This window comes from Thermobia domestica, chromosome 12 (genome assembly GCF_964235325.1).
Source record: "Thermobia domestica chromosome 12, izTheDome1.hap1.1, whole genome shotgun sequence".
Classification (NCBI taxonomy): domain Eukaryota; kingdom Metazoa; phylum Arthropoda; class Insecta; order Zygentoma; family Lepismatidae; genus Thermobia; species Thermobia domestica.
Window position 1 is genome coordinate 183,321,698 of NC_137465.1, and position 144,179 is coordinate 183,465,876.

The 144,179-nt window shown below is 35.3% G+C and overlaps 3 protein-coding genes across 3 annotated transcripts; all 3 read left to right on the plus strand.

The window, feature by feature from the left end:
• The first annotated feature begins 12,006 nt into the window (after nucleotides 1-12,006).
• LOC145665825 (uncharacterized) lies at nucleotides 12,007-30,245 on the plus strand. The gene is made up of 3 exons (XM_081732942.1): nucleotides 12,007-13,978; nucleotides 23,490-23,961; nucleotides 29,751-30,245. Exons 1-3 carry the CDS (start codon nucleotides 12,979-12,981, stop codon nucleotides 29,821-29,823), a joined length of 1,545 nt encoding a protein of 514 aa, XP_081589068.1. The 5' UTR covers nucleotides 12,007-12,978; the 3' UTR covers nucleotides 29,824-30,245.
• A 160-nt stretch (nucleotides 30,246-30,405) lies between these two features.
• Nucleotides 30,406-46,910, plus strand: LOC145666206 (uncharacterized). Its single transcript, XM_081733273.1, has 3 exons — nucleotides 30,406-31,372; nucleotides 34,725-35,100; nucleotides 44,528-46,910. Exons 1-2 carry the CDS (start codon nucleotides 30,406-30,408, stop codon nucleotides 35,087-35,089), a joined length of 1,332 nt encoding a protein of 443 aa, XP_081589399.1. The 3' UTR covers nucleotides 35,090-35,100; nucleotides 44,528-46,910.
• A 10,122-nt stretch (nucleotides 46,911-57,032) lies between these two features.
• LOC145665826 (uncharacterized) lies at nucleotides 57,033-107,715 on the plus strand. Its single transcript, XM_081732943.1, has 3 exons — nucleotides 57,033-57,737; nucleotides 90,046-90,464; nucleotides 103,047-107,715. Exons 1-2 carry the CDS (start codon nucleotides 57,140-57,142, stop codon nucleotides 90,420-90,422), a joined length of 975 nt encoding a protein of 324 aa, XP_081589069.1. The 5' UTR covers nucleotides 57,033-57,139; the 3' UTR covers nucleotides 90,423-90,464; nucleotides 103,047-107,715.
• Nucleotides 107,716-144,179: the final 36,464 nt, after the last annotated feature.

Here is a 144,179-nt window from a genome sequence, read left to right on the forward strand (position 1 = left end):
GGCTCCGCTACATTCCTCTGTTTCTCGGACTTCGACAATTTTCTCTTGACCCTTCGCAATGGACGAGCTCTCTGTGTGCAGGTGATCATTCAGAACAGAATCTCTCGTCTTCAATTTGTTCACGACTGGACCAAAAGTGAGATTAAATTTTCCTTAAAACTCATGACACTCATTCTGGACTTTCGGTTTACCAAATGCACTCTTCGATTATGAATATTCACTGCTGAGAAGTGGAGGTTGCTGTTTTCAATCCTGCAACCTGAAAACAAAAATACGGTTAACAAAATGACTTAATATCATGAACATAACACACACACATTTTATGCCATTACATTACACTTGGTATTAGCAATGACTTTGATATTTAATCTTGGGAGGTAAATTACTCCATTAAAGGTTATGTGCTCAGTCACTCTGTATTACTGAAATGAATATCCAATATCTCGTTCTCTCTAACCTGAGCACATAATCTTAAAAAGGAATTCCAAATTAAGAAAAGCAAAAGAATTCGGGTATTATTTAGTTTCTCCCCCAAATCACTTGATAGTGGCTTTGGCAGTGATTACGGTTCGTTATTTGTAATTGTGGTGTAGTCATGAGTATATAGTGTGGATGTATGCCATAAAAATTACAGTGCATGAAACACAAACCAACTTGTGCTAGGTGGCCACTAAAATGTACGAATGCTTTCTAACCGAATCAGAAGGAGTGCAGCAGGGAGGAGAGTCAATGACGGTGTGTATACACATACGAGACATACGTAAACGATGTAGTTTACAAAGGCTTACTATAAGGCACAATACCAGCTCCGGAGCCGTCGATGGATTTAGGGAAGATACTAAATGCCATCCCAGAATTCACCCACATTGATCAACCTTGTAAATGTAAATTAAAGTAAAGGTTTTCCTTAGAAAGAATTTTCACTTGGCCACTTTATGAAAAATTGAATTACACAATACGTATTGCAGCTCAACTGAATTACAAATTGAATTACAGCTCAACTGCATCCGGCAGCTGAAAAAGGAGACAACAGACCATTCAGAAAAAATAACAGATGACGAAAAAAGTAAATGCTGCTTATTTAAAATCATTGTAAGAAATGGTTCATACTAGATGTCAGGTCTATCTAAGGCCGGGTAAATGAGATCTGACTCGACTCGAACGTGCAGTAAACACCTAATAGTTAGGAAAGAATGTTTTATGGTAGAATTTGCCAAGCAATAACGAGTACATATACTACATTTTATTTCGACTTTGTTCAGCAGAGGCCTACATATTTAAACATTCAAGATATAGAAAACATTATCATTTTATAAAATTAGACTCTTCCTGAATGTAAACAATTTACAGTATATTACATTCTCAGCCTACTGACCCTACGTTAGCACCATATGGCATCCGACATAACATAGAAATAAGTCTCTTGGTTATCCATGGGCGTCGGTCCTGTAATAACGTTATGTCTGCTTATGTACCGGAAATGGGACTCTCTAGGTACATTTCTAGGTTCTTTGCAAAGTAAATCAACATGTCTAGTTCTGGGCATCCAAATATTGCCCTGTAACAGGCACATCCTATTGAAATCTAAGGAAAAATCTCTCACTATCCTTAAATGGACAAGCCAAGGTGAATCGAACTCATAAGCTCCCGGCGTACAAAGCTGTGGAACACACTCTCTGTTGCCGAAGCAAGGCTGTCCCTGGACGAGATTGGCCACCTAATATAACGATCTTTATTTCTTAGGTAATGGTCTACTTGTTCACCAAATTTCATTCAGATCCAGCATGTAGTTACCAAGAAACAAAGTATATGTATGCCACACACAAGCCAAGCCGGGCCGAAAACATATTTGAAGGGCTCAAAAGTAAAAGGTGCTAAGTCACAAAACTAACTTTTTGGGAAATCAGGTTTGAAATGGAACACATATGGACAACAAACTCTGTGAAACCAAAGTGTGTTACTTTTTAAAGATATTATTAAGTAATACTTTTAATAACAAAAACAATTAAATTCGTATGTAATGTAGGCTTTTATTAAAATATTATCTTTGGACGTAGCACCTTGTACCTCTGAGAAGTATAAGGAGCTAAGTCCAAACACTATGTAAGCTTTGTTGTTTTTTTATCTTGTTTGTTTTTTGTTAATGTTTTCGCTTTGTTTTGTTTCTTGTTTTTGTTCATTTTTTACCCTTATTGAACAATAATCATCTTATACTAAAACCACAAAAATGTATACCATATTATGAATCTTTTCTAAACAATGACATTACAGTGTACGAATGATTCATGATCATTTTGCTCTTGTACAATAAACAGTATGTTATAAATACAGTTACTGTTCCCTTAACAGTACTAGTAATAGCAGGAATTCCCTTCTTTACTGTGATCACGGATTCTCTTCTTTATCCGAGTCCCCCGCACCTTGCTCTACAGCTGTTAGGTTTTCGTACAAACTCTTGTCTGTAATAGGGATGTAGGCCAAGAAAGCCATAACGTCATCCAGCTTCTTCTTGGAGATGGGAATGGGGCCCGGGTACTTGTAAGGAGACCGTGCTGTTCTTCTTGATCAGGTTCAGTTTCATGTTCAGAGGTCCTGTCATAGTGGCTCTCGTTGCAACGCTCCTGTTCGAGGACTTTAACTCAAGGGTTCGAACTTCTTCAACTTGAATGGCGCTTTACTGTCTACTCTCTGCAGCGAGCCAAGCAGCCACGGTGACAGGCCGCCTGGAAATCCTGCACTCGTACCACAGGAATGGGTTCCTCGGTGTCTGCAACCGCAATCTCTCGCTGAACGGGAACAATGTTGAACTTCTTGTTGTCATGCTTCGAGGATATAATGATCTTGAGCCAGTCACCAGCGAGGTAAACACTCTCAGTCTTCTTGCGAATCTTCTCCAGGTTTGCGAAGTCTGTATCGCAAGGTAGGCGAAAGTGCCCAGGGATGGGGAACTACCACGTGATACTGGCGAATCTTGCGTTTTCTCCATGACAAAGCCAGTACAGCATTCCAACTACCACACGGTTTTTATTTTGTCCGGCGCAGTTGTCGCTGAGGAGATGAAGGTGGCGTACCGATGCTGGCAGTTTCTCTGTTAGGTAATGGTACAGGAGCGAGCACACCTCATCACTCCCTTTCTTCGCACAGTCCTTCGTGTACATGTACAGGGTTGCTTCCCCTGTAATGCAGTCGTGAATGTTAAACACGTGAAGCCACAACTGACGACTGTAGTACACCTTGTTGACAGTGAGATGCGGTAATGGCATATATTTTTTTTTTCAAAATCAAATGCCAAAACAGCAGAAGTCGGATCATTCTTCAACGTTTTCTGCAGATCTCTCCTCTATTGGTAAAAAACGTCTGCTTTCCGGATGTCGAGGTCATGCTGCGTTTCAAGACTACATGTGTTGCTACCTTCTGCAGTGGCTAGTTTGATTTTGGCATGAAACGCATCGCAGGTATGGTATGTGTCCATTCTGGGGAATCCAAAGGAAATGTTGAAGGACCTGACGAAGATGCTTCGATAAAACTCTTACTTTACCGCACTATCTGGATGCTCCTGATTGTACAGAGTGTGCATTTTGGCTATAGTTAGACTCGGTGCCATATACTTCCTGTGTTTGTTGTCTTTTCTTGAATAATGGGATTCCTTGGCTGGGAATGAGGCGAAGTGACGTTTGACAAGCTGTCGTTCCTAGTCCTTCGTGGGGTGGTGGTCATGGTGGCCTCTCTTGTCGGCTTGTCCCTGAGTCTGCAGCACGTGCTGAATCCGCTTTCTTCCGATCGCGTAGAATGCCATGAAGTACTCCTTGCAAACGTCAATCCTACGCTTGTTGGTGATTTGGTGAGTGCAATGGCGTATTGGTAATTGCAGGTGCGCTCTCCGGATTCGCCTCCTTTTCTTGGGCGACGTCGTTATACTGGCTATGGACGGATCAATCCGAACAGGAAGGCATTCTGGGAACTGTGATCCTTGAATTTGTAGAACTTCTTAAATACTTCTCCCTTCTGGGCGATGTTCAGTTTGGCGGAACATGTACAGCGACACTCAATGTTTTTGCTTTTTCGAGCTTCCACGACGACTCCACTTTTTGAGACGTACTCCTTTCCGGCAGCCTTGGCTTGCTTTCTTTTCTCCGATTTCCAGTTCTGCGGGTTCAATTTTCTCTTCTTACTCTTGTTTTCGCTCTCTGCTGCTTGCGGGATATTAGCAGGGTTTATTTTTATTTTAGAAAACGATAAACTTCTTTTAATCACCTGCCTGCCAAAGTGGATGATTCAACATTAAGCACATGCAAGCAACCACAACGTTAATACATAACAGTTAGTAGCAGCACTTTAAAAAAAACGATCACTTGGTAGCGTTGCTGCAACGGACTTAATGCGTAGCTACCGGACTTATCACCTTAATGTACTGTATATGGACTAAGCACCTTAGTGCGTGGACTTGTCACCTTGTTAGACTGACCCAATACTTTCCTCTCCAATAACACAGACACGAAGCGTGTTTTAACTCTGTTGTTTTGCGCATAATATAGAGGACCTCGAGAAGTTGACATATATGTATATAACTCAAAACCTCAAAAATTGGACTTAGCGCCTTTTACTTCTGAGCCCTTCATTTAATGATTTGTTCTGTGCAAATGATGCTACTTTCATGAAAAACTGCTGAGTCAGTTGAGGAGCGCTCACCTTTGGTGCATAGTGTCTCTGATTTGATTTTAATTCCCGTCAAGTGAGGTTTGTGGCGGACAAACAGCACATGCGTGGGTTTTCTTTGAATTTTCCCGTTTTCTAGCACTTTCGTCATTTCATCATTACAATTCACTTTGTCACCTCCCTTATTCTCGGTGCATAAACGTGAGACGTTATACTCTTTAAAAAATGGCGAATCCTTTCTTTGAGGTTCCTTAGTGAGATATTTTTCCTGGAATTGAACTGGAGGGTAAGGAGTAAATACATCATCTACTTACTCAAGAAAATATTTAATTCTAACTTTTTTTATTTAATTTATCAATTTTATTGGAATATTATGTGAATTGTCATTGAAACCTATAATCATAACTCCTTCTATTCATTGGAGTTGAAATTAGTGAAATATAATTTAGTAAATTTCTCGAACGTTCGTTCTCTCACTTCTATGGTGTTTAAGGCACTACTTTTATTCTTTAAAACTCTCAGAATTGACGAGTAGAATTACAAAGAGAGAGTATTCAATTGCAGTGGCAGCCAGGTGAGTAAGCAACACTTATGAATTTCGACCCAACTTTTTCTGCTCTTTCATATATACATACATACACATATACACTTCACCTTACCAGAAAGATAAACAGCACTTCTCCAAGGGGTGGCTAAAATCCACAATTTCAGTACGTACGAGTACGTACTTTGGTGCATACATGCACATAATACTTTATTGAAAGACAGTTATTTATAATTTGCACAATTTTATTAACAATAGTAAATATATTATAGTAGGCTACAACAGTTTTAATATATTAAATACTCCATTGTTTGACTAAGCAAGTCTGTTTTGATATATATTTCGAAGACTGAACTCTCCTCGAAAATCCAGGAGTTAGTGATTCCGTACCCTGCGGACGGCCATCCTCTGACTATTTGGATTTACAAAAATCCAAAAGAGTTCGGTGGTTCTGTTGGACATATCGGAACACGGAGTTCCATTTTCTAACGGTTTACGTAAATACAACACAAACTCTGCGTTTCAGTTTGTTAATCGGCATATCAGTTAAAATTAATTTTTTACGTGTTTTGCATTGCTTGACGCTTAACAATTTGATTCGAAATGAGACCCACCATCATCATTTAAAATGTTTCCGTATAAACCATTGATTAATTTATTTCAAGATTTTAACTCATCATCCCCACAGAGTATGTAAAAAATCGTTGAAACCAGTCTTTTTTACACGCGTAGCGACTGTTCAGTTTATCAGCCACAGATCTGATTTCAAGTATCTCAAAGAAGAGTATTTTTCTTATCTTTCTTTTGTTTTATTGGTTTCCTTTTTATATTTGTTATCCTTACAGTAAGATATATACATCCATATCTACATAATCCACCGAAATAGAAAGCAAGATTCTTTTAATCCTTTCGTTACGGGTGGCCAATTTATTGAATGCTTACAGCACAATTTTGCTATTGTCCAATTAAAAAAAAAAAAATCTTGCAGCTCTAGAACTGCAGTCACGAAGATGTAGATCTCATGAAGAAATAGAGGTAATGTTAATTTTGAACGCTGTATCCTTTCAAGACTATGCTATGCAGAAATAATATGCTGTAGATGTCTTATAGAACTACTACGTTCATCTGTTCATCTGTCGGTCAGTAGGTATCGAAGTGAACATAAGAGACCAGTGGTAAAGCGCTCACCTCTAGTGCTAGGAGTCCCTGGTTCGATCCAGCTGAAGTGAGTTTATGGTTAATAACATTGTGTCCATGGGTTTTCTCGGGGTTCTGCCATATCCTCCCATCTTGTCATTCCACCAACTATTTCATCATATCATTCACACTCCTCAGTTATCATCTCCTTTAGCCTAAGTTTTACAAATAGAAAGTTCAGAGTAAACGAGTCAAGATTTAGAGACAAACATTGTCCAGATATGGATGCACTATTCTGAGGACAGGTTACATTCTATTCCGATTTCATCTCTTTATTCTTCTAACCGGAAGTGGTACAAACCTGTCATTTTCAGTTTCAATGTTACTTGTAATAACGCAGAGACAGCATAATATATGTGACAAAGGATTTATTTTATATGGATTTTGCATATAATGGGATATGCGTCTTATCTGCCCTTATGATACTTATAAAACCGTGCCTTGTTTAAATCCACTATAACTTCCGTTGGCAATATTTATCATCATACAGCGAAAAACAAATAACAAGAACTGAATTCTTTATATAATTTTAGTGTGGTAAAATATTCTCATTCTAGACAGTAATTCGTCTATTGCAATCGGAAGTGGTAAAAACCTTTCCATTTCCGGTTTCAGTATTGATCGCTATAGAGGAAGTAAGATGAAAAATAGCACAAAACGTTTTTTTTTCTCCATATGACCGTGGTGGCTCAGTGGTAGAGCTTTCACCTCTGGTGCTTGGAGTCCTTGGTTCAATCCGAGCTCACACCAAGTGAGTCAAGTTAGTTTTTTGTGGACGAACACCGTGTGCATGGGTTTTCTCGGGGTTCTTCCATCTCCTCTCACTTTCTTCATTCCACCATTTCATTCATTTCTCATCATCACCGCCTCCTTTAGCCTAGCTGGCATAATCGTGGGACGTAAAACTTAAAGATGTCATGTCATGATTTTTCCATATTGGTTCAGCACTTCAAGAACAGATGTCGGCTCTGCCCATAACCCTTTATAGATTTTTTTTTTTTTTACAAATTCCGTTTTCTCTACATTGAACTTCATTGTGCAATAACAGTAATAGATAGCGGAAAACTGGTTTTAAAGAGTTTGGTTTAACAAACCTTCTTTATGTATTTTCCCTATCTGAATGTATGAGAGACCAAAAATATATATCTGTCGTGTATCAGACAAAAAATATATTAAGAATATATCAAAAATATATAACATCAACTGTAGTTAAGAAGCAGAAGATCTAAGATCAGGAATCCAGTTTGTTGATAAAGATGATGTTCAAACCGAAAGTAATAATAATAAAAAAAAAAAAAACAACTAGACCTTTTTCCGGTTTTAACATTGATAACTATAAAACAAAATCAGTAATAGATAGCCACAAATTGTTTTCTGCAACCAATTAAGTGTCTTAAGAATACGTTTCCTCTCCTAGTCTACAAAAACCGGAAGTAGGAGAAATGTACTACCACTTTCTGATTCAATATCAATTGAGAAAGTATCAAGACATAAAAACCAAACTCTTTCACGTGGTGAACACTACTACTTATTTGTATGAATCATGTGACACCAGAATAAGTCCAACCTCTCTATAGAAGTCGAAAATCGAAGAAACCTGTTAAGTTTCGGTTTAATATTATATTGTACTTTCATATATCAAAAATAGTAATAGATACGGAGAAAATGTTTTCTGGTATAGATTCAATATAACAAGATTAAATCGCATCTCCTTTCTTATTCTCCTGTTGAAAACAAAACTGATGAATCTATCACTTCTGATTGAAATATTGAACCTCTATGCTTTGAAAGTCTAACATAAAACGGAACTAATAAATCTATCACTTCTAGTTAGAATATTGAACCCCTATAGGTTGAAAGTCTAACATAAAACGAAACCGATAAAGCTATCTCTTCTAGTTAGAATAATGGATACCTATAATTTGAGAGGTTATCATAAAAAGGGGCCAATAAATCTATCACTTCTGGTTGGAATAATAGGCTCTTATAATATGGAAGTCTATCTTAAAACGGATCTCTTACTTTTGGTTAAAATATTGAACTCATATTGGTTGAAAGTCTTAACGCAAGACAGAACTGATAAATCTATCACTTCTGGTTAAAGTAACAGATACCTATAAAATGAGAGGTTATCATAAAAAGTATCTAATAACTCTATCACTTCTGGTTAGAATATTGGAATCATATAATTTTAAAGTCTACCGTAAAATTTAACTTATCTCTTAACGTTCTATTTAAACTGGAAGGAATAGAAATAAACTACTTCCAGTTTTAACGTTGATCGTTATTGAGTGAAAACGGTAAACGGATGTCATCTTACCATCGTGTTATTGAAGAGCTTGATTATAGTATCAGTTCAGTGTCATTTTCATCCTAGTAAATAGCGAAGTTATCGTACAACATCAATTTTTAGAATTAAGAAAAAAATATTTCTTCGAAAACTATGCCTGATATTTTAACATTTATTCAAATCATTTTGTTGTAAATTAAAAACAAAATATATGTTTGGAAGTTCAGAATTTCGTTTTCCAATTTTAGGGTCGTGACACATTTATATTTTATCATTTGATGGAGAATGGTGCATGAACCGTAAACCTAATGTACTAGGTTACTGTCTTTAAAGTTACTATTATTTAAAATGTCAAGATAATTTGCTACCTTTATACCTATCAACTACATCTAATGAGACTTGGAAAAAATATAACCTCGGACAATTGACAATAATTCTTAAGATATAAAGATAACCAAGAAAGTTCTGTCGCTCTTTCACCCACCACCTTCAAACATCGATAAGTCACCAAGACGTACCTGGAAAATCAAAAATAGTCCCCATCAGCAATGACGATCTTCTGCCAACGTTCTGGAAGGCCATGGATTCCATCGCGGTAGAACTTGGTGGGCAGTGAAGCGAAGAATGTATCAAGTGCATTTTACACCTCTACTACACTGAGAAAAAAAATTGTAGGTGGCGTAGTTAAAAAGATAGGTTACATGCGTAATTCCTGTAGTTTTTGGACTTAACGTACAACAGACTTATAACTGAAAACGCATGTTTTATATTTTCTGTATAAGTGTTAAATATATACGTACTTTCCGTATGAAACAATGTAGGCGGTTAGGATCTCACACACAAATGGACGTATATAACATATAGCTGACGAAGGTAACAAAAGTATCTGCATGTGATATATGGAAGACTGTTAGATGTCAGACATCCTGCAACGGCATGATGTAACATCTAAGGTCAGTGTCTATGTAGCGTAAGGATAACGTATGCTCCGTACAGATTTCTATAGTAAGCAAGAGGATTCCGTATATTTGTATAATATACCGCTGTCCGAAGAACGGATTTTTCTCTGTGTAGGGATTTCAACTGACGTCCTCTTAGGTGATTGTCCAAGGAATGGGACAGGTGATAATCGGACGGTGCAATGTCCTGGGAGTATGGAGGATGCAATAATGTTTCCCATCCAAGATACAGAATGGTATAATGGAGCATCCCTGCCATGTGGGGCTTAGTATTGCCCTGTAACAGGAAGACTCCTTTGCCATTTACAAGTGACTGTCATTAAACTTGTTAAGCCAATGCTGCACTGTCCGCGTAGTCACCACACCTTCACTAAAGGCCTAGCATATCTTCTGCCCCGTTGCAGCGGCGTTTGACCCCAATTTGAACTCGTACAGCATATACGCACTTAGGACGTTCTGTAGATGTCCCATGTTCACTCTGTCCTTACGCAAGTTCACGGTGTAACTGAACTGCCACAACCAGGCACTATGTTGGATATACGCACACCAACAACTGACCTTCGCCTTATCTCCATTTGCATTCAACTCACGGGGTGAGGGCCAATTGAACACAGACCTCCACAAAAAGCGACAGAACTTTCTTGGGTACCTTTATATCTATTGTGAAAGTACAAGAACCTAAGTTCCCGTGGTGGAACTCAAGACGGAATAACAACACCGTTTTCAACAATTTTCCCAGATATTCTCCAAATTTCTTTGTATACCCCGAATTTTGCACTGGTAAGGTATATGCAGTATGTTGTATCTTTCGAAAGACTGACTCATTTTGAAGACAACGAGCTATGAACCAGAGATCTAAAATATTTAGACTATGAGGGGAAGTTCTCTAAAGTTTTTTTAAATTTTACTATTTGTTTATCTATTTACTTTTTACCAATTTCACGTTATTATATGGCTCGAATATCGAATATCAGTAATTTGAAAAGAAAAAAGTCAAGTGAATATGATATTTTACGGTACCTTTCGTGGAGAAAATAGCACTAAGATTCCCACTAGAGGCATTCAAACAAATTAACAAATGTTCTTTTTCCTGAAAATTCAGGGGAAATGCCCAAAGAACTGTGAACTTAAAGGAAATTATATTAGAGGGAGCAGCTCCGTAAGAGAAAATCTAAACTTCCGATAAGAAGAACATGCTTAAGAGACATGGATGCTATAAGCTCTTCCTCATCCCTTTAAAAGTTATAACGAAATCTGGGCCAATATCAAGGGATCTATTGATGAATATCTTTAGTAATAAAGAGAATACTTATTATATGTGAGACTCGCCAAGTATATATATGGATAGATATATAGATATAGATATGGATATAGATATAGATATACTGTAGATATAGATATAATGATGTATATACAATTATATATTTAATAATTTTCATTTTAAGATTAGGAATAACTTTCAGATATCGAATACCAAACACTATTTTTAACAGTAAAACGTTTCTTCGAAGCTGACCACCCACATTTCTTTTAAAACACATATTGCTGCAACCACACATACATTATCTTCAAATTTTCGCTTGAACTAAAATTCTGAACTTGAGTAAAGAACATTTAAATTTCACTCAATCTTATTTCTAGGAAACCATATAGTTTTTTTCTCTCTTTCTTTTTCTTTTAACGAAAAGCAGGTGAGGAACCAACTTATATTTTTGAGAATGACTATACATATTTCTAGATTAGTATGTTTGAACATTGTTGAGATCAGTAGAATATTTATCATAAATGTTTAACCAAAGCTTAAATCTTTATATTAGAACTTAATATTGTAATTTAACAATATCATTAAATTCTATTATGTCAGTATGTCTTGTTAATTGTACAACACATTGTAGTATATGAGTTCCAGACGGTCAAAGAACTTAAATGTTTCGAGGTAACCATGTAACATATGACAAGACACGCATTTGTATAACATACGCAGAATGTAGATTAATTACATAGAGAGTGCGTGGGAGTAAGCGTAATAATAAATAGTATATATGGAGACAATTTTTAAGAAAATTTTTATAGAAGATAAGAAGAAAGATGTTTCTTTAACTGGAATATAACAGTCATTTCTTTCCAGTGGCAGCTCAAGGTGACGCTTATGGGTGCAACAGAGTGTGTCCCATCCAAGCGACATTTAAAGCGAAGAAAGTTGAAGGCGAGACACGAACTATAAGCCTGAAAGAAAATGGTTAAGTGTCAAGGTTCATAATACGGGTTCTTTTTTCTATGAAGTACGTCACCATCTTCCGCGTTATATATATAAAAATCTTCCCCCTACGTGAAATTCCCAACAGTATTGTTCTCAACGTTGTGAATATCATTTGTTTGTGTTTTAGTGCTGATGAGTGTTTCTTGTGTTCGTTTTCAGTGTCTATAGAGGATTTAGACAATCTTCAACCTCCATACAATCATATCTCTAAAATACTAAGTGCAAAAATTAGCAAGAACAATTAACAGAAGGACCTTAAGTATTATATTAGGGAAATCTAAACACAACTAATGCAGAACATATTTTAAAGATTTTCTAAATCACTGAGAATAGACAGACACTCTCGAAAGCCAGAACCTTATATAGGATTAACAGAAAGAAGCAATCATTATTTTTACCTTTATTTCCTACTTGCCATCTTTATCGATTCACTATTCATTCACATATAACTGGATACTAGTGGGTTACACTTAACCCCACAGATGGTAGTAAGCACTGATAATCAATAAATTATTAATACTCAAATGGTTTTCAAGTTGTTTCTTGAAAGAATGCTACCAAAAGTATTAAAAATTCTACCCATTTACTGGACTTTTAATTTAAATTCTTAAAATTTCAGAATGGTTATCAACATTCGTCAAAGAGTACCAATTTCTCACTAAATACTCTGAACATAGTGCAGTATTTTAACCAGAAAAGAATGGTAATTACGAATTCTTGAGGACTGAATCGAATATAATTTCCACGTGTACTGGGTGAAAATGTAATTCTTAAAGACTTCAAAGTGTTTCTAGTGATGAGATATTTTCGGGGTTCTTGTAGTGAATTTATATTGAACACATGAATTTTGCTGCATTACACTGATTGTAAGTAAGTTACTTGGACAACTCAGAAACATTAACGTTCGTTTTTTTTAAATTTCATTGCGCAAGTGATTCTTGAATTCGATTTTTTTTTCTTGAGAAACTAATTTGGTGTGGTCAGTGATCTTAATAGTCTGCGATGAGTTAATAATATATCCCCAAGACTTTTGTGTAACACACGACACAATGAACTGGAACTTTTAATTAATATGCTTCCAGAAATATCATCAAATGTTATTTATAATTATTTCATGTGTGTATCTCTAACTGTAATTATTCTTACAAATGTTGTGCCCTTTGTGCTCTCCAAGTCGTACTTGTATGGCGTACAGAACCAAATGCTGGTGTCCGGAGAGGATGATTTTAGTAGCGATAACGAAACAATGGCTAGTGAGAAGAAGAGGATTATGGGAAATCCTGATAATTCCTTATCTTTTGGTTTTCTTCAAGGCCAAAAGGATATCGAAAAAGAAGCTCAACACGAACTATCTCAACAAGACATGACATTCAATAACAGGACAATTACAGTGAATATTAATAATGATAATTTTGTAAATAGCTTTGAAAACAAAAATCGTAGTAATTGGTCACATAAAAACCGCAAAATACAAAAACATAAAAATGACCTTAAAGGGCTTAAAGGTATCGATATATCGAAAGAAGACCTACAGGCTTTAGAAGAAGTACAAGAAGTATCTCGAAGTTTACATGTTCAGGAAATTAAATCTTTTAGAAAATTATACAAGAAATTATACGCTGACTGTATGTTAAAGAATACTTTCAGTTGTTTTAAATTAACATTACTAAGTTCTCTGAAGGAATTGATTGATCCTGATGCTCATATAACAGTGCACGAAAATCAAGAGAGTATTGAGGCAGAACTTCGGGAGGATTTAGAGAGTGATGAACTAGAGAACAGAAACAAACTAAAGCAAAAAATAGACGACGATTATGATGATGACGAGGATGATGATGATGACTTTATTGATCCTTTGGCTTGGGGAATGACAACTATCAAAGATATCGTAGTGAGGTTCGTCTTAAATATTTTCCTGAATTATCTGCAGGTGAAGGAAAAGACAGAAGTCGAACCAAGGTACTACAGTGGTGTTAATTACGATTCTTATGAAGATTATAGCGAATATGACGATGAATACATTGATGAAGGTCCTAATACAAGGAGGACCAGCAGAAGAACTATAATGAGTGGTGAGTATCTTTAATATTTTAATCAATCTATTGGAAGTTAATTTTGTCTGATTATTTATTGAAGTTAAGCGTTTCTTTTCAGTTATTGAAGTTAAGCGTTTCTTTTCAGCACCAAGCCTATATGAGATGTGGACATACAATTTAAGGTGGAATCTGAACCACCGCAAAGAATTCAAATTTCAAGTTTCTCCCATCGGGAATCGAACCTGGTATCGCGGAACCTCGTGCATGCTAACGATTAGACCAAGATGCACAAACCATTCTGCAAGATCAACTTTCACAGTCTAGGCCGTTCTTCCCCCAACCTCCTCGACTCCAGAAAATGTATATGTAATATAGCAAACCAAGTGTATTAAATACCAGACGTAATATAGCTATAGTGCTGTCAAAATGTCTTGATCCGTGGCAAAAATGTGAACTAAAGCTCATACCCACGTGTTGAGCCAATAAAGGTTCAGCTGTTGCTAAGAGAGAGAAAGGGATTGGAATTTCTTCACCCGATAGCAGCGCTTGGAACGGAAGACTAGGTGTCAAGTCAATGTAGTATATCTATACCATGGAGATGCCTCCCTCTATAAAATTTTCTTCGGACGCCCATGTTTTCCACCACACAATTTCGCCCCCAAAAGAGCTCAATTTCAGGACTACACCACTGGTTTTCGGCTTCGAAGTGGTGCCAATAACTTCGTTTTATATGTGATTTAACAAATGCTCCATGGAGGAGTTTCGAAGCTCCATGAAAAAAATCTGTACATACATTCGAAAATAATTATATTGTAGAAACTGTAATTATGTCACTGTGACATCGCATTAATGGTTATAGATTGGATACTAGTATACCCTCCAGCAGTCGGTCAAACACATATATTTTAACTGAAAATGTAGGATGAGACAGTAAATCGGGTGATTTTAAAAACGTTATTAAAAGAAACTGATGGCATTTATTTGGGTGTAACAAGTTGAAATACAAACTAAACGTGAAAGCATTTAGTTATTTGTGAGTTTAAATCACCAAACAGGAAACAGTGCAGCACAAAATAATAATAATAATAATAATAATAATAATGATAATAATAATAATAATAATAATAATAATAATAATAATAATAATAATAATAATAATAATAATAATAATAATAATAATAATAATAAAGTTCCATCTAAAACTTAACTGCACAAAAATGATATTTTTACAGATGACCGCCATTACGCTGTACATCCAGTAACCTTCTTGCTAAGGTCACTCATTATTGTTTGAAGCATATTATTTAAAGGAATTCTCAGAACTTCTTCGTGAATGTGACGTTTCAGTTCTGAAATTGATATACAGATACAAGAAAACCCTATCTAAAAAAAAAAAAAAAAAAAAAACGATAATTTTCTTGTGGTGCAATACTGTTATTATTTTCTTTTCATTTTGTGCAATATGCTTTCTGTTCGGTGATTTAAATTCGCAAATAAACAAATGCTTTCATGTCTAGTTTGTATTCTAACTTATTACAACCAAATAAATTTCATCATTTTCTCGTAATAACGTTTTTAAAATCGCCCGATTCATTGCCGCATCCTGTGCTTTGAACATATATAACTTCGTTATTTCGAAACAGAAATGGCAAATTTATGACACACTGAGGTCTGGTAAAAGTAAGAAACATACTTGATTGCCAATAAAATTTTAAAATAAATAGGTTGATGTAAATAAACATACAACAATGGCAAATTAAGAAAATATTAAAACAAAAATGTTTAATATAAGATAGAACAGCAAACATTGCTTTTACCATGAACAATGAAATTTGTCAACATTTTATATTAAAAATCAAATCTCTATTTAAATATATTGTTATTGACAACTACGCACTTCCCGTTACGCGTGGAGTTAAAAAGAAACAAATCATACATTTTTTAAACTTTTATATTAGCGGAACGGATGAAACAGAATTCGGGCCATATACAGCTCGTGGGTCGCTATTTGGCTATCATTATTAGAATCGACCACCAGACGAGAATTTTTTGTGGGCAATACGCTGTTAAAAATAATTTCTTGAACTTGAGAAACCGTTTCTTATCTGTGCACCGAGACAATATTTTCTTAGAAATGAGATTCGGCAATTCTCATTCATAAGGAAAGTAACTGTATAATTTCTCGTTTCGCTTTATACAACTCAACTACTTTTCTTCATTTCTCATTTAATGAGAGTTCCAAACTCTTGTTTCTAAGAAAAGATATTCTCGGTACACAGATAAGAAATGGTTTCTCAGATTTAAGAAAGTGTTTTAAACAGTGTACTAGTTCACCCAAGCTTTAGGTCTCTAATACTGTTTTAGTGTTAAATGTAGTTCATAGAAAAAAAACTATAAATAGATGAAGTAATTGTATGAACATAATGAAAAGGACTTATCAATGATTAAAAATACGAAAGGCATTACAAATTATACTCCGACAATAAATACGTCCTTAATGTTGTTTCATCACATCCTTCATGGACAATAGAGTCATTTCAGGTTTCGGCAGGGGGGAGGAGGGAGTAAGTTTGCCCACTGACATAAGAGTTTCAGTTTTATATTAGTATTTTAGCATACAATTTATTTAAAGAAACATGCATTTCTCAAACTCAGGGGCAATTGTTCTCCTCTGCCTTCCCCAAATGACGCCCCTGTTCGTGGACAGCAGGTGACGCGGAAAGATAAGTGACTACTTCTAAATGAAATTAAGAGAAAAAGATACGTATATATTTTTTTTGCATAAATTTACAGAAAGAGACGAGAGGAAAATATTTTTGAGACCAGATTAGAAAACCCTTTTTGTTGTCTGGTCTCTTCTTGTAGGCATCAGTAATCAGTATTCTAAAAGCTACAATGGCTGCTGTCACAACAGGTTCGTAACCTGTATTCTTTGGGAGTTTTTTTTTTTTTTGTTTTGTTTTGTTCGTTTGTTTACTTATAAATCACTATTGTTTAGAATTCATTCTTACAGTCTGTATACGTAGAACACTTCACTTTTTGAACTGATTTCTATGACCCAGTCAAGATTATATATTCATGGTCAAGTTTCAGTTCCTCACCACAGACCTCTGCTTATTCCTCTAGGCGTTATACAAATACAATGAGAATGTCTTGTCAACTTCTATAAGAGAGTTGAGTTTAGCAGTAATATCAAAAGTTCTTTTAAAACTACGTACTGTGAACCATTTACTTATATATTTATTTACATATAATTTACATAACAGGAGGGAATATTTCTCTCTCGCTGATCTAGTGGCTAGCGCGTGAGCTTTTTTTAGTGAATAAGGTACAAGGATTATATTCCCGATATAAGTACCATTAACACATTATGGTTGATCTGATTTTCCTTGGTAAATTGTAAGTTCAAGATTCATATATCCTCTGAAATGAGACAGTAAACTTCAAGGCTCAAACAACAAAAATGGTTGTTAGGAAGGAGCTACTAATTAATTTGGAAATTATTTTTATGGCAGAGACACTTACGAGCTCAATTCAGAAATGATGTAACTAGCAAAATATATGTGATATTGCCAAAAGCTGGCAAAATGTGGTTTTCCATGACATCACGATCGGAGTGAATTCCAGGAAGACATTAACTTTATAGGTTTGCAGATATACACTATATATATACATGTATGGACTTTGCCTATGGCTACACCCAGACATAAAATACCTTATTCATCAGAAACATGAAAAACAAAACCTCAAATACAGTTACATTGGCTAGCCAAAGAAATACACCGAGTAATCACACTTGTATAAAAACGTGCTAATAACGAAAATTGTATCTTCTGAGAAATTATGTCCGTGTTCTTTGTTCTACTGACTTACATATACGAGCTAACATTATTGTGAATATACGTATACGCACATCACACTCAGGAACGCACGCACGAATTTATTTAGGGGGGTCCAAAGCATTTCGGCTGGGGATCTAAATTCAATATGAGAATAAATCATATTAAAATTTGTAAAATTACCCCTAAAATTATGCTAAGGGTAACTTACAGAAAACTCTGAATTCCGGGGAGGTCAATGCCCTAGGAGCAACCCTCTGCGTACGTCAGTGATCGTACCCAGTAAGCTCGTATGTTCATGTTAACTCAGATATAGCAAGATAATTATGATGTGTTATAACCCTTTTTTTAAAAAAATTGACTCAGATAACACTTTCATGATTCAAATGTGTTAAAATCCAAACAAAAAAGTTTGTTTACTAATAAAATTGCACGCATTCCAATACAAGATATTTAAAAGATTTTAGACTTCTAAACTGTCCTGTACACTCTGGTGTTATTCAAACCATTTAATAAACGATTTTATGATTTGTATAGTAAATTGAGGCGGTATATGGAAAAAGGGCATATATTGCTATATGCCCTTTCACCGGAGATCATTTTATCGAATTCTCCAGTCTTTCAAGAATATGTGGTGAAATTTTCATCAAGATATTTAAAAAATTGAGGTTGGTACTCCTGTTTTTGTGTCGTGTGCAGAGCAGTATTTTGGCGGTAATAGATTCGTACTGCAGTCCATTGTGTTTCGTGGTGAATATATCTTAAACCTAAACATGAACGCCAGTAACAGCAATGATTCTAGTATTGCGGAAAGCAAAAAGAAGGGTAAGAAAATATATATTCAGCGAAGAAACAAGAAGAAAGAAGATATTAAGCGTAAGCATCTTCGAGGCGAAGAGTATGTCAATGCTGGAGGGAAACGTATCAGCTCCAAAAATTTCAGGTGCTGTTCTAACTGTTGTCTTAAATCATGTTGGGAACAGTTTTCTCACAAAACGAAATATTTGCAGGATTTTACAATCAACAGGAGAAATCATGCCAGGACTCATTTTTAGCAAACTGTATGGAACGAAGCAAAACGTCGTCTGGAAAGAGGGCTGTGAATCCCAAGAAGGAACGTTTGCACACTTGGTCGTATTCGTTGTGTGTTAACGGAAGAAAAATGCCGGTATGTCAGCAGTTCATACTAAAATTGTTACTAGTGTCCGTGAAGGGACTGCGTGTTATTCAAAGTAAACTACTGGCAAATCCAGACTTCAGGGAAGTAAGGGGGTCTCACGCGAATAGGACTCATAAACTGCAAAACAATGTGTTGGAGCTAATGGTAGAACATTTAAATACTATACTCAGTGACTGCAGTCATTATTGCTCTCATAAGACTAATCTAAAATACTTTGAGAATCCTAATCTATCGATAAAGAAACTTCATGAGCTTTTCCGCGAGTATTACAAAGAGAAATCTGGCACTAATCTGCGTATGAACTACAAAACATATTTCCGCTACTTTTCCACTGAATTTTCATATGCCTTTGTTAGACCCAAAACCGACACTTGTGATTACTGTGCTGCATGTGAACTGACGTTGAAAGACAATCCCGGTGCTGAATGTGCATTATCATATGCACTTCATAAACGCAAGGCAGCAAGACGAAAAGAAATAAGGAATCATTATGTGCAGAAGGCAAAACAGGATATGTCTTATTTAGTGATGGAATTTGATTATGCTCAAAATTTTCCTGTTCCACGCCTAAACGTAAACGCACAGTTTTACAAACGACTAATGTGGCTCTATTGTTTCAATGTGCATGTTTTCAATGATGATACATTTTACTGTTATTGTTTCATGGAAACTGATGGTAAGGAGAATGCTAATTCAGTGGCTTCTTTTTTGTATGGCTGTTTAACGAAGAAACTTCAAGAATATTCCAATGTCAAGACGATTGTATTGTTTTGTGATGCAGCTGGAGGTCAAAATCGGAACCTCACCATTCTCAAATTCTTAGCGTGGTAATGATCTTGAAATAATACAAGTATTTCCAGTACGTGGACACTCATTTTCACACTGCGATCGAAATTTTGGACTTATTAGGAAGCACATCAGCAAAGAGGAAGTCATAGGAACAGCGAAACCATATCTTACTGCGATGGTCTGCTGCAGACGCAACCCCAGTTCGTTTCAAGTTCTAATGGATAGAGATCTATTGAAAGAATGGGAGAACGGATTAAGCCATTTGTTCCTATCCAAACCTGTCTCCAACCGCCACACATTTACGATTATGAAATATGTCATGATAAAGGTGTCTCTGCTTTGTTCCAAAAATTACCTCCCTGTGTATAAGCCATTCATTTTTTGGAATCAGAGGGCACCGCGAGGCCGTATACATCTTGACCTTGAAAGCATGCCGTATACAGAGCTCAACCGCCTAAAAATCAAAGATGTAAGAGCTCTATACAGATTTCTTAAGGACGAAGAGAAAGAGTGGCTGGAAAAATTATTTGATCGTTAGACTTCACCTTCTGGAAGCATTTGCAATTTGATGCCATGTTTATTGTATGCAAATTTGGTAATAAGCATTGTATAATGTAAGTAATTTGGTTATTACATTTGTATCTATGGAAAAAGGGCATATAAGGTATTTTTTAGATTATATCATTCTGAAATATTTTTTTCAACACAGCAAGCATAAATGTCTATAATTCCATACATTAAATTCCAAAGTTTATTTTTATCATACGTACCCAGTGAAATAAGCACCATGCATTTACGTATTCAACAATGAAAACTTTGATAGCGATTTTCTCGAAATGGTATTTTTGCGTATATGCCCTTTTTCCATATACCGCCTCAATTGACTTAGTATTCATATTATTAATGTATGTTTATATTATTATTATTATTATTATTATTATTATTATTATTATTATTATTATTATTATTATTATTATTATTATTATTACTTCGTATAACCGATATGGCAGAACAGCAACACAGTGTTGTCAGTTTCATACAAAGTGAAGTAATGGAAGCTCAAATTCTAATTTCAACAAATTAATAACAAGCTGAAAATTGGCAGAGAAGTTAGGAATGATGTTCTAAACAACATACTAAATCCCATCTTACCTTCGCCCGCCATATTGGAAAATGACCGCTGGTAGTGTGAAATGAACACTACCCAGATAAAAAAAAAGCAATATCTTTGCTATGGTTGAACATAAAGAGATAAATTTATTGTCGTTTTGTAGAACATAGATAACACAATATCTCTATAGAGAAACAACTTTTCATAAAATATATACTTTTAGAAATATTTAGCTCTAAATTCTAAAATTCGTAAAACTACCGTCAAACTGATTTAAAATTTTATTGAACTTAGGAAGTAATTATTAACAAGTTAAAATTTGACATAGATGTTGGTAGAGATTATTGAAATGACGTACTAAAATCCCACTTCTTCGTTCACCATATTGGAAAATGTCCAAATATCCGAAATACAAAGTCTGGACTGGGCTAAATATTTGAGAAACTGTAAATGTAGTCGATCCGAAGTCAATTGGGATCAATGTTGGTTGGAGGACGGATGTGGTTAAGGTTTTCGTCCGCTATCTTGGAATCAACTTGTATATTTTAAATGACAACATGGTCGTGTGACATATTAAACAACGTCCTCGTTCTAAGAGAAATCCAATGGTAAAGTTACTTTTCCAAAATCTCCAACGATTTAAATTGTGAATAGATTTATGATAGGTTATGTGTGAAATGCTATGAAAAGTGCTGTGCAAAGTTACGAAATGAAGGATAAAGGTAAAGTGAAAAACAAGCTTTGTATCATTTTACTATTACGTATTCTTTAATAACCAGGAAATGAGAGAGCTAAGACTCATGAGACAAATACAATCACATGACATGTTCAACATGTCCACCGTTCAGTGGACATGTCCTTAACCGTGGGACCCAGTGCGATATATATATATATATATATATATATATATATATATATATATATGTAGTAAGTAAAATCTATTAACGATATAAAGTCTTCTCTTGAATGAATAAAACATTTAAAGTAAGGTTTTTTCAAAGTGAGACTTTTGTGATAGAGTTTTGTGCAAAAAATCTTCCAGGGAGTCAGTCCAATAACTACAGATCCTGGAATTCTCCCCCAGTGGTCCTTTCCTTTGTATACAGATGCCTCACAATTAATTCTCACGAATCCAGAAAGATTTAGTTTGTTGCTGGTAATGTGTTGCACAATATGCAAGAATTGACCAAGGGGGCACCGTGCTCAGTGGTAGACCTGGTGTGTGGTGTCTTGGTTCGACAAGTGGAGTTTGTGGTGGACAACATCGTGTCCGTGGGTTTTCTCCCGTTTCCTCCCACTTTCTCATCTTACCAATTCCTTCATCATCATTCACTTGCCCTTAATCACCGTCTCCCTTAGCCTAAAGGGCATAATAATGGGACGTTAAAATGAAAGATTTCATTTCGTTTGCAAAGAATTGACCAAAACCATTACAAACATGAGAAATATCTCTCAATCAAAAAAGTCGCAGTCATTTTCTTTAAATTCCTCTTTCAAATTAAGACCTTTGACATCATCCAAGAGATATTTTTCTTGCCATTTTTGCCGTCAAACAATATGCACATCGCTTTTCAACAAGGAAGGCAACATCACAATAATGAGCATTTGCGGATTATCTAGTGATAAAATTTCGCTTTACGAAAGTCAGGGAAGTAATTCAAGATTGCCAACTCAGTACAAGTATGAGGAAAAACCGATATTTTTTTTTATTATTGGAAACACGTATTTACAGGTGATTAGACTCGAAGGGTCACAAGCTGGGAAAGAAAAAATATATAAAGGATTAATAATAATAATAATAATAATAATAATAATAATAATAATAATAATAATAATAATAATAATATAATCATCATAATATTATTCAAGTGCTGGATCTAGAGATGGAGAGCGCATTCTTACAACTGGTTCGATTCGAGCGAACCAGTGCGAATCGAACCGGATGAATGTCACCACTGATTATGCATACACGTGGAAAATAGTATTGAACGACTATGTCCGTCCGTCTGTCTGTCAAAAAGTATCAGAAGAAAAACGGTAATATACAGCGGTATGTGTTGTATTTGATATGAAGTCTGCGTCTCAAGGATATGGTTATGTGGTATTTGGATATGTCGATTAATTTGATCAATATTTTCGAATGTGGAAACATCGATATCTAAAAATTTTCCTTATCGACATTTCGATAATTTGTTATTTCAATATTTTTCGATATATCGATATATCGATTGGTTCGATATTTTGTTAATATGGATATTTTATATAAAATTCCGGATATCGCACAGTCCTAGTAGTGGATGGGTTTAATTTCCTCCACATTTCTTTATTAAGACCGGAAGAGATAGAAACTAGTACTATATTTGAGTTTAATATAGATTCCTTATAGAGCAAGAAGGATAGGAGATAGAAACAAACTTTCTGATATGAAATAAGCGACCCAAGAACAGGTTCCATATCATACCTTATCTTTTGTGTTGAAACCGGAAATGATAGAGTTATCATTTCAGGATTCAGAATTGAATCTCAATAGTTTGGAAGTCTACTGTAGTTTTACGATGTAAAACGAAATCTTATTTTTAATAAACATGACTTTATAATACATGTTACATGATTGTTTGTTCTTCACAGCTCAGAAGAATCCGGAATTCAACAGTGGCATGGTCACAGGTTCGGTGATGGTGATGCTAAAAATAGTTTTGATGGCCAAAATGAAGATAATGGCGGTGATGATGGCCCAGAAGATGATGATGTTTATGGCCATGTCGCTGGGAATGATGGCAGCCAATTTTATGATGAAAAAGCTTAGCGGTTCCATGGGGAATATGTTGAAAGGTGGTGGCGGGGGAGCAGGTGCTCAATCAACAGGATACGGTTCTGGTGCAGGAGGACTTGGAGGAATTGGATATGGTACAGGTCTCGGTTCTCTTCTTGGTGACATGATGATGCACCATATGACACACCACCACTCAGGACTTGGAGGAGGCTATGGTGCCGATACTATGACGGTTCCTATGTATGCTATACCTCAAGCTATGGTGACTCCTCAACGGAGAATTTTTATTGCCAATGATGGACTATACATTCCAAGGCCGAAAAAAATGTAAGTACTACGTGCTTGATGAGTTGTTGCATTTGTTTTGAAGAGTCGCTGCTGTTGTGTTTCCATAATGTGTTATTGGAAGGAAGTGTTGGGAGGGGAAAATCGTGGTTTTCTGTATTACTTTCAGGGTTGCTAGAATATAGGAGCAGTAAAAGACAGTGGATCTGGTTTAGTTTTGTTAGTAAGTACGGTTATTAAAGTGGTATATGTCATTTGAAGAGAAAAATGGAGGCGACGGAAAAGTTGTCACACCGAATAATTCGAATTGGATTGAATTCGAGTTTAGCGTCCCTCCCAGCAGCGAGGCTGTATGAGACGTGGGCCTTCCAACTAATCAACCAATTTTCCATAATCAATTTTCCATTTTTTAAAGTTGGTTAGTTTTATGTCGTTTTCAGCATTGTGGAGACTATATGAGACGTGGACATACGGCTTAACGTGAGATTCGAATCACATGAGCTCTCATCGGGAATCGAACTCTTGTTATTGACACCGTAAGCACATACACTAACCATTTACTGTCAGCAGGGCCGAAACTAAAGGGTTGGCAAAGGGCTACCTAAAACTTTCAGTTATTTGTTTCTATGTACGAATGTAAGGTGAAATCGTTACCCCTCCCTCCAAGATGATCTCAGCCCCGTCCCTTGTCTTAGTGTTCTGGTTATAGATAGCGAGAAGTGGTTTCTTTCACTCTTTTAAGCGCCCCAAGAATACATTTCTGCTTCACTCTAAACTCTCTACTGAAACCGGAAGTGGTAGAAATCCACTGCAACTTTCAGTTTCGATATTGATCTACATAGAGCTAAAACAATAAGAGAGAGAGTGAGAAACGTTTTTTTCTTAATTGACTTTGCATTGTAACAAAAGTTACAATCTTCTGCTTTAACGTTCAATTCCAACCGGAAGTGCTAGAAGTCAACCACTTTCTTTTTAACGTTGGTCGTTATTGAGTATAATGGTGACAGATAGCAAGAAGGGGTCTTCTGCAATGAATTAGGGGTCCAAGAACATATTCCAACTTCACTCTAATCTCCCTATTAAAAACGGAAGCTACCAACAGTCAACCATTTTCGGTTTTAGCAGTGATCGCCATAGGATAAAAACGGTACAAAACGTTGCGAGATGTTTTTTTTTTTTTTTTACCATCAATTAAGCATCTCAAGAATATATTCCATTTTCACGATTTCGGCAATTAGAAATTAGATGTTTGGGTTTTCGGCAATTAGTAATTAGATGTTTGGGTTTTCGGCAGTTAGGAATTAGATTTTTGGGCTTTCGGCAATTAGGAATTAGATGCTTGGGCTTTCGGCAATTAGGAATTAGATGTTTGGGCTTTCAGCAATTATGAATTAGATGTTTGGGCTTTCAGCAATTAGGAATTAGATGTTTGGGCTTTCGGTTTCAATATTAATATCTCACCATAGAAACCAAACTCCTTGTCGTGGTGTACACGTGACATAGCTACTTGTTTCTTCTGCATTGCTTAGCTTATAATGCTATTCAAATTACCAATATTTTCTGTTTCTGTTCAACATAACCCACAGAAGAAGCTATTTTGAGATTCTAGCTCCAGAAGAGTTAGGGTAAACGAAAAAAAAAAACCCATCGTTTTCAGTTCTAATAAATGTTACACTTTGGACGGATATCAAACTTGTCTATTGCTTATAGTTGGTAATGGGAGATTTCAGTTTATGATCTTCTTCATACATAAATTGTAGGCTTTTAGACAAGTAATTTCCTAACTAAATGAAAATGATAAAGTAGAATTAATGGAAAGAACTACAACGATACTTGTATTTTTAACATCTTTATTTGTATTTATGGACAAAATGTACTTTTAAATTTTGCACAACCTGTTCAACAACGGAAGAAGAAGAATATGCAAAGAGAAATAGAAGTAATTTCTTTTCTGTTGTTATGCGATGATATTTTGTTATAATAGTGATTCGACGATGTGAGTTAGTTGTCATAGCAACAAAATACTATAAATAATATACATAACAGAGGATCCACCTCGTGAAAACTACATGTATAATTTTTAAAGAGTATAAATGTTTAACTTGTTTCGTGTTACAATAAAAGGTAATGTCATGATGCAATGAAAATGGATTTTGGTAAATCAGTAGTCTTAGCTATATAAATATACAAACTGATTACCTTTTACGTTATAGAACCTACGACAACTACTGTAAAGATTCCTGGTGGGGGAGCATTGGATTTTGAATTCATTACGTTTGTTTGAATTAAAATTTAAAGTGTACCTAGAGTCGTATAGCCTCACTGCTGAAAAGGATTGGTAATAAAGTTCAATAAATAAAATAACAAAATACTTACGTGAGACACCGTGGTCTAATGTAGACTTACATAAGCATAGATGGCATAGAATATGTATTGAAATAAAATATAAGCTAAGGGAGACCGGTGATTATGGAAAGCAAATGATCATGAAAGAATTGGTGGGATGAGGATGTGCAAGAAAATCTGAGAAACCTCACAGACATGATGATGCCCACCAACAACTCACGTCGCCTGGAATCAAACCGGGGACTCTTTGCAACTGAGATGAACACTCTACCATCAAGTCTCACCCCCCCCCCCCGTACTTCTATTGGTATCGATCAGTTTGTTTGGAGTTGATATAAGTTGTGTGAGACGTGGACTTACAATTGAACGTGGATTAGATGTTTGTGCTTTCTACAATTAGGAATTAGATGTTTGCGCTTTCGGCAATTATGAATTAGATGTTTGGTCTTTCGGCAATTAGGAATTAGATGTTTGAGCTTTCGGCAATTATGAATTAGATGTTTGGGCTTTCGGCAATTAGAAATTAGATGTTCGGGCTTTCGGCAATTAGGAATTAGATGTTTGCGCTTTCGGCAATTAGGAATTAGATGTTTGGGCTTTCGGCAATTAGGAATTAGATGTTTGGGCTTTCGGCGCCTATAGCCATGTTAGCCAGTCAGATATGAGAGATGACATCCCTTGGCGATCACACTACCCGAGGAAAGGGAAGGAAGGAAGCGGCCTGGGACCTCTATGTTGGTACCATTCCAGCATTTGCTAACTGTGAATGAGAGAAACCCAGAAAAACTTCAGTCAGAACGGCTGGCCTGAAAAAAAAATCTTCTACACATTTTAGACTGAATGACCTCCACCGGGAATAGTACCCGAGTCCGTTCGCACCAAAGATTAGAGTATTAGTGACTACGGTATACGGGTCCACAACTTAGAAACAAAAAAAGAAAACCTAATGCACCGGTAACTGAATCTAGATCTTCGTTTAGCCGGAACCGTTGGCTATGGTTCTTGCAATCCAGTTCTCGTGGAAACGAGGTAATGTGGTAGCGAACGCCATTTATGATCAGAGGATCGATCTTGCGTAATGCTCTGTGTATCCGGCAGTTGCTCCAGATTTAAGCCCCGGTTGGGTTCGGATCTACACTAACAGTAGGTCCCGTCCTTCATAACCTTGGAATTGCATAAGGGTGTAAAAATATATAAGTTCAAACTCTGCGCCGAAAGTGAGAATGATATCATGGATTTTTTTAAATGTCTAAGAGTTTAAATGTCTATTTGTATCGTAGACATACATACCGGTAGCGTTTGCTAGCCACTAAGCGTCAACAACCACTTGACGATGATGTTTCAAAGTTACATATAAACTTAACAAAAAAAAAATAAATAAATAATATAAGTAAAAGCAACCATATATCATGAAGACAGACAGGAAAACAAAGAACGAATGCCCTACGCTCGTACGTGCGTAAACATAAACAAACAAACATCCCTTCGGCTTCCTTTCCTTTATATATGAAACCTACAGTTTGACTTAACACTGATTAAAAAAAAAAAAAAAAAAAAAAACTGAAACTGACCTCTGGCTATTACGATAGGTGGACAAAACAGAAAATTTATTGAATTTATGTTAATAGGTTAAACAGAGAGGGCAGCAAAAAAACATAATATGATGTACAATATTTTTAATGTTAAAAAAAGTAATTATGAGTATGTAGACAGTAGGATAAACATTAGAGATAATATAAAACTTTACAAAAGCTATAAGACATAATAATTATATACAATGCTTACAATAATTTGATCCTTCTTTATTCTTCTGTTTTTTTTTAACTTGGAGTACGCAAGTGTTGCAAGGCTTTAAATATATTTTATCGTAGGTTATTAAAAGAGACGAAATCAATATTGTTAATTGATACGGTTAATTAATCTATGGAAAAATTTAAGTGTTAAAGATATTACTGTAAGTATTACAGTTTCAGTATACTCATAGACTATTGAAATGTTCACAGTAATAAAATAGTCCAAATACTTAGGTATTGATGTATCAACAATTATTTTTAACGCCTTGATAGATGGGAAAAGTCAAATTGTTACAATTTCTTGGTATTCCTCTCAAAATTTTGCTGAATAATAATACTATTCGTAAGTGGTGAAAGGAATGATTCATTTTTTATTCCTAGTTCCTGCTAACGAAGTGAGTAAATTCATGATATGATGAATCTGGGTTCTGGCTGCCCCCCTTCCCCAGTTTTTTTTTAAATTTCTAGATCCGCCACCGTTCCATCGGGAATTGAACGCAATACTAGGAACACCAAATGTACGTCTGTTAACTGCTAGATCAAATAAAAAAAACTATGATTTAATTTGAGTTTAACGTTCCGTTTCAACAGTGAGGCTCTATAAGACACGGACGTACAGTTAAAAATGGAATCGGGATCACTATTTGGTTTTGTACCCGAGGCAAAACTCTCACCGGGAAACAAAACCTACATGATGTATGTTAGCTATTGGGCTATGAGAGGGCATATATCTGCCTTAAGAGACGAATCCCTGACTTCTAATCGGAAGAGGAACATGTGGTTCTTTGGTAGAGAGATTTAGTCTGTGGGATTTCTCTAGGTTATCTCGTTCCCTTCCACATTCTCATCCCACTAATTCTTCCATAATCTTTCATTAATCAACGGTCACTTTTTCAGAATTTTCAGGGCATAACGTATCTGTTATTTGTACAACATTTTTCAAGTAATATTTTACATTAAAATTTCTATGTATAACATTCCTAAGTATTGGTACAGTATAAACGACTTAAGGTAAAATAAAATTAGAAAGAAAAATTGAAGACCTTGGTGCAAGAAGGGAACAGTTCCAATTTTACATTTGACTCAGAATTGCAACAAAACTTAGTAAGAAACTTATTTTACTCTCGCCTCCAAACTTTTTGTGAAAAGATACTGTATGTTATTGTAACATAAAACCTTTCTTCACCAGAAGTTTGAAGGCGAAAGGAGAACAAATTTATCTTTACCGAAGCTTTTTTTTTTTTTTTTAAAGAAGGTCTCCTATCCATCACAGGGACACACTATGCGAGCTGTTCGAATATGATCCTATGCTATCCCGAATCAGTTGATTTTGTATGTTATTTCTATTGACTAATTAGTGATCATCTAAATCGAATCTAAATCTAAACTGAACTGAACATCTAAATTGAATGCAGTTCAACATGAGAACACGTGTACGAAAAGAACTTGGAATGAGAAAGAATGAAGTATTCAGGTTAGTATTCAACCAAAACTCTTCGAAAGCTTATTATAATCTGGTCACCTACCGTATTTATTTGCGACTGTGTTATTTCTATAATTGACGATAATATAAAGCGCTAAAATGTAAACGTAAATCAATCAAATTGTAAATTAAAAATTAATGTACAGTAAAATTTAGAATATTTTAATTCGTTCTTAATGCGTTTTTTTGTTTTATTTTGTTTATTTCAGTAAAAGATTGCAGAAAGTGGCACCTATTGTGAAAATTGTGAAAGCGGCAACCAAGGCAAAGTCTGATGGATAAGGAAGACATTTATACTGTAACTGGCAACATTGTTGTTAAGATTCAGTAATAAAAGTTTCTTTTGAGTTGTAAGATTAAATACTAACAAACAAACCAACGAAAAAAAGTGCTGTATTGTATGTAATATATATACATCAGAAACTGTTAAGATTTATTATTTGTTGCGTTTTAGACGATACTTTTTTTTTTCTAATCATTTACAATTACTATTTAACGTGAAATAAATTTGCACTATGAGATCTTCTGATTGTAGTTTGTAATGAGGGACTTTTGTTCCAGTTCTTTAGTTTTTTGTTCGTATATATTAGTTCCTACCAGAAATTTCTCTTTTCGTGACCTATTATTATTGAACTTACTAAGTTTCTTACACTTCGTGCAGTAATGAATATTTTATGTATTAACAGTCTCTATTGGCAATAAAATCCAGGAACTACAATCCATTTCATCCTAATTTTTTTATTAATTCTTCCAGCATTGCTGAGTGGGTATAAATATCATAACGTACAATTCATTATGTGTAGTGTCTACCAAGTTGTTTGAGTGGTGTAGATATAGAAACTTAGGACCTTCTAAACTCTCATCATGTTGTTTAAAAGAAAGAAACGCTGTTTTCTTATTGTGTTGTTTGTTGCGTGTTTTGTTCCTAAATCTAGTAGCGTGAAGGAAGAAGGACTTAGTGCGTATAAGAATAACGAACCATTATCACCACACCAACAGCGCATTGTAGAGCAACATAAACAACATCAAACTTTAAGTTATCAGCAACAACAAACTTCTCAGTACGAACAGCGCAAGCAAGACGAACAAGAAAAGTTTAATCAACAACCAATAACGCTTAGTCAAAATCAACACCAACAAATTTTACACAAACAATCATATCGCGAACAACAACCACGTTTCTTACAACAAGAACAACCCATTCGGGAAAACTTGAATCAATCACAACAACATGACGAATACCCGAAACCAATTGTTCAACAAGTTCAACAATCAACGTACAATCAACAACAACAACAACAACAACAAGAACATGAACAAGCAGACGAACAAAAAGAACAACAATCACATCGAAATGGCCGACAATTGTGGAAGGAAGAGATTTCGTCTGATGTTATCAGTGCTTACGAACGAGGTCTTTTCGGAGACTCCGGATTGAGCACATCAATTTTCCGTGATTGTCTGCAAAAAGACAGTTTATCATGTTTAGGAACCAAACTAATAGCACGTGTAAATACATTTCTCAGGCAACGTAGTCTTCAGTTAGGTGAAAACATTGAACTTGTGAAAATTAGCGATGACGATAATTTTGTAAGTGTTAACAAGGTTAGTCCAAAAGGCGAAAAGGAACACATTTTTTCCAGAAACGTACAGGCAAGCGGTAGAACACTTCAAGAATTAGTACTGAATCGCCTGTATAAATTTTTTTACGCTCGTGAACTAAGGATAAAAATTCCTTTCTTGAAGTACATTCCTGATTCTTACAATTTTAAGCGGAACTTCAAGAATGATACCCTTACCGTTAGCTTGAGGACTCTTTTGGATAATATAGGTAAGTCTTATATTGATTTCTTGTAATATATAATATTAGCTTAGGACAGGTCTTTATTCTACTAACAAAAAATTATATGCATTGGTCTTAGTGGGTCCTGATTTATGCAAAACTAGGTAGGGCTATCTTGACGAAGGGGCCGCGGTGGTTCAGTAGTAGAGCGTTCACCTTTGGTGCATGGGATACTTGGTTCGATCACAGCTCGTGCCAAGACAACAAAGTGAAACTTGGAAGCTTGATGCACTTCTAAGTAATTCCAGTTTTGAGACAATAAAATTGTCATTCTTTCTTGCAGAATGAAGAAAACTAAAATATAAATTAGAAAGTTCTTGTATAGGATCAAATCACAGGAAAATGGCTGAATCATTTGAAATGATTTTCTTGATATTTTTAATTACCTCGAACTGAGTTTTTTTTATTATGTTACTTTCAATAAAATAAATCTCGTACCGGGGAAGAGGAATTTATGCAAAAGTGTACAGTATCCCACGAGCCCATCAAAATTAGAAAGATGAACCTCGATACATAAACTTCTTATTATAAATAAAATTGTTCAAGCGTTTCTTGAAAATTTCTGTTTTTTAAGGAGGCATTTCTTAATTTACATTTGAAAGTGACGTTGGCTCTTGTTTATGATTACATTATGCGAAAACAGTTGAACAGTTTGAAGTGAATTTCTGGAATATCTACCTCAAGCAGAGATTTATCATATTATTTTTATTAGAGGAGGTAAGGGACTAGAGAGGTTAAACATTTATCCCTAAAATTTATTATTTTATATGCGTTTTCATAATTAAATTTTCATTAAAATACGTATCCAAAGCGAAAACAGGAATTCAAATGTTTTCCATAAAATTATTTTCCTAGTGCGAAGAACGAGGATTCAGTTTGTTGTTTCCAAATTGACTAATTAAACTGTTTTCTTGACCTTTTCGTTTAAATTTATTTCTGAAGTACAACTTAATGAAGTATCTGTGAGTTGCTTTGATTTGGTTTCGACTTTAATGCACCTTTCAACATTGAGGCTACTTAAGAGTAGGATCTACACAGCATTGTGGCTAGAAAGTTTTTGTGAAAGGAGCAAGACTTTTCCAGGAGAACTAAGTTTTTACATAGAATATAAAAACTTGCTTCAGAATATAAAAAAACAACATCAATATATATTGCATACATATGTGACTCCCCTTACATACAAAGTAAAATTGTTGTCTTCAGGAATTTTAGAATCCAAGAATTTATTCGACAGTTTTTTTGAGTGGTATATTAGGTCTTTCTTACATTAAGATAAAACTAAGAGCGTCGTTATTTTATCTTATCCCATGCGACTTCCTTTCAATGTCGACCTCAGAAGTAAAAGCTTACCGACGTTAACCTCATAACAAACTATATATATTGTACCAAAAGAAATTAAATTGTAAGAAATTTTAACAATCGTGAGAAATCGTAAGAAGTTGTGCCTAAAAGAAAATAATAATAAAAAAACATTGATGTATAAAATGAACAGTTTCATTACGCAACAAAAACAATGAACTAGTTGGTACTTACAACACAGATACTTCAATAAGTAAAATTTCATTTTAAAAAAGCCTCTCAATCTACCAATAGGAATGTGTTAGTCTTTGTATGCGCATTTTATATGCATAATGTGTTATGTTTTCGGAAGTATTCATTATTATTATTATTATTATTATTATTATTATTGTGATATCTTGCGGAAGGTTTCTACCTTTAATCAGGACTCAAACATGATACTACTCACTTTACGGAATAAAGACATATTTGGAGACTACTTTACTATGCGTTGTGAGAAGTATAATATGTTTGAAAACGATCAATAATACTTTTATTATTATTATTATTATTATTATTATTATTATTATTATTATTATTATTATTATTATTATTATTATTATTATTATTATTATTAAACTCCTGTTGGTAAATACAGCAATGAACCGAGTCTGAATTTTATTGGAGAAACTAACGTCTGTGGCTTAATGAGCCTTTAATGTTGTTCTGTATGAAAGTGGATATTTGTGTGTCTGTATGTGTGAAACTAAATACATTGTGAATAGGCAGACTTAACTCATTGACCTACGATTTGTGGTTGATGGTAATTGTGGTAATTGATGGCGATTTGTGGTCAATACGTAGATTGCCTTTAATGCTGAAAGTTTTAGATATTACTCAGGCCCGTATCCAGGGGGGTCTAGGAGGGGCCGGGCCTCCCCTAAACTTTTACTGGCCCTCTCTGAAATTTTCACAGTAGGCTTGCAAATGAACTATAATATGGTGATGAACTATAATATTTTTGATCGGGCCCCCCCTAACTTTCACCGCCCCCCTACATTTTCGGGCTGGCAACAGTTTTTGGTTGAATGATAGAATTTATCTTTCACTAGTTATCGTGATACTTATTTTTACAAACTTGAACTCTGATGCTAGACTTCTTACAGCAGCAGAGACAAGTGCTTCTTCATTCAAAATCACTACCAAACACTGTCTCACTCAATAAAATACTCAATACCGCCATCTTGAAATCGTGAATGCTTTATATAAATGTATTCGCTAAAATCAAACAACAAATGGATATCGTTGTATTTTGTGAATCAAGTAGTTTTCCAAAAGCTTCGGAAAATTTGTGAGATGGTAATTCTGTCTATGGAGAAAATCTGTCTATGCAGTCAGTACACTTAATAACTGAACAAACAGATATTACATTGAAATACTTTTATAGTATTTGTGTTCTTCACTTAACAGATGTGTTTTCTACTTTGTACCTTGTAAAACACATCCAAACGGTTCAACTACTTCTAGCTGTTGATTAAGGACTTAAAACACATACAAACGGTTCAACTAGTTCACGCAGTTTATTAAAGACTTGAAACACATCCAAAGGTTCAACTAGTTCTTTATGTTCTTTATGTTGGCTAAGCTAGATGTAAAACTCATCCAAATGGTTCAACTAGTTCACGCTGTTTATTAAAGACTTAAAACACATCCAAGCTGTTCAACTAGTTCTCGCTGTTGACTAAACTAGAACTTAAAACTCATCCAAACTGTTCAACTAGTTCTCCGCTACCATTCTTTGGGTTACAATTTTCGTTATTTGGGTTTTACGCTCCCGTTCTTCAGGATAAGGGACATTGTTCAATTATTTGGTTGGCTGCTGTGCATATTTCTTCACTTTATCTTCTAGTATCTGTAGTGTATTACCTTACCGAATATTCAATACCTTTCATACTTTTAACTTTCCCTTTTCTTGAAGTTTATTATTATTATTATTATTATTATTATTATTATTATTATTATTATTATTATTATTATTAACAATATATTTTCGTTTCCACAGAAACTGCCCGAGGGATGAAAGGTGGATGGGGTGGTGGTGATAAGAAGGGGAAAGGCGGAGGCGGAATAATGATGATGTTTATGATGATGAAGTGGATGATGGCGACAGTGGGTATTGGTGCTGTTGGTGTTTTGGCAATGAAAGGTCTTGGCGTCGCCATGATGGCTCTGGTGTTGGCTGCCGTTTCTGCGATCAAATCGTTAACCCACAAAGAAGACGACCATGGAAGTGGCCATTACGTCTATCACTCGGGATCAAACCATCATACGTATCGATCGTTGGATACCGATAGACATGGTGTTGATAGCGATGAATTGGATGCTTCTTCTATGGCATATCGAGGTCATGTGCATACCCAGAAGTAGATAAAGTATAGGTAAGTAATCTTATATATATAAATAAATGTGTATATAAATATATAAATATATATACACATTTCTTTCATGTCAAAATTATCAAATTGTGGGGACCAGAATGAAATATGGAAGATATACAGTCCGTCACAGAAAATAGCACCATTTTGAGATTTTTTAAAATGTTTAATATTAGCACTATTCTTGTTTTTCTAATAATACCCTATTGGTTCTGTGTTGCTACTGTAGTATACAACAAACATTAAAAGAAAACCTTAAGCTTTATACATTAAGTGACCTTACTATCCACAAATTCAATGCAATGCGTATCAGGATTGTTCTTAGTGGTGCAATTTTTTGTGCTTGGCTGTATAAAACATACGTAGGTATATATATATATATATATATATATATATATATATATATATATATATATATATATATATATATATATATATATATATATATATATATATATTAAAACAACAATATCTCAATAGTAAGGGACAAACATCTCAGCTTGTCATTTTATGCGTCAGGCTAATTCCTAACAGCAAACAATCACATTAATACGAGATACAGTATATTTCTTATATGACTGACGCCAAAAGCATCCATATGATTTGTTCCAAGAAGGGGCAACTGCTGGACGCTCTATTTGCAGCATTTTTATTATAAATACTACCCTGGCAGACGTTACTTTATAGCCTTTCACTCAAATAGACATAAATAAAAGTTGAACATAGATTTATCACAAACAGAAGTTAGGCCTACTAACGAAATATGTACAGGGTGTCCAATATACAATGCAACCCGGAGTACATGATAGTAGAACTTTTGAACCTAAAGCGATACGTAAATAATGGTTAATCAAAGTGAAACCTTGTTCATGTAAATATTTTTAAACTGAAAAGCAACGACTGAAGTACACTAGAAACCACACAGTAGCTATTGCCAGATGTAACCGAAGGTGTAAACCATTTTTTTTTTTTTTTTTTTTTTGCAAAACTCATATATTAACTCACAACTCATACGTATGGACGGTCTGTCGTTAATTTTCAAACTGTTTAGTTGAAGTGGCTTGGAAACTATAAATCAGAACGAAGAATTTTTCACTTACACTGATAACTAATCGGATAAGGCCTCTGTAAGGGGAACTAGGAAAATCGTAGTTTTCATAAATTAACACTCTGGTTTGGGAACACTGCTGATGTTTCAGTGCATCAAACGGTGTGTTAACGATATGTATACATTATGCAATTCTTGAAAAACAACGAAAGAGAAACTTTGAAACTATCGCGATAAAACGTTTACTTACATGCACCAGACAACACTGCTATTTATTTCTATGGGGCTACTTAAAGCAAGAGGTATACAAGAACAATCCTCGTCGTGTCAAACGCAGGAACAACTTGCAGCAGCATTAGGCGTTGATCAAACAACAGTCTCCAAACGCTTGAAAGCCATGGGAATGATTCAAAAGATGTCACATTGGGTTCCACATGAATTGAAAGACAGAGACGTTGAAAGACGAAAAACCATTTGCGAATTGCTGCTTCAACGACAGAGCAGAAAGGGGTTTCTGCATCGAATTATTACGGGTGATGAGAAGTGGATCCATTACGAGAACCCTAAACGAAAAAAGGCCTGGGTGAAACCAGGTGAACCAGGTCCATCACAACCAAAACGAGATATTCACTGTGCAAAGGTTATGCTGTGCATATGGTGGGATATGAAAGGTGTGGTGTACTATGAGCTGCTGCAACCGGGTGAAACTATGAATGGAGAACGTTATCGACGACAATTAATGCGTTTGAAGCAAGCTCTGGCCAGAACACGACTAGAATGGGAGAACAGACATGATAAACTTATTGTTCAACATGATAACGCTCGCCCACATGTCGCAAAACCGGTCAAAACCTATTTAGAAAATGTCGGATGGGAAGTTTTACCCCACCCGCCGTATTCACCAGACGTTGCTCCTTCGGACTACTACTTGTTCGATTGCATGAACAACGATTTGATTGGACAGCGGTTTACTTCTTCAGAAGATATCGAAACATGGGTCTCTGACTGGATCGCTTCCAAGGATGAGGACTTCTTTCGCCACGGAATCCGTACATTGCCTGACAGATGGGCGAAAGTGGTGGCTAGCGATGGACAATATTTTTCTTAAGGTATTTATGTATTTTGTGTTTGTACTACAGCTTCAATGTGTGCGTACCAACCGCACGAATAAATTCCTAGACCAAATAACATACCATTAAAATTAAAGGATTGTTTTGAAACTTTATCAACATAATTAGTACTTACAAAATGCTGCCATCTACAATTTTTGATTTTAAGATACTTCATTAGCAAACTTGTAGTTAGTCTAATACTTTCATTACGTGTTAATATTTCTGAATAATCAAGAGCTTCTTGTAAGTAATGATAACTACAGATGACAGTGCTTTATATATGCTAATAAGTTTGCATTACAAAATGTTTGTGTTATACTTTATTTACTGGCACCAGTTTAGTAATTAGAGAATATTTTATTACTTTAAATAAAATTACCCTGAAAGTATATTTGTTATTCAGCGAACATATTTCTAGGTCACTCAATTATTGCTTCTTGCATGTTCATTATGACATCTGATATTAGAGCTGTCATTCTCCTAGCATACTTTGAAGAATAACTTTGGAATAAGACCTAAACAAGTAAATTTTAATCTTAACTAAGCGATTAAATGAATTATAGTTATAAATAAATGTAGTTAATTATGTTCACTTTCTCAGATTAAGTTGTATCTTACACTTATGCTCCCTGTGTGATCATTTATTAGGTTGTTGTATTGAAGTTTGGCGTTTCTCTCATACCGTTGCGATATGAGGCATGAGTCTAGAGTTTAACATGTTATCCGATCTACCTGAGATCTCACTGGATGAGATATCGAACCTGGGTATCCCGTGTCGAAGAAGACAAGTATGCTAACCACGAAAGAGCTCTGTGATTTATGTTCTCATTATAATGTACGAATTAGAAAGATTATACGCAAACTAAATAATTCAAGGGAACCGTGATTGCTTAGTGGTAGAGACTCATCTTTGATGCATGAGGTTTCTGGTTTGATTCCTACTCTTGTTAATTGGGCTTTGCGGTGGACAAGTGCCACACTTGTGGGGTTTTTGGGAGTTTTTCCGTTTCTTCCCACTTTCTTCATTCTACAGTTTCTTTTATTATCATCACTGTCTCCCTTTGTCTCGGAGCATAATCATGGGACGTTAAAAAAAATACATACGAATTGAATTTTAAAATAACACAAATGTACCAGGTATTTTCAAATTATGAAAAAGCATATATGTACGTTACCATAAGGGAAATACTGTAGTAAGGTGGGCACCCACAAATTTTTGTTGGGAGGGCTCCAAACTTTGAGGGTAGATAGAATACTACAAGGCAACACGTCTGTGTAGTACAGGATGATTTTTTTTTTTATACTCACGGATTTCATTTGCGTCTAGGGTTTCTAACTGAAGTCCGATTCTCGTGCGGTTTGTAGCAAATGATCAAGGAAGGATGGGAGATTTACGGGACTATGTTTAACTATTAAAATTCATCCGAGGATATATCGACCACGCGTCAACAAAAACAGCAAATTTTCGCCAGTGTACCTTACAATTGGAATGGGTGTAAAGATTTCAGTTTTCTTTGTTAGATTGTAAGCTCGGCAAGGTCAATAAGGAACAGGAAACCGGGCCGTTGTATTGGGAATTGTGCTGTACCGTTCTGGACAAGTGTATGAGTATGATCAGGACACAGTGAGAATAAACACACTTTATAAACAAAAATACATAGAAATACACCCTACCAGCATTAATTTGCATAATTGACGAAAATTATGATACTTTGAACACACACATGAAACATACACAAACATTACTATTGTCTTGCTTTATTTCTGAAGGTCAAAGAAAAATTTAAGTATTTATATTGGTCAGTCTATTAGCACTAGAATTTCCCTGAATTTTTTGCGTTTTATCGGAAAATTCTAGGGATGCGCACGAGACGAGTCGAGACAGGATTTTCCTGAGAAAATTCGAGTCGAGACACGGCTCTTCCAAAAAGAAATATACATTTTTCGAGTCGAGACATCACTTCTACAACACATTTTCGAGTCGAGACAGCCACAAAACTTGTCTCGTGCGCATCCCTAGAAAATTCCCCTTTTGCTAAATTTACCCTATGAAATTCCCCTCAAACTACGAATACTGTAATATGGGACTTGGATGTAAGTCTCAACTGCATTGCATTGAAGATTACGAGAACAATAATTTTAAAATACGATAATTAAGCAAGAAATGAAAATTATAAAAAATGGGCAAACATATCAGATTGCAAGTATTGCATACTCTGAATGCGGATGTAATACACCTTTGGAGAAGAATCTATTGGTGATTATTTGCTTAAATAGCTATATTTCTTGAATTTGTATGAATGATATAGCTATAGCATAGTTGATATTATAGGAACTAAATTTTAAGACTTCGTTCAGTTCTGATTGTAGTGACATCTGCAATTGATAGTATGCATTTCTAAGAGTTATCCTCGTTTTTAAGGATCTTGTGATGTTATTACATTTGAAACAAGTTATGAAACACAGTCAAAATTCTAGTTTTGCAATTTTAAAACTGTCAGGAGCACATCATGATAGTTTCCATTTGATTGATCACACAACTTACCTCAGCGTTGAGAGCTGATTAACTATAGACTTCATATATTTATCTGTAAGAAATCTGAAAAGACTGATATAAGCAAATGACAACGGTAGCGTATAAAAGGTAAATAATAGTAATTCAGATTAAGCTAAGAAAGCATTAATTAAATAAAATTGAAGCATAAATTAAATGAAATAGAGCCCTGCTAATGAATTTTATGAATCATAATGAACTCAATGGATAAAGTACAAATAAATAAATAAATAAATAAATAATAAGTGAGTAAATAAATGAATGAATAAATATATTTAATTTGATTTTAATAAAAGTAAACTAATATATGAGTAATTATAACCTAAATTAACCCTTTAATTGGCAAGCATTGATAGCATTACCATTAAAGTATTTAGTTTGCTTTTATGGTTGAACCATGTCTTCCTTATCATAATTTCATAATTTTTAAAGTATTTTTGTACTTTGGTTACAAAATACAGCATTTTATTTCAAAGCAACATTGCCATAAAATAGGTCTTATATCTAGCTATTGAGCAGTATTGTCCTATTATGGTCAAATATCATAAGAATTTGACTATAATTAGCAACAGTTTTCTACAGAGCAAATAACCACAAATAAAAAAAAATTAAAAAGGAACTTTTGCAGAACGTAAGAGGCAGGGCCGGATTAAGGGGGACTTAGGAGGGATATAGCAGCGGGCCTCCAGGTGGACGAGGGCCTCCACTCTGATCAAAATGTCAACCGGCTGTCTGAAAAGGATCATACAGGATACAGTCATCATCATAAGATAAAATATGATCAAAAATATGAATCATATTCCCTTTACTTTCCTACTGTACTTTCAAACAGGGCCGTGCCATGAGGGGGAGGGCGAGCTGGGCGACGGCCTCGGGCGCCGAAGTAAAGGGGCGAAAAATTCGGGAGAAAAAAGGAAAAAAGATAGGAAAAATTGCTTGGAATATATGTATGGGGGCGCCGTCGTATACTCTCGCCCCGGGCGCTTATTTTCCACGGCACGGCCCTGCTTTCAAAGAAATGTATTAGGCGATGTCAGTAGGGGCCACATACTTTTATTAGCCCCTGGCCTCCAGATGGGTTAATCCGGTCCTAGTAGGAGATGAAGCTTCAACAATAAAGCTTCTACAATACAATTTGACTGTGCTCTTGTGACGAAGAATAGAAGTATCTAAACAAGCAACCAGCAAATCATGTATATGAATAGTGTATGAAAGCAATAATGCCAATTAAATGATCACTGAAGTTATTATTCGTGCGTATGACACAATATAATGCGATGTTGTTTGAGAGCAAAAGTGCTAAATAAATGGTTAAACCAATTTAACTGTCATGAGATTAAGACGAATAATCTACTATCCTTATGAATATTAAACTGGGCAGATCTGGAAGGAAATAGAAAGTTGACTAATTTTGTAATTCGAGAAATCTATACAGTTGGAACACTATATGTAACCTGTTAATAATAACTTTCATTTGCAGCTTTATTTATATGTTGGTTGAGTCATCTGTGCAGCAACGACAAAATTTCTTTCCGTTTCATGAAATTAGTTTCGTACAAAATTTCAGAATGGAAGGACAATATAAGTACAGTTTTCAGTAAATTAAAAATAATGTAATTTTCTGTACGTTGCAACTATACCACCGTTGTATGTTTCATTCATACCATCACTATTCCCAAAAATAAATTTTACCAAATGGAAAGAAACTTTTGTCGCTGACTGTACCATTGACTCCGAAATTAGTATAAATAGAGATTTAGTTGATTCTGTCATGATATCACGATCCGGCTTCTGGGAGACTTCTTTCCGTTCGACCTTAATATTACTTTTCCGAAACGCATTAGAGGTGGATCTAGAAAGTAAAAACTGGGGGGGGGGTTACCGTAAACTGGATTATTATAGGTATGTCATGAGTTTATTCTAAACTTCCAAAAATATATAAGTAACAGCTTTAAATTATTTTTGTCATTAAAAAAACTGGGGGGCTAGTTCCCCCAGACCCGGGCTAGATCCGATTCTGAAACGCAGTTTCGGTGGCAACCTGTCGCACTTTGTTGTCGCCTCCCATGAGCTATATTGCGATCTATTGTAGTAGCGGGGCAACATATTCTGTCTATCTGTAAGTTGCGTATGTGGGGCATCCTCACTAGAAGCAAGGAAGCCCTGTTTGTTTTGAGCTCCAGACATCGTAGGGATCTTATTTGATGACTTATAAAAAGGAAAATACATTAGTTTTATGGTGATAATATGATTGTTATCAATGAAACAATAAAGTTGAAATATTTTGCTGTCGAGTCAATGTCATCCGGACATTTTGCAAATATCAAATGCGTCCCAATAGATGGCAATCATAGATTGAGCAAAATTTAATGACCATTATTTGGGCATGAATAGGGCTCTTGGATTTCTAGACTCAAAAGTGGGAACATGTTATAAAAATTTACAGGAATGTTTATAATTATACACTTGCTTTTTTACTGAAATATGAAAATTAATTAAAAAATATGTTAACATTCACTAAAAGTTAGTAACACAAAGATTATTCATATTAGTTGAGGATAGATAACTCAAAAAGAATTTCTTTTTTAACAGTTATCCCGTTGGTATGAATGATATTAACTTGTACTTTGGAATATTTGGAGTTTAAAACAATTCTGAGAGGGCAGATGATGTAAAATCTGGACTGTTCCTGCTAAACCGGGGCATGAAAGCCCTTGGCATGAGCTTAAACTGAAGAGTTAAAAAAGTCTAAAGAAAATACTCATCTCTGCTACGGACTACCAGGGGCGGATCCAGGACGGACTTCTGGGGGGGGGGCGGTGGGTTAGAATACTGCTACTTAGAGCTACCTTTAAGAGGTCCAAACTCTGGGATGGGTTTTATTTATATATATAAAATAATAAAGTTTCCTCTTCTGGGGGGGGGGGTGAATCGCCCCGATCACCTCCCCCCTAGATCCGCCACTGGGAACTACTACAGTTCAATTGTAATCTATGACAGTTGGAAAGTTCTCGCATGGAATTAGTAGGGTCTAAACAACTTTTGCCTTTCAATGAAGTATCCTTGAAGGTAGTCATTTTTCCCCTTGCCATTGTTGAATGCACCAAACAGGAGCGCACTCAGGAGGAATGTCCACCGGGTTCGGACTCCCCGCCCAAAACTTCCTAGTTCAATATACATTTGTATACTTTCTCAATAAAACTATACTTCTCTATCAGGGAAATGATTGATATGATTGATTTATATTTTCTGAAAATACAGGTTGAAAGTATTTTACAATTACTTATCGTCTTTTCGGATGCAGAGTAACCCATTCAATATTACATGGATGTAGTGACTTGATGTATTGGACCCCATGGCTTCGAACAAAAAACTTCTGAATACCCCCGTGGCACCAAAGAAACAATTCTTTTCGAATTATCTTGAGTTATATTCTCCATCAATTACTTCGGGGTTGCATTCTCTTGTGACACTAACGTTTCTCGTTATGATTGTAACTGGTGACATAGACCACGTGTGTTTGCCTACGACCCTAAAACGAAGATTCAGTTATCAGATCAGAGTAACTCCAGGGGTGTAATATGGGGAGGAAATTGGAGCAATTGGCCTCCCCCGACTCTGAGATGTATATACGAAGGTACATCATATATTTTCATCAATAGCGCAATAATATACTAACGAAAATATGAAATTCTATGCATATCGGGGAGTCTACCCCTCCCCAAAAGCAAAACCTGAATTGACGCTGCTAGGAATAGTGTTTTAAACAAAAGAATTCACATCTCCAATCAGGAGCTAAAATTGAGGGGGAACGTGGGAGTACGGCGTTCCTCCATTTCCAAAAGTATATATGGCGTTCCTCCACTTCCTAAAAAATTCCAATGGGCAAAAATAGGCACGGGGCGGTGTGACATTATGCGTCCCTCTTCCTTTTTAGATCCACTTTTACTCTCGTCTGCAATACAACAGAAAATTGAGGAAGATTTAGATGCGTACTATTCTGGTATTTTCAACATTAGCACGAAATATAGACAAAGTGTGTCTTTAGAAGTAATACCTTAGAAATGATTAGTAATCCGACAACATACTCAATACAGTTAAACAATACAGTTAAATAATATACAGTACGAAGTCGAAAATTTGAACTAATTGGGACCAAAGGTAGTTTGAATTTTCAAATTGTTCGGATTTTCGAAAATGACCAAGAAAATCCCATTTAGGCTTCAATATACTGTACGGTATGTTCTTTTATCGATACAGTGGTTATGCAGTACATACAGTAATTACAATAGCGTACGTAAGGCTACTTACATTTAATGTTTCTGAAGAACCTGCTCGTAACACTAAATTACACTGTTCTTGTAACACTTAAAACTTAACCTGTATAGCCTTAAAGAAAATAAAAATAAAAAATATGTATGACAAACAATTGCATATATGAATGAGCTCTTGTAAAAACACTGGTTTTGCACAATGCTGACGGACAACCCTATTGTTTGTTTATCGCTAGCTCTAAGACAAAATGTAAAAAGCTTCTATTGACCGCGTTCGGATTTTTGACGTTTCGGATTTTTGACATTAAGATTATCGACGTTCTACTGTAATTCCAAAACCTTTTAAGAATGTTTGTCGTATTTTGCCTTTACGATAGTCAGTTATCTTGTACCAAATCAAATATTTGTTCCTTCTGTAACAGTTTCTGTTTTCTTGTTGCAGGAAAGTCTCAATTGGTTCTAGATGGTCGTGTAGTTCATACGATAACTATGGATGGTATGTATGGATGATATGTATTTATGGTAATATACCAATTGTATTTAATTCCATAAACAAGACATATTAATTTGATATTATTTGAGTGTATAATCTGAAGTTATTCATCGAACTTGGAAGAAAGTTTGAATGATCAGAAGTAATCTGTTGGAAAACAGTACATATTTTCTTATAACAATCTTATGAATACGTACCTATACAGTGTTTACAATTGTTTTAAAGATAAAGCGTTGATTTATATAACAATCGATAATGATATTATTTCTAATACATATTAATGAAAGATTAGAGGAAATTTCGATCGTATAACTTTGTGTAATAATGTCAAACTTTAAAATCTGGCAACTTTTTTTTTTTTTTTTTCAAATATGTTCATTGATCTAAACGTAACAGTGGATGAACGTCGTGAACAAGTATAAATCTAATACACACTACACTTTGAAGTAAAATAATTTTCAAGTTTGTACAAGGATCAGACATTGGTTTTACAATGCTTAGTGGGCGACACTATCTTCTAAAATTGAAATTATATGCAGTAACATATGTTTTTTTAGAATTCTTTTATTGGTGTGCATTAAAGCATATGATTACCTTCATGAAGAGTATCTTCTGAGTGATTTATAGCATAAAATAATAATCTACTATTATAATAATTAGGGCGGTTAACTCATAGAATAAGAAGCAATTATTTTTTAGCTGAAAAATAAGTGTGTGGTTTTTATGACATGTTAAACTGTAGATGAACAACATCTCATGCACAACATCAGTTCTGGAAAGAAATGTTAAAAGTTCGGAAACTAATAAATAATCTAACTTTAAAATTCCGTCATACGACAGAGAAGATAACACAAAACATGTTTCGGATCTAGACTATGATCTTTGGTTTACAAATCAATTCGGTTCTCGTTTCGCAAATAGTTTTATATTATTCAATATCTTAGTCACTACTATATAGAATAAATACAAGCGTATTTAATACAGACTCTGGAAATAACATACACAAATGTATATCTTTATCAATTCATCACATTTTAACTAAAATTTCTGATGTAATTGACAATATCTGTATATGTGTGTTTTCAGATTATATTCATATAGCTATGTAATTGGTTGTTGACCTTATTGACAAATGCTATGGAATGAGGAAAAGACAATAATCACACAGTCATATCTTTTCAGTAACACACACAGTCTCATCTAGGAGAATTGCATGAGAAGGACTGTTTGGACTATAGACTAAAGGGTCATAATAATACAGTCATTAAACAACAGAATTTAAGCTATAATTGTATGCACATTATATTTTATGTATAATGGGGACACAAGAAATTACATGCACGGAAAAATGTTTGGAGATTATATTTGTAATTTTGTCTTTTCAAAAATATTTTTAATTATTATTATTATTTATATTCTTTTCCTTTTCTGTTACTTAGTAGGGTTTGAGCTCTTTAGGCCTCTTTAGCCAAACGAGGTTTGAGCTCTTTAGAAATCTTTACCCAAACGAGGTTTGAGCTCTTTAGGCCTCTTTAGCCAAACGAGGTTTGAGCTCTTTAGACCTGTTTAGCCAAACGAGGTTTGAGCTCTCTAGACCTGTTTAGCCAAACGAGGTTTGAGCTCTTTAGGCCTCTTTAGCCAAACGAGGTTTGAGCTCTTTAGGCCTCTTTAGCCAAACGAGGTTTGAGCTCTTTAAAACAAATACTTTTCGCATATAATCATTGATAAAAATCTGCTATTGTACAATATTCTATTTTTTAACTTTATTTAACTCAAAAATGACTGTGAAATAACACTTCGAGCTGAACATTTGTTATATTGCCTTTTCGGCAGATGGAAGTGTTAGGTAACTACTGACGTGTAAAGATTATTAGTTGGGTTAGTAACCTCCGTATAGAATAACTTCGTAGATTAAATAACTTTTAGAGTTTCATTGCGATTTTAACAAGAGTATTATCACAACTTGTAGCAGCAAAGAGAGATTAAGAATATTATTACTTTCCTTTCGTATAATAATGAAATATTAACATACAAGTAGGGGCCTATAGAATACAGACGTAAGAGACGTAAATAGATTTGTTCTTCTACAAGAATCTAAATCTATATGGAAGTATAATAAAACATCTGAATGGTTTAGTTTAGCAATTACTAGAAATTTTGTAAGCAGTATAATACTATTTGTAATTTTGTATAGGATTACCAAAGTAATTCTTTTGTGTTCAATGTTTCTAGGAACAATTATTGTTAAATAATCAAAGCATGTAGCCGTATTGCTGAAAACAATATATTATGTTAATAATACATTTTATTTATTAAATAATGTATTTGTTAAACTAGGATTATTTATTATATTTATATCAAGTTAATGTATTATAATAAAATTTTAAATTTATATTAATTCTAGTTTTTCTTCTCTTCAATTTTAATTCTTATCGTGAGTAACTGTGCCAAAACTAAATAATTAAAGTAACAATATTAAGTATTTATATAAATGAATTAAAGGGTTTTCAAACATCGATTGATCGTTGTCTGTGGAAACAAACTCATTTCAAAATCGAATCAGTTCATATTTAAAATGCAGTTTTATTACAACTCGGTCCAGGAAAAAATATCCCTTAACTTTTCGTTTCCATAGTATAAGGTCGTAGATGGTGGTGCGTATTTATTTATAAGCAAAAAATGCTTTGAAATTAACTGGCGACAATATTAAATAGATCAAGTTACTCGTTTACTAGAACATCTCTATTAAATGGATCAACTTACTTATGTAATAGAACGTCTCTCTTAATTGAATCAAGTTATTTGTGTAATAAAAAGTATCTATTAAATGGATCAAGTTACCCGTGTAATAAGGCGTTTCTATTAAATGATTATCTCTTGTACATGAGGTTCTTGGTTCGATCCCAGCTCGCGCCAAGTAGTCTATGTGATGGACAAGCATCATGTGTGTGTGTGTGTGCGGGTTTTCTCGAAGTTATCCCGTTTCCCTCCACTTTCTGGAAAATTTGAGCAGAGCGTATGGAATAACGATTGTCTTTTACTACTTTGGTGTAAGTTCAATCGAAGTTAAATCCAATGCACATTAGCAATCCAGTGACCAGCCATAATAATGAGAAACTTTTTACATTGCAATTTAACGAAGACTTCCATTAAATCAATTTTATCTTAACTCATGGAAGTCGATTATTAAATTGAATGATAGCAAGTAGCAATGCCACGTGGACAGTCAATTATTAAATTGAATGATAACAAGTAGCATTGCCACGTGGACAGTCGATTATTAAATTGAATGATAACAAGTAGCATTGCCACGTGGACAGTCAATTATTAAATTGAATGATAACAAGTAGCAAAGCCACGTGGACAGTCAATTACTAAATTGAATGATAACAAGTAGCAATGCCACGTGGACAGTCAATTATTAAATTGAATGATAACAAGTAGCATTGCCACGTGGACAGTCGATTATTAAATTGAATGATAACAAGCAGCAAAGCCACGTGGACAGTCAATTACTAAATTGAATGATAACAAGTAGCAATGCCACGTGGACAGTCGATTATTAAATTGAATGATAGCAAGTAGCATTGCCACGTGGACAGTCGATTATTAAATTGAATGATAACAAGTAGCAATGCCACGTGAACAACACGTGAAGGAGTTTGGTTTATGTCTTGATATATTCTCAATTAATATTGAAACCGGAAGTAGAATTAGATTTCTACCATTCCCAGTTCTGGAAGAGAGATTAGAATGAAGATGCAATGCAATTCTCGCGACGCTTAGTTGATTGAAAAAACTGCTTCTATGTTTTTACTCTATAGCAGGAATTAGAATTTAGATTTCTGGGCTTTCAGCATCTATGGCCACATTATCCCGTTACGTATTCGGGATGACGTCCCTCGGCGATCACATTATCCAAGGAAATGGAAGGAACAAATTTCCTGGGATCTATATGTTAGGAAACCATTCCAGCATTTGCCGGGTATGAATGAGAAAAACTCAGGAAAGCCTAACTCAAGATGGCTGGCCTGAAAAAGCTCTTACAGTTTTTCGACCGAGTGTTCCTACCGTGAATCGAACCCGGGACCGAATGCACCAAAAGGAAGAGCGTTAACGACTACTCTACGCAGGACCACTACTCTATGTCAATCAATGTCGAGCGTTAACGACTACGCAGGACTACTACTCTATGCCAATCAATGTCGAGCGTTAACGACTACTCTACGCAGGACCACTACTCTATGTCAATCAATGTCGAGCGTTAATGACTACTCTACTCAGGACCACTACTCTATGTCAATCAATGTCGAGCGTTAACGACTACTCTACGCAGGACCACTACTCTATGTCAATCAATGTCGAGCGTTAATGACTACTCTACTCAGGACCACTACTCTATGTCAATCAATGTCGAGCGTTAACGACTACTCTACGCAGGACCACTGCTCTATGTCAATCAATGTCGAGCGTTAACGACTAATCTATGCAGGACCACTACTCTATGCCAATCAATGTCGAGCGTTAACGACTAATCTACGCAGGACCACTACTCTATATCAATCAATGTCAAAATCATAAATGGTTTATCCTGCCACTTCTGCTTTAAATAGAAGGTTAAGAGAACGGTGGTAGATGTTCTTGGAACGCTTAATCGATCTTAGAAAAGCACTTACCGCTATCCCTTATCGTGTTTGATCTATGTTGGTTAATATTCAAGCCGAAAGTTGAGTTGGATTTCTATTACCTCTAGTTTTAGTAAGAGGGGGCCGCGGTGGCTCAGTGGTAGAGCGTTCACCTCTGGTGCTAGGGGTCTCGGGTTCAAACCCTGCTCCCGCCAAGTGAACCTTGTGGTGGACAAACACCGTGTGCGTGGGTTTTCTCGGGGTTCCCCCGTTTCCTCCCTCTTTCTTCATTTCATTCATTACTCATCATCACCGTCTCCTTTAGCCTAACCGGCATAACTGTGCGACGTAAAACTCAAAAATTTAATTTAATTTCATTTCATTTTTAGTTTTAGTAAGAAATTGAGAATGGGGATAAAATGTATACTTGGGACGTTTAATTGATTGCAGGAACCTCCTTCTTCCTATCTATTACCGTTTATGCATATAGTGATCAACGTTAAGGCAGGAAATGGTTTGAATTCTGGTTCTTTCGATTTGAATACCACTTCCATCAACAAAATTGATTCCTAGAATTTCTATATCCTGACCAAATTTGATGATTATCCATACCCAAGTAGTTTTTTGAGATTTTTGTCTGTTTACCTAACGGACTAATATGCCGACAAGGTTAATGTATGGAGGAGTTTTGGTAAAGCAAGCTCCTAAAAAAAAAAAAAAAAAAAAGTCGAGTGTTACTATGTGTTCAAAAGGCCATTTCAATCGGTGTCGTGAAATTGTTACATGCATCGTGGATCCATTTTTTTTTTTTTAGATAGAGACTTTAGCATTAAAATGATTACTTTGTCATGCAGTGAGTGCACGATTATTCTATCTTGAGTACAATAACATTTATATAATTATATATGTGGGTGGGAATATGTGCGTGCACCTGTCTGTTATACCCTACCTCCAAGAAAGAAGTTTATCGCTTTCACAAGTATATATCTGACCGAATGATTGGGGTACAAAAAATCCTTAATCGAAGATAAACGCATATTTTAAGAGAGGAATTTGAATACCTCACAAATGCCTTGCAGGAACGCTTAAAAACAACGTATCGTCAAAATGGTCACGAACTATTTCCTTCGCAAGTACTCATTGTAATGAGTATTCCTACTTTTAATTCCAGAAACATAAACGGATCAGCTTCTTATTACTTACAAACATGAGAAATGCTCATGCGAAGGTTCTTATCCATCAATTTCAGTCATAAGAGCGGAAAAACATTTAACGAGCACAGAGTTTTGTGAAATAATTAAGGTCGAAATTTTTATTTGTGCCTTTTTTTGAAGATTGTTTTTTCTTTTCTTATATACATAATTTCCAGGCTATAGAAGGCTACCTTATTTCTTAAATGCATAAACACATACTTTAAAACGAAGAATAGAAGAACAGATCTTATATTATTAAGTACTTTGAAGTCTGAATCCTGTTGCCTTTCTTTCGTAGGAAACTTCTATTCCCTAGATTGCTCTAGTAGACCTACTTCTATTACAAATATAATACATTACAATACCCCTTCAAACAAATATTTTGTTTCTCTCTAGCATGGTTGACAAGTATGTCACTCGCGAGGCTTGTCTGTCACGGGTTTGAATCAGGGGCGGGTCCAGGACGGACTTCTGGGGGGCGGAGGATTGTAATACTGCTACTTAGAGCTACTTTTAAAAGCTCCAAACTCTGAGATGGGTTTAAATTGTAGATTCTTGACTCATATAGCCCTGATGTTGAAAGGGAACCTAAACTGCAATCCAACCGCCTAAATAAGCTGTTAATCAGTGCTAACAATGAAAGGAATTCTGTGACATTCTATAAATTTTAATTACAACCGCAAGCAAACGTTAAGAGCGGGTATACTGTCCTTTATTATCATTACTCGTCACAATTTTGCTCCCTTTTAAAATCCATGTATCAGCATAGTATAGTACATATTTGGTTTATTATTATTATTATTATTTTAGATCTTCATACCTATTAGGTTACAGATGTTTCAATAATTTGAGAAACATTTGAGGTAAAGGTGTGTGTTGTTTCTGAGATACCTTTCATGGGGGAAACCTGCTGTCTTGGCCTCACCCGGGGCACCCAAATATATCGAGGGAAAACAATTTTCTTGAAAATTCCGGAAACAACCCGAGTTCCTCCCGAAATTACTGGTTAAGACACAGGCTTATTTCATGCCAATATGATGAATTATAGATTTTTAGTAGTGTTTACTATTAGGAAGTCTAATTCTTTTATTCCAAAGACAATATCATAAAATCAACCTAATGCGATTAAAGAAGAAACAACAACTTTCTAAATGTAAGTATAACATTTACTTAAAATATGCGTTATCTTGAAAGAGTTAAGCCCTAATTTCTTGAAATTTGACACCACAGTTTACCTATCTCTTTGTCACCATTTTGTAGTGCTTACTTTATCTCATGATCGGTAAAATAGAGTTATAAATGATTTTCTCATTACTTGACTAAACAGAAACTTAACTAACTAACTCAGTTAAGTAAGCGTACTATAGCTTGCAAAAGAGCAGTTATTACGTGACATTAAGTTCTTAACTGGTGAAAAATCATATTTATTTAATTTATAGGCTATCCAAAATGGCAGATGAACACTATATTAATGGGATGTATGCAATAAAAAAAATCCCTTATTCTAAACGGCAGTATATTGTGCAAATATACGGAATCCAGAAGTTTACTGCGGAAATCTGTACGGAGCATACGTTATACATATGCTACATACACACTGGTCTTCTCCCTTTTAGATGCTACTTCATGCCACTGCAGGATGTCTGACTGCTAATAGTCTTCAGTATATTACATAGGGTCTACGAAGATGTATGTTACATACTTCAGCTATATGTTATATACGCCCATTTGTATGTGAGGTCTTGACCGCCTGTGTACATATCTTTCGTACAGCAAGCACGTTTATTCGGAGTACTTATACGGGAAATACATATCGAACATATGTTCTCAGTTATATATGAACTGCAGGATGTTACATAGGGTTATGTGTTAAGTCCAAAACTACAGGATTTAAGCATGTAACCTACGTTTTTACGTACGCCACAAGTTTTTCTCAGTGTATTATTCACATACGTAGGATTTCTTAAATTTCAAATAAAAATAATTGAAATGCAATTAAATATATCGATAGAGTTATTTGGAATAAAAAACCCAAAATCTATTAATGAGAATTAATTTTAGAACAAAATGATAAATATATCCACTTTATATCAAATTAAATGTTTCAATGTACTATCTAGATCCCATTAAACTAATCTATTAAAAGGTATCGCAATTTGATTTGTCCGTTATTATTAGAAAACACTAAGCCCATATAATAAAGTTTTTAATTTCGAAATTTATTAAATAAGCTAAATAACTTTCAGAGAAGATATGTTTTAAACAGTTTTCATGGTTATTTTTATAACATTACTTTTAAAATTTTTAGTTATTTCCGTTAAAATATAAAATATCTTGCTAAGATTTATATCCCTGATATTTCTGTCCAGTTTTAAGTCATAAAACTTTCCCATTGTCATCTCTTGGGAATAACTGTTTCTAATCATTTCTCACTTCTCATGACTGAGAAACGACTAAACCTTAGTCTAATAAAAAATCAATATTTCATTGTTATTAAATATAAAATTGAATCTACTACTCTTAACATGTAATACTCAAGATTAATAACATGTGACTCAGGCCCGTAGCCAGCCCAAGAATTTAGGGGGGGCGGTAAAAGTTGGGGGGGCCCGACCCAATCATATTATACTTCATCACCATATTATAGTTCATTTGCAAGCCTACCGTGAAACTTTCTTAGGGACCAGCCAGAGTTTAGGGGGGGCCGGTACCCCTAGCCCCCCGTGGATACGGACCTGATGTGACTTTTGTTTCACAGCGTAGTAGACTTTCAAACGAAGTCAATGTGAACTCAATACTGAAAACTAGACGCAGTGCTTTATACTTTCCTGTTGGTAGTGGGAAATTCTTGGACAAGTCATATTAAAAAGACAGTTTCTTTTTCCTATGAAGATTAATAATGAAACGGAAAGTAGTGGTAAATTTTTACTACATTCTTGTAGTACTGAATCCATATTAGAAAGACATTTCTTGCTGCCTCTGACCGTTTTTCAAAATGAAGACTAACCCTTTAACTGGTTACGTCACAATACTACGTCATGGCATATGTGCAGTTGAAATGGTTACGACTTAGTATTATGTCTTGACTAAAAAGTCACTAATGTTCAATGGCAATGACGATAGTCCCTCTTGAAAATGTTTCTCCTTACATTTAAATCGGGAACAAATTAATAGATAGATGACTTTAAATGCCCATAATATGCGAACAACATTGGCTTTTGGAATAACAGATGGCACATTGTTGCTCGTAAGAAGAACATTGATGCTGCTGTATTATAAGAAACTGCCTTTCCAAACAGTAGTAAAAGTCTTGGCCAGGAGGGAACATCTTTGTAACATATTTTGTTTATTCTTGTGTGCTGTTCTTGTTTGTGTGAAACATACATCATTGTTTCATAGTCCTACAAAGTAAGAATGGCGTCTACGAGCAGGAAGAAGAGAGAAGAGGTGTGTGATGAAGAGATAATGCGTAGACAGCTTGGAGATGACGGTTCAGATGACAATACGGATGACTGGTTCAACACAGATTATGAAAGTGAGCCAGAGACGTCAGAAAATGGTTCACAAAGTGAATATTGTGATGATGGTAATGACAATTCGGACAGTATGACTTCGAGTTCCAAGCCTTGTGGCTACGACATAGTACTACGTCTGCCACCTGAGAGTACGCATTTTCATAAAAAAAAAAAAAAAAAAAAAAAAATGCCAGTTAAAGAGTTAATAGTGAAACGAGTAGTAGTAGTAAATTTCTACAACTTTCGGTTGCAATTGAGTAATAAAGCAGGAGATGAAACAGATTGTTGTGGTATGGAATCCATATGAAGAAATTGCTTTTCGCATGTGTTAACGCTTTTGCACTGTGGTGATCAACCCTAAAACCTGAAATATTTTTACTCTACCACTTTCAGAGAATCTATTGTTGGGACGATGAATCATTTCCAAAACATTACTCTTCGCTATGTCTTACGGTTCCTTTTTCGTCCTTTAAAAATTAATGTTGAGACCGAAAATAGTAGTAAATTTCTATCACTTCCAATTGCAGTAGAGATAATAGTATGGATATCGAATATATTCTTGGGATGCTTAATCGATTGTAGCAAACAATCTCGCTATCTCTTACTGTTTTTGATCTATAAAGGTCAACGTTGAAAACGGAAATAGATAATTAAAGAATTATCACTTCCAGGTTGAACAGAAGGTTAAAACTGAAATTAAATCTTGTAGTTTAACATCTCACGATTATACCCTTTAGGCTTAGGGAGACGAATAATTAAAGCAAGTGATATGGTAGTGCAAGAATCGGTAGAATGAGGTTGTGGAAGGAAACGGGAGTAGCCGATAAAACTCAGGACTAGGGATGCGCACGAGACAAGATTTATGGCTGTTTCGACTCGAAAATCTGTTGTAAAAGTGATGTCTCGACTCGAAAAATACATATTTTTCTATTGGAAGAGCGGTGTCTCGACTCGAATTTTGTCAGGAAAAATTCTGTCTCGACTCGTCTCGTGCGCATCCCTACTCAGGACGCGATACTTTCCACCACAAACTCGGCTGGAGATCAAACCATAGACCCCACCCACCAGAGATAAGCGCTTTATCATTGAGCCACCGTGCCTGCAAATAGAAAGTTAACATAAGAAGTGAAAACCTATTCTTAGGACTGAATAGATCCCCCTGTCCCCCCAAAAAAAAAACTGTTTCTCGATATTTCTTAACCGATTTTGCTTTGATATCGATCTACAGACAAGCAGGCAGACAGGCATAGCTATTCTATAAGAAAGACGTCGTCCACTACACACCCATATGTACGTATAGTTTGGAAGTCTAAGAATATTTAAAACTTTAAGACGTAGAGTCTTCACCCTAGCTGCACATTTGGTAGTCCCCGCTTAGATTAATAGTCGTTATCGTAAAGAATCGATAATTGCAAGTAAAATGTGTTGAAAAATGCATTTGAACGAACGTAGTTTAATATGTACATCAGCGAAGCAACAATTAATCGTCATTTATCAAAACGTTGCTAATCACAGTTTTTACTTCTTTCATATGAGCTTTCGTTGGATATTAAATTGGTTAGCAAATACTTCTCATCACAACCTGGAGCCAACGTTGGCAATTAGCTATTCTACTCTTTCCCACTGTGGATCCTATTGTCTGTTTTACTTTGAAATTTATACATGTTGTGAAGAAGGAACGTACGCAGAAATTTGTCTCAGGGAGAGTCCAAAGTTTCTTTTTCGGGGGTCCATATTCAATATGAGGATAAATTTTTATATTTAAATTTATGAAATCATTCCGAAAATTAGATTAAATTTACGGAAAAGTTCGTTTTTCAGGGGTAGTAGTTCCAGAGACCGAGAACCCACCTCCTATTTGCGTTCTCTTATTATATTCACAATGACATATAGCCGTCTGCTTCCTGTCAATTTCTAGACCAGCTGACATGTCTCTTCTTGCCTAAACTTGGACTTCAATATCACGAATTAGCCTAGCGATACTCATAAAATATGAATTCGACACTAATATTCGTCATTATGGACATTATATTGATCACCCCACGGTCACCGCCAATCAGGATAGGATGCTTGAACGAAGTCGACAGTGTCATTCTTCATGTCAGCGTTCTCGGAAACTACGAATTCGACGACAATTTCCGTTGTGCCAGGTAGCAATCCCTCCTTTTATACATACATTTTATTCCTTCCGTAATTGCACTCCCAAGACGAAAATCGAAAAAAAAAAGGCTTCGTGCACCATTAGATTTAGTGAATATCTAATGTGTACAATATTTGATAGTCCTATGCCACTTCTTTTTATGCAAAAATTAATGACAGACTAACATACCTTATTATTATTATTATTATTATTATTATTATTATTATTATTATTATTATTATTATTATTATTATTATTATTATTATTATTATTATTATTATCATCATTATTACTATTGTGTAGGAAGTGAAAGAATGTTGTACTATGTGTGTGTATCATGAATACATATTTGAAAAAATATCACACGGGCAAAACCACTAATTCTAACGAAATTGGCGTAGATTGTGTATTCCAACATAATATTGTTCTGATTGTGGAAATGGATATACGTATATTTCCTTTTCTTCAGTGTAGGCATAATTTTTTTCATGTGAAGAAACACTATCACGTAATATAGATCAGAAATTTGTTTTTGTTTCTTTCATGGTTTTAATGGGAAAAAGGAACAAAAAATTATTGCATCTTCTGTAACTTTTTTTCTTCAATAGTCTGGGTTTCATTGTGGGCGCTGGAGTATTTCAGACAGATTGTAGATTGCAATGATCTGTGTGTTAAATTAGGTTTCGTTTTTTTTTTTCTTATTCCAATTTGTATTCGAAAAAGTACACACTGTTCTGCCTTTCTTTCAATGTATATATATATATATTCGTTTCTCGCCTTCATTGGTTCGATTTTTAAGTTTCGTTTTTTTGTGCAGTTTTTTTGCCGCGTCACCGATGAACCTTTTATCTTTGTGGTTGTATTCGCTCTAGTAACAGAATCAAGGAACTGTGATTCTCAGCCCATCTTTTACCCCATTTCTTATATAGACTATCGCTTCCAGCTCTTGTTGCTTTGTTATAAATACCCAAACACCTTTCACGGATTTTCAGAAATCGTCTGCGCTTCTGTTGCTGTTGTGACGAACAGTCTTTGGTGGACTTTGGGTTTTTGGGGAACCCCGACCGATCACGTTTACCTCAACAATAATGTTATTCAAAAAGAAGCGATATTGCACTTTTATATTGCTTTACTCTTTGTTGTGTTTCTTTCCGGAATCTAAAAGTTCAATCAACAGCAACAATGCTGAAGAGACAAATCTGCCATCACCAAAAGAACAAGAATCCGCCACTACCGAGGACCTGAACAGTGTTTACGAAAGAAGTTTCGGCGGGAAATACGCGTTTAGTGGCGGGATTTTCCGCGAATGTCTACAAAAGGATAGCATTTCATGTGTCTCTGCTAAAGTGATAGGTCTTGTGAACGGTGTTCTCAGACAACGTAGTCTAAAACTCAGCGACAACGTGGAACTTGTTAAAATAGACAATACCGATGATTACGACAAATTTGTTCTCAACAGTAAACTGTTCGCGAAAGGTGAAAAAGAATTTTACTTTTCTCGTAACATGGAGACGAGTGGGAAAATCATTAGGGAATTGTTGCTAAATCGACTGTACAACTTTTTCTATGCTCGTGAATTGAGGATTAAACTGCCATTCTTGAAGAATGTTCCAGATGTTTTTAATTTCAAGAGGAGTTTGAAGAACGGAACACTCGTTATCAGTCTTAGAAGTTTTGTGGATGAAGGTAAGTTTGATCGAAATTATTGTTCTCATTGTCAGATTAGAAAAAAACTAACACATTAGTATGTTTATTATTATTAAATTAAACAATATGAGATGTCAAGGTCTTATGATTGTATCCTTTACGATAAGGTGGCATGTTTAAACAACATGGGCCTTAGGCAGATTCGTTCTGACCAGGGTTAAAAGTGGGTCTGAAAAGGTAGGAGAATGCATGACGGTTCGCCGTCCCCCATGCCTATCTTTGTCCATTATGTTCTTTTTAGGAAGTGGAGGAACGCTATAGATATTTTTTGGAAGTGAAGGGATGACATCCCCGCGCGTTTCCGCTCAATTTTACCCCTGATTCTGAAGTTTGACTAGTGCCATACTAAAGACTTCGACTGACATATCGACGGTACTTTGCAGCTACCTTGTATCTCAGAAACAAAACTCTACTTTACAGAAGAAAGAAAAGTTTGAGAAAGTTGGAGATTAGTTGAAACTCAGCGATTTTTCTGATGCAGAAACCAATTACGATAACAAACCGACCTTTCCATAAAAAAAAGTCGCCGACTTTTAACTAATTTCCAACTTTTTCAAACGTTTTAGTTCTTATTTTGTCAAGTTGTGTATTTTTGAGATACGAGGTAGCTGCAAAGTACCGTCGATATGTTTCCTACAGTAGTAAGGCCTTTAGTATGACGCTAATCATACGTCAAAACGACTCTGCATAAGGCCCCTTGTGTTTCCGTTCCACTAGGTAAATACTGGAATGGTTTCTTTATTATTGTGTATGTTAATTGTTTCAAGTGCAAAATGGCATTCACTCGTTCACCCAAGACTTCTTTTATACAGAAAGATTTATGCCCCGATTTTTTCCTAAATTTTATCTACAAGTGATTACATTTCCTCTGTCACAAGAGGCCCACGAAGGGTGTGATATAACATTTAAAATGTGTAATGGCTTGCGTATTGTATCTTTAAACATTGACAAATGAGCTTCATTCTTTTCGTAAAATCATTATATCCATTTATAGTTTTCATACTATGACCGTGTAACACTAAAACACTGTTTCAGATATAAGACTTCGATGAGCTAGTGTTACCCACGAAATTATAGAGATTTTTGGTCTCGTCTCGAATTGAATAATATACTTCTCGTATCGTCTTTAGAAGAGAAACGAGACGTGACGAGGAAATTCTCGTCTCGTTTGGCAAACACTAGTAGTTAAACGTTTTGCTGTTCACTTGCCTACCAAACCAACTGCCAAACATAACCCTTATGAAAGAAGTAAAAACTGTGATTGGGAATATGAGACCGAAACTGATGGATAGATGGTGGGAATTCGTTGGTTGGCCAACACAGACTTTGAAATACGTTGGGACAACGTATTGGTCTGCTTTACAATCCCCACCCATGTCTACGTTGGACCAACGTAATTTTCAACTTTATTTTTGCACTTACCAATTCCCAACCATGTCTATGTAGGCTCCATAGAAGCACAAACGGTAGGGTCAACGGTGGAAAACGATAGGCTACCAAACTACCGACATTGGCCCTACGTTGTAACTGGTCCCTTTGCCGATAATTTGCCAACCTAATCAGTTCTTAACATAACCCCTACGAAAGAAGTAAAATTACGATTGAGAGAAAGTGTTGGATAAATAGTGGCAAATTGTTGGTTGGTCAACATAGACCTTAAATGATGTTAAGCCAACGTATTTTGTAACTATAACTTTGCAACTACTTATTACCAAACATTAGCCGATTATAGCCTACGTAGAGCCTAGTATTGGCCACCAGACGAGAAATTTCTCTTTTCTTCTCGAGAACGAGACAAGAAGTCCATTTTAAAATTCGAGACAAGACAATGACAATTCTTGTCTCGTTTTTGAAACGAGAATTGAGACGAGACGAGAAATTTCTTGAGTCTTGTGGGCAGCAATAGTTCATCCAAATTTTAGATATCAAATACTGTTTTCGTGTTTAAAGATTCACACATAAAAAAAAAAACTATAAATTGATAGATTGATTCGTATAAACACAATGAAAAGTATTTGTCAACATTTAAAGATACGGGAGTTATTACACAATACATTTCAATAATAAATATCGTTTAAATGTTGTTATATTACGTTCTTCGTGGACCTCTTGTGACGTAAATGGATTCTGATAACTTCTAGGTAACATTAAGAAGAAAATCAAGACATAAATTTTGTACATAAATTTACAAAATGAATACATTTACAACTTTCTAGAAAACCTTTCCAAGAATCAAGACGAGACGATAAACTCTTACTTCTAGTCTCGTCTCGTGGCCTACACTGACAATACTGCTCAATTTTTAAATGAACTGTAACAAGATTATAAAATAAAAGAAAGCATTCATGGAGAACTAAACATGGAATTGCCTGTGATTGATTCATTGGTGTTTAACATCATTTTCCAATCGATGTCACAAAAAACGGTCTACTTTATAAAGTGAGCTTCGAAATGCTACTTGCGTTTGTATTTGAGGAGAACATACTTACTGGTAATCGAATGCGAGATCATATGAACAGTAAGCGCACTCATTAGTTACTGTGATACTACGGGGACGAACAATGGATGTCATACGTGACGTCAGAAACCAAGCAACAGTCCATGTACTGCTTCCATAGTGGCTTCTGAAGCGAATTTTATTTTATCGGAAAAACTTCCGAAAGCGTAGCTGAGTTGCAGATGCTTGTAGCATTCTGGTTCCAATCCTTGGCGGCAGAATTCTTTGTTGAAGACATTAAAGAACTGGTGGTATTAAAGATAATTTATCTCAACAAGGATGATCCATATGTTGAAAAGCAAATTATCTGTATTATCGTTAATTAAGCAGTATTAAAACAATTTTCTTCTGCTTTTCGTCTTCCATTTTACAGTCCATCGGAACTTATATTTCGGATGTGCCTCGTATATTTTAACGAGTTAAAAAAAATCATACATACTTATGGTGAAGTTTCGAATTTAGGACTTTATAAAAGCTGCTTCGTGAGTAGCAGGACAACAATTAAAATCAATATGTAAAGATTAACATCTTTGGTGCGAGCAGCCCCGGGATTGGTTCCGGCGGGGACATTCGGTCGAAATAGTGTAAAACATTTTTCAGATCAACCATACAGAATGAGGTTTTTTCCTATCCACACAAGTCAAATACCGGAATCGTATCTAACATACAGGTCTCAGGCCGCTTCATTCCTTCCCGAATCCGGATAGTGTGATCATCAAATTACGTCATCCCTTATACGTGGCGAGCTAACATGGCCATTAATACCGAAAGCCCAGATATCTAATTCAGAATTCTAATCCTGTAAAATGTAACAGTTCTTTGACTCAGAAGAATTCACCAACTGCTTCAGTTGGGAGAAGCTTTTTTTAGCACCAAATTGGATTTTGAATTGTAAAAGGCCGTGCATGACGTGAAAATTGAGGTTCACCTAAAACCTGAAATTGACTAATCTTTTCCCAGGTAGTGCAGATGAAAAGATTGAAACTGTGATAGATAAATAAACGATCAATCTTAAACATTGGTTTGTTAACATTGCAGTGTGCACTTCTATAACTTTATACTATATTACAAACTGACTTTACTGCCGATAACTGTTTCAAGCTGCAATATTGGTAAACAACATTTGATTTCAGTTTATTCGTATGAAAGAAATTATGATGCATAAAATATTAATAAATAAAGAGAAAGTAAGGAATTTAGAATAATATTTATTAATTTATTTAAAAAAATACATGTCTAAAATAAGAAATAACCTCCAATAAGTAAATAAACAAAGAACAATTATTAAAAATAAAGCGTAATGTAGATTGCGCTAATGATTACTTAATAATTTGTGATTTTTTTGCTCTTCGGGAACAACAATGCCCTATTTCTTGTGTGTTATACTTGAAAGGAAAATTAAGCAAAACAATCCTATAATCCTAGAGCAACAGAAAAGAAACATTGTAATGAAAATGGAATCAATTCTAGAGAAATGATCACCACTTAGGGTACGGTTATATCAAAATTTTTCGTTTTCGTCCTTCCCTCTTCAATTTCCCTATCTTGTATCATTCCCCGTCCTTCATCATCCGTGTGTTTATGCCGTGTTTAGTTATCAACTTTCCTCACTCACTAGTCAGACGAAAATCAGTGTTGGTAGTAAGAACGTTCAGAGGGTTCTCTTCGGCTTAGGCAACAAGAGCACATATGCAGTAAAGAATACCTGCAATTCTATTTCAAACGTCACTGATGAAATAGAACTGCTGTTATGTCTATTTAATTAGCCAATCGGCGATCTATCCACTTAAGTGTCAACCACAAAAATCAAACAATTTTGAAAAAGGGGAAAATATATGAAACTTGATTCAGTATACGGCTTCACCAGGTTCAATTTTAAAAAAAATTTATTTATTTTAATTTTTTCCGTCCCGTTCAATGAGAAAAAGAGAAAGGCAAAATAGGAAAACTTCAGTATAACCGTACTCTTATAAAAGCTTCACACCGTATGATTAAGGGAGGAAACTAGGTTTGCCACATATTGATTATCTTAGAAGGACACACTTATCATGTTATCATGTTCCTCATACCCAAATTTGATCATGGAAGAATTTATCAAGGATAGTAAAAATAAATAGACTATATTCACGAATGAAAATGAAATCAAGAATTTAAGCTGAAAATACACGAAACAGAAAACTTGGAGCATCAGGTTGTTAGCAATTACTTGAACAAAAGTTATGAATTATTGAACCAGTCAAAAATAACATCATTGGTGGTGATTTCACTGATTCCAAACACAAAAAGTTTTAGTGATAAAATAATATCAATGTCTCGATAGTTGTAAAACATATTATGGGTTGAAATGTACGAATGTCACTAAGATTTTCTGGTGCATATCTTATAAGTGTTTTGGACTATTTGGCGTCCCGCCACATAATGCGTCCCCCTTAAGCGTAATTCGGAACGATGAAAAATTTCTTGAAATCCGGGATGTTCCGTCTAATTCAGGACAGGAGGCAACAATGGTGTTAACATCTGTTTCGAAGAACACTAAAGTTACTTTGAACCTTTATTCTGAAACAACTTCATGCCTTCTCCAAGCATCAAAGTTACAAGTGAGGGAAAAAAAACTTCGTACTTTTTACCACCAAAGTCATTTTCACACTGTTTTAATTTGCATGGTTCATAGTATAAAAATGAAAATCTGTAGATTCCGGCGACAGGCGGTTTTCTTGGCGACAGTGCAACAAAAGCAGGAGAACTGCAATCGTAGAAAATCCGAGTCGTGATACAAATTTTCTGGAGTGTGTAGTATCCGTACAAAACCAGAAAATGTTTATCAAAGTATAACCATGATTTTCAGTAACAGAGAAAAAGCATTATTCACATTACTTCCATCTATTTGCGGCCGCACAGATTGGTAATTGCTAAGCAACACACCTGTGCATAGACTGCCATGTGAAATCTTGTGTGTGTGTGATACTAAATTTTGTCCCTTCGGATTTTTTTTTGACTTAAGTCAGTTTTTGGTTTGCACAATATACAGATGGCATACATATTTGACCTTTAATATCATTGTGAAAAGGAAAGTAAGTAATACTATCATACATTGCACGGTTACTTTCATCGCCACAAACTTAAATTCATATCTCATTTATGTATCTGTGGGAGATCCAATATGCATAATCTTGTATTTTAATAACGTATTTTTATTCTTCTAATATCTTTATATTGAAACTGACAGTATATATAATCACCGTTTTAACTATAAATGTAACCCTCCGTTGGTCCATTATTATGAAACTTAAACATTTTCTAAATCTATAAGTTAATGATATCTATAATCGCATTTACGTATTAATAATATTAGCACCTTTTTCGTAGTACTATTAGCTTCCGTAGTATGTTTTTAATTAAGGGTATTTGTATGAATTGCAACTTCTAGACTTGCGCTAACAGTGACTCCAGAGGGTGGTAGCGGAGGAAATTTATCCCAGCGCTACAAAATCCCTCCCGGTGTCTTATCTTCTATCATCCTCAATTTCCAGTATTACTTTTTTACTTTTGACATTCCCTCTGCCCGGAGAAAATCTGAAACCATCACTGCCCGCAAGAGTGTATGAACACGTTATTCATATTTCGGAACAAGGAAGGACTGGCCCAACCTGCTATCCTACAAATGCAGAGCAGGCCCACTGCTACTTCAGGTGGACGTGGGCCTTATTAAACTTCAGAGAGCAGACCAGTATAAAATATTTTTTTAAAAAACTAGCTGACTTGTATCCCATTAATTTTTATCTGTATAAAGAAGCAAAATTTTCAAAGGAAAATCAAAAGGTTTCCATACGTCATTGAGCCCTCGAATAGTGCAGGGGTTTACGACTCTATGGCCGGTGCCTAGAGGCGGATCTACCCCGGGGTCAGATGGGGCTAGCTCCAGTTTTTTGAGTGACAAAAATAATTGAAGATATTACATGTATATTTTTGAAAGTTTATAGTAAACTCGTAATATACCTGTCATAGTCTGGGTTCTGGGTTAACCCCTTAAAGTTATCCATTGCCTGCAAATCTCAATTGTATCAAGAGTTTCAAATTTTAACACACATATGTAACCATAAAGGTAAAATTGTTATCGAGCTTAAGCTGGTGAGGCTCGGAAAGAGCAGAGGCAGGCGAGTATCACACTATGTTGCCCAGGCACTGTTCAAAGATTATAGTATGCTTTTTTAAACGTGTGATTCAATTATCAGTTTACTAAGAAATGATTTTACAGTGTTCTGAGTATATATATTAAACGTTTAGCGAAATTAGCCTAAAAAGTCACCAAAAAAAGATAAAGCAAGGGAGCTTTTGATAAAAGTATTTGTATTTTAATTTCTTTCGGCAGAATATGCAAGGAGAAAAGATGTCCTTTAAAAAGATTGAGATATATCTGTTCGCCCAATGAATAATTAATCATTGTATCGTTTGTTGAACAGTGTGGCTTTGTTATTGTTTCTCGTTAATATATTATATAGTACCATATTTCTAATTTCATTCTTGGGAGAAAAAAAGCATGTATCTCTCAAACTCTTATGTCCAAAAACGAAACAAATTATTTTAAGAGGCGACTATCATGTAAACTTCTTCATATAGCCCGCTCAAAGCTGGTTTGTTTGTAACCAGCTAGCTGAACAGGAAGCGGAGGTAACGTTTTCTTCACCAGCGTATATTTGTGAAGTTGAAAAACAATTTTGTGGAGAATCTGGGAGCAGAGTTGTCTTCAACATTGGGACACGGGCAAATTTGAGGTTTATTCTGGGGGGGGGGGGGACATCAATTTCATCTCACTTTCCTTTGTGGCAATCGGACACAAATCAACACATTTCCCCCCCAAAAAAAACACATTTCAAATCGGATAATTTGGGGGGACATTCCCCCTAGTCCCAAGATTGGAGGGGACATGTCTCCCTCATCCCCCAGGGTTTGCACCAATAGAAAGGGGAACCCGAAAAGTCGACTTTTTTTTGTTTTCCTCGCAGCGGACAGGTCTGAACAACACAAAAATACCGCGTTTTTCCCTGGTTCACCCTTATTTTTCCACAGTTTCAAGATAAACAAAGATTCACCCTATCTAACTTAATGTACACCAATTTTCAAAATTATTGTCGCATATCTATAACTGCCTTCTTGTAAGAATATAATTTGATAATGATTTTGCAGGTTAATTTTAATACTGATACTATGTGTATGATCAGGTTATGTATATGTGTGATAAATTCCACAGGAAAAGAATTATAAATACGAAAATTATAATGAATAAAACAAAATGTTGCTAAATGGACAATAAAATTTTATTTTCGTTTTATTGTTGTTATGTAATGCTCTTTTGACATGAAACTTGCCACATACATGTCTTTGCCGATTACACTGTTCAACAAATTTTGATCGAAAGTATGTAAATTCTTTGAAAATGCGATTTTTACATTCATTTAAGCATAATATGAAAGGAAATGATAATAGAAAATTTTCTTAGCTCAGGTTGTGAAAAAAACGCCCTTGTACAACAGTAGCTGTATATATACAAATGTATTAATATTTATAGAACATTTAAGCAAAATCCTTGTAAAAACCTACATTTCACTTTATTTTTAATCTATTTCACTGTGATGTGATAAGCTGGGGAGTTAAGAAGTACCCTAACCTATAGCTTTCTATACCCTTGTACTTCCTTTTTCAAAATTGCGCAAATACCAGTTTCACAGCGATACAGAAAATAAAGTAACCGTGGTCAAGTTAAACATTAACAATTCCGTAATAAAAATCAGTATTAACATCAAAACGTGAAAAATATATACAAATACCTTTTTGTGCAAGAACTACACTGCAATGTAGACAAAAGTTCCAAGTGACCCCTTGTACAGGATTATGTTTATTTTATTTTGAGCGTCTTGCCTTTTGTAGGTTACATCTGGAGCATCCCTTACAATAGCCCAACAGTAGTCGGCCAATATGTTAGAACTCCACTTTCCCTCATATCTCTTCTCCATGGCTGCAATATCTTGATGGAAACGCTCACCATGTTCGTCACTTACTGCTCCACAATCTTCGGGAAAGAAGTCTAGATGTGAACGAAGAAAGTCGAGTTTCAGAGACATATTGCAACCAAGATTTTCGTAGCACAATAACAACTTTTCTACCAGTTGTTTATAATTTGTTGCTCGGTGTCTTTCCAAGAACTGTGAACAAACACTCTTCAAGCTTTCCCACGCAGCTTTCTCCTCACCTTGGAGAATTTCGTCGAACTTGTGATCTTTGAATAGTTGCCTAATCTGTGGTCCTATCAAAACACACTCTTTAACTTTGGCATCACTTAATCGAGGGAATTGTCCTCTTAGGTACTTATAGGCCTCATCCTCTTAGTTCATGCTCTTAACAAAACTTTTCATAAGACCTAATTTAATATGTAGAGGGGGAAGCAAAATTCGGTTACGATCTACCAGAGGTTCATGCTGAACATTTTTCACTTCCGGCTGAAGAGTTACTCTGGTACTCCAATCACTTTTGCGGTAATGAGATCCACGATCTCTACTGTCCCATTCACATATAAAGCAACAATACTTTGTATACCCTAACTGCATACCTAGCAACAGTGCTATTACTTTAAGGTCGCCACAAATGAGCCAGTGAAAATCGTAATATTTAATGGCTTGAAGTAAACTTTTCAAGTTTTCATAAGATTCCTTCATATGAACTGCGAAACCTACAGAAATTGAAGGAAGTCCATTTCCAATATGTAAAAGCACTGCCTTTAAACTCACCTTGGACGAATCTATAAAGAGCCTCCACTCCGTAGGTTCGTAATTAATTTTAAGTGCCCTCATGAGACCATTTACATCTGTACATGCCACAAGTGTGTCTTCTATAGTAAAAAATGAAGTGAACATCTTCTCCCTATTCCGATACACTGAAATATTTACTTTTTCCTGCAATAAATTCCATTGCTTTAAGCGTGACGCTAAAATTTCGGCTTTGCTTTTCGAGAGGTCCAAGTCTCTGATTAGATCACTTAGTTCCTCTTCTATAAGTCTATGTGATTCACATGGAGGTTCATCTAACAAACGTAGGGTCCTTCGAAGTACTTGATTCAGGAGCTTCAACTTCTTGAACATCACCAGAAAAAAGATCGTATTCTTTAGGTGGGTCAGGAATAGGTAGTCCTTCTCCATGTGGAACAGGGCGCATTGCAGAAGGAATGTTAGGATAGATCAAGGCCCGCTTCTTCTTCGTGGAAATTCCCTTCTTGACGGAAGGAACCATACAAAAATAATAGTCTCTGATGTGGTCGCTTGGCTCCCTCCAAATCATGGGCACTGCAAAAGGCATTGAGCGCCCCTTCCCATTAATCCAATTTCTTAGATTGCTGCCACAAGTGTTACACACAATGTGGGGTGCCCAAGATTTATCTTGGTCTCCAATTTTACAACCAAAATAATATTGATAGGCTTTTCTTATTAGTGGTGTTATAGTCTTCTTTTGTGAGGAAAATGTCACTTCCCCACACACGTAGCAGAAGCTATCCGCACTGTTTACACAATTTCGCGGCATTTTTGTTTATTGAAATCCTCAAAATGTCACTTGAAATAGTTCCGACAACTATTTAAAAATATACATTCGAAATACCAGTATTTTTGCGTACTTGTAGTTGTATTTTTATGCCCTGCACTACACAAACGTCACACCCAAAACGCTGATAACTGCACTAAAGATGTCTTTTCTAACAATAGCAGAACACTACTGAGATAAGGAACACAATGAGACCAAGCGTTCATATAGTTTCTCCAGTGTTGCCGGATCAGTGTAACATTTTACCCCAAACGAAGGGAATATATTTATTTTTAAAGCGGTATTATTAGACATGCCTGTAAAACGAAAAGTAGAGCTAATATTCGAAAATAACTTTCAAATTCGTGATCAGCACCACAAAATCAATAAAAATTAGCTGATTTTGTTCAATTTACATTTTCGTTGTTGAACAGTGTTATACACATTCTAACATTATAAGAAATACCGGGCGAATTCGTTATGAAATTATATTCCTAGAACAACATATTTATAGACATGCGACAATAATCTTGGACATGAGTGTACCTGCAAAACTGCTTGATTTCCCAACACCCCAACTTCAGGATTCACCCTTTCTCCTCCAAGGTCCTGATATATAACAGGTACAACTATATTTTATACGTCAGAAGCAAACTCAAGGCAAAAAAAGCAGGAGTTTTGTTCTGTTATAAATAGAGATTACGGAGGTTGTCAAAGACACATGTATGAAGTCCCCGTCCCCAAAACATACTTTGAAATATTGATTCAAAACCCAAACCAACCGATTGGTTTTCGTTTATTATTTATTGTTTAAAGAAAAAAATAGTTTGTTTCGAAAAAGTATTAACAAAATAAAGTTAGGGACCCAACTTCATACTGCCCTTCCACTTTCAGGTTTCGATTGAAAACCCAAGTCAATCGTTTGAATTTCGTTTCTTATTGATACCTTCATAAAGAAAATAGGTTTGTTTCGAAAAACATAAAAGAGGTATTAACAAATTAAAGTTGGACAGCCAATTTCACATTAGCTCCCAACTTCCAAATTTTGATTCAAAGCCATTTTGTATTTCGTATGTTATAGATTTAAAGGGAAAAAAAAACGTTTCTATCGAAAATCCAAAAAGTGATATTTATAAACTAAAGTTAAGGGTCCAACTTCACACTGCATCTACTCTCAAATTGCAATTCAAAACCCAAGCCAAATTTATAACATTAAATCTGGCTGTGCCCTACTTCACACTGGTTCCTCAAATTTCAAGTCTCGATTTTTAAAAAAATCAATCGGTCATTATTGATTATTTTGAAGAAAGAATTGTTCGTTGCGAAAAACATAAAGTTGAAGCCAACCACACACTGTCCCCACTTTCAAATTTCGATTAAAACCCAAATCAATACTTTGATTTTCATTTGTTACTGATTGTGTTGAAGAAAAATAGTTTTTTCGGAAACACGTAATGAAATAGTTATAAAACAAAGTAGGGAGCAAACTTTCCACTTGCCTCCAAGTTTAAAATTTTGATTCAAAAGCGAAGGTAATCATTTATTTTCTTTTGTTATTAATTGTTTTGAAGAAACAACTGTTTCCTTCCAAAAACGTATTTAGAAAATCAAGTTGGAGTATTGCCAACTTCACATTGGTTCTTCAAATTTCGATCCAAACCTAAATCAATCGCGTATTTCTTTATTTGATATTGATTGTTGTGAAGAAAAAAAGTTTGTAAGAAAAAACAGAAAGATTTTTGGAATCAAAATTGACGAAACAACTTAACACTTTGTAACGGACCATTTTGACATATGGTCCTTACAGTAAATCTATGCTGTAATAGAAATCCAATACGTCAACTCCTACGTTATCTGCATATCTGAAAGGTTGAAATAGTTTGTTTATTTGCTCGATTTCGTCGTTGTTTCAAAGATTATTTATATCTAGATGTTCAATTTATTAGTAAATATGCAGATTCGGAATAACGAACGATATAATAAAAATCCAGTTTTGTAATTAAATATATTTCAAAATATATAACAAAATAATTATAAATTTTATCATTGTAACCCTTTGGAAATCCAATCTACAATTTTGTTATTTTAATGAAAACCGAAATTTGAAAGTGGAAAACTTCCCCCCCCCCCCTCACTTAATTCTGTAAATTCTGTTCCTTCTTTTCCAAACAAACGATTTATTCTTCGAAACAATCAATATAAAACGGAAAACAAAATATTTTGAATCGAAATTTGAAATTTGAGGAAACAGGGTGCAGCTCGGCGCACTTAAGTTAATTTTTTTTAAAATATATCTCTACGTTTTACGAAATTAATTATTTTCTTCTTCGAAACAATTAATAACAAACGATTGACTTAGATTTTTCATTGAAATTTGAAAGTGGGAGCTAGTGTGTGAGTTGCCCGCTGATATTTATTTTGTAAATATCTCTTTACGTTTACCGAAACGAACGATGTTTCTTTCCTTCAAGACAATCGATAACAAACGGAAGACAAAAGATTGACTTGGGTTTTGAATCGAAATTTGAAAGTTGTAAGCCACTTCACAGGTGTGTCAAGATTTGCCAAGAAAAATGAATGGCAGACGATGTTGAAATGTCTTTCCTTGTAAATAGAATACGAGCAGTCCGCAGATGAGGCACCAAAAAAAAAAAAAAAAAAAAAAATCAACTCCCCAACAAAAGTTTTTAATAGAAATGTTTTCAATGTTATTTTAGATACAATAATTCAGCAATTAAATTATTGATTTATATGCAATGAATCACTGATAAAGTATATATTGCTAGCCTAGAACCTACTAGTCTCTATAAAATCAGTTCGGTAGGAGAACAATCGGATTGTGTGGTCTGAAATGCGGTTGCCACCTGCCCAAATTAGCCGGGACATCTCGAATTTTAAGAAACATTTTGGTGTCCCAAACTACGCTTAAGAAAGATGTATTGCATGGCAGGTCGCCAAATTAGCTAAAACACTTACACAATATGCAACAGAAATTCGATGCCACTCACGAAATATATCTATGACTATTGAGATATTCATAATCAATAAAGTCTTTCATATTGGCAGGATTACGTGTTGTTTGCCACGACTCGATTTTTGTATTGTTCGCCACGGTATTGTTCTCTCTGATTTATCTTATATCATAATTGTGAATATTTATACAAAATCGACTCATAAGTTGAGGGTTGTCAGATGACAATATTATAACAATCAGATCTCTTATATTTATAAATAAGATGCATACAATACAAACGGGTCCCAAACACAGTTACTGCTTCTATTCCGTAACCATATTTTTGAGTATTCATTAGACATTTCTCCCCAAAGGTATTTTAGGAGTATTTTAGTTTTTTCTCAAAATTTAAATTATATCTGAACGTTTCATTTCGTATCCTCTGACTTTAACCGTTAGCTATTTTAGTGGATTCCTGTTTTTGCTCGTTTGACATTAGATAGTACTAGACCGCTTATTAATTTGTTTTAATGAGTTTGTATTGGCTAATTTTATTAAGATATACGTGATGACTCAGTGGTAGAGCCTTTACCTCTTGTGCACTGGGTCCTGGTTCGATCCCTGCTCGCTCCAAGTGGACTTTGTGATGGACAAACACCGTGTGTGTAGGTTTTCTCGGGATTCTCCCGTTTCTTCTCACTTCATTCACTCCACTATTGCGTTCTTTTCTCATCACCACCGTCTCCTTTAGCCTAGCTGACTTAAAACTGAAAAATACATTTCATATCTAATGAGAAATACGCAAAGACCACTTCGCGCGAGCTGGAATCTAACCGGAGATCCCAAGCACCAGAGGTGAATGCTTTACCACTGAGCCACGTTACAAAATATCAACTGTAACACATCTTTCTCACCTCAACTATAAGCTGATGCGCATCATGCAAATTTTAAAACTCTTCTCTCCCTTGGGAGAGCTGGGGTTTTAAACTTTGATAGGGTCTCTTCTTCGTAAATGTTAATGTCTCTTCTTCGTGGAACGTAAAACTGAAATATTTCATTTATTTTTCTTAAATATATTAAATGCAGTTCTTTAGTCGCGTAGCATAGCAAAAAACAGAACATTAATATAACAGGAGGTGATATAAAGAACTCCAATTATATATTATGTATCAATTATATCAATGAGAAAGTGAAATTACATCAATTTGCTAAGCTATTGTGATATTAATGATGTTTTGTGTCCATTTTTACTTTCGTAAATACACTTTTAGTTTTGTATTATTGTTACATATATATTTTGAATGTATAATATTTATATTATTAATTCTTGTATGGCAATAATGTATATCTTGATAAAGCCATGAACCCAGAGTTCTTAAGGCGGAAAATGAAATAAATGAAGAAAAAGTTTGTTTGGAGCTTAACATTCTCTTTCAGCAGCGAGTCTAATGATACCTCTGTCGTCCATAAGGCGAGAACACTTACCACTTGATCCAGCGGATCACAGACATAGGTGCCTGGCAACCCTTCTTTTTACTCCAGGTGGTGTAAATCTTCACCATAATGAGATCTAATATGATCGCAATGCAAATACTGTGGCAAAATCGTGGCAAACAACACGCCACCATTGGCAGCAGTGAAAATCATCGCCAATGATGTATACTTTGACGGAATCAATGACTGATAAATTCTATTGAAGTAACCAACCAAAACACGGGTTTTCTGTTTCGTGTGTTTTTGGTTTAAATTTTTATTTTAGTGTTAATTCACAAATATATGTAGGCCTGTTTCTTTGAATTGTTCTTAATAAATTTGATTAAGATTTAGGAATGAGTAACCGGCGCTCCACACATATTTGATACGTGTATTCTGGTCTATAATTACCCTAGTCTCAATAGCCTAGCTCACTCGAGAGGAACTGCTTGAATTTGCTCATGATCATAGGGACTGTAATCAACTAATATGTAATATATTAATAATATTACTAATATAATTACTAATATATTATAAGTAATGAAGCTGATCTGTATGAATGATCATACAAGTGAAAAAGAGCAAAACGAAAAAGAAGAGAAACGGAAAGGCAAAACTGGAAAACGGTAAAATGTGTCTACTTTATGCATTGCAGGTGCTGTACGAATTAAATCTATATGAGTTGAGTTGAGTTGATTTTGAGTTTATCCCTTTCAGCAGCAGAGATATATATGAGACGTGGACCTTCTGATTAACGTGGAATCCGAACAATATGAGCTCCCTCCGATAATCGAACCCGGATCTTACAACGAGATACTTTGTATCGTTTAATAATTACCTGTACCTTGGGTAGAAAGTGCTCATACTCAAGCACTATACTTGATATAATGTTAATTTAAAAATAACAAAAGAAGAATGTTTTTAATATATGTAAAGAAATATACATTATTGTCTAATTCGTTGCTATGTAGTTGTTTATAGATACCTAATCAACATGTATGTTTGCAAGACAGTTTGAGTGAAAATACGTTAAAAGAGTATCAACTAATAAACCATTTAATACCGATCATCGACTTGTAATTTCGATAGAAAAGGTGAGAATAATAGTGTATATAATTATTGAAGATATTTTTATGTGTAAACAATTATTACCACTCAAGATTTACTTATATCATTAGCCGAACCAGGTTGACGACGACCTTTGGTGAGTCGTTGTAAAATTTTTGGTTTACCTCACCCGGGAACTTTGTAAATTCTTATCCTGAAGTATAAAGTAAGGGTGAATTTACTTCTGTAATAAGGTTCATGACTACGAACTTTACTATACTTCGAAGTGGTAAAATAATCACAAGAAAAATGATGATCGGTGAGGCAATGGAGAAAGAAACTGGTGACAGTGGTAACGAAGAACAAAATACAGCTCCTGTTGTACCCGAAATGTTATCGTTAGAAGACAAAATCTTAATGGCTTTACAGAGACAAGAACAACGATTGGAACAAAGTTTAGCCCAGATGTCGGAAAATTTAAAGCAGACTTCCAGTAAACAGTATGAGGAATTAAAACAGACGATGGAGCGGAAATCCGAAGATTCCAGTAAACAGTACGAGGAATTAAGTAAACGATTGGAGCAGACATCCGAAGAAACGAAACAATCTATTATCCAGGCGGTGACTGACATTACATCACAGTTCGATGAAAAGCTAAGAAGATTGCCAGGATAATTACAACCATACAATTCAAGAAGTCAACTGTGTAAAAAAGGATTTGGAAGTAATAGAATCTTCTATACGGCAACAAAAGATTCAGGTCACGGATAATTCTACCAAAATACGTGCGAATACTCAGTTGATATCTGCATTACAAGAGGAAATCAGGATGCTACAGATTAAGGACAACGCATACCACAACAACATGGTTAATGATCATTTGGAGTTCCCTTGTTCACAGGAGATGACCTCGCGTTCACCCGTAGCAGATCAACGTGGATCTCACATTATCTCATCTTCAAGTAACCCATCCGATGAGGACATTATTTTGGAAGAAATTCATCCAAGGAATACAGATGGGCGTAAAAGAGATGGTGGAACTACACATCATGCAGTAGGTAGGAATTGTCACTCAACAAGAACACGGAAAGGTGAAAGAAAGGTAAAGTTAAGTGTAAAGATGAGTGAAATACGTGCTATGAGTAAGTTCAGTGGTAAATGTAACGAAAATGCTACCTCTTTCCTAGAAAAATTTCAGGATGAGTGCAATATAATGTGTATAGATAAATCGCAATATATGAAACTAATCCCGCATTTATTACTCCCACCATGTTCTTTATGGTTTAAAGCAGTACGAGATCACGTCAATACATATGAGGAATTTAAAGCTGCGCTGATTGCAAATTACGAAAATGACTTTTTGCTTGCAAACAGAGATGCCACGATTAGAAATCAACCTTTCAATCCTCGTTTGCACAAATCTGTTGTTGATTTTGTTGTAAATACATATAACGAATTAAAAGTCGTAAATCCGTTGCAATCGGAATCTAGAGTAATTGCATCAATTCGAAATTTGCTACAGTTTAAACTACAACAGATTCTGTTTTCTACCCAGTGTATGAGTTTTAATCACTTATTAATGATTGTACAATGTTATGAAACTCAATACCACGCTCAGAATCATCAAGCAGGAGTAGGCAAAATTAAAAACAATTCAGATCACTTTGTACCTGTTCGTAATCTAAATATCCGTAATGCGAACGATACGGAACACAATCTAAATCGAGTGAATTTAAGCAATCCGAACGAGCAAAATAGGCAAAGATATGTTGGGAATCCACCTAACCTAATCAACCGTGGCAATCCTTATGTTAGACCATATAACCAAAATAGACACAAAAACAGTCGAAATACATGGCGAAATTCTAGAAATGTTATAAATCCTATGTATAGACATAATCGTGGTTCAAGAGATGGCACTTCGTATCAAAATCAAAGTCATGACGCAATTCATGTACAAAATAATGCGGAAACTAATCACGATTGTGCAGTACAATGTACTTTATTAGAATCATATGCAAGTACGAATGTAAACTGACTGCAGTTGATGAAGTAAGAGTTAAACCCATATCAGCTACTGATTCTTATGAATATGTTTGTGTAAAAATAGATTTATTTTCTTTCTTTTGTTCGTCCGAACATAGGTTACGTTTAATTTCTGATTTTTACTTAATTTAATTTTCTTTAATTCTCATTAACCAATGATAATTTTCAAATGATTTTTAATTCTCTCTTGTTAATGTGAAGAATTATAATTCGATTTATAATTGATTAAAGGCAAAGGTTATTTATATTATATGGATTTGTGTTGAGAATTTGTTGTCAAAGATTATGTTAAGAATAAGGTTCATTCTATTAAGCCATTTATCCGACGACTGTCTTTATGCGCTACTTACCCGAATAAGATTCTTCTATATTCTGATGCCTTATGGATACAATGTATATTTTAAAACATCATCTAACGTAGTTATCATATAATGCGCCCTGGAAAGATCAAATATTATTTTTCTTAACATCACCGTTTTAATAATGATTGAAAATGCTAATCATTGTGATTTATGTTTTTAAAAGGTAATTTGCCTCTTACGATTTTGACTGCGCACCCTTCAGTAATTATATTATTAAGCGACGACGTTTTTGTAATATAAGATAAATGATAATGGAATAAAAGATTTATTATAAATGTATTTATATATATGAAGCTTGATGAAGATATATATATATATATACGAGGGGCGATCAAAATGTAAAGGACATAAGTAATGTAACATCATTATTGTAAACGGACCAGTGGTTCTTAAATATAAAAGCTAAGCTCGCTTGTAACTTTTATATTCAGTCCCATCGTCGGGCGACATTTTTATACAACGAGATACTTTGTATCGTTTAATAATTACCTGTACCTTGGGCAGAAAGTGCTCATACTCAAGCACTATACTTGATATAATGTTAATTTAAAAATAACAAAAGAAGAATGTTTTTAATATATGTAAAGAAATATACATTATTGTCTAATTCGTTGCTATGTAGTTGTTTATAGATACCTAATCAACATGTATGTTTGCAAGACAGTTTGAGTGAAAATACGTTAAAAGAGTATCAACTAATAAACCATTTAATACCGATCATCGACTTGTAATTTCGATAGAAAAGGTGAGAATAATAGTGTATATAATTATTGAAGATATTTTTATGTGTAAAGAATTATTACCACTCAAGATTTACTTATATCATTAGCCGAACCAGGTTGACGACGACCTTTGGTGAGTCGTTGTAATCTCCTACGCCAAAAAGCGTGTACGCTAACTACTTACCCACGAAAGAACTCTAAATCTATATGGTCCATTATGTTCATCGTTGTATAAAGCATATAAATAAGTTTTCTTTTTCGTGTACGCAATCTTTTGAACGAATTTTCTCAATTATTAAAAGTAATCAAAAATCATTTGCGTTCTTCGCTTGGGCAAGATTTGTTAAAGTACTTTCTTTCTTTCACACGTAGAAAGATCATGTACAACGTTTGATTACAACAAAGTGATTGACCTCTTCTACCAACCCTCTTTTGGTTGGTAGCTCACAGTAGGATTTAAAAACGATAAGGTAGATCAGAAATTTGGCAACTACTGTAGTAGTGCATTTATTAATTGATATGGAATACACGTTAATTACATTTACAAACTTCTGACAAAATAGTGTCACTTTATTCTCTCTTCAGTAAGTTATTAGTGGGCGGAATTTTCTTGCCAATTATTAACATAGAGAATTTAGTTGGAAACAGGCCCGTAGCCAGCCCAAACATTTAGGGGGGGCCCGGTAGAAGTTAGGGGGGGCCCGACCCAATCATATTATACTTCATCACCATATTATAGTTCATTTGCAAGCCTACCGTGAAATTTTATTGGGGCCAGCCAAAATTTACGGAGGCCCGGCCCCCTCTTGCCCCCCCCCCGTGGATACGGGCCTGGTTGGAAATGACTGTTGTAACCGCTCAAACAACTGAACTGCCTGTTCGGTAGAGGGACTACGTTTTAAGTCGGGCGATAACTAAGTTTGTTTTTTCCCCTTAATGCCATTGAATGACGTGGAAGGTGGAAGATAACCCTCATAACGATTGAGTTATTTGATGTCAATACGTCAATAAATTATTTTAAGATATTAGTTTTAAAAAAAATAATTCTTAACAGAAATAGACGGGCTGCAGAAGGTGTTATTTCCTAAGTCCAATAAATGATTTACTAGTTTTGCTAGACATTGCGAGGAGGAAAAAAATTAGCGTATTTAAGAGTCTTCATCCCGGCGAAATTAAAATACCGCTAATTTTACAGTAATTATGTAATATCTTCAAATAGATAAAAGATAATCGAAATGTGGAACAAGAGCGCCCTAGACAATATTATTTTACATGAGAAACCGTTATCACGACTCACTTATCTGCTTTCGATTTCGAGCCATTTTGAAAATCGGCATTTATTTTCGCGTTTCTAAACAGCTGAAAACGGAAAGCCACTAGGTGACTTGTGATAACGGTACCTCACGCAAAATAATATTTTCTAAGGCGCTCTTGTTCCATATTTCAATTATCTTTTATCTATTGGAAGATACATAATTACTGTAAAATTAGCGGTATTTTAATTTCGTCAGGATGAAGACTCATAAAAGGAAAATGCACAGATTATGGCTACAGCGTAAAAAGCTTTAGCGAATTTTGGTACGTAAGACAGCACGTACTTTTTAGCCCATAAAAGAAAATTGACACGGTCAATCGTCCTGGGGTTTCGAAATTTGGATTAACAAAATGCGTCGAATTCATATCCTGGAGTACGTTGCACAGAACTTTTTTTTTTTTTTTTTTGGTATGGTTGAGTTACGTGTATCCTCTTATCTAAAATCGCTAAAGTTTTGGCCCATAAAAGAAATGACAAGATCGATCGTCCTGAGGTTTCGAAATTTTGATTGTGTGTAACAAAATGCGTCGAATTCATATCCTAGGATTCGTTTCACAGAACTTTTATTTTGTGTGTGACTATGTTATCGAAGCATCTCTCTTTTATCGACTTCTTATAAAATCCTCTCAAACATCCTATTAGCAAGATCGATCCTATATGTAGATGAAAATATTGGAGATTATCAATGCGAATTTAGGGCAAATCGCTCAACTATGGACCAGATATTTACCCATTCGACAAACACTCGAAAAGAAATGGGAATACAATACCCCGATACATCTATTATTTATTGATTTTAGACAGGTCTGTGACTCGGTTATAGGAGGGAAACATTGTACAACATTCTTACAGAATTTGGAATACCGAAATACATGGCTGCTGTTTTCTCGTTTTTGGCAATATGCAAATTTATTTTACAATTAGAGTGAACCTATGTCTGTTGCTTTTATTTTGATTCTGCTTCTTTTTATATATAATAAGCAATTAATTTTACCTTTCATTGAATTGTTGGTAACATTCATTTTCCATTCACAATTTCTGGTCACCAATTATCTTCCTATTCACGTAACTTTACTCCAACTACTTATTAATATGTATAATTCAATTTAACCTATTAACAACAAAAGTGTGGTTTAAAACTACAATAGTAATCTTTAAAAGTATCACCTTGACAATTGCTTTAAAAAAGTTCATTATTAAAAACCATACAGATTTAGTAATAGAGAGATAGTCGTTTGTTTTACTGTTGCATCCTAATTTTAAAACTTAAAACTCTGCACACTCTGACATCTAGGAAACTAACTGAACTTTATAGACTATGAAATCAGTCAGTTAAAGATACATTACAGTAAATCTGAATTCGAAACGTAGATACTGTATCCGCTTCCTGTGATTGTCGGTGCTGCAAAATTATTTTCAGGTAGCACCAGGCCCGTATCCAGGGGGTCTAGGGGGGGCCGCCCCCCCTAAATTTTTGCTGGCCCCCTAAAAGTTTTACAGTAGGCTTGCAAAAGAACTATAATATGGTGATGAACTATCATATGGTTGGATCGGGCCCCCCCTAACTTCAGCCGGGCCCCCCCTAAGTTTTAGGGCTGGCTACGGCCTGGGTAGCACCCAATGTGATATGGTAATTCAAATAGGAAAAGGAATTGGTACAGGTAGGGAAGGCATGGAGCTAGTTTCCCAAAACATTTTCATCCCGCACTACCGTTCTTATCAGAGGCGTGGGGATGTACTTGCACTGTTGCCACACTTGGTACAATTGTACCAAATTCAGCAATTCTTGTCATTCAACGGCCCGTTGGTACCACACTGGCATTTTCAGCCCCTTCTGTGAAAATGTTGGTACAATTCTACCCAGTTCAGCACCACTTAACAAATACTTGTCACATTTTCAAAAATGTCAGTAAGACTCTCCCTACATCTCTTTCTTGCAATGTCTTTCAGGGAAGGTTTTAGGACTCTGGACCGGTTTTACATTTTTTACAATTATCAATTTACTTACCTTATTCTTCTTACATTATATTATCCTCCTTCGGTCGTGAAATAAGAGAGAATAACTCCAATACTTTATATTTTAATATTTTATTATAATATACTGTTTACACGCGAACTCGGAGATGATTGATTTGTTCCTACTTTTATGTATTTTTCATATATGGCCATAACACGATTTTGGTATATTGGTTACTTTGAAATAGAGGCACGTTTGGTTTCCTTACAATGTATATCGAAGATGATAATTGTTTTCCTCTTTAATTTGCGGCTTCTGTTATACTTTCTACGTGCGGGAAAAGTTTCATCTACTTCCATGGTCAGGGACGTACGCAGGGGGGGACCTGGGGGTCCGGACCCCCCGAAATTTCGACTTTTTTAAAATTTAGCCTAATTTTAGGGGCAATTGTAGGAATTTTAATATAAAATACCTTCATATTTAGTTTGGAACCCCCCGAAATAAATTCCTGGGTACGCTACTGTCCATGGTTGTTCGGGATCCTCTTGGATATTTTTAAAAAGTAATTTGTAAAAAGAACACTTTCTTTATTTGAACTCTTGGAAGAGGGGGCGAGTGTTCTAGAACTTAAGCTCTTTTAGTTTCGTGTTATAGAGCCATGTACCACACTGGTATAGGATAATGAATTCAGCCCTTTTTGTTTCAATTTGGTACTATTTTTCAGCCCACTCCAGAGCTTGGACTGTGGCAACACTGTGTACTTGGGAAGGCGTTTGTCTATAAACTGGATGGATCGAGTTCGATCTTCTGGAATATTTTCTCGTTTTACCTTCATTCCATTCCAACTTACAAACTCATCCAACCTCTCTAAAATAAGGTACATATGGCAATCTCCGGTAAAGATGGTCTGAGCATGATAGTTCCCCACATACTCTCTCCACGCCCGTAGCTCGATCCTATTATACAAAAAGGAATTACTTACGAGCATTCAGCTAACTGTGTCCTCAAAGGGAAGGAAAACAGAAAATTCTCTCTCCTCCATCCAAGTATAGTTTTTTATAATATCCTGGCCTGTAGTATGCTTTAAGTTGGACATCATAGCTTCAAATAACTTAATGTAAAAATCCCTTAGACCATTGGAAGCCTATTTAATCCTTAGCATTCAAATGTCAGTACTGAAGAGGTAGCGGAACCTTTTGCGGAAAACTGAAAGGAAAATAGAATGAATGAATATTCTATATTGCAATCTGTCCAGCAAATTATCAGCTTGATAAATATTTGTCCGGTTTTCAGAACCTACTTTTAAGTATATTTGAGAACGTATTCTCTGTCTCCAAAATTATATTTTATATTTGCTAGTAACAAATTAATAAGTATGTACTTGCTTTCACTTCTATGTGTTTGGTTTACAAAATTCTTTACACATTTTCTCGGTGTGTCTGTTTGGGAGACACAAAGTATCAAGTGCTACTTGATGGATTATCTATTTTGACCAGGATATATAGCGTTCGCGAGTTCATTAATGGTGATAATCCACCTGGTGAGAATGGCAGAAATCAGCCATTTCTGGTTTTAGCATTATGTACTAGAGAGCATAAACGGTAATAGATAGCGAGATATTTCCTGCAATCAATTAAGCATCCCAAGAATACATTTCATCTCCACTCTAATCTTTGTACTAAAATCGAAAGTGGTAGAAATCTACTACCACTTCCGGTTTCAATATTAATTGAGAAAATGTAACACCATTAGAAAAACTTAAATATAATAAAAATCAATGGTCATTGCAACACTAAAGTATTTGAGTGGGAAATGTAGGGTAAAGATAAATACATTGTTGAGAGAAAACTGGAGGCGGAACACTAAAGTTTATGAGTGGAGAATGGAGAGTAAAGGTAAATTCATTGTTGGGAGGAAACTGGAGACAGAACACTAAAGATTTTGAGCGGGGAATGAAGAGTAAGGGTAAATGTATTGTTGAGAGGAGACTGGAATTACGTCATAGCTTTTGGGTAGGGAATGATAAACAGACATATGCGGAAAATTGTTACGGGGAAACGTTGTCAGGGGAACTTCCATTGTTAAGTGTTAAAATGTTAATGTTTACGTTGTTCACACTCTGATAAACCAATCTCCTTCACGTGGTGTACACTGTAACAAACCCCACCATGGACTGACCCAAGCCTGTGAGAAATGAGATAGGACTTCAGCCCAAATGTACTGGTCATCTGTCTAATGCTCCTCATTTGAATTAACATCAGCAGGTCTTAAAAGAATTAAAACGTCACTTCATGTACTTGGCTCTTCCTCATAGAGCTTGTACACGCAGAGTAATGGATATAAGTGGTGTGTTGATGAGATTATCTACCGGACGAGGTAAGGTGTTAGTGTACTAGATACTAAGGTCCTAAACGGGTCATTAACATCGATCATTGAGCCCAGAAGTATAAATGGTGCCTCACCGCGATATCTTTGATGGTTGTGAGGTGTTCTGTTGCAGTGCCTACCAGGGGAGTGCGATTGGGTGCCTCCAAAATGGGAACATCTGCCTAGAGCAGATAGACTACATCATCTATTGGTACCGATATTGTACGGTCTATCTCTTCCGTAATATGAAGTAAGCCGGCTATTGGCACTCTGTCATCTCTATCGGGGATGACTGAGTAATACGTCGCCTTGGGTGAAGGAGGTGGAGGATGGACACATGCACGATACCTCTTGGCCCTGTTGAACGACAAGTAGATATGCATTGCCAGGATTTGATTTCTCGGGTCAGACTTGGAGTTCCTGATTTGGGTTCACTGGTAGAGCGTTCACCTTTGGTGCGTGGGGTCCCTGCTTCAATACCAGCTCGTGCCTAGTGGTGGACAAACACCATGTGCGTTTGTTTTCTCGGGGTTCTCTCGTTTCCTTTCATTTATTCATTCCACCATTTCCTTCATTTCTCATTATCATCATCTCCTTTAGCCTAGCCGGCATAACCGTGGGCCGAAAACCTTAAAAATTTCATTTTCATTTTTAAATATATTTTTTTATAAGAACAACATACTGCAGAATAAGTCGTTCCTCTTTGAAAAACGAGAAAGGATAGTTTACTCTAATGGATGAGTTTCTTCTCGGACGATTTTCTCAGAAATGACTTAGGCGACTTTGGTCACAATTAATAAAAGATATTTCATTAATAATTGACAATATGACCAAGGGCGACCAACAGGGGAACAAGGTGGGCCGCTCGCCCCCTAAGAGGAAATTGTACCTGAGAATATCGAAAACCTAATAGAATTTTTACATTAGTTACAGCAAAATTTGAAACGTTGCTTATACTTGCCCCCCCTTGGAAACCACAACATGGGCGCCTTTGAATATGACATAACTCATTTGTCCTGAAAAAGAAATACGCTAGGACTTTATCCTTGGGGTGAATAACCTGAAAATTTGACATAATTCATTTGCGCTGATTGCGAGGAGTACTTTATTTTGGGAGTTAGTTTCTTCGGACGATTTTTTTCAAAAGTGACTTAGACGATTTTCTTCATATGTCACAAATAAATATTACGTGGGTTATGTCGGATAGATGGGGGCCAAAATTAGGTAGAAAAAACAGAATGTGTACAGGAGAAATCATTAAGTGTGTAACCTAACCTAACCTGACGTATCCTAATGTAACGTAGGTACTTGAAGTGTGTAACCTAACCTAACCTAAGTTAACCTAACCTAAACTAAACGTGTCCTAATGTAACCTAACCAAAATTAATCTTAGTTTTAAAAAGATACTGAAAATATACCAGGAAGTAACTATTTTAGGTAATAAATGCTGGCCCCCCATCTGTCCGACATATGTCTATTTCATTGATAACCTAACAATATTGCGTAACTCGTATGTCCTTAAAAAAAAAATTGAGGGGTAGTTATTCTTAGAGGCCATTTTTTTTTTATTCCGGATGATTTAAAAAAAAAAGACTCAGGCAACCTTGTTCATATCTTATAAATAAATATTTCATTAGTAACTCTTTATTGTTGTGTAAATTATTTCTTACGGAAAATTGCCTCTTGGAAGTAAGTTTCTTTTCAGACTATTTTCTTTAAAATGACATATAATTTTGTTCATTTTTCATAAATAAATTTTTCATTATTATTCATGTAAAATTGCATAAATCCCTCGTCACTTCTATGAGAATATTATCCACAAGAGGTAGATTGGTCTTGGGGTTAATATTTTTTGTGACAATTTTGTAAAATACCACTGATACGATTTTGTTGATATTTTATAAACAATCCTAACGTATGGCATAAGTTATTTCTTATTGAACAATTTGCAATGCGCAATTTACTTTTGAGGATTATTTTCTTTGGATCAAGTTTTCCGAAAATGCTTTATAATTTTGTTTCTATTTACGAAGAAAATGTTTCATTAATAACTGCACTATCCATCGGTTTGGGAGGTTCTCGTTTAGAAACCTGCGTACAGCACGATACCAGTGTGGCGGCGCTCCATGTTGTTGTAGAACGAAGTCGTCTATCTCTGCATTACTAAGTTGCGGAATCAACCAGTTACGTAGCAATGCTAACAAGGGACATCACCCAATTGTCCGGCTCCGATTTCAATGAAATTTTTGTTGCTGATAGAGGACATATATTCATTACTTGTGATGACAGAAATTTTTGCCATGGTGCATGTTTTCTATTTTTCAATAATTTTTAAATGTTGTGATGTGGTTAATAGAGATTACTGCAGAAGTTTTCTAAATTTATTACATTTTTTTAAGAGTTGCGATTTGTCGGTTCATGAATAGTGTTGGGATAAGCATCCAGCAATCTTTCTGAATTTTGAAGACTTGCCATGTAATTATTAATTTTCTAGGCAGTGTAATTATTTATTTTAACCCAGAGTACATGAGGAACCTATGGACCTATGCGATGTAAAGAAATACAAATGAAATTATAAGAAATTGGTGTAACACGAACTCAAAATTATCATGAAATGTAGCCTACATGTTGCACAAACGACAAACAGTATTTAAAAAAAAAATAAATAAATACAATTTTACAACTTTAGAGGAACAGCAGGAATGATAGAAAATATCAAAGAGACATAATATGACTGTTCTTAACACAATGTTTGTACCATGAACAAAATATGAAAACAGGTAACTTGTTTATAAAGAGGTATAATTTAATCAAGTTCCCGACCGATACTGATTATAAACCTTACAAACATGAACCATCGACAACAATCGCTAGAAAAAGAATGACTTTTTTGTCTGGCTAGCTAAACTATTGTCATAGAAAATAAATAAATAAATAAATAAATATACAATAAACAAATAAATATAAAACAAAACAAAAAACATTGGTTTTCACAATAATCATATTTTGTTTCCTTTTTTGAAGTGAATTTTCAACTTATTTCTCGTCTCATTTACTACCCATTACAAACTACGTCTCCGGTATTACTTGAATGCAAAGTTGGAGTTCTTTCGTTCTGCGATGATTCATGACAGTAAACGAGTTTTTGAAGGGCATGTATAGGAAATAAACAATTACATTGCCTATGAAATTAATAATTACATGGCAAGTCTTTAAAATTCGGAAAGATTGCTGGATGCTTATCCCAACACTATTCATGAACTAACAAATCGCAACTCTTAAAAAAAATTTAATAAATTTAGAAAACATGAACCATGGAAACAATTGCAAAGTGCCAGTTGGAATCTTAAAACATGCGATGAAAATTAGGAGTGTTGCCAATTTGAAAGATCGAATAATGGACGTTTCGTGCACATTAGAAGAGTCATAAATTCATACTGGTTAACTATAGAACAAAAATAAGCATACCATTGGCTTTTGGGGAAATTTTACTATTAAAATTTGGTGCCACATGCTATGGTTTTCAGTTTTCAAAACTTCACTTTAATTCAAAATGGCGGATTTCAAGATGGCTGCCGTCAAAGTCATACGTACCATACGACTTCCCCCTAGGCATAATATGTATTACCGAAACCATTATCCACTTATTATCATTAATACGCGGGTTAGAAGCGGAGGTAAGGGACTTACGCACATAGTAAGTATAAACAGTTAATATGTCGGTAACTTTTCACCAAATGGGCGCATCTTAAAACTAACTTCACCACTGTCTTTCTGATTAAATTCTAGCCCGAAATTATGTATCACATTACCCTATTCCCATTTAAAAAACTTGACCTTAATTCAAAATGGCGGATTTCAAGATGGCTGCCGTCAAGGTGATACGTACCATACGACTTTCCCCTAGGCCCTATACGTATCTACATGGTTGTTCTTTCATTAACACTCCGTTTACAAAGGGTAGTAAGGGACTTCTGCAGTAATCTCTATTAACCACATCACAACATTTAAAAATTATTGAAAAATAGAAAACATGCACCATGGCAAAAATTTCTGTCATCACAAGTAATGAATGCATGTCCTCTATCAGCAACAAAAATTTCATTGAAATCGGAGCCGGACAATTGGGTGATGTCCCTTGTAAGTAACTTTCACCTGTAATTGTTTGTTCCTGAAAGAAGAACGGACCGTGCACCCGACGCTCTCATACTGCACAAAAAACACTGATTTTCGGTGAGTCACGTTCCACATTTACAGTTGCATGAGGATTCTGGGTTCCCCATATCCTTACATTGTGTCTATTCACCTTTCCACAGAGAAGTGAAATGTCGCCTCATCGCTGAAAATGATCTTCGTCAGAAAGTTTTCGTCGTCCTCCATGAAATTTTGCATAACCTCACAGAACTCACGGCGCTTTACCTTGTCTTGTGGGTATAACTTCTGAACCAACTGCAGTCGGTACGGGTAACACCGCAAACGCTTGCGTAAGATCTTGCTTACTGTTGTTTGTGGCATCTGCAACTCTCTGCTAGCTTTACGTGTTGTAGACTTCTGTGGGCTGTCTACGAAGGCTGCTCTTACGCGCTCCACAGTTTCCTCGGAGACTGGACATCGCCCTGAATGTCCTTTTCTTTGATCACAAATGCACCCGTCTCAATAAACGTTCTATGCCACTTCACAATGGATTTGTATGTGGGTGGATCAGCATTAAATTGCCGTTTGAAATCACGCTACACTCTCACAAAACTGCTTGTTTTTGCAAATTGTAAAACGCACCAGCTTCGTTGCTGTGGGGTGAGCGCCATTTTCAATGTTCCTGCCCTCTAGCTACTCTGGTCTGAACTAGGATTCTGAAAAGATAGATGGGAAAATACTCTGAGTTTACTGAGCTCTGTACAAAATTTCATGTAAATAGTCAATTAAATGTTACTTATATGGCACTTTAAAATCAGGTACTGTTTCTGTGCTCGTGCTGTATATTGAAAAGATATTTCACTTTATTGATTGACTTTTTGAATTGATATTAATATATTTTAACAGGGATGTTATATACAGCAAGATCAATAGTTCAAAGTCGGATCTCGAACAAATGTACTCGTTGCTCTCATGCTGGGAATAAAATCCACGACTCACATGCACTAAAGATTCGTCATCTTGGCATTAGAGAGAAGAGAATACATGTTTTTGAATCTCTAGAGTATAGTTGATAGTATCTGGCTCTCTCTCGTCACCTAACTTTCATAAATATAAATTTATATTAATCAACGTTGAACAAAGACCTGATAATTAAGTACGAAATGCTAGAAAAAGTAATAAAGTTCAGTGGTCCTTTTTTTTTGGAGTAGATTTTCGGTTCTTCGTTTACTTATTAAAAGTCTCCTATATTTTTGGTGCCAAATTTTAAAATATCCAATTTTATTGTTTGCAGATACTGAAAAGTAACAATATGGAATGAGGAGAAATTGAATGAGTTAGTATGTGAGTGTCAAAAATATATTATCTTCTGTGGTATCTATATCTAAAAATATTTGGAGATCAGATCATCGAAGGTTTCACTGAGCAGTTACCGGATACACTTTAATAAGAATATATTACATATCCGTTTTAATATCGTATTGGTGTGGTACTTGAACCAATGTAATACCTTCGGTATCACATCGGAGCTCGAACCCGGTATATCGTGTTACTTATATTAACATTTCCTTTTAAGTAACTAGGGTGCATGGTGACTCAGTGGTAGAGCGCTTATCTGTGGTACGTGGGGTCCTTGGTTCGATCCAGGGACGTCATTTAGGGAGGGCAGGAGAGGGAAATTGCACCCCCCCAAGAGTTTCAGGAATACATATACTTTAATCGATTGTCTACTAATATACTAGTACAAAACGTGAAAGTCATATGTCGGTGGTGCTCTTGCCCCCCTCAAGTGAAGTCTGAAATGACGCTCCTGGTTCGATCCCCCGGCCAAGTAAGTTTGTGGTGGACAACATTTTGTGTCCGTGGGTTTTCTCGGGTTGCTACCGTTTCCTCCCACTTTCTCATTCCACCAATTCTCGCATCGTCATTCACTTGCTTTAATCATCGTCTCCCTTAGCCTAAAGCGCATACTAGTGGGAGGTTAAACTCAAAGATTTCCTTTCCTCTCCTTTTCTTTTAACTAACTGGATTATTGAACGATCCTCAGTTTCCTTGGTTATTCACGAGTTTCTTTTAATCTCTTAATATTACTTGTCACTCTTCTTTCTTTCATTCTTTTGGTCATTATAAAAAAAAGATAGAAAGAAAGCCCGACTCGTTGGTTTAGTGTTTAGCTCGCTCGGCTTTAGTGCACGGGTCAAACGTCAAAGGTATAAGAGACTTATATTTGAACGCATTGTGTTGGTTTGGATTCTATCATAAACTGTAGATCCATATCCCATATAGCCTCGGTGCTTAAAATGGTTACTAAACTCCGACTACCAAATAACAGATAAACATCGTGGACAAGTAAAACGGAATTTACTTTACAGTATCAGTTAAACCTAGGAATGATTGCGCCTCAAAATTCCTAGACGAACGTCTCAGAACACATATTTTTCTTTCTTCGGACATATTTTTTTTTTTTTTTTTTGTTAGTTTATAGCTTCCTTCTTCCTTAGTTACAACTCTTTCTTATATGTTACTTTAAATTACTACTGGTCTTGTGAGAGACCTCAACAGAGAAATATCGAGGATATTTGAAACGCCCATTGTCTTCATTGGGACTCGAACCTACAATAGCTAAGCTACGGGTAGAGAATCCTATTACAGAAGTAATTCTCATACGGTGGTCCGCAAACCACAAGTAGTTCACAAGGTGTGTGTCCTTGTCGTCCTCTTAGATTGAATGTACGTCGAAAAGAGAGGGAGAAAGAAAGAAAGAAAGAGAAAGACAGAAAACAAAACAGAAAATTCAAGTGAATTGCATATTACACGCTATATATATATTCTAAAGCAGGTACAGACATTTGAAAGTAATAGACTGCATTATACAATCTACCCAGGTAGTAAGTTAAAAGATTATTTCTAAAAGATTATTTAGAATTCCAACAACTTATACAGCCGTGTTATTATTATTTTAAAAAAAAATCTTTCTTAAATTAAAAAAAAAACTCATGTGTATTCCTACCAATAAAGAATTAAAGGAATTTTAAGTAATACTACTACAGAAATTTTAGTATACTGCTATCGGTGTTTTTTAACCGGTGTTGCATCGCAGTTTGTTGCACAAAACCACAGATTTTCGATGCAATACCGCTACAGTACATGGAAAAATGAACTTTAAAGGTCCGTAACTTCAATATAGAAAAGGGCCTGTCGTACTTGGGTCAAAACTTCACCCTATCTAAATATCCATGTTTCAGAATCCTGCGGTCCTTCCGCAACAATTTTTATAGATGTAGTTCGTGTGTACTTAAAATAATATATCAGTAGCCAAACTGCGTCTATAAAAATTGTTGCGCGAGCACCTTAGGACTGTGAAACGTATTTTTGGATGGCGCAGATATTAGTTCCTAAGTGAAGTTTTGGTCCGACTACCGTACGTCCCATAGTATTGGATCTATGAACCTTTAAAGTTTATTTTTTCATGTTTTCGGCAGCCTATAACTTCGAAAGGAATCATGTGTGCATCCAGGTTGGTCTATACTTTTCGTCTTATCTTGGTGTCAGGAATCACCTCCCAAACGTTGTCGGTTTGGTTTTGAAACACCCTAAACACCCTGTATATATAAAACTATGTAATTTGAAATTGGATAAGAGGAAGTCCATTGACCATTCTGTCTAATAAAAAGTAGTTTTCACTTTTAAAAAGGTTTGCGAAACGTCTCATTAAACCTGAGAAAAATTAAGGACTTTGGAATTTGTAAATATGAAGGTCTTTAAACGGTTCCTTATAAGTTACGTTTTTACTTCTTTCGTTTGTTTGTTTACATGATTTTTAATTGGTTGCTCTTTTCTTTATGCAGCCACTGGACGAGGCGAAGGCGGCGGTTACGGCGGCGGTGGCGGAAAGGGAGACAAAGGCGGCGGTGGTATGATGGCAATGGCGATGATGATGAAGGGAATGATGGCAGCGATGGGCATAGCTGGCGTGGGCGCTATGGCGATGAAGGGTCTTGGCGTCTCTTTGATGGCTCTTGTCCTGGCAGCTGTGGCAGCCATCAAGTCTCTAACCCACAAAGACGACGATCATGGCGGTGGTCACTACGTTTACCACGCTTCTTCAGGTCACCACGGTCATAGGTCATTTGATCTAGCGCGGGAAGACAGTGAGGATGCGGCGGCCACTGCATCGGCTGGGGCGTCATTAGCTTATCGAGGTCATCAGCAGACAACGGAATAAAGGAACTACTCACACAGACAGGAAAGAAAAGTTAATCATCAGGTAAATATGACCCCAATCTTTTCTTTCATCTTCTACTTCCAGTCCTGGGAAAAGAGAAAAAAAATACTTTTTCATCCAGTACTTTCTTTTCTTCTCATCTCAAACATGTTGACTTTACTTTCTTTGGGGGCATTTCTCACCTTGACCTTTAGCCACAACACACGTGCTTCAATTTCCTACAATTGTCCTTCTTTTCTCGCAAACGACCATCTGGAAAAAGAGAATACTTTTTTTTTCTTAAGGTTAAAAGAGAACTTTTCTGAACTACTTCCCACAATAAGAAAACCAGACAAACATATGAGCAATGAATTAAGAAAAAGAAATATAAATAAAAGAAGTAAACCAGACGCTGTAAAATTGTCTGGAACAGAGACACGCTACATAGTAAACTAGCAACAAAACAAATATATATTTTTAAGGTTCTCTAGTCCAGAGAAATTTTAAATGCTTAATCTGGTTTTAGTCTTGTTATATGTAGTTTTAATATTTTTTCTTTCCTTTTTCGTAAAAAGAGTATACAATTTATTTATGAGTCAAAATGCAGTTAAAAAGTTGTTGGTTGTCTGCGAAAAAGGATAAGTATGTGTTTTCTCAATCTTGGCTGTGTATGTTCTGAATGGGTAAAGGATATAACAGGATATTCATGAATGAAAGGTGAATTTTCGTATGTGACTAAAATTGTTACATACTACATTACAGGTGTAAGATTTCGTACAATCGTGAAAAAAATTGAAAACATTATATTCATATTAAGGAAATATTTATTATCGGTTGTGTATTGTAAACCACTAGTATGTTTCTATTTTCTATGATCAAAGTTTAGGTGATAAAACAGTTATCAAATGATTCAGTGTTTAGTTTACTTTTAATTTCCAAATAGTTATACATCAAGTAAAGATTAATTGATTGGGGGGTAAGGATGGTTTACATCAAGTAAAGATGTATTGATTGGAATTCTTATAGATTTACATGTAGTAAAGATTGGATGATTGAGATAGGATAGTTATATATCAAGTAAAGATTGATTAGTTGGATTAAAGATAGTTATACGAGTACATCAAGTGAAAATGGATGGATTGAGGTATGGATAATTATGCAAGTAAAGATTCAGGTATGGATAATTATACATCAAGTAAAGATTGAGTTTTGATTGAGGTATGGATAATTATACAAGTGAAGATTGAGTTTTGATTGAAGTATGGATAATTATATATCAAGTAAAGATTGACTAGTTGAGATAGAGTTAACTATACATCAAATAAAACAGGTAGCTCATTGGGTATAAGGATAGTTATCAAGTACAAATAGATTTCTAGTTTTCCCTACGAAACGAGACGAGACATACCTTTCTTGAGGACATTCGAAACGAGATCTCACTTTCACGTCCCGTTTCAACATGAATTAGCCTCAAATTTTGTTTTGCAGGCAACCTTAGACTGGGAATTTAATAGGACGTTAAAATTCGACTTCTGTCATGAAATGTCTGATATGTCGAGGATATGGTTTGGAATGATTAAAAAGTAGCCTATGCCAATTGTGTGTTTTGGTTTCGTGCTTTATTTCGTTTGTTTTAAGTAAATGCGAATTTTAGGGAAAATAATATCGCGCAGTTTCTTAAAAAGACACACACTCAAATCTAGATTCCTAATCGTAGTCCTTCAATATGGGCATTTTTGATTACGTTGCAAACATTACACGATTATAAAATTCGTTTCATTTTGGAATATGCATCTCACGCATTAAGAAACTCTTACTGTAGCGTACGAACAGATTTTAGTACGTTGAATTAGAATGTGTTCAGTTGCCTTCTCTTGTTGTCCCTGTCGGTTTGGAATCTGTAGTTCTACTACCAGCTATTGATAAGTAATTTTTAAAACATTAAACCCATTTTGTTCCCAATAACACATGTTGAGTGTAAATCGTACACTTATAGTAAGAAATTCAACTGCTGTCTTTAACCGACTTCAAAAGAAAAAAGTTCTCAGATTGAAGTGTATGTATGTATGTATGTATGCGTTTTTATTGAGAACTGTTGGTGACATTGCGATGTGATTTTCATTGACCAAATAAGCTATTTCTAAAGAAGATTTTTACAAATAAAATATATGATAATTTAAATAATTAATCTATATATATAAAAGAGAACGCACAAAATCCTTTGTCCGCTCATCACGCTAATACGGCTGAACCGATTTCTTTCATTTTTGGGGGGTTGTTAGGATTTGGACCCTAGATGGTTTTTATCATATCACTTTAATTTTCAATTACCAGTGTCTTGAGATAATTGACCAATCAGGTGTCAATACGTACAAAAAATCCTTTGTGCGCTCATCACGCTAATACGGCTGAACCGATTTCTTTCATTTTTGGGGGGTTGTTAGGATGTGGACCCTAGATGGTTTTTATCATATCACTTTAATTTTCAATTACCAGTGTCTTGAGATAATTGACCATTCAGGTGTCCATACGTACAAATCCTTTGTTATTAGTTCATCATAGGTATAAAAATAAACGTATTTATATGCAACCCGCATGACCCTGTGACTCGGCGGGTTAACATAACTGACAGGCGCTATAAATCACTTGAAAGCGAAAAAGTAAAAATTATCTAAGTAACAAAGTTTATTGCGTTCCGGGATGACCGCAGCGAAGCGGGGCGGGTTGGGGTGACCGCAGCGAAGCGGGGCGGGTTAACATAAATGACAGGCGATATAATGTTAACATTAGTGCAATCTTCTATGGTTTTTATCATATCACTTGAAAGCGAAAAAGTAAAAATTATCTAAGTAACAAAGTTTATTGCGTTCCGGGGTGACCGCAGCGAAGCGGGGTGAACGCTGCTAGTCTTATATATAAAAGAGAACGTACAAATCCTTTGTTAGCTCATCACGCTAATACGGCTGAACCAATTTCTTTCATTTTTGGGGGGTTATTAAGATTTGGACCCTAGATGGTTTTTATCATATCACTTTAATTTTCAATTACCAGTGTCTTGAGATAATTGACCATTCAAGTGTCCATAACGTACAAATCCTTTGTTAGCTCATCATAGCTAAATCTAACCGTATTTATATGCAACCCACATGACCGTGTCACTCGGCGGGTTAACATAAATGACACCCGATATAATGTTAACATTTACTCCAATCTTCTATGGTTTTTATCATATCACTTGAAAGCGAAAAAGTAAAAATTATCTAAGTAACAAAGTTTATTGCGTTCCGGGGTGACCCCAGCGAAGCGGGGTGAACGCTGCTAGTTAAAAATAATAATAATTCCTGCAACATCTGATGAAAAGTCTTACGGCAAAAATATGCAAGTTAATCAACAAAGTAAGGTGGGTTGAATATATCCAAGAGATTGAGAACATCATTGTAGCCAGCTATCTACAAATGATTTAACATTATTTGGTGATGCATGTTAAGGTCATAAGCGATATCGTAACTGCTTACATGCTCAAAGTTTGCCGGAATATCATACACTTTTTCTGCAATTGGTAGCCTACTGTGAGGAGCAACTTGGATATAAAATTTCCAAAATTAAAGCAAATGAACCATCTTTTGGCTATTGCTTTTGATAACGAATCTTGTCCATAAACAGTACAAATTTACTTATGATCTGCGGAGCATTTGCATCTTTATGGAAATAAAATTGTAAAATGTAGCGCAGTTTTGCTGAAAGATCACTCATCTTCCCGGTGCAGTTACTTACGTATGATTATAAAATCCACAATACTTTTTTTTTTTTTTTTTAAATATCTACTAGCTTCAACTGTCACCTGTCGAAAGACTCGACCAGTGTTTCCTCCAGACGTATTTTTGGGGGAGCACTGCCCCCTCGGAGCTCTGAAAGTGCCCCCGCAGAGGAAATCAAAACAATACGTCCATTATATTACCAGCAATGTCTCTCCGTATATTAAGTGTGCCTCCACTGAGAAAAAAAATGTGTGCGTACGTAAAATCGTATGTTACATTTGTAAATATCTGTACGTACTTTCCGTATGAAACAATATAGGCTGTCAGGATCTCCCATACAAATGGACGTATATAGCTGAGGAAGGTAAAATACTACATATATGTATTTAATATAAAGAAAACTATTAGATATCAGACATCCTGCAATTGCGTGATGTAACATCTAAGGGCAGTGCCAATTTAGCATACGGTTAACGTATGCTCCGCACTGATTTCTGTAGTAAGCAAGAGGATTCCGTACATTTGTGCAATATACCGCTGTTCGGAGAACGGATTTTTCTCAGTGTCCCCGGAACAGTTTTTTTAGAAAAAGAAATACTGTTCTGGACTCACTGTGACTCATATACTCTAACCTTGCTATTATAAACACTAACGTCATTGTGTGTGCAAAAGGCTAACTATTTTTTAGACTATGTGATATTTTGATGCACTTTTCACTAATACAATGAGCTATTCCAAGAAATTCTCTTATCTGTAGTAAAAATATATTTCAATAACTTTGATAATTAATTATTACGCATATGTTCACGCATGTTTCGTAGGGAGACCCATTTTATAGGAAACTGATGTCTTACGTTTAGTTTAGGTATCTAACTAGACTAGACGACTGGGTAACGAAAAAATAGAAAAATAACTGACTTCACGATGCACTACGAAAAATCAGAAAATAGGAAACATTTAAAAGGGAAAATAACCGTTTTGAAAATTTCACTAAAAAGAAAGAAATTAAGCTTTTTTTTTAAAAGGAAGAATGAAGCCACTTAAAAAAAAGAAACATTAAAAGCAGAAAGTAATAAAGTCGCTAAAAAGCACAAAACAATTCATTACTATTATCTATAAAACTTTGTTTGAGAAGTCGTGCCAAGCCAAATATATAAGTACCTCATAAAAATTACCATCGAAATAATCCTGTATTAGGCATTAGTTTGTTCGGCTTGGCACGATTTAGAAAAGAAAAGAAAAGAAATTATAGATAATAAATGGTTTTGAGCTTTTAAGCACTTTGTTATTATTATATTTTGTTTTTAGCGTCTTTAAATTATTTTGTTCGTTTTAGTACCTGTTTTGAAATCGGTGCATATTTTTTTTTTAAACAAAAGTTTTTGTATCAACAAAAGTACGAAACTTTGCTGTTAGCATTCGTAAAAGAAGGAATTGAAAGTCAGAAATAAAATTACGAAGCTATGTTGTAGCACGTAGTCATGAGCTAGAACAAAAGTCCTTGTACTTCATTTATATACTCTAAGAAGCAGGTAGGCACCCACAAGGGCGCGCATGTTGTGGTTTCCAAGGGGAGGTAAATATAAGCGAGGTTTCAAATATAGTTTTAAGTTTTGCTATAACTAATGTAAAAATTCTATTGGGCTTTCGATATTCCCAAGTACGATTTCTCTTAGGGAGGGGGCGGACGCCCCATCTTGCCCCCCCCCTGATGGGCGCCCTTGGGTACCCAGGTGGAAATTCACCGGGTTCGGACTCCCTCCAACCTTCGTAACTCTTTATACATTGATACAGTTCCTTAATAAATTCTGGTTGTTTAGCAGATAAATTATGGATATAGCCTTCAGAAGCGATATTTTCCAGTGTTTACTATGTACCCCCCTCAAAAACACTTCTCAAAAACTTTTGATCGTAAACCACAAAGATTGCAATGGCGTGTAGAAATAGGCAACAATTGTGTTGAAAAGTGACAGATATAATGTAACTTGAAAATTGATTAGAAGTTATAAGAAAACGGTACGTTATCTTGGTATGCATCTCGTATGTGAAAACGTTTATGCACGAATGTGTGTGAGTATAGGTAAGATTTTGGGATCAATTAGTCTCATCAGTAGAGGAAAATCTTTATTATTAGGGACAGAGCTACGCTGCTATTAAAACTACATTATTCTGTCCAAAATCCGTCCATTTATACTTAAGAAGACAAAAAGTTCTTGTGTTCAAAAACATTGACGTATACAAGTGATTTTTTTTTTTTTTTTTTTGAGTGAACCAATGGATATCATAAAGGTTACACTAAATAGGACACTTTGCTTGTACAGTAAAAACGTGCTACAATTCATGGAACAAAGAAGAATTTTCTTGGAAAAGGGTAACAACAAATCCCTACAGGATTATCTCGACCTGTTAGACTACTCAATGTCAGAATTCTGTTTCTGCAGTGATGGATTTTCGAGCTTGGTATAGAAGATTGTCCGCGATTAGAAAATAGTCGACTTTCAGTTAACTTCTCGAACAACGAATTTAACCACACTGTTATGTTCCGATGCATTGCTGATTACACTGGCTCCTGTACGTGATAACAGTAGATCTATCAGTTGGGAACGACCTATGGAATGCTGGAGGTAAAAGTAAAAACTTTCTGGAAGAAGGGTGGATGATTTATGAACTTGTCACTGCCCATTATAAACCACTCAACAAGAGTGAAATGCTGAAAAGAAGAGGATTTAATTGTTAGCATAGCTGATGTAGGTCTCATCGTTCAACAATGTACCTAATAGGACCCTGCGGTATGTGGTCGGATGGAAATTGTGAGGAGATCACGACCTCCAGCTCCTTAGAAACCCCAATGCAGTGCGCGACATTAGGAAAACAGTGACACAGGACTAAGGTCTCTCGGAGATACTGTTCCCAAGGGTCCATGGACTTGGCAAAGGACAATCCCCTAAAGTAGAGAAGTTTTACCATACAATATGGTATATCAAAAGGCACAATTTTTAACATCATGTGTGAAAACCTCGGACTGGAAGCGCGTCACGAGGTTCTTGGACATCACGTCACAGAGCACCACCTTTAGGAGAAGTTCACAAACTCCGGAAAGCTATGTAAAACAACCTCTCATTGAACAAGAGGAAACGGGTGTGTATCTTGGATGAGGAGTGACTCTATGTAGATGATCTTGATCATTTTATACCGTCAGACTATAAGTCGTTCCACTAAAAAAAATAATTTTAAAAAACCCTCAAACATTTATTTATTAAATGCAGTGAATCGGTGATGGAAAAGGGGGATTTACTAGCCAGGTAAGTGATTGAAAGTCGACATTTTTTTTTTTATCGTGGACTACATTCTGTAATCCAACATTAGTTGATGGAATGAGATGTTAACATTTCACATGAAACAATTTCAGTGTGGTTGACATAAAATATTTTGAAAGCTCAATAAATTATTTACGGAAACGGAATTATTTAATTTTTAATGACTTTACTGTTGAGAATAAGTTAAATATTGTTACTACACAAAGAATAACAGCCATTACAAACAACTTTATATTATTTTGCTATAGTAATATAAAGTTTCACGAGACAATAGGGAGGATATTACGTGTGAATATAGTTGTAAAAGTATGCAAATTTGTTTGGTTACATATTGTTTTGGAAAAAGAGCGTGAATATATTTTTTTCAATTCTATAATAAATTACTTTCAAAATGTAAGTACTAAATAGGTCTACTTTAAAAGTATACCTTTCAAATACACTAAGCTGTTCTTACAGAATTCTCTGCTCTAATGCTATCAATCTGGCTGTCGGTGATTTCCCGTTAGTTTAAGTGAAAGACTGCTATATTTACTACCAGTCTCATAAACCCCTTCCTCTCCGCGAACAAGTCGGTTGACGAACAAGGTTTGTGAACAATTATTATGTACCTGCACTCATGAGAGAAACGTTGGAACCCCGAGAAAATCCACGTCCGCAGTGTTTGTCCACCACAAAGTCAATTTGGCAGAGCTGAGATCGAACCAAGGACCCCAGGCACCAGAAGTGAAGACTCTAACACTGAGCCACCGCGACCCTTACTCCAGAAAATATATTACCATTATGAAGCAAGTTGATAATCAAAATTGCTTAAATTTGTTTGCTTACTGTATTTTGTCATTTAAAAAAAGGAAATTAGTTTTACTAACGTAGTATTGTTAACTAATAATTTAGTTATATTCTTCGTCAATGATAGCAAATTAATAATTCACTTCGAGTGAGGACCCAAATAAAATCAATATTTGGGGCCCTTTTCCTTGACTTATACTAACGCGACGGTTGATGAAAGTGCGTAAGTTATACATATCCTAAATCTTATTGTATTATGCGCATCAAGTTTCTTGTTCCATCTGTTTGGGCCAATTAGGATTTGAACTACGGACATTTGAAAGTAATTTAATGAAATTGCATTCTTCTAAAAAGATACTCCAATACTAACGGATTTACTTTGCACAAGATTAAATAACATGTTCTCACAGTTAAAAGTCAAATCTCAATTCAACTATATGATGATGGCCAGTTACATGCTTCCTGGTATGCATGAGTTGAAAAAACAAACTAAGAAGAAAAAAGTCATACATTTTATTTTTCATTTTTATTCGGGGGTAAAATGAAATATACTTGCAGGCTGGATGTGCCGTGTAGACTGTTACTTGATTATCACGGTTCTATGTAAATGCAGTTAAAGACTGATTTTATGTTCTGCGTTTTGGAGTTCAGAGTTCGACTTCCATTCTGACCTATTTTAAGGTGTAGATTTGCGAAGACAATAGTATAGACAAAAGATCGTAGTGTTTCAGCAGTACAGCTTCAACTGAATTGCTATAAGTGCCCTTGGTTCGATCTCAAGCCATATGAGTTGTTGGTTGTAAATAGTGTGCCTAAAATCTCCTCCGTGCTGCCCTAATTCCTGCAGTTTTTCGTTCTTCCAAACATCCATCCAATCATATTTTTTACATTTATTTGTCTCCGTGCCCTGTGGACATAATCTTCGAATCTCGTTGAAGACAATACTTAATTTAATTTTATAAAGCATCATAGCAGAAAAGATCGAAATTAGAATACCGCTAATTTTACAGTAATTACGTGATATCTTCAAATAGATAAAAGATAATCGAAATGTGGAACAAGAACTCGCTAGACAATATTATTTTACATGAGATACCATTATCACGACTCACTTATCTGCTTTCGATTTCCAGCCATTTAGAAAATCGCTACTAGGTGACTCGTGACATTGGTACCTCATGCAAAATAATATTGTTTAGCGCGCTCTTGTTCCAAATTTCGATTATCTTTTTATCTATTTGAAGATATCACATAATTACTGTAAAATTAGCAGTATTTTAATTTCGCAGTGATTAGGCCTCTTAAGTAAAAGAAAAAGAGTATAAACGTGATTTCACAATAATAAAAGTCTTTTTCCTTTGATGAAATAATACTTACGATGTTTTTTTTATTATTATTATTATTTCATCGTCAAGAGTTGATATCAAAGTGCCGGCAATATATTAGTTGTATCCCCAGATGTTACTCGAATAATATCAACTAAGCATAACCTACGATAACAGAATAGTCCTATTCTAATTAGGAACATCATTTAATTGTTTCAACATTGGTTCAGGAGAAAAAAGATCACACTTCAGTAGACAATAGCATAGTATATATATGTATATCGGTCTTCAATACAGATGCTATTAGGGATATCCTTATCTCTTTATCAAGGAAAGAAAGGAATGAAAAATGTTAATGGCATAATACCATTATGTTTATCATAGGTAGTGATGCTCACCTCTTTCCCTGTCCAAATAGCAGAGGCCTATACGAGACAAAACCTTCTCACTGATTATTTGTGTCCTTACCTGCAATGCAATGCGAGACCATACGCTCAAGGAAAGCACACGGGTTGGATATTTTGCGGTGAATCATTATTAGCATTTCACTTCCCACAACTGACAGTCTTCCTTGCATTATAGTCTGCAGCTAATCCCTTCATTTTGAGATAGGAATTTCCTGTTTTAATATCATCCGTCAACATCAGCCTTTCTCACCTTGCTTGTTTTCCCCAGAAATTATAGCACACCACTCATGAAAAAGCTCCTTCTTAGTCACTATCCCAAACAGTTTCTTTTCCTCTTTCTAACAATATCTAATATTTTTCTTTAGTGCCCAACTACTTCTAACACCTTCTAATTAGATTTTATTCGATTCAGCTAATTGTTTCCATCCTTCTCCTCTCCTCATCCTTATTTCGAAGCCTCTAGTCATTTTTCATAGTTTTTGTGTAATGTTCATGTTTATGCCGTGTAGAATACAATACCCCACACGAAACATTTTATGAGTATTTTTCTCAACTCTTTATTCAAGGGCTCACAAAACACTTTTCTTCCTCTTAAATTCTTCTTTCACAATTCCTGTCTTTACTATTATTTTACGATCTTTACGATCGCACTTTATGTCATCACTAATAATACTACCCAGGAATCGAAAACTAGTCCAGAACTTTTAATGTTCACTGGCGAACTATTGATTCATTCGGTGACTCATTTCGACCTAGAACCACGCGAAGTCGCCTAACAGTTTCTTCGTTCTGATAAAAAGTTTTCACACTTAGCACATGTTGCGCTATAGTAAACTGCTCCGTGGTTAAAAACAGACTGAAAAAATGGGAGAAATTCACACAATCAGGATGTTTGTGCCTAGAGCAACAATACAAAACATTGTCGGCAACCGAGAAACAAAAATTTGCCAGACGATCCAACACCGGCGCGCTTTTTGAATAACCCTATATCGTTATTCTGTTAAAAATTTGAAAGTCCCAAGGAGTGGAAAATTCAAGGATGGAGAGAATCCCGCCTCAGGACCTACTGAAATCCTATGTTTCTCTAAAATACACTATGAAGGGATCGTTCGAGAGAAAAAAAACAAAAAAACAAAAAAAAAAAAAAAAAAAAACATCAACCTTGTGAAAAATCTGTGTACACTTGAAGTTGTGCACAAAGAGTTTGCAGCTTATGCTATTCCAGTGATATTATTATCTACCTCGAACGAAATCTCTCAAAGATTTTTCTCAGAGTCTAATACTGTGGTAACAGTGAAAAAGCATTTCTCACAACAAGACATTGAAGCACTATCACTGACACTTTTGTCTTTCGTTAAGTGAGAACAGGAAAGAAATTTATGTCAGTACGAAGTGAAGCACATCAAAAGGTATTCCTCTGAAGGGAATAATTCAGTTTTTTTCTTTCTCATAAAAGAACAATATGTGCTTGTGAATATTTATTTGTGATGTTGTGGATGGGGGAGGAAATATAATATTTTTGTATTTGTAAGTGAGCTGTAAATTATTAAATTATTTTCTTTTCTATGTAACAGCCAAGTTTAAAATGTTTCCACACGAAATATTTGTCTACATTTTCCTACAGATTCATGTGGGAGTAGTGATGGAATTCCTTTTTATTGGCCAGATAGTTGTGTTGATGCTTGGTTAAGATAAGTCTAAAAGTATTTTTTATATATACCTGTCACAGAAAATTATTTCTCGGCGAAAAGTAACACTGGATTCTGGTAATATATGCGGATCCAGGATATGATCAAGGGAGGGCCTAATTATAGTTTGCCGCTTTATCCAGTGTAAAGCAGGATTGAAGCAAATTTTATTCAGTGTATACCTGAGTGTCAAGGGGAGGCTATGGCCCCTATAGCCTCCTTGGACCCGCGCCTATATATATCGTAAATTGTGCTACATTAACAGTGAACTGATATTGATCCGATGAAGTTTGGATAGATTTGAAGTTCTTTGTGAAAAAAGAATTCAACTTGCACAACAGTGTTGCAGAATAAAACTACATTTTCTTTCTTTTGCTACAGATGAGAAAGTAGAAAATTATTACAATAACTTTCATTATAAGGACAAATTTACTTATAAGCAGGAGTAAAAGTGGATCTGAAAATTTGGGGAGACCAAGGGCGCCGATTTCTCTGTAAATTTGTGGGGGCCCACTCAGACGCAGAAGGTATATTATGAGGATCTTAAGACAAATTGCATTCAAATTATGCCAAATATTGTATACTTATAAATACACTAGGGGCCCACATAAGCTTTGGGGGCGGCCCGCTGCTATCGGCACCCTTGGGGGGGACGGTAGGTAGCGGCATGACACCACTCTATTCCCCTGCCTATCTTTGCCCATTGTAGTTTTTAGGAATTGGGGGAACGCCGTACATATTTTTCGAGGTGGGGGACGGCGTCCCCCTGCTATCCCCCACTTTTATCCCTGCTTATAAGCATCCCTTGCGAGGGCTGCACCCTCTTGTAATTATATTATTAACCACATAGAACTTTTCTGCATAATTTTAAACCTCAAAGTATTAAGAACTGACGATCCTTTCAAAGGAATTACTTTAAAAACCATTCTTTTTGTTAGCACAAAGCTCAACTAATTTTAATTGTTAACAGTAATGAAGAAATATATTTTTAATAAAGATATCTAAACATTTTACTTTACAGTAATTTCTTTAAATTTTGGAATGAAGTGTGCTAGAATTTGCTCAAAAGAGGTCTCAGCTATGAAGGTACAAGACTGCAGCGACAGTCTAATACGCAATCTTGATAACCATATTAATATGCACACTTCTATTGCAATATTTTGGGGGAAAGATATTTAGTTTTGTTGTTGCCATTAGGGTTTCTAAAAAGGTGAATACTTTCTTTTTAGCTTCAACTGTTGGTAACGTATTATTGGAATAAGTATACATTAATGAAAGAATGACAGTTCCAAATAGTGGTACCTATTATGGATCTTCTTTTTTCGAACAACTGTTTAATATATATTTTTCGTTATATCTTGTAGAATTCTTCTTGATTTCTCGGAAATCACCTGCAGTGGAAGAATGGAAATTCCTGAAAGAAGATAACATTGGACTGAAGTTTTTCATATAAAGTAAAATCTAAGGAGAGTATATTATCATAAGTTAACTATTCCACGAACATACTTATGGATATGTAGTATAAAGAAGATGAAATGTAAATTTTGCGCTAAAAATTTACACTAATTGCATTTACTATTATTTAAAATATGCTATTTGTTTACTTATTCTTTGTTTCAAATTAGAGTTTAAAACCTACTTACTTACTTATACCAATTGTTTCAAGTAATCTCAAACGTATTAATTTGCAATAAGTTTTCATATTATTATTTTATTAATTATACTGTCTTGTACTAGTCAACTTTCACCCTCCACGCTTTTTCATGTATTACGATTCTCAAATTTGCGTACTTTAGGTAATACTAGAAAACTTTTTATGAAAATATTTTTATTTCTTAGTAGAATACTATATTTATTTCTTATAATAATCGCATGAGTTCTCATTTTCATTGGTTTTAGCTGAATAATTAGCGGAGATGTGATTTGTTTTAACTTTTCCTCAACTTGTAATATACTATACCTTTCTTGTGTCTTTGCTTTATTTCTTCTGTACTAAAATATCTCATAGCTCACCTATTGCACTATTAGTTAGTGACTTACTATTTACCGATCATTTGACTCGTAGCTAAGTCTCTTAATTATTTTTCTGCTAAATTCTAAAAAGCATAACTTTTTTTCCTATTTTTCACAGAAGCCACTTCAGATTGCAGGAGGTATTTGTGTATCTTGTTTTTTTATTATTATTATTAGAATAATTTACTTCTTAAGCGTATTTCGACTATCGCTATAGTCGTACTCAATTTAGACTGAGGTGAAAGGAAATGCTCTTAGAGTGAATTCCTACTATGTAGCTTATCTTCAGTGATCTTGAAAATAACACATCGTTGCCTATATACTAGACAGGATATAAGTTTCCGAAGTCCGAGAAACGTTTTTCTTTTCTCTAGATAAAGAAAAGTGGAAAGAAAGATACCATAGACTCGGTTATTTTCCAAGCTAATATCACTATAATATACGCTTTCTTGCTTGGATTGGATTAAATTGAACTATTTTTTCAGCACCGAAGCTGTATGAAACGGGACTTACTTTTAAAATGATATCCAAATCATCGCTCAATTTTGTAGCGCACTAGGAAACAAACTCTGAATCACATTTACGGAAAGTGAGCATGCTCGTTACTCGGTCTCGAAAAGATCTTGTTAACTTGGTTGGATTTGTGCAACAGCGTCATTTTAGATTTTGTTTGGGGAGTGGGAGAACAAGTGCCCACCAACATAAGAGATACGTTGATGGATAATCTCAGAGAAACTCCGGGAACCAATTGCTCCCTGCCCTTTCCAAATGGTGCCCTTGTATTTGTGGACCATAAACCACAGTAATCTTTATCGCTTCCTGTATTCTATTACTTAATCCTACACATGACCTTATATTTCCCATATTCTTCCCTATTTAAAAGTATCATTAAGAGATATATTAATCAAAATTCGTTATTGAACGCTACTTATGTTTCTATTTCTTAAAGCAATGCATTTATCCCGTTGTTTTCCTGCCATGTTCACTCGACTAATACACTCACTTGCATATTTTATTCGTAACTTATTGCTATATGCTACCTACTAGTCCAACTTGATTTTAGTTTGCATCAAGAGCATCTTTTACATACTCTTTTACTTCAGATACTTTCATTGTACATTGTATAATGAACTCTTTCCTTCTTAAATGGCAAAACATGCTCATTCATCTTTACCAGTGTACCACAGTTTCAAATAAAGTAGTAATTTGACGATGCACTTATTTCTTGCTTCGAATTTTCCAAAAGTTTCTCTTCCCTTCCCTCTTACGTTGCAAGCCTTCCAGCTATGGTATCTGTTTAAACAAAGTGTGTATTATGAACGTATTTGGCTTTCATAGAATGGTTAGCATCCAACTAACCATTCAATGATGCTTAATGATGATAGTATCTACTTAATTGAATCTTTTACCAGGGACACTTCCAACTGGCCGTATGTTAACATCACAGTTAACCTTTACATTCGGAATAGCGACAAAAAGACCTTAAGAGCCAAACAAGGACGTGAACAAACTAGGAGATATAGTAGAAAACTTTTGGGGTAGTTGTGGGTTCATGAATAGTGTAGACCCTATTTGTAAAACCGAGGACGCATTTTGATATTCTCATTTGTCTATTTCCACTGCTTATTTCACCTAGTTTCTTATCTTGTTTGCCGGTTTTACTGAGAATGAGAAAAAGCTTATGTCACCATAAGAAATTTCAGCTCAAAATAAATGTCTTAAATGATTTTCAATTACATTTTTGGGACTGCAGTCACAACTTCGTACTTTTTAATGACTCTTTCACGCCTTTCAATCATCAAGTAGTATGTTAATTATTAAACCGTTCAATAATTAAAAGTGTACGAAATTCAGCTGATAGCCGTCAATAACTTGTATTAGTGAAAATTAATTTGTTGAGTCACTCGCTAGCAGGTAACAATCGAATCTACAAAAACGGGCACTGGCTTTCTTGTTAGTTTGGAATTCAACAACGAGGATATATGAGACGTGGTCCTATATTCTACACCTTGAAGTGGGATTCGAATCACACACGATTCTACCAAGAATCGAGCCCAAATCTCCATGCCCAAAACGAGTATGCTGGCATCCAACATATATATCTTAGTTCAATTTGACATGCTCAAGAACCGAAATGACTCCTTTGCTGCGGTTTGAAATTTAATCTATACCTTTAGTTATTATATTAGCTATTTCTTTAGTAAACTTTGTAGATTTGCATATCCTGCTTTCAGCTCCATATTTAATTCACAAGTGCCACAACTCTTATCAAGTAAAAAAGAAAAAATCTCTTTTAAAATTTTGAATAGACTATATTTATATTGTACTATGTAAGCAGTATATATTTCTTGACTGCTGTTTGTCGTTAATCATTTGTAATTTTACAAGCATACCTCTGGGTAACACGATGATCTTCATATTCTGACTGCTTCTGAATGAAAAATCTAATTATTTTCTTTCTTAACGCATATTCATAATATTCGCTACCATGATCTGCTTGGTTTTGCTGTGCGTTAGATGCTATTGATATTGATCTTCCACAACTCGAGAACTATTTTTAGTTTATTTGTTTACATATTTTCTCCTTAGATACTACTACCTATTCTTCGCTGTTACCTTCTTCCTACATTTTTCTGCTGACACTTATTTAGCTTTAATATCTTAGAAGCTTTCAAAATGTTTTATTACTTTTTTTCCTGCACTTTCATATCATACTTACTTTCATAGGAGCTTTTAAGATACTTTTAATACTATTTTCTTACACTTTAATCTTATACTTACTTTCATAGGAGCTTTTAATACACTTTTATTACTTTCTTCTTACATTTTAATCTTATATTTACTTTTATATGAGCTTTTAAGCCACTTTTATTACTTTCTGCTTACACTTTAATCTTATACTTACTTTCATAGAAGTTTATATGATCTTTTTATTACTTTCTTCCTAGACTTTCTGCTTACACACACTTTCTTAGAAGGTTTAAGGGTATCTTTATTATATTTGCGAGTCAATTACCTTCTGTTTTATTTATTTAATTATATTATCAACAAATCAATCAAATACCAGTACTATTTACTTGTGGTATCTTATACTTGCTCTCTAAAATATGTTTTCAATCTCTTTTGGTTATCTATGTTATATTGCAATTTTGCTTCTTATATCAACAGATGCCTTGACCAACGTTGTAATTTTGTAATACCTATTTATTCCTTCATGACTTCAATAATCCATAATTTATTTTCCTTCTTTCAAAAGTATTTTTCTCTTTAGTAGTAATATAATTAATTATTTAGGATTGAGACGTTATAACATTTTATAATCTCAACAAAAAATGTACATCTATGTGTACGATGTGAAATTAAAAGATAGATTGATTCAGTGTAGAACTGGGTTTGGTGTAATGAGGTTGTGCACATGTTTGGTATTGTTCATTTCCATATCAATTCTAAATTCACATGCCATTAATTCTTTTGTATGGATATTCAAATGATATTTTAATGGAATTGCTTCAAGGAAATCTTGACATAACGCAATATAGCAATAACATTGGTATGAAGTTTTCAGTGAATAATCATGTATTTCCTAAAGTGTGTTCTCATAACGTATAGGTAAAACATCAAATTAAGTCTGATAATAACAAAGCATTTATGCACTTATTGTTTGAAATCTTATACTTTGTGATAAAAGAAATTTATATTTATTTTTGGAGAACATTAAATACTATGCTCTTAGCTAGTTGTAATTTATGTAATAAGTTAAACTTTACTATCTAAGAACATATTCTGATTTTTTTTTGTTTTCATTAAATATATATCATTAGGTATATAGTCCAATGTACTTAATTTGAATTAGCTGTTATAACAATTTATGTAAGCTGTATACGAAACATGATCAGTGATACTTATATATATATATATATATATATATATATATATATATATATATATATATATATATTTCTTGTAAATATAAAATAAGTTATTTATTCCTGTAGATATACCTCAATTACAAATATTATGTCAAGTTTTGTTATATGGCTAAAATAAATATATATTTTTATGTTCTTTTACATTTGTTGTGTTCTAATAATTTTATCTCAACCTTATGCAAATGTAATGAAAACTTAGTTTATATACTCAAAATATTCTTACGAACTTTGAAATACATTTACTTTATCTTTGCCTAAAGTTACCATAATCTGGAATGCTTAAATGGACATATATCTTTCTAACGCTATTTTCTATTTAGAATGTACTTTCCTTCATCCTTGACTGATATGATGAAAGCATATAATAAGCACTATAATGAGCCACAGAATCGGAATGTTTCTACGTTTAACTACTTAAATGTATGTTAACAAAATACTAGCACAGTAAAGCTCAACAGAAACAATCGAATAAATAGATACGTAAGAAGTAGGAGAAAACAATTTGTTACGAGAGTGATTGTCGTGCAAAATAGGCAGCTTCTACATTTCCCATTTAGCGCTGTTATCAATACGATAGATCACATGAGGAGGACAATATACTTGAGCTTTAAAAATGCAGAAAAATTAGAGAATTTTGAAAAACGTTATGTGGACGGAAATTTTTACTCTCAAAATGCGGACATGACAGTATAAATGGTAACCATACCATTGCAGTGTTGCCGGGTGCATGTAAGTAAAAATTTTATCATGATAATTTCAAAGTTTATTTTTTATTGTTTTCAGAAATTGTATAATGTAGACAGATCCATAACACATCTTTTGAGGCACTGAAACATCAGCAGGGTTGCCAATTCAGGGTGTTACTTTATGAAAACTACGATTTCCCTAGTTCCCCCTTACAGAGGCCTCATCCGATTAGTTGTCTGTGGAAATGAAAAAGTCTTTTTCTGCTCTATATTTTGCAAGCTACTCCAACTAAGTAAACTGAAAATTAACGACAGAACATCCATACCTATGAATTATGAGTCAATTTACATATTTTGCAAAAAAAAAAAAAAAAAACACCTTCTGTTACATCTGGCAACACTGTGTGGTTCCTGGCGTACTTCAATCATTGCTTCCTAGTTTAAAAATATATGCCTGAACAAGGTTTTATTTTGGTATAACCATTATTTTCGTATCGCTTCAGGTTCAAAAGTTCTACTATCCCAAACTCCGGGTTGCATTGTATGTTGGACACTCTGTATATTTTATTCTACTCCACTCTCTAATGTATCCCGGTACCTATTTGTAGACGATTGACTGGCGAGAGTTCTTCCTGTGCGAGGAGTTCCGGCTTCGATTCCAGCTAGCTGTACTTTTCTCGTATACAAACACGAATGATTGGGCAAATCACATACTTTAAATTGATTATACTTTCTAAAATATCTTCGGTACTAAAGGGAGCCATTTCTTAAACTTCAGTCAACCAAACAAACCTAAACTACCCAACTCTACTTATATAACTTAATGGATACCATTAACGGAAGTAGACAGTAATAAAAACAAACCAACAAGTTTGAACAAAGACACAAACAAATATAAAATGAAATATCATAAGTTATTTCAGTTTGTTACACTTCCAAATTATGCTATGCATGAATCTTGAAAGAGTTATAGAACGGCTATATCATTCCGTCCTTCTGTCCGTGCGTCTGTCGACAGGTATCAGACCAAAAATAGTAAGCTCGAAAAGTAGTTCGGCGATCGATTCAGCGTGTAAAGAATAGGTTTCATGTCCTCCGATAATAGTCTATTAAATCTGAACGTGTTGAAATTAGTGATTTCCGGTTTCCAACTTTTATCACTTTAAAACGAAAAGGTAATGATTGCTGGTTTTTTTTATATTTTTTATTTTATTTATTTATTTATTTATTTATTTGCAAACTATTCAGCGCCTTAACGCAACATACCATGACTATCGGCAATACTCTACTCAACTATAACCTCACGTGGTTATACAACGATAACGTTGTATATTATAAAATTTACCTGTGCCAATTTACAAGAAAAAGAATCAGAGGCGAATTATGTGAGCAATTTATATAATGAAAAGAGATATATGTAAATCTACATGAATCCGTTTTGTCATAATATCTTCTACAAGGCGAATATTTATAGGTATGTGATAAGTATATATCTAGTGTATTTTCAGTATTACAATTATTTTATGTAAACAAATTGTAAATAGAAAATTACTTTTCAGAAAGGGTAGCTGCAAAACCTTTTCCTGTCATCTCAAATATATTTAAAATCTTTACAATATCAAGCAATTAGATTCTGATTACGTTCTTCTACAAACACAATTCTTCTTAGAGTATAAACACCTCATCCAGTTCCTTGCCAGGTGGTAAAGTGCCAAGGACCGACGAGACGTTACCACGTTGGATAGAAACGGATATGCGCTGTATTAGATAGGATGTGGAGCGAACTTCGCCGGAAACACAAGAAATGCGTCTTCCTACCTCCCTAATGAATTCTAGACTTCTTGCACCCCAAGCACCACTTGTTTCAATAGCGATTGGAGTGAAAACAAACTTTTCGAGAAGGTTGTTGTATTTTCTTTGCTTTTCAGCTTCTCTGCGATTAGCAACAGCTCCAGCGTTCATTACTGACAGAGGGAGACTTGAATTAGCGTATGTATCAGCGCATGTGAAGTCCCACAATAAACATTTACCTCTCGTCCATGGAATCAGTGTCATCCCATCCGGTCGCTTTCCATCCGAACGACAGCAACCAGAAGGTTCCCGTATTGAAGGAAATCCAGCTGTGTTGAGGGCTCGTAGTATTATATCATTTACCGAGGAATGTCGGGCGAATCTACCAGCGCTCTTCATGCATGAAAGGCCATGCAGGCCACGTTGATTAACCTCATCCCCACAAGCTGGACAGCGATGAGGCTCACAAACTGCTAAGCCTAAACGTAAGGCTGCAGCAATTCGAAAGCTTTCATTTGACAAAATTATATATGTAAATTATTTTCGATTGTCAATTTTTCATATATAATTGCTATGGTTACAATGTAAATGTAATGAAGAATAAGTCAAGATATACGGCTACGTATGTTTAATCATTAAAACTAGTACCAAAATAATAATTTGTGTTTATCTTTGTACTTAAAAGGAACCAGGTAATAATTAAATACTATATCAAAAAGTGTTATAGCTAAATAGTGTGTATAAAAACAGAAATATATTTATGATATTTAAGATGATAACCTTACAGTTAAAACTTACTATTACTTCCGGATTCTGTACTTAATTTTGCATAAAGGAATAACGGTACGAGATATTGAGATGTCTCTTGTAATCAAATCAGAGTTCCAAGAACAGGCTCTATCTCCTCCCTTAACTTTCTATTCAAACCGGAAGTGATTAAAATCAACGGTTTCCGGTTTCAACAATTATCGCTAGAGAACATAATGGGATAGCTAATAATGGCTTTTTGATACGGATTCATCGTTTAAGGAACAGATTTTAAGTTTGATCTTATTATTCTATTTTAACCAGTAGGCCTAGTTAATACTACCGGTACTTTAAGTTTGAGTATTGAATTCGCATTGTTTGGGAGTTTTCCGTAGTTTCACACTGTGAAAACAAACTTACTTGCTTACTATGTAAACGTAAAAGCCACAATTGACTTCTGTAAATATAAGATAAATACAGAATTCACCATTTAACACTTTTAATCGTATCAAAAACATTTAAAACACTAATACCATTACCTTGGCATTCACTGTTGTCGTGTATGTATTGAACAACAACCATTTTATAAATTTATTTCAAGGTGCCCAAAACTAATCTTCATTGAGCTATAAATATGACATTCCTTTCAAATTCTTAGAATGTTATGTCAACAGAAAAATCTTCTTCAATATAGGGTGGTAAGCTAATAAGTCAACAAAATGGAGAAATTAAGAATACATTTGAAAATAAGCAAAAGATGTCAAATGAACGTTGGTCGAGAACAGCACCGTTTTCATGTGAGAGGCATTGAAAAAGGCGAAGCCACTGATATGATGACAAATATCTCCATGAAAAGATGTTATTGTGCTGTCGAGATATTACACAAAAAGTGTAATGACAGACAAATGTAATATATGGAGTGGATTACAGATTGGAGTGGTCCAGGCCCGTAGCCAGCCCAAAAATGTAGGGGGGCCCGACTGATGTTAGGGGGGGCCGATCCAACCATATGATAGTTCATCAACATACTATATTTCATTTGCAAACCTACCGTGAAAATTTTAGGGGGCCAGTAAAAATTTAGGGGGACCCGGCTCCCCTAGAGTCCCCTGGATACGGGCCTGGAGTAGTCACCACGCCAGAAAGAGATCCCTGTTGTACGACGGCGCTCCACTCCGATTTGTACATCATTGTCGTTGTTGATTAGAACCCAAAGAACCCTGGTATTGTGTATAGCTATAGTTGGCAAAAACAAGTTTAAAAATAACAGATACTTTGGTTTAAATATTTTCCTTTCTTTTTTTGGATTACGTATGGATAGAAATGAATTTGATCTTAACGTAGTTGTGCAGCAACGGGGTTAAGAAGAGAACCTACTACTTAAATTGGATTACCAGATCTTACATTGTTCATGTAAGTTTTACACTTTTCTCACACGGTTTACGTTGCACGTTTCTAACGATTTCTTCTGTTTTTAATAATAAAATAAATCATTGTCTTAAATCTTAAATTAAATTTTGAAAATGTTTTTATACGATTTTGGTTAGTACAATTTCTCTTTTTTAAAAAAAAAAAAAAAAAAAAAATATTTACAGGAACGGATTTCTCATACTGTTAGCAACGCAACCCATAGAGGTAGCTTAATGTTAAGAGAAAACATGCAACAGGTTTCATTTTTACTTCCCCTCTAGAAGGAACCCCAACCTTATTAGAAATATTTTGGTTTTACTGTCTTAAACTTCGTCTGTCAACATCGTCTTGATTATATCCCAGCTTCGATCTATCGATTGTGATTTATTGTCGAGAACAGAAGCTACTGTGAACTAGTGAAAGCAGAATTCCAAGTGTTTGTGAATATCGATATGCCTGAAAGTATTTTTTAACGTATAAAGAAATGACTAGGGATGCAGTCTTCATTAACCCTGGAACTCCAGACATATTTTTATACCTTTGTGTACCAGTCGGGTCCAATGGACCCACAATAGTATATAGGGACCCGCTAGCCATATAATTACCTTTTTGGGAGAAAATGAACATCGAAATACTAAACAATGTCATTTTTGCTATGTATTTTTGAGGAATTAATAAAATACACTTCGTAGTTATCGTCGTTATACCGTACATTAGATATATGGTAACTTAGGAGTATTGCTATTTCTTTATATGAGCTCAAATAGATGTTTTAATTTTTAGGCATAATGAAATAGGCAACATTTTACATACACGGAATAACAACATTAGATTCAAGCAGCAAATATTTGCTCCCAAAGAAACTGAAAATTTTGATCCCTTTTCCTTTTCTTTTGTATTTGTTATGGTTAGTGTACGAGACATTTTTCACAAACAACTCTGCTATGCTCAGAACAAACATTTGTCTTGCATTTGGTACAAAAGGTTCTTGCCTTGCAATCCCGTTTTGATGGGCAGATCCCGCATCGAACTTTCTTTTTCGTGAGCTGATTAGTTTCTGTGTGGCTTCTCTTCTGTGGAAAGTCTTCTCCAATATGGACCATTTGTTTGCCGAGGGATATCAGGAAGTTACGACGTTTCAATCTCTGCCTCTTGTCTTTCTTCTGTAGTGACAAGAATATAATATTAGCGTTGAGTGCGCTTATAACAATCATGTTGAAGAATTTTACTAGAGACCATCTCCTCGTCATTCGCTTTATGCTGTAACAGCGGGTCATTTGGTCCACAGTGTCCACGCCAGAGTTTGTTTCGTTACATATAATGGTTACTTCTGGCTTTTTCTCTGCTGTAGAAGTGTCAACTTCAGGCAGGTTATGCATTGTACTCAGAAGAGTAACAGTTTTGTACTTCTTTGGACAATACAAAACTATCATGGCATCCTGTTGGAATCCAAACAAACTGGTTCCTGCAGCCCTACTTTTATCCGTTTTGGTAAATAAAGTTGGAAGTTCTGGCTTACTCTTCCGTATAGTTCCGACGTAGGTGAGTTTTCGTTCCTTCAATTTACGTGCAAGAGAAGACATTGTAAAGAAGTTATCCCCAATAATTTTCCTACCACTTCCAGCAATTTCTTCTGTCAGTTGAGGAACGACTCTTTCCACTTGATTGACTTCTCTTCCATGTTCTGGACTTTTTCCGCTATATATTTGCATCTTCCACACATAGCTTGTGGTGCTACCAATAATAACCCAGAACTTTATTCCATATTACCCAGTTTACTTGGTATGTATTGCCGAAAGGGACAACGTCCACGAAAAGTTACAAGCTGTTCGTCCATCGTCATGTTACCTGAGGGGATATAAGTGTCCGGTGGAGTCTTATCCCTGCTTCAATCACTCTCACTTCCAGATAACGCTAATAATTCAAAATCCACTTCCCCATCCTCTGTCGAATCACCAGAAAAGTCCTCCTCTTCTGCCAACAGACATTGGCGTATGTCATTATCGGAAAGTCCGACAGGTGCCATTATCCTCACACACTAAATCCAATGATTAAAGTGAAGCGTGCACTGGATGGTTTACAATATATTATAGGTATAAATTTATAATATGCCCCTGAGAAGTGGTGTCAGAGAGAAAACACTATAAACCAGTAGACATTATCTACAAAAGGAATAATTTGTTGGAAAAATTTACTAAAACTGCACTGAACTCCTTTATAAGTAAAACATTTTTAAACATAATACTTAAAACAAAGAATAAAGAACATGCTGACGTCAATTCTGCTATCTATAATCCGCAATGTAAATCAAAACCAAAGTTGAACCAGTATTTCTATTTAGAATATACAATGGGTCCACTGGACCCACCTGGTACACAATGCTATAATTTTTATATATACCACCTGACTTAAAGCAACAAAGTATTTCACACATAACATGGGAGAGGAGCACCATAAAGAAAAAGTCACGGAATATTAGCGACCACTCAAGAAAACTTACTCTGTAATTAATAAACGAAAAGTCATATGGGTCCAATGGACCCGTTTGGGACTCCCAGGGTTAAAACACAATTAAAAGGCAATAAGAAATTGTGTAATAATAAATATACTTGGTTAGTTGGATTTGAGCATAGCGTCTCTTCTAGTATCGAAAAGAATGAAAGGAGGGAATAGGGCTTAACGTGGAATCTAAGTCATATTATCTCCTATCGGGAATTGTAATATTGTTTTGACTGGCATACTACATAACAATTATAGCTCCTTCGTGGCTAAGCGGTTAGCGTACGCACCTCTGGCGTGGGGACCCGGGTTCGATTCCCGGCGGGAGCTCATGTGATTCGAATCCCACGTTAATCAGTAGTTCCACGTCTCATATAGCCTCGCTGCTGAAAGGGACGCTAAACTAAAATCAACTCAACTCAACAATTAATATCAATAATATGATTTTTAAAACTCACTGATTTCATTTGGGTCTAGAATTTCTTACTGAAGTCCAATTTTCATGCGGTTTGTGGCATGAAATTCATTCGGGATACTATCGGCCACATCTCAAGAAAAACAGCAAATATTCACCAGTGTATCTTACAATTTTAATAAGGTGTAGAGCGTTGCGGATATTTGAATTTTCTTCATTAGATGGTAACCTCGCCAAGGTCAATATGAAACAGGAAACTGGGACGTTGTATTGGGAATTGTGCTGTACAGCTATGTGTTACTGTGTGAGTATGATTAGGGCACAGTGAGAATAGTGTACTCTTTGGAGCAATATGAGTTTATCATTAAAAGATTTTGGAGAACGGAATCTGTTCTTATACGCAAAGGGCATTTAGAAAAAAGATAAAAAAAAGATAAAATCAGATGATTGCAATTGAATCTTATTTTCGTTTCATCTTTTATTTGACAATTCAGAATTGTCAAGTATTATTTTATTAAGAAGGAAACATCATATTCAGGAGCGTCATTTCAAACTTCGCTTGAGGGGGGCAAAAGCACCACAAACATAAGACTTTCCGGTTTTGTACTAGTATATTAGTAGACAATCGATTAAAGTATAGGCCTATGTATTTCTCAAACTATTGGGGGGGGGGGGCAATTGCCCCCTCCTGCCCTCCCTAAATGACGCCCCTGATCATATTCCCTAACAAATGGCATTACTTGTACTTTCATACAATTTCCAAAATTATTTGTAAAGAAGATTATATTCATACAGTTGCTTAAGAAGACAGTAATTTAATTATTTAAATATACAGTTTCAATTTTACAGCAGAAATTTCATATTCCAGTTACGTTCTCATTAAAAAAAAATTATAAGTTAATTAAAACTGCGTGCAAGGGTAGCCCAAAAGTAGGTATAGAGACCAGCATCGCTGAAGGCGTCTTCTAGTAAGTCTTCCAAGACTGATCACCAATATCAGCAGGAGTTTCGCTCTCTGTTACAACAGTATGCAGACTTCTCATACTTTTATACAGATGGCTTGAAACGAGACTACACTGTTGGCTGTAGGTTTGTTTTTGGCCCTGCCCGGTATGGTTATCGACTCTCTTCGTTTGCATCCATCTTTAGTGCTGAGCTGTTGGCTATTCTTGAAGCCTTAGAGTATGCTGTATCGCATAACATTGCCCGTATTCTGATATTGTCTGACTTCAACAGTGCTCTTTTCAGCCTTAGTAATGATTACACGAGGTATTCTCTGGTTCAGCGTGTTTTGTTAAAATGCTATTCTCTACATGGTTCCGTCTCAGTTGTCCACTTTTGTTGGATTCCTAACCAGGTTGGCATTCCTGATAATGATCTAGCTGATTCTGCAGCAAACGATGCAGCTCTTCGTGCTGTTGCACTCGTGACTCCTGTCCCTTACACTGATCCTTACCCAGTGTTCACATCTCGTTTTTTGCAGCAATGACAATCGGAATGGGATGTCCCACATGCAAACAAATTGGACGCCATTAAATCCTGCATAGAAGTCTGGATCTCTAGTTCCCGACCGTCTCATCGAGAAGAAATCCTTTTATCTCGAATGAGCATTGGACACAGTTATCTGACTCATGCATATCTTTTACGTGGAGTAGCAGCACCAGAATATGTATTTTGCGGAGACGTTTTATGTATTCGTCATCTTCTTGTCGATTGAAACGCTCTGGCTGGGCATCGACAACGTTATGAACTTCCTGACGACCTGGACTTGCTTGTTGGTGGTGACACTCGTTTTCTTCATGAACTACTGCTGTTTCTAAAAGAGCTTCAACTTTTGCCTACTATTTAGTTTTAACTCGTGTATGGATGTTTTTTCTTGTATTTTAATATAGTTATTATTAGTTTTATTATTGCTTTTGTTCTCATTGTTGGCGTGCCCAAAAAGAAAAATCTCTTACTCTTTATGCAGTAAAAGTAATTTAAAAATCATGTGATTTTTAACTCGTAAATACTCTAATTACGCAATCATGTTAAATATTGAAAATGAATACAGAACTAGCCAATAATGACGTTAAAAGGTAGGAGAAAGTTCGCAATAATTGTCCACTGTATAGTTCTGAGGACACTAATTTTTGATCGAAGTTTGTCCATAGCTTCTGTATCACTTGAAGGGATCAACAGAAGATTAATTTTCAAATTGTAGAGAGTATTTTCCCTGCTTAAATACGTTTAAGCTGAAAATGACTTCTGTCCGTTGTGAAGAGGTTTCTAAAACAACTGAGATAAAAGAGGACTGTCCGTAAGTCCGTATCTGACAGTGCCTGTAAAAGGGGAGGGTTCTTTCCCATAGTAATACTTTTATTTTTGCCGGAACAAAAAGGTTTGTTCGCATTATGAAAGTGACAGCTATGCAGAGGTCCCGTTAAGGAAAGTTCCACTATATACTCTTTGTTTTATGTGTTTCGATTGTTTGTAATGAAATTGACCCAGTTTCCTTTCCATATTGTTAGTATGTGAAACCATATTTATTCGTTATATGTAAATTCTCAATATCAATGGAATGGAATGAGTAGGCGGGTCAATGGGGATGTCAACCTCGAGGCTATATGTCCCCATTCTCAATATCAAGTATCTATCCTTTTATTTTTCCATAACATTGTAAGATCATCCTTTTTCTCTCTGAGAAATATGGCATTCCCTAATATTAAGATGGGATCCAAACCTCTACTCAGTGAAAAATCAAAATTACACAGCTGATACGGATATTATAGCTAGAACCAAAGAAGGACTATAGGAGGAAAGTGATGGAATATCCCGGGGAAACGCACCTTTACAGGTCAGAGTAGAACAAAGAGAACTTGAAGAGGTCGATAATTTCAAGTATCTGGGAAGTATTTTGACGAGAGACGCCTACTGTACCAAATAGATCTGGTCAAGAGGTATCATAACCGAAGAAGCATTCAACAGGCAAATATCACTCTTAACTAGCAGGATTAATATTGAAATAAGGATGAATTTTGTCAAATGCTATAAACGGAGCATTGGACTGCATAGTTCAGACATGGACATTACGAAAGTTAGAGAAAAGATATTTAGAGAACTTCCAAATGTGGTGTTGGAGGAAGATGGAAAAAATAAAATGGACAGAGAGAGAGTAACAAACGATGATGTTTTAAAACGGATAGGAGAGAAGGGGATGCTTTTAGCCAGCATCCTTCTTAGGAGGGGCAACTGGACTGGATACATCTTGCGAAAAAATTGTCTTCTTCATTCCACCATAGAAGGAAAGATGGAATGAAAGCGAGGAATAATAATAAGGATAAAACTGATCGATGATTTCGAAAATAGAAGAAAATATTGGGAGTTAAAAGAGGAAGCTGAAGGTCGAGAAACGTGGAAGAAACATTTCTACACCCAAGCCAAAAATTAAAACAATAGTCATATTACCTGCTAAAAGTCAGAATACATAATAATAATAATAATAATGATAATAATAATAATAATAATAATAAAAATAATAATAATAATAACTTTATTTCCAGTACCGTAAACAGCTCATTGGCAAAAATACAGCACTATGTTAAGACCATTATACAATCGGGTGGAGCGTTTTGCACTTTTGTTGGAAATTCGATGATGGCTAGTGCGGAAAAGGTGCCATTAGTGGCACCGACCTTACTGTTTTTGGACAATCCCTTACCTTGCTCCAACGAACTTTGTTTTTTAAGCGTTTAGTTAGGCAACACGCAGAACACCAATGACAGAAAAAGTTACTTGTGGTCGTTTTTAGAGTTACCTGATGGCTATAATACAATTATTTTATTAAAATAAACTTGTAGCAATGCCAGTAAATAATTTTTAAATGTTTATGAGTCAAAGTACAGCCATATTAACTCAGTTGTTTGAATTAATATCCAGATTTTGTTTGGAATGCCACGTTAACGATGATTATAGGTATAGATATAACACGATTTTCTTTGTGAAACTCTTCGCTTATTTTGCTCTGTACGCAAAATAACCCAGAACTCACCACTGGAAGGTTTTTGCAGATCGAGTTCCGCCCACCCACCAACCCAGTATGCACACGTTGACATTTGACCTTAGGTCACGTAGTTCTTCTTGGTCTCGAAGCGAAGCATTCTTGTTCAGACTTCAGTTTGGCTCTAACGTAAATATCTCTTGCGTTTTGGCCTCACTTTTTCGACGCTGCCTCGGACACCAGCATCACTGTGCGTTCCACAGCTTGACTATGGTAAGGGAATGTTGTTGTTAGAGTAGCTGAAGTTCGGATGCTTTCTTCAAGCTGCTGATCTGTTATGTTTCGTGTGATTGGCGGCTCTGTTAGACATTTAGGCCAATTAATCATGTCGTAGTAATTTTCAGCTGTAAAGTTTAACTTCGGAACAATGAAGTCACGTGGGCGGCTTAATCTCGAAGTCCTCTGGCTACGGCCCTGTTTTTATCCTTCTCCAGCCTAACGTTCGAATATACCGATTTTCCTCTGCTGTCATCGCTATCATCAGGTTTTCATGATGAGCGTAGTATCCGTTTGTTTGTAGAAAAGAATGAACAACTATGTTTTGTCGATTTTCTGGCAGAAAACGTGATAGCTTAACTATGCTAAACAGATGCATGGCGCCCATTTCGCACGAAGGATTTTGCCGTATTGAAAACTAAACGGGAGCGTATACTTTTACAATGTACTGGCAAAGTAGACATTAACTTGAACTAGGTTTATCAGTACTGATGTAGTGGCGAAGTATCCTAAAGGTCAATGTAAGCCGTCGTGAATGTGATAATGGTCCTGGTTTTCTCTTTGCTAGATCGGTAGTACATTGAAAAACGAATTTGGGCGTGATAACTAACATCGTGGTTGAAGGAGGAGTCGCCTGAACTTAGCAAAGAGTGATAATGAAATATCTACTACTAATTGAAACTGTAAAAATTTTCTAGTAAAGTAAATTTTGAATAAATTATATTATTATTCTTAGTCTCTGTACATATTCATTTTAGAGGTAATTATCCCAAATCGGACTTCCGAAGAAACTTATCGAATCGAATTTTTTGACCGTGCTGATAGCGACTACTCCCAGTCACGACCTAATTAGTTTTTCAGTTTCGTTAGAAATAAGAAAAGAAAGAGTGAGAAGGGAAAGGAGGGGAGAGAAGTAGAAAGAAATAAGAAAAGAAAAAGAAAAGGAGAGGGAAAAGGAAAGATTGAGGATTTTAAAAGGAGAATGGATTACTGGATGATTTAGGAAATATAGTAATGAATTCGAATGGTTATTATCCGGTAAAACGTTACAAATACTATTAGTGGAGAATCAATTTTGAAGTGATGTGGAATAGACACATGTTCCCTCATACCACCCAGACCTAGCTCCAGGCACCACGTTCGTGGGGTTGCCCAGACCCAGACCTGGAAATGAGAAAAGTGAAATTTAATTCTTTGTAATTTAATCTCAAACAATAATTGATAACTATCCAATATCTGAACTCCATGATCTGAGATCGACCGCACATATGAATTAGTTAAGAGAAAGAAAAAAATAAATATAAACTCAATATAAAATTTATGTATCGTCTCAATAAGAGTTTCAACTTCCTGGAAGAAAGATGTCGTATTTAGGCTCATCCCGTTATTTTGTCTCACTCCTAAAGCCGACTTTAAATTTGTTAGTGGCGGTCTTTCGTGACCTAGGTTATTTACCTTAACACACATATATTAAAACATGACACATATATTATAGATGTTAATGTGACAAATGATATTACTAAAATTACTTAAATTAAATCTATCATGCATTCACTCGCTCACTCACTCAGGACAGTGTATATATGTTTAAAGGAAAACCAACTAGCTACAAGGGTACAAATAGTTTATTACATTCATAGTGAAAAGGAAAAATAATTACAAAGAAAATCTTAAAAGCACAAGTTCTTGGTTATATATTAATAGAATACATAGAGTTATATTTTAGTAAATTTTTATATATTCAATCATCTTGACAAAAAAAAAAAAAATAATTACATATATTATATCTTAGGAATGCTAAAGCAAATTACGATTTGCGACATACGCAAAGAAGACACTTATTTCACTTTAAAAAAAATTGGACAAAGAGGAAAGAAAACAAAAAAAAACTTTTAGGTGTACTAGAACTTATGAGTCTCTACCTCACGTCGAGACATTAAAAAAAAAAGTATTCTTTGTACGTCCTGTAGCGTATATCAAACTCGAGCATTCGAGATCACTGTTAATGCACTAAAGGTAGTGTCCAACACATTTCACTCGATTTAAATTCAGTTTATGTTTATACACATATATTTTGCTTTATAATAACCGTTTGTCCAGTATATACGAACTACCAGTTTGTAGCTGTATTTGCATATTGAAAATTCTACCCATCTAGGGATTTCAACGACGATATTTGGTCAGAGGAGAATTCTCCTCTCGGTTCAATCCATTTTTGGATTCATTATTTAGTAACTCCAGGTCACTAGTTAGTCATTCGTCACTTTAACGCATCATAACACTTTATTTGTGAATTACTTATAACTTTTATTCATAGTATTTATATTTGAGAAGATCTTCAATGGTTGGGAGGATTATAGTGATTTATATCGTGGTAAAACACTGGTTAAGTCATAGGATACACAGTGGAAAATAGGGGGGATTCTAGGTACACTTTCCAAAAAAAAAAAAACTTTCTGGTTGATCACTAAAGGATAATATTTGTCGAGGGATTGGATTACGTTTTAGACCTGCCGTTATTTCGAAACGCATGCCATTGAAACTGTTTACATTATTGATTACTAATTACATTTATGCAGAACAAAAAGAAATTATTTAAGTTCGCGGCGGTATTCCTTAAAAAAATTAGACTACATCATTCCATTCGTCGGAAAACATTACTTAAAACCCATGGCAACCAATAAACGTATGGGGCAGATGCGGTGCTCTTACATATATCCATATTATAAATTTAACATTTTACATTTCACTTTAATATTCTATATTTCATACATATTTACATTTCGACGTCTCTCTCTCTCTCTATATATATTTAATACACGCGCACACATTTAATTACATAACCCCAACACTAATTTGTCCAAGAAGGTTGCAACATTACACCAAGAAACAAAACTTCCGACGTATCATCATAAAATATTATTTTCATTTATACCACGCGTCTAGTAATTTTAAATTTTCACATATCCAATTGGAGAGTAGATGAAGGAAAGAAAAAAAAACTTGTGAGGCAGGCACGTAACACAGAACATTCTTAAATACATGAATATATATAAACCAAACAATTTTTATCTTAAGTTTGGGCCCAATATTACAACAACATTCACGGAAATAAACTAAATGGGAAGTGACCACTGGATAAAAAAAATCCCAGACGGACAATGGTGAAGGAATGAAAGTGGAAATTACGGTGTACCGAATCGTTACTCACCCCGTCGATGGGTCAAATATAATGTAAACCCAGTCCCTAACTATTTCATCAAACGAATCGTGTCTTGAGATGTCTCAGCTGGTCATTTCGGTTAGAAAAAAATATATTATACATTGATTCATTGATATATTATACTTTCAAAATCGGGGGGGAGGGAAGGTTGAAAATTAAAAAAAATCTCGAAGTAAGAAGGAAGAGACAAGAGAGAGAAAGCGGCGCCAACGAAAGAAGAAAGATTAAAGTACTACTCACTACACAGAAGAGTGATCGAATTTAAATATATAACAACGCATAGCCAAAAATATTCACATATGCCGAAAAAGGGTGGTTTACTTAAATACGTAAACTAGGAGGGAGTCCTGCTGCCAAGAATGCAAGTTCTGTGTCCATCAGATCCCAATCCCACAAGAGTTTGCTTGTAAGATTGAAATCCGAGCCCCGTATCCGGCCCAGACCAGCAGGATAAAAGGAGAGGGGGAAGGGACCAGGTAACTGCGTCCCCAATTTTGAAATCTCTAAGTAAGAAAAAAAACATTCGACCCCTCAGAAGAACTAAGAAGGTTCAAGGACAGTAAAGAAACTAGAGTAAAAGTAATAGCTAAGATATCCCTAATTAGTGATTTGCCAAAATAAAAAAAATTAAATAAACTGAATTTTGGATCGGTGATTTCAATGACCAAACATCACCGATAGCTCCCCTTCGCAGAATGCGCTAAATTCTGAGGCATCGATTAATTTCCATCACTATCTAGTTTGAAAACTGAGAAAAGAAAACGAAAATATTCAAGGGGGGAGGGGACGATGCCCGGGTACGGCATAAGAAATTCCAATAACTAATTGTTTTAATTCTGTAACCCTGTCAGAGCTGTCGCCTCCATGAATATTGTAAACTAGCCCGAGTAGGTAACGTGGAAAAAAAAATCTCAGAGTCATAGGATATTCTCTTTCATAACCGACTGTAAACATAATTTACAACAGCCCAAAACGCCAACTATTTGGTATCGTAATCGATGAACAATTACATTTAGTTAGCCATTACATGATGCTATCCCTACCCTGCTGTCAGACGAGATTGTTATAAATAAATACTACTGTTATGGCATACTCAACTGCGAAGTAATAATACATGCTGATATATAACTCGCCTACCTTGTCGAGTGATGTCTCGGTGTGGAGGTCAGAACTCGAAACGATTCTCACCACACATTTACGTTTCATATATATATATCATCATATGGCTAAAATACACCGGGCCCATGTATACACTATACGGGTGTCCTATCATCTATTCACTTTTACTACAATATTCATATTCATATTCAAATAAATATTCATATATTCATATCATCATCTTTTTCCATTTACTACGACGTTATATTTTAAAAAGAAACACCCTGTCTCCTCTATCTATGCCCAGCCTATATACACATTTCATCATAATACTTAAAAAAAATCTATAAATCGCGTCCCGACCAACACGCAAGAAACATTACTCGAACCCAAGACTTCTTTGCCACACAAACCATCCTATATCTTACTTCGCAGCTGTTTTAAAACAATTCTCTATATATAAATATTCACACACAAAAAAAATAATAATAAAATATGTGCGATAATATTGCTGAATGTGATAGCATTCTGACAGCAACAATGAAAATTATTCTGCAACTACAAGAAAAGAATTGGAATTCAATATCTTAATTTCAGAACGGAAATAGCATCACATTGGCTGACTTCGGTTAAGAATCTATGCATAGTTTATTTACTTAAATATTTTCATTACTGGATTACACAGAATGTTGTAGTTTTCAGAATATTAAAGTGTCAAATCACATTATCCAACTATCTGTTCATATGGGCCGAAAATTATGGTTACTCGGTTATAATTCGAAAATAAAGGTCAATTTTGTGAAATCTAAATCACTAACTGGGTTCAATGGTAAAATATGCACTACTGATAGTACGGAATTTCGACACAAGGGCGCTAGTAACGATTTGTTCGAACTGTAAACCACGAAATGTGACCTTGTACTCAGGATTATTGTACCATACCACGTTCACTTTCAAATATTGTTTATAAGTTCATTTAATGACGGAATATGAAAATCGCATGGTAAATACTACACTGTCCATATTTAATTATCTCACATTCCCAATCACTCACTACCACAATTACTACTACAAGAAAATGTTTACTACATTACGAATATCTACATGCCACATCTATACTACACACTACATTAATACATGTTATACTACTAAATATACACAAACAACTTTCAAATTTTTACCATTTTAATTCGGCTCTATCGGTTCACGAACGGAAAGGGAAAGAAAGGAACAGGGCCAATTGGCCCTTGTATTCACTAAATCACATTCTTAATGCAAACTGTTCAGTTAATACCCAAACTATTTATTGGAAAATATATAGGCCCCTTTCCTGAAGGGAAAAGAACCTTATGATAACTATGCTTTCAACCCATCCCTGCTGGAAGCTGTCCCAATTCGGGATGAAAACAGGAGCCCTGAGAGTTAACCTAAGCCATCATTCTAATGTTACCAAGATTGCAAAACTCAAGATACCGCCATGTGGGTTAGTAAAAAAAAAATCACTATCTATAGTAATAAATTACTACACGGACAGGTCTTGAATGTAAATGATATTGGGAGGGGTGAAAAGGATAATCACTGAATTGAATTTACTGAGTCAAAGCAAATGAAGATTTTATCACACCAAATTAACCGCACTTAAATGTCGAACCTGTCCACACTAAATATTTACATCCGGCATGGCGTCCTATGTATCCGGCTACATTTCACTAAGATTTTATCCTGTTTTAACTGTTAAAATTTTCTAAATTTGAGCTCCTGTGCTTCCTGGTAGTGTAGTTTTTTTTACCTGGATATACTATTTACCTATCTCACACGGTTTTACTGTTAAATTTCTTTCATATCTGCTATTCGATCGAACGCACAGCTTTCTTTCTTCGGTCTACGAGGTAGAGTGAAGATGATCGCGCCTTAATCTGTAGCGTGGGCAACTGCACCAATCAAAGTAAAGCTTTTTTGGCGGTGGAGTATTTAAAACGAATAAAAAATGGTAAAATCTGGATTGAACCGGATCTTTAGATGAACATTGGTACCAAAAGAGGGGTGAGGAGAGTCCAAAATATTGTGCCAAAATTTAGATTGGCTAATTATTCTAAACTTCCATCCAATGGTGGGACTATATTTCCGAATAGCACTGACACCGTGAGATTTGTAATCGTCCATTTAAAATATGCATATATAAGATTTATAATTAGTTAATAGATAAATAAAGATATGAATCCCCAAAATACGATTTCTAAACAATTTTTTACCGTCTTCCATGTTAATTTGGAATAAAATAACGAACAAATAAATAATTTATATGGATCGAAAGAAATTTTTGCTAGATAGGAAGTACAGTCGGTGAAAAAATTTCTGGGACCCTCCCATCAAAAATATCATTACATTAAATTGTAATATTCCATTACAATTCCTCGGCGTCATTAAAAGAAAATTTTGTTAGAATAACAAAATTTTTGGTTAGAGAGGATTAACATGTATTAATAATAATGAACTAACTACTCATTCATACACTCAAGCATTCACTTAAATAAGAACAGTGTTAACATTTACTTTGGGTACTGTGACAAAAGTTCCTTTTTCTTATCATCAGTGCAATTGAAGAGTTTGAGATTTTGAAAATTGTGAGTTCCGATACTTTCACCTATTAAGTTATGTAATACTGCACAATTTTTCAATAATTTTTTTTTCACTACAGTGGTGTTTGCATAGGAATAGAACGGACAGAAGTTCCAGCTGAGAGATCGAAAGAGACAACTCGTAGGGTTTCACTCGCCGACTGGCGTATCTGATGACATTAGGATCTAGTTTCTCGACTATCACTCCCTTCATTTGTTAGAATTCTATTTCCGCCATTATTCTGTATTTGCGACGGGGCCGGATTCTGAGGTCTATTTCCACTATTGTTATTATTATTATTGTTACCGCCTTGGCCGTTACCACTTTCTCTTCTCCAATACGCCCCGTTAAAGCTCCTCCGGTTATCGTCCCTATTAGGGTTCGATTCTCCAGCAGTACGGTCATAGGGGCGATAACCTCGGCGATTATTAAACATAGGCCGGTTACGATACGGACGCCGACCATAATTTGGTTGTTTTCCAAGCCACACCCACTTGGATAACGAGATCCAGCCTGGGTGTAACTCAGAAAATCTGTTTGGCAGCTGGCCGTTGCCTTATTCTTAGTAGGTTTTAAGATTTTAGCTTGCCGGGCGAAATACCTCCTTGGTGGGCCGCCAGTTTCTTTCCCACACAGAGCAGCTAAACGTGAAGTCACTTCTCGCACAGTTTGGCATAAGTGGGAAGCTATAGCCCGCGACTCATCCGGTGGAAGAGCATTTATGATAATATCCACGAGTTCAGCTTGTGACGGATTTTCTGCAATTTGGTAGTATAATTCAATGATTTTCCAGGCATAGTCCAGAAGGGACCCATACTTAGCTCGGTCGTACCTTAAGGATTGGAGGGTACGTTTCTGAAGCCTTTCGATATGTTCATTACAATATTCCTCTTTAAAAAGGATCAGAAAGTCGCTGTATGTATGGATTCTATATTTGACGGATGCAAACCATGCGCCTGAAGCTGCAACTAGACGCTTCTCTACTATCTGTAAGCGTTCTCCGTCCGTTAACCGATACTTTTCCAGACACTGCTGTAGTCTTCGTAGGAAGACACGAGGTAATCCATTAGTGATATTTCCGTCGAACGTAGGAAAACGTTCGATATCCCTTAACGAAACTTTGGAACTCATACTACTGTCAGCAGGAGAGTAATTTAAAGAAATAAAAGCATTATCTTGGCTAAACGGAGTAGTCACCGGATTCGCCACTGACGACGTTGTAGCAGTGCTATATGTACCTCTGTAACTAAAGGGGACTCTGTTAGTCGAGTCGACTATGTGGGGTTCCATCTTCGGACAAACCGCGTTCGCGAGCAACGACTCAGCACGGCACCCTTCCCCTCTACCCGGCAACACACTATATGACGGTATACCTCCCAGCAAAGAGGGCGCATTAACACTAGTAACAGTAGTTGTCACAACACTTGTCTGAGCAGGCATGTTATGGCTTTCTAACCAAGGTTTTAACCTTGACTGATGCGGAGGATAGTGCATTGCAGTACCCCATGCATCAGCTGACACTTGATTTTCATTCTCAGTACTAAATGTGATTTTTCTCCCGGGTAATGTATTCGGAGAATCGTTACCGGGGAAAGGGTAGGATACATCTAACTTCTCCCGACTCGGCCTCCCTATTTTCTCTTGCATATTATCTATTTCATCCTGAATTGCAGTAATTTTTTGATTTGTCACTTCCATTTTAGTTTCCAATGATAAGTGAGACAAAGTAGACTTCAAATCATTGATTTCAGCCTGCTGTAATTCTAATTTTTGATCTACTTCTTGAAATCTGGTGTTTACCTTCTCTAACTCTGAGTCTACTTTACTAAATTTACCCTCAGTTTCCTGTTGGAGTTGCTCTACTGTTTGTTGAGCCTCGCATCTAACCCGATCGATTTCTGTAGTCGTTTGCTCCCTCAATTTGTTTATTGAGGATGCAAAGTCTACACATATATTGTCTATTTTGTGAGTTAATACCTCAAATCGAGCTTCTGTTTCTCGGTTCGAGGCATCTAATTTTTCACTCATTTGTCGTATCAGGTTTTGATTCATTTGTGTCATTGATTTCATTTGTTCAGCGAACTGCTGGAATAAAACAGACATATCAGAACCGCCCGATGGTGCAATATCCTTTGGGTTTGTTGTCTGATCGCGATTCAAATTACTTTGAGAATCACTAACGTGATCCCTATTCTTTTCATCATCATCGAGGTCAGATATCTCTAATAAAGATATTTGGCCTCGGTCTTCCGGGGTACTATACCCACGTTCTCCATCTGAGTCTGGGTGCTCAATTTCTTTAGAATGGGTTGGATTCCTTATTTCCCGAGACTGGCAGAGTTTCCCTTCACATCCGTCACAATATTTAATTATCTCCCCAGTACGGATCTTTTCTTCATTCTCAACTGAATCATCTAAATTGATACAGGTAAAATGAATCCACTTTAGCCCGCAACCATGACACCTCACTAATCTACGAGGGACGCGAGCCTTTTTCTCCTTATCATTTAGTGTACATTGTGTACACGAAACTTCAACCTCGTCTTGCGTGACGATTACTTTCTTATTGGTTGCCATAGTTTTTTTACATACAACATATACAATACAAATACACATGCAATATGACACTTACAAACTAACAAAGTATACTTGTTCTATAGATACAATTCATAAATTAAAGGCCTCCCATTTTTTTCCCTCCTTGAACCAACATCCAGCATTTTTTTTTATTTAGAAAATTTTGTAGTTCCTTCCATTTCTTCCCCTTTCTACAGAGAGAAGCAAAAATAACGGAAAAGCCGAACGACTATAATTGTCTAACTCCATAATGACTTTTCTATTAATTGCATTCTTGTGGCCAATTCCATATGTGCTCGATCTCAATAAATACTCAATAAATAATTTTAAATCTGTTACCAGGGAAAGACAATTGTCTCCATAGTGACTGTCTTGAATCATCAGTCGTGTTATAATACCGAAAATAAACTATTTGCCATTTCTGAGATCCGTTGTCATAGAAACAACCGTTTCCATGACAAAAATCCTTGTCACGTGTCGCCAATTCTGAAAAACGAATTTGGGCGTGATAACTAACATCGTGGTTGAAGGAGGAGTCGCCTGAACTTAGCAAAGAGTGATAATGAAATATCTACTACTAATTGAAACTGTAAAAATTTTCTAGTAAAGTAAATTTTGAATAAATTATATTATTATTCTTAGTCTCTGCACATATTCATTTTAGAGGTAATTATCCCAAATCGGACTTCCGAAGAAACTTATCGAATCGAATTTTTTGACCGTGCTGATAGCGACTACTCCCAGTCACGACCTAATTAGTTTTTCAGTTTCGTTAGAAATAAGAAAAGAAAGAGTGAGAAGGGAAAGGAGGGGAGAGAAGTAGAAAGAAATAAGAAAAGAAAAAGAAAAGGAGAGGGAAAAGGAAAGATTGAGGATTTTAAAAGGAGAATGGATTACTGGATGATTTAGGAAATATAGTAATGAATTCGAATGGTTATTATCCGGTAAAACGTTACAAATACTATTAGTGGAGAATCAATTTTGAAGTGATGTGGAATAGACACATGTTCCCTCATACCACCCAACCTAGCTCCAGGCACCACGTTCGTGGGGTTGCCCAGACCCAGACCTGGAAATGAGAAAAGTGAAATTTAATTCTTTGTAATTTAATCTCAAACAATAATTGATAACTATCCAATATCTGAACTCCATGATCTGAGATCGACCGCACATATGAATTAGTTAAGAGAAAGAAAAAAAATAAATATAAACTCAATATAAAATTTATGTATCGTCTCAATAAGAGTTTCAACTTCCTGGAAGAAAGATGTCGTATTTAGGCTCATCCCGTTATTTTGTCTCACTCCTAGAGCCGACTTTAAATTTGTTAGTGGCGGTCTTTCATGACCTAGGTTATTTACCTTAACACACATATATTAAAACATGACACATATATTATAGATGTTAATATGACAAATGATATTACTAAAATTACTTAAATTAAATCTATCATGCATTCACTCGCTCACTCACTCAGGACAGTGTATATATGTTTAAAGGAAAACCAACTAGCTACAAGGGTACAAATAGTTTATTACATTCATAGTGAAAAGGAAAAATAATTACAAAGAAAATCTTAAAAGCACAAGTTCTTGGTTATATATTAATAGAATACATAGAGTTATATTTTAGTAAATTTTTATATATTCAATCATCTTGACAAAAAAAAATAATTACATATATTATATCTTAGGCATGCTAAAGCAAATTATGATTTGCGACATACGCAAAGAAGACACTTATTTCACTTAAAAAAATTTGGACAAAGAGGAAAGAAAAGAAAAAAACTTTTAGGTGTACTAGAACTTATGAGTCTCTACCTCACGTCGAGACATTAAAAAAAAAGTATTCTTTGTACGTCCTGTAGCGTATATCAAACTCGAGCATTCGAGATCACTGTTAATGCACTAAAGGTAGTGTCCAACACATTTCACTCGATTTAAATTCAGTTTATGTTTATACACATATATTTTGCTTTATAATAACCGTTTTTCCAGTATATACGAACTACCAGTTTGTAGCTGTATTTGCATATTGAAAATTCTACCCATCTAGGGGTTTCAACGACGATATTTGGTCAGAGGAGAATTCTCCTCTCGGTTCAATCCATTTTTGGATTCATTATTTAGTAACTCCAGGTCACTAGTTAGTCATTCGTCACTTTAACGCATCATAACACTTTATTTGTGAATTACTTATAACTTTTATTCATAGTATTTATATTTGAGAAGATCTTCAATGGTTGGGAGGATTATAGTGATTTATATCGTGGTAAAACACTGGTAAAGTCATAGGATACACATTGGAAAATAGGGGGGATTCTAGGTACACTTTCCAAAAAAAAAAAAACTTTCTGGTTGATCACTAAAGGATAATATTTGTCGAGGGATTGGATTACGTTTTAGACCTGCCGTTATTTCGAAACGCATGCCATTAAAACTGTTTACATTATTGATTACTAATTACATTTATGCAGAACAAAAAGAAATTATTTAAGTTCGCGGCGGTATTCCTTAAAACAAAAATTAGACTACATCATTCCATTCGTCGGAAAACATTACTTAAAACCCATGGCAACCAATAAACGTATGGGGCAGATGCGGTGCTCTTACATATATCCATATTATAAATTTAACATTTTACATTTCACTTTAATATTCTATATTTCATACATATTTACATTTCGACGTCTCTCTCTCTATATATATATATTTAATACACGCGCACACATTTAATTACATAACCCCAACACTAATTTGTCCAAGAAGGTTGCAACATTACACCAAGAAACAAAACTTCCGACGTATCATCATAAAATATTATTTTCATTTATACCGCGCGTCTAGTAATTTTAAATTTTCACATATCCAATTGGAGAGTAGATGAAGGAAAGAAAAAAAAACTTGTGAGGCAGGCACGTAACACAGAACATTCTTAAATACATGAATATATATAAACCAAACAATTTTTATCTTAACTTTGGGCCCAATATTACAACAACATTCACGGAAATAAACTAAATGGAAAGTGACCACTGGATAAAAAAAAATCCCAGACGGACAATGGTGAAGGAATGAAAGTGGAAATTACGGTGTACCGAATCGTTACTCACCCCGTCGATGGGTCAAATATAATGTAAACCCAGTCCCTAACTATTTCATCAAACGAATCGTGTCTTGAGATGTCTCAGCTGGTCATTTCGGTTAGAAAAAAATATATTATACATTGATTCATTGATATATTATACTTTCAAAATCGGGGGGAGGGAAAGTTGAAAATTAAAGAAAATCTCGAAGTAAGAAGGAAGAGACAAGAGAGAGAAAGCGGCGCCAACGAAAGAAGAAAGATTAAAGTACTACTCACTACACAGAAGAGTGATCGAATTTAAATATATAACAACTCATAGCCAAAAATATTCACATATGCCGAAAAAGGGTGGTTTACTTAAATACGTAAACTAGGAGGGAGTCCTGCTGCCAAGAATGCAAGTTCTGTGTCCATCAGATCCCAATCCCACAAGAGTTTGCTTGTAAGATTGAAATCCGAGCCCCGTATCCGGCCCAGACCAGCAGGATAAAAGGAGAGGGGGAAGGGACCAGGTAGCTGCGTCCCCAATTTTGAAATCTCTAAGTAAGAAAAAAAACATTCGACCCCTCAGAAGAACTAAGAAGGTTCAAGGACAGTAAAGAAACTAGAGTAAAAGTAATAGCTAAGATATCCCTAATTAGTGATTTGCCAAAATAAAAAAAAAAATTAAATAAACTGAATTTTGGATCGGTGATTTCAATGACCAAACATCACCGATAGCTCCCCTTCGCAGAATGCGCTAAATTCTGAGGCATCGATTAATTTCCATCACTATCTAGTTTGAACACTGAGAAAAGAAAACGAAAATATTCAAGGGGGGAGGGGACGATGCCCGGGTACGGCATAATAAATTCCAATAACTAATTGTTTTAATTCTGTAACCCTGTCAGAGCTGTCGCCTCCATGAATATTGTAAACTAGCAAGAGTAGGTAACGTGGAAAAAAAAATCTCAGAGTCATAGGATATTCTCTTTCATAACCGACTGTAAACATAATTTACAACAGCCCAAAACGCCAACTATTTGGTATCGTAATCGATGAACAATTACATTTAGTTAGCCATTACATGATGCTATCCCTACCCTGCTGTCAGACGAGATTGTTATAAATAAATACTACTGTTATGGCATACTCAACTGCGAAGTAATAATACATGCTGATATATAACTCGCCTACCTTGTCGAGTGATGTCTCGGTGTGGAGGTCAGAACTCGAAACGATTCTCACCACACATTTACGTTTCATATATATATATCATCATATGGCTAAAATACACCGGGCCCATGTATACACTATACGGGTGTCCTATCATCTATTCACTTTTACTACAATATTCATATTCATATTCAAATAAATATTCATATATTCATATCATCATCTTTTTCCATTTACTACGACGTTATATTTTAAAAAGAAACACCCTGTCTCCTCTATCTATGCCAAGCCTATATACACATTTCATCATAATACTTAAAAAAAATCTATAAATCGCGTCCCGACCAACACGCAAGAAACATTACTCGAACCCAAGACTTCTTTGCCACACAAACCATCCTATATCTTACTTCGCAGCTGTTTTAAAACAATTCTCTATATATAAATATTCACACACAAAAAAATAATAATAAAATATGTGCGATAGTATTGCTGAATGTGATAGCATTCTGACAGCAACAATGAAAATTATTCTGCAACTACAAGAAAAGAATTGGAATTCAATATCTTAATTTCAGAACGGAAATAGCATCACATTGGCTGACTTCGGTTAAGAATCTATGCATAGTTTATTTACTTAAATATTTTCATTACTGGATTACACAGAATGTTGTAGTTTTCAGAATATTAAAGTGTCAAATCACATTATCCAACTATCTGTTCATATGGGCCGAAAATTATGGTTACTCGGTTATAATTCGAAAATAAAGGTCAATTTTGTGAAATCTAAATCACTAACTGGGTTCAATGGTAAAATATGCACTACTGATAGTACGGAATTTCGACACAAGGGCGCTAGTAACGATTTGTTCGAACTGTAAACCACGAAATGTGACCTTGTACTCAGGATTATTGTACCATACCACGTTCACTTTCAAATATTGTTTATAAGTTCATTTAATGACGGAATATGAAAATCGCATGGTAAATACTACACTGTCCATATTTAATTATCTCACATTCCCAATCACTCACTACCACAATTACTACTACAAGAAAATGTTTACTACATTACGAATATCTACATGCCACATCTATACTACACACTACATTAATACATGTTATACTACTAAATATACACAAACAACCTTCAAATTTTTACCATTTTAATTCGGCTCTATCGGTTCACGAAAGGAAAGGGAAAGAAAGGAACAGGGCCAATTGGCCCTTGTATTCACTAAATCACATTCTTAATGCAAACTGTTCAGTTAATACCCAAACTATTTATTTGAAAATATATAGGCCCCTTTCCTGAAGGGAAAAGAACCTTATGATAACTATGCTTTCAACCCATCCCTGCTGGAAGCTGTCCCAATTCGGGATGAAAACAGGAGCCCTGAGAGTTAACCTAAGCCATCATTCTAATGTTACCAAGATTGCAAAACTCAAGATACCGCCATGTGGGTTAGTAAAAAAAAAAATCACTATCTATAGTAATAAATTACTACACGGACAGGTCTTGACTGTAAATGATATTGGGAGGGGTGAAAAGGATAATCACTGAATTGAATTTACTGAGTCAAAGCAAATGAAGATTTTATCACACCAAATTAACCGCACTTAAATGTCGAACCTGTCCACACTAAATATTTACATCCGGCATGGCGTCCTATGTATCCGGCTACATTTCACTAAGATTTTATCCTGTTTTAACTGTTAAAATTTTCTAAATTTGAGCTCCTGTGCTTCCTGGTAGTGTAGTTTTTTTTTACCTGGATATACTATTTACCTATCTCACACGGTTTTACTGTTAAATTTCTTTCATATCTGCTATTCGATCGAACACACAGCTTTCTTTCTTCGGTCGACGAGGTAGAGTGAAGATGATCGCGCCTTAATCTGTAGCGTGGGTAACTGCACCAATCAAAGTAAAGCTTTTTTGGCGGTGGAGTATTTAAAACGAATAAAAAATGGTAAAATCTGGATTGAACCGGATTTTTAGATGAACATTGATACCAAAAGAGGGGTGAGGAGAGTCCAAAATATTGTGCCAAAATTTAGATTGGCTAATTATTCTAAACTTCCATCCAATGGTGGGACTATATTTCCGAATAGCACTGACGCCGTGAGATTTGTAATCGTCCATTTAAAATATGCATATATAAGATTTATAATTAGTTAATAGATAAATAAAGATATGAATCCCCAAAATACGATTCCTAAACAATTTTTTACCGTCTTCCATGTTAATTTGGAATAAAATAACGAACAAATAAATAATTTATATGGATCGAAAGAAATTTTTGCTAGATAGGAAGTACAGTCGGTGAAAAAATTTCTGGGACCCTCCCATCAAAAATATCATTATATTAAGTTGTAATGTTCCATTACAACATATTCCTGTAGCGACAGCCTTACAAATTTCAAAGAGATAATTCTGGTCGCTTCTCTGCTTAAACCATCTCGTTTTTCTATTCCAGATACCCATTCAACGGGAATGGGTGTAAAGGAGACGATCGGTGAACGTTCCCAATTCTTTAATTTCTTTCCGATGGGAGGGAAAAAGCGTTGGGTCTGGTCGCCCCACTATCCAATTCGGTAACCAGGTGTCCAAATGGCAACTCGTTGGTATAAAGAAGGCAAATGAGATGCTGCAGTTCCTTTCCTAGGGATCTTTGTATCTGACTTATCACGCCGTTATCCCATCCTGTGTTCGTGGCTTAACCAACGGTGCCGACTGCCTCAAGACTTGACACGTCGTACTGGTTCTTCTCTAAAAGCTCCAATATAGAGTCAGCAATATCCTTGCCAGTGCCTGACTTAGGTGTGGCATGACCCAAGTATTCTAAACCGGGCTAAGATAGAACTATGATATGCTTTTCTGTAACCTCTCCTCTTCGTAGTTTGTCGTTAATTTTTCTTTCACAAGAGTTGCATAATTTTTTCCGTCTAAGTAGAGACTTGTAATCGCCTGGCCTAGGCGAGCCTTTTCTTTTTTTATTTTCTCACCTAGTTTATCTTTTCCTCTTCGTACCTTAGATCTGTCAACAACAAGATTTTTGTCCTCTGGCGTTATGAGTCTCGCTTCCTGAAGTACGACAGAAGCTATCAAAGCAACTTGTATGTCTGAAGTTCCAGTTCTAAAAGCTGCTTCCGCTGTATTTTGAAGACAGATGCGCTTTAGGCTATATTTCCTTCTTGGTTGCGCCTCGAAGTCAGATCCCGACGTGTTTCCCGATTCAACAGCTTCGCTGGATTTCCCTGACGACGTCAGTATCTTTGACCTCTGCCTATGCCTAATCCCACTAGTTGATGGACTTCAACACTTCCAGCGTCTTTCTTGGTTGTCTGCGCCTTAAATCTGCTCACTATACGGGAAAACATCTTTGACACAGATTTGCTTGTTCGGACGTCAATGTTACCAATGCTCATATTCTGTGATGTTTTCTGGTCCAAAAGAAATTTGAATTCTCGTTTTGGAATCTTGCGTGTCCTCTCACAGTTGCAATCTTCAGCTGTTTTACATTTCACCACGCAATATCAAAAAGAGACTCTTCCGCGTGTGCAACAAAACCTGCATGAAGTGTTGCTTCTTGTCCTTGTCGACTAAAATGTTTTTCGTTGGAGCGACACTTATTATAAAATGTTTTCAGCATGTCAAAAATTCTCTTTTCTGAAACCACAGGAATGCTTGCTTTACACCAAATATGTACAACTCTTTGTCCAACTAGTTTACAAATGTCAGTCACTGGTAATTTAGTTACACTTTCGACACTACTTAAACCACTTCTAAACCAATGATTATGTTGCATAACGTCAGCGTACGTGGGTAAATGCACTCATTTCACTTGGAGTGCCAAATAAGCCTCGTTTCACACTTTCCTGCGTTGGTCTACTATGAAGCTTTTTCTTCATCTTGCTTTCCATTGTTTCCAAACTTGGAAACCAAAGTATACAAAATGTCTCTGAATTGTATCGCTCTAAGAAGACTGTAACTTTAGGTACATTGCAGAAACTCTCTGTCTTAACAGAAACAATAGCGAACTAAAACCGTTACAGCTTAAGCTGCAATAAACTGGCCTGTTGGATTGGTTGGCCAAATTATGCAATATTTATACCACCGCCGAACTTCGAGCGAGAAAATTCTAGAAACGTTGGCGTAGGTTCTGGAACCAACGAGGCGAGCAAATCTTCTGGACGGAGCCGGACGTTGCGACGACGCTCGAAGAGCATGGCTAAAGTAAGCAACCACGAAGTTGTGTAGCCTGCCGCTGGATTGCATTTGCTGTTGGTGTACATAACGACCTAAGAGTCCCCAAAAACAAATCGTGTTATATCAAGAGCTGCCTAAAATCATCGTTAACGTGGCATTCCAAACAAAATCTGGACATTAATTCCAACAACTGAGCTAATATAGCTTGCTACAAGTTTCGTTTAATAAAATAATTGTATTTTAGCCATCAGGTAACTCTAGAAACGACCAAAAGTAACTTTTCTGTCATTGGTGTTGTAGGTGTTGCCTAACAAACACTTAAAAAAATTTAAGTCAGGGTAAGGGGTTGTCCAAAAGAAATAAGAAAAAACAGTAAGATCGGTGCCACTAATGGCACCTTTTCCTCACTAGCCGTCATCGAATTTCCAACAAATGTGCAAAACGCTTCACCCTATTCCTCACTGTTAGGGGGAATTTTAGGAATTGTTTTTGTTCCCTGATGGAACACTACATATTTTTGAACATGAGAAATAAGTCATTATAACAAAAATTTCCAAACATTCCATTATAACAAATCATCCAATCCAATTTTTTGTAGTTTATATTTTATTTGTTGATCTATTAAAGACTTTGATAGAATAAAGTAAAAACTGTTGATGTGGGATGTAAATAGCTTTGGGTGACATTGAAGAGATCAAAATCTCGTTTAAAAACTTATGTATGAAAAAGCAAATAGAAAAGAAAAAGAAATGCGAGAAACAAGATGGATTCTACTGGGTTGAATTTCCAGCATGGTATAACGTTGATTTTACGTTTCAGCATTTAACAAAATATTAATTTGGCTTCGAAATTAACGGTATTTACAGTACATAATGCACTTTAATCCAAACTTAAAGCATGCGTGCCGACGATGTGGGTGCACCGAGGTTCCATCACCCACACAAATAATTTTGTGGGTGCGCCACACCCACAAGATTTTTAGTTTGATAAAAGCAAAGTAAAATAAATATTTCTTACTTACTGCTATCAAAAAGTAATAAGCAACGGATATGAAATAATTCTAACCTTTAAATAATATTTCTAACCTTTAAAACATAATTGTTTCAAAGTGTTTATGCAAAGGCGACTAAGCAATACACTTAAGTTAGTCATTTTGTAGTTTATGTTCACAACAAAATCTTATCACAATTCTTTCTGCAATACCATTAAAATTAATTGCTTCTATGAAGATTTTTCAGTTTAATTTGTATGAATGTGGTATTTTCTTTTAGTAACGTGTTGATAATATTATTGCCTCTTACAATCAATGTGCACCATATAAGTTGTTTAAAGTATATACTTAATGTTACGAGAAGGGCCGCGCTGGCTCAGTGGTAGAGCGTTCACCTCTGATGCTAGGGGTCTCGGGTTCAAACCCTGCTCCCGCCAAGTGAACTTTGTGGTCGACAAACACCGTGTGCGTGGGTTTTCTCGGGGTTCTCCCGTTTCCTCCCACTTTCTTCATTCCACCATTTCATTCATTACTCATTATCACCGTCTCCTTTAGCCTAACCGGCATAACCATGGGACGTAAAACTCAAAATTTCATAAATGTTACGATTACATATGTTGAGATTATTCATTACAGTAACTTATTCTTAACCTTGACTCGGGTTTGAACTCGTTTCTCTTGCGTTAAAGTCAGCCATATTAACGACTGAAGTAGGGCAGCTCCATCCTATTCCTTATAGTACCGGTATATTTTACTTTATCACAGCACAGTCCTTTATGAGAGTGTTCATTAAAGATTTTAACAAAAAGGAAATCAATCAAAAAATATCGAGATTCCCCTGAAAACATATAACACAGTCCGCCATTCATTTGAACCCACATAAATTTTGGAAAGTTGGCGCCATTGACTTAAAGACATATATTTTAGAATATTCTCCCTCATTTAACGGAAGTCCCTTGCTGCAATAACAATAATAAATAATACATACACAAATCTGTGGAATTTTTGTTACTAAAAGTACCTCATGTTTTCCTTATGGAAAAATCTTCTTTGTTCTTGTGCCACTCTTAATCTCAATGTGTAAATATTGTATTAACTAATTCTAAAACTCTCTACATGTAATAGCCAAGGTGAATGTCTTTTGAACTTTTTCACATACTTGTCTCCCTTTAAGGTTTTGTTAATTTTTATTTTGATGCGTTAATTATTTTTACTCTGGATTCCAGTACGGAACTATCCAGCCTTGGACGTTGAAAATTATGATACTGTAGATGTTTGAAGGAAACACTAGGTTGAATTCAGTGATTTCTCATTTTGAAATGTTTAAAGCAAAATATGTTGAATGTTTATTTGGATATGTTAATTTCGCAATATTTTTAAAAATAAACAATCCTTACAAGTACAAACCAAAATCATTCAGAATTATTTATCCTGTAAATATAAAATGTGTTAGAACATTAAAATATCATATTAATGTTCTAACACCATAATACAACTTCTTATGATGCGGATATCTTTTGTATGAGAGCATTATTTAATGAAAACCGCAATTTAACAAAAACGTTCTAAAATCCTCAGGCAACTGGTTAAATAGAAGATATACCGTAGTGACTATTTGACATGCACACAAAATATCACAATTTTTTATCCATAATATTACCGGATATATACTAGAAATAACGCCTTTGGCAGCAATAACATTTCTACATAGCAGTACTATCACCAAGATTAATGTTAATGTATGTAACAAAATTATAAAATTATGCGATCTATATACATGATTGAAACATTTCCTCGCTGCGCTTTCAAAAATCTACTGTTTCTGCACAAAATGAGTGTTTTACTGGTATATAAGCATTTTGGAATAGAACATACTCCTACAAAGATCCTTAAGACTTGTCATGAAAGAAAATCCATGTCATGTTTGAGCTAGATTGCTCCTATAATTATCCTTAAAGTGTTTTCCAATACATACAGTTGATTTTATTTAATAATTGTAATAAGAGGGCAAGTCGAGAAAGACTTGGACTGATTTTTTTCCCGGCAGTTCTGTTAACGCTGGAGCTTCATAGTTTGGCATACAAGTAGGGTGGGTCTTGCTGTGCATATATATAAAATGTTGTTAAGGAATCATTGCATGTTTGGTAACCACGACTTTTTATTGCAGGTGATGTTCTGCACCGCCTCTAGAAGTCGCCTGTAGAATAAATGGAGTCATTACGAGATGAACAATTTGCAGCTATACGGTTCTGCTATCGCCTGGGGAAACGTGCAACAGAAACTCTAGGAATGTTGAGAGCAGCCTACAAAGATGACGCTCTGCCACGAAGTACCGTGTTCTGGTGGTTCAAAGAGTTTAAAGAGGGCCCAATGACAATCACGAAATCTGGTGGACCAGGTGTATCAGCGTCAGCTGTTACTGAGGTGAACATTAACACGGCAGCAGTCATTGTTAGAGAAGATCGCCGCATCAGTATCGACGATCTGGCAGCCGCACTACGCATATCTCATGGCAGTACCTTCAAAATTTTGCATGACCACCTCCACATGAGCCGAGTGTGTGCACGATGGATTCCGCGACTCCTGACACCAGAGCAGAAGGCCGTTCGAGTGAAGACTTGCAGGGAGCTGTTGCAAAGGATGGTGGAGACGCCTACCGCACCGTGCGACTTTTTTCTATTCCCTGCCCTAAAATCCAGACTGCGTGGACGCCGCTTCTCCGATAATTCCGAGGCTCTGAAGGCATCGGAGGCGGTTTTGAAGGACCTCTCAAAGAATGGCCTGCGACACGTGTTTGAGGACTGGAAGACTCGAATGAAAAAGTGCATTCAAATGGGTGGATACTACTTTGAAAAGGATCATGTGCCTGTTGCTGAGTAATAATAAATTGCATAGAAAAAAAATCAGTCCAAGTCTTTCTTGACTAGCCCTCGTAATATCTGCCTAATAATTGCACATATTATTTTACTTATTATTTTTTTGTCAGTTGACAAATAGACCTCTTGACTTATAAAAATTATAACAATCTTCCCATTAATATTATGGAGTTTGATCATAACAGCTGTGGAATACACAAAGATTTTAGCAGTTTTCTTGAACATGACTTATAATTGTCTGTTATATTAAAGGGATGACTTGTGGGATTTTCTTCCTGAAATAATGAAATTATTTTCAAAAGCATATAACCTAACAGAAGACCATTTAATTTAGTTTACGTAATTATTCGAAAGTTGCTCTGTATGTGATTTTGTGGGAGTCGGTTTTGTGGTTGAATTTATTATTATACATTTTATAATGATATATAGCTCCCATCTGAAGGGTTTATATAGCTAAACAATACATTGCATTCTTATATCCCACGAATGTGTATTCAACGTTGAAAATAAATTATGAAACTGATGTAATTTCAAGTAATAGGTCCAGGAGTGTAGTGGTAAAATGTTTATTTCTGTTGCGAGAGATTCCACGTTCGAAATCAGGCCGCATCAGGCCGCACCTCCGCAGAATTTATGGCCGGCAGTATTGTCTCGATGGGTTACTTAAAGTTCTCGCGTTTCTTCCCACTATTCCTATCTTACTATTTCTTTCATAATCATTGAGTGATTTGTCAATTGCTCTCTAATTTTGAGATTCATATGTCCACTTTAGTCAATAGGATAATCATATGCCAACGAAAAACGTAAATTTTTTACTTTTATCGGATTGGAAGATATTGTATAGAGTTACCAACTTTTGAAACCGAACATACCGGACACTCTTCTGGAGTACGTATACTCTAAGATTGTGACAGCATTGCTCGTCAAAAACTTGAATCAACCTGAAAGGTGTTACTTTACATAAAGTTTGAATTTAATTTAGAGTTTGAATTTAATAATTTTAGTTACTTTTGAAGCATTAATTATACTTACTTATTCCAGTTTTAAGCATTAGTGCTGTATAGCCGGACCAAATTTCAAAATCGAAAAAAAAGTACCAAAATGTACTGCATTCGGTTATATTTGGTTGGATTATATCAAGTTACGTTAGATTACGTTACATTAGGCGTGCAGTTTTACTATACGGATCCATAGTATAAGTAGGATTAGGAATCAGTAGTAGTAGTAGGAGCGGGTTAGAAGAACAGCAAGAGTTGGTTTGGGTTCTGTTCTCGACATGAAATGGGCAAATTAAAGACTTACCCAAACTTTTGTGTACATTTTATAATCTATGACACAGCCTTGACATACACGAGCCGTTTCGACACTGCTTATCGCGTCACTATATCATAACAAGTGTACCTCTCTGCGAAATTGTCCATCCGCCTCCATAGTGCCGCTTTCATCATCAAAAACAAACAACAAGTACAAACACTTTTTTCACTTTTACTATTCCCCTTACCTGACTTTCACTCATTCTTGTTCACAAACTTAAACAAATTATCCAATTTATATCTGATTAGAACAGAGAATAGGACTAGTAAGAGGAAAATTTACCGGTTATTTAACGTCCGGTTTTGAGATCATACCGGACACCGAATAAGGAGGTCAAAAACCAAACTGTCCAGTAACATAACGGACGATTGGCAAATCTATTCTTGTATTCTCAACTAAAATCTGAAATGGCTTCTGAATCAATCGCGGAATAGAACGTAAAACTATATCTTGCATTTTCATTGTATGCAGGAGTAAAAGTGAGGGGGAACTCCTTTACCTCACATCCACAAATATCTATGGCGTTACCCCACTTCCTAAAGAATTACAATGGGCAAAGATAGACACGGGTAACGGAGTGATGTTATCCGTTGACGTACGTTTTCAGATCCACTTTTACCTCTGATTATATGTAATATTGCAATTATTATGTTTCAAGATGTAAACGAATATAGACTCTAGTCACTAGGGGTGAATCGTGTAGTGGAGTGTAATGTGTAACGTTAAAGTTATGGCAGGATAGGGATGTCGTCAGTTAAGGTTGGTTTAAAGGGACAAGCTTTGCCGATAGATGACCACTACAGTCTTCGTATCTCTCCCATGTATTTACTACGTTCATTTAGATTGAACCCTGGTTCTTAATTAACTAATCTTCAAATAATTCTCACGTTTTACCATTTCTTTACTGATTTTAATATACAATCATGAGGAGCGTAAATGATCCACCTTTTACATACTTAACAAGATGTTTACATACATACTTTTTTAATTTATTATGTTTCCATAGCAACTATCCTCGTCGATATCTCTGTGTATCTTTCTTTTCTTTATATATTTTACTGTTCAAATAATTCGCCTCTGATCCTTTTAATAAGCTGGTACAGATTGCTAATACTATATACAACGTTATCGTTGTATATGTCGTCCGGACGGGACTTCCGTAAGTTTTGCTATGAAGGAAAGAACCCTGGGTTGAAGATTATAAAACACCTACTTTTTGAATAGCCCTCGTATAAACGTAATATCACTTTAACACAAATATTTTACTCTTCCATTTATATATAATATATTATAATATTACATTTTTTATTTATCAATATATCAATATACTAAAAACGTCGATTTACAATTATTGTTGATGAGATTATTCCTTCATGTAGAAACTATTTACAAACAAAGATCTTTATAGTACTAAATATTGGTAGGATAAGAGGGCAACAAAATTATAACATATAAACACCTTGGTAATTATCATTTAATACATTAGTAAGCTCTGAAAAATTAAGAAATTCGATGCTCATTATTTTTATTCTTTCTATATAATAAGTGGCATCTATTTTATATATCTGTCATAACCTTCATACGTTTAGTATACATTAA

Bases quoted from the DNA above. Each gene is read 5' to 3' on its own strand.
- LOC145665825 (XM_081732942.1), top strand. From the start codon at position 12,979: ATGCTTCCAGAAATATCATCAAATGTTATTTATAATTATTTCATGTGT. The intron at 13,979-23,489 runs GTGAGTATCTTT...TGTTCTTCACAG, and splicing joins CAGAAGAACTATAATGAGTG to CTCAGAAGAATCCGGAATTC. The intron at 23,962-29,750 runs GTAAGTACTACG...TGTTTATTTCAG, and splicing joins ATTCCAAGGCCGAAAAAAAT to TAAAAGATTGCAGAAAGTGG.
- LOC145666206 (XM_081733273.1), top strand. From the start codon at position 30,406: ATGTTGTTTAAAAGAAAGAAACGCTGTTTTCTTATTGTGTTGTTTGTT. The intron at 31,373-34,724 runs GTAAGTCTTATA...TCGTTTCCACAG, and splicing joins GACTCTTTTGGATAATATAG to AAACTGCCCGAGGGATGAAA.
- LOC145665826 (XM_081732943.1), top strand. From the start codon at position 57,140: ATGTTATTCAAAAAGAAGCGATATTGCACTTTTATATTGCTTTACTCT. The intron at 57,738-90,045 runs GTAAGTTTGATC...TTCTTTATGCAG, and splicing joins TAGAAGTTTTGTGGATGAAG to CCACTGGACGAGGCGAAGGC.